Source organism: Streptopelia decaocto, assembly GCF_964273445.1.
Source record: "Streptopelia decaocto genome assembly, chromosome: 2".
Taxonomy (NCBI): domain Eukaryota; kingdom Metazoa; phylum Chordata; class Aves; order Columbiformes; family Columbidae; genus Streptopelia; species Streptopelia decaocto.
The window spans coordinates 75,916,895-76,061,073 of record NC_138655.1 but is presented as its reverse complement, the minus strand read 5'-3'; the positions used below and the strand labels follow the sequence as shown (position 1 = coordinate 76,061,073).

Here is a 144,179-nt window from a genome sequence, read left to right as displayed (position 1 = left end):
ACCCCTGCTTCAAAAGTGTAGCTCAAGACATTTTTAATCGTGATTCCTCACAGGCCTGGCCTTACACTGTGGTCCCTAATTAGGCAGTGACATGCTACTGTTTTTCCTACCTGTGCTGTGAGTGGCACAGATGAGGCATCACCAGAGCTCAGCTACTGTGGGTCAGGCTAAATAAGCTCCTATCCTCCCTGCAAAGCAGCTTCTTGGAGAGGAGGCAATGTACGCGCCGCCCCTGCCAGTCCGTTACACAAGAATTTGTGAGACATCTGTGGATTACTGGCCTGAGGATGCTCAGTTTACATAACGGTACCCAGCTCCCAGGCAGCACTTCTCATCAGTAGGTATTAAAGTACTCTACACAAAAAAAAAAAAAGAAAAGGTCAGTGTTATCATCCTAAATTTACACATTCTGTTTCTGGCTTTGAGTAAAGGGCATTTTCTGGTAGTCAGAGCAATGGTAAAAGACAAGACAGCTTGTGCAAAGATTTAAAAAGCTTGAGCAATGTGCCTGAGTGAATGAGGCTTACCTATTTAGCACTTAAGACCTGTGTCTGAATCTGATACATGTCTGAATTACCTTTGTGTAACCTTCCAGTCATAAAATTAAGTACTATTAATTAGCTCTCTGTCTATGATATCTTATATTTTGGGCTGCAGAAGTAGCAGTCCCTATAACTCAGTTTGCTTAACACTTTTAATACTAAGATCTTGCCTTTAGTTGCATGTGTTTGTGTATGTGTGCACAACTGTGCAGGTTGGGATCTGTAAAGCTGTCTCAAGCTGATCTTTAAAAACCTTTCAGGAAAAGCGCTTCTGCAGTAAAAAGTCAGCACAAGGTGAAATTTGGGGAAAACATTTTAAGTATAAAATGGAAGCGTTTCAGCCTCACCCTGTCACCGGATGCAGGCTTTAAATTTGCCATTGTTATTTCATTGTCTGCACACCAAATATGCTGCATTCCCATAAGCCCTCTGCTTTAGTTCTGCCCCCAGAATATGAAATAACAGCACTTTCTTTCTGCAATTTTTCCTGTATTTTTCCTTTTTGGTCTGTAATTTCTTTAGACCAGAATCTCTGTTTTAAACATAGTCTAGCTTGCCTGGACCCCAGCGTTACTCTAGAAAATTGCTGCAACTTCACTACAGGAAATTTATACTGATATAATATTATTATAGGCTCTTTGATCAGCATTTCACAACATAGTGAAATAAAAACATGTTTAGGAAGAGGAGTGTATCTCGTAGGAATGATCATTTGTTTGACCTTAATCTGTCATCGGCAAAGCTTCCAGGCTGCACTGTATTAGCAGATGGATAATCGGCTCCAGCTGAAATTACTTGCACAAGTTAAGTAGTTTATTTTCTCATTTTCCTACAGTGAGAGTCTCTAAGAACAGGGCTGGCATATAAGCACTCACATACGTTCATGTATAAATGTGTTGAGTTCATTGTTTGCATTGTCTTGAGTGAGAGGCTGAGGTGTTCCATCTGTTCTCCAGTCCTTTGTGCGAGAAGCAAAAGCTGGAGCCAGGTGACTGTTGCTGTTCTTTTTGGGGAGAAGTCTGACCCAAAAGTGCAGCACCTACATCTGCCTCATTTGGCATATATTCCAAAGGACATGGGGAGGGAGGTTTTTCACCAGCTTCACTGGATTTTCGATCATCTTCAGGTTTTTTTTTTCTTAGAATAGCTTGAAAAGCTTCTCTGGATTGAGCTTTTAGTAATGTCTTTGTGCCATGTAGAGAGAAAGTAATTAAAAGAGAAAATTTACTATAGCAGTAAATGAAATTAGAAAATCACAAGGTTTAGAAGAAATGGGACTCAGATGATAAAACCAGAGGAAAAAAAAAATAGAATGAACACTCATTTTGCATGCGTGCAATCTTATTGCCTGTAAGTTTTTTAACAGGTTAAGGAGAGCTCTTAAGATGTTTTTTATAAAAGTGTAAGTAGCATGAAAAAACAATTATCAACGTTGCTAATTACACAGGTTCTGATGACTTTGAGATCTCTGGAAAGGGACTCCTTGCACTACAACTGCAACAGATTTGCTTGGGGGTTTTTTGGTCAAGATGGCTACTCCCCTAAATGATTCAAATATTATTAGACCAGAGTTAAGCAGTGTGTAATTCTTGTCTGTGTCCCAAAACTAGTTTCTCTTTGAATACAAAGATGTAGAGGGCTATTGATTATCCGTTAAAATTACAGAAAAAAAAGTGTGCACAAACTAAGTGGTGAACCTAAGAGTATTATTAGGGAAGAATGCATTTATTTATTCACAAGTGACATAAAGAAAATTACATCTGATGAATAATAATGTAGATGCTTGGTAATGTATTTACAGAAGTGTTTTGTTTTTGCCGTGGTAGAAAATTGTCACTTGAAACTGCCTTCTTCTCTTGACATATAAACCTGATATAATGGTTGCCAAAGACATGGGATAATTTTAATGAAACATAATTGAAAGAAATTGAGCAGCAGATTTGATTTGAAACTCCCATCTCAATGATATTACTTCTGCTTATATTAACCACAGACAAAATAAATTTATTTAACTATGCTCTATTCCTAACAGAAGCATGGGAAAATGACATTCAAAGAAAACTGAAAAAGAAAATAAGAGCAGTTTCTCTGCTTATAATTGTAGGATGTGAATTAAAAAGATTTTGGTGGGTTTTTTTTTGAAAATAAGGAAAAGCTGTAGCAACTAGTAACATAGTCGCAGATTTTGCAAGCATGTTCAGTCATTCCAAATTTTGTGATGTAAAGCAAAATGATTCAGGAACAGATAAGATGAAGCCAACACTGTTGATATAAATGTGGGCTGCTAGTGCTAGTCTTCAAAAGCTGTTTGACCATCCCCATTTCAGGTCTGGTTTATAGGTGAGAATAAAACAATTTACTTTTGTAAAGTTCCAAGCAGGGAACGGTTCTTTCTTCTCCAGCTGGAAGATAATCTTCCAGTATCAGTTAGTATTGTAAGTGGATGCCTGTGTCAGAAGAGGAAGCAGCTCTAGTGCCTGATGGGGGAAAACCTTCCAAGAACTGGAGCAGTGAGTTTCAGTTTGGTGGTGTTTTCAAGCTTTGGGTTTGGGTGCATGATCCCACTGTTCCAGTATAAGGTTAAGAATCCACTGTTTTTTTTCTCCTACTCTGTTCCTTTTTGGTTTGTTTTGTATTTTAGAAAGGAAACTTTGGTGCAAAGGTCGAATGGCCTTCAGAGGTGTTCCACAAAGTTTCTGCTGTGGTTAACTCTGTGAGGAGTGTGATCAGACAACCAGTGGTCAGTTTAAAGGCAAATAAAGAAATCTGGGAAGAGCTGAATCATCTGGACATTGATCAGAAAGGAATAAGCCATGACACGAAGTCACAAAGAAATACAATAAATGTTGAGTAAAAATGACATTGGATCGGGAGCCACAGGTATTTCAAAAAGAGATACAGAAAACCTTGACCAATTTGGCACCACTAAAAGAGTTGCTGCCCCTCCTGTGGCAAAGTCTTGCAAATGTAGGAGCCTGCAGTCTCACTTGGCTTGCCTGTGCCTTTGCCACACAGAACCAGGAGATGCAGAGATGAATTACGCCAGCACTAAAGCAGCGTGGTGCTGTATGTGAGCTAGTTAAACCTGCTAAACTGGGCTGGGACTCAGGGCTACAGCTGGAATTTAAAGACTTGGGAATTTGCTTTGAGGTTCTATTTTCTCTGATGGCAAATTTGCCTGTTTTAGTGAGGGGAAGGCATCTGCAGCATTTCTGCTATTGCTATACAGCACACACAAACCTGCTCCAGCAATAGATGTGAAAAATCTTTCTAGACTGCTTTGTGGCTGTACATGATTGATAAAATCAACAGAGCAGAAGTGGCTGGGATACTTTTTGTTTAACTTTAGGGAAGCAAACTGCATGGGCTGTGTCTGTGTTAAAAAGTTTTACACTGTGATAGGAGCAAGTCAGTGACCTAAATGGCAATGAGTTTCCTACATCTATGTGGCGTGAAGCTTGGGATTTTCACATGAGATAAGATGTAGTCAGATATGACACAGGGCCCACAGTGTCCTTGTACCCTCCTGGTGCAGCAGCTGGAAGGGAGATGAGATGCTCTGCTGTGTCTGCAATGGCATAAGACACCTATATCTACATCTGAGACAGTTACGTGGGCTCCGTCTATGGTCAGTGGAGTCTTGCAAGAACAGTGGAGACTAAGTGTGACTCTGCTCTCCACCAACAGCATTAGGTGGATCCTACACCTGACTCAGCTATAGCTACTGCACTGCGGCCACCCAAAATTAAGCAATAAAAATCTCACCTAGCCTTTTAGAAGGTAGGTTGAGTATTGCAGCTCTGCCAATGCTGCAGCCCTCAATGGCACAAATGAGAAAGAATTGTGTATTTCTTGTATAAATTACTTGGAGAGTGCTGTTGGTCTGAATCGTTCAGGATTCTAAGGGCAGGGAGAAAAACGTGACAAAGAGTATGCACGTGAACTGTGAGTGAATGCAGTAAGATTTGTGTAACTAGATATCCCCTGTAGAGGGACCTGGAATTAAATTAAAAAAAGGTGTCAATTACAAATCTTCTAGCAGTCTTGTAGTGTGAAGTCTGTTGTTCCAGTGTAAATAATCATGTTCTTAGTTCAGTGGTTGAATCAAGTAGGAAACTCTGAATTTTTTATTTGTTTGTTTTAGATTGAAGCATGAGAATGACAAAAATACTAGCAAAATCTGTATGAAACTGTATTTTTTAGTGGTCTTAAAATTTAAAGGCAACATTTGCTCTAGTCCATGGACTTTGCATAAATCAGCAAGCAGTGGCATTTTCTTAATGTCACTAATGACATTTTGGCCAAGAGGCTCTCAGCTGACTTTGTTTATTGCAGAATTGCACACGGCCTGTCCTGAGGGGAATTACTGCATCACTGTGTCTGTTTACATTACTCTTTAAGCTGCCATCCCCAGCAAGTGTAATTAGTTGTCCAGTGAAACAAAATCTCTTACTATGTTCTTTCCTAATGTCTAGTCTAGGAATAATTCTCTGGCATATTTGTTACATGTAGAGTAAACAAAATGCTTCTTTCTCAGTGTGGTGAATAAACTTAGTGTTGTCAAATTCTGAATGAGGGAAGACACAGTTTACCCAAAGGCACTGTTTTGGGGGGTAAACGAGAGGAACGGGACATTGATTTGATGCAATGTTGTCGAGGTCATTACATGGCAAATTTAGTGAGGAACATATTATTCCAGGCTCTTACAGAATTATATCAGCCAAGGGGGCAGCTAAGAAAGCAAAAATCTCTTTCCGGGGGAAAGATGACCACACTGAGTATTTGATAATAACTGCGCTGTTACTCAAGTGATGGTGATGGATTACACCAAGGTTAATGTAACTGAGCTGAACCCACAGCTACTGATGTGTACAGGAAGGAGGTCTGGTAATGCCCCTACTCACCATAGTGCACTCTGGAGAGCAAGAGGAGCGTGCTCACTGTGACAGTCGGACGCCTTCATCTCAGCATCCAGGCAGACTGAGTGCTTTTGGTGTCAGCACTCAGTGCTTTTGGGACAGGAAGCAAGTAGGAAGTGGTCCCACTAAGCAAGTGAAGTTTTAACAAAATATCTAAATCACTTAGGAATCAGACTTGCCTTAGGACTTGTGGGTGAAGGCCACTTCAAGGGTATTGTGAACCTGCACCCAGGATAACTGGCCTCCTACCAGGAAGGCAGTTCAGCCACAGCTCTGAATGTGAGCAGTGTTTTAGGCCAGTGTTGTGCTTTTAAATATCCTATTTAATTATTTTTTTCCAATGAATGTGTATTGCCATCTTTCTTATGAAAAGGTCAGTCTCTGCCTAAATGGAGGGGTATGGTGTTACACAATGTGTGGTGCCTTTTGGCACAGTGTATTTCTAAGGTGTTGACATCTTGGTTCTTCACTGTACAGGCTGTGTTAGGGCAAGGCTGTGCTAGTACTGATATCCCACTGGTCTCAGAATAGCATCATTAAAGTGCTCAACACAATAAAGTGCACCAAGGGGTGTAAAAAAATAAGCATCTTACACCTGAGAAAGGCTGCAGTGTATAGCAGAATTCTCTGCTTCTCATGCCCCATAGAGGTTAATTAATTTGGAGGCAAAAATATTGTCTCTGAATGGCATGTTCCCCAGGAGGTTAAAATGGTCTCCCATTTAATTGAGTTACTGATTCCCTTCCCATGAAGAAAAAATTGCATCAGTTTTAGTTGGAGAATAAGGCAGTAAAAGAGGTGACAGAATAGCTCATTAGTCAGGGAACCGTGGCCCATGACTCTGCTTCCATAGGCAGAGAAGGTAGAAGAGATGGTAAAAACTATGGAGGTGGGTCAGGGGAAGTAGGAAGGCAATCCTGACATTTCTTTCCAAATCAAGGTGGTGAGCCAAGTCTTCAAGTAGGAGTTGTTTGATTTATAAGAGTAGCCTTGCTAATATTTTCGGGAAAATGAGTAGCAGGTGTGGGGTTTTGGTTTTGTGGGGTTTTTTGTTTGTTTTTGTTTGCCTGGGTTTTTTTTAATTTGATCAAAGAGAAAGTTATCAAAGAACAAGTAAGCAAAACATGATTTATAACAGGATGACACCAAAACAAAGAAAAGGAGCAAGTCTGCATTTAGATTCTGATGCAAACAGATTGGACCAGTGGAGAGGTAAGTATGGTGCTCATTGCTCCTCCTTTAAAATTCTCTTCCCTTGTGTAAATCTAATTGCCTGGTTTTCTTTTTAACTACACTGTTGAACAAATCTATGGTAGCCGGAGTAGCTTGGAGGAAAGACAATCTATGCTGCTGTTTGAACAGCTCATCTGTCATGGTAGAATCTATGGAGTAAGGAGGTTAAATCTGACATATAGTGCTTGGCACAAACAGAGGACAATTTGGCTTGAATTGTGCCCCAAAGAAAAGTAATGCAGTCTCTAGAATGTTTGTGTAACGTGGTCCTCTCCCCAAATTGGTAATTAGGTTAAAAAACCTAATAAATTCTAGAGAACACACAGTTCAAACATGCTTCAGGAGTATTAATTAACTGCAGTCCAGGTATGTACAGATGGAGACAAACTTTTCCAGCCAACAAGAGCTGAAATATGTGACTCATGGCCCCACACATCTGTTCTTTCCCTGAATCCTCCAGCATTTGTTCTTCTTTGCTACAGGATGAGTGTCTCAACTCAAGTAGTGGAGGAGGACCTCACCCTCAGCATACTCATGTCCTTTACATCCTCTCAGGATCTCCTTTGTCTCAGCTGGAGAGCCTCTTTTGAAGACAGACTGGGGTTAGTACTAGTGTGACACCATGGAATTTGCAGAAGACCTCAGATGAGCAGTAATCCACCACCCTTCCAAATTACCCATAACCCGCCAAGCATCCAGATCGGAACCTACACGTGGAAGCAAAAAAGGTACACCAGGGGCAGCTGAGTCTCTGCCAGCACTGAACGATGGCTGTGTAAGCAAAGGCCTTCCACTGGAAAGAGGTTCACATAGTCTGCTCAAGTGACTTGACAATTTCTACCAGTGCCCAAAATTTCTGAATTCCATCCAAAAGTGATGTAGATTTCAGTGCCAAGAGGCATAATGCACCTTCTAGAAGCAGCCTGAGGCAGAAGAGCCTTCTGGATAGATACAAAATTGCTGCATCAACATACAGGGCTGGTGGTGGTGGTGATGGGGCTTCATTCCCATGTTGCAGTTGATGGCAGCCCAAATCCACTAAGTGGATGTTACTGAGATTTACTCATGCAGTAAAGTTAGCCTTGCAAAAAAACCTATCTTAAATGGAGGGAGACTTGCTGCCATTGATACAAGATACACAAGAAAACAGGCAGAAACACCACCTGAACTCTGTTGCCAACTCATTGGCCTGGGAATGTGACTTTCTCAGTTGCAGTTTGCCATCCATTCCACACATTACATCTGGGAAAGGTAACTGTGATGTCTTTATGGACGGTCCTCAAGGTCTGGGATTTTTCCTGGTTGTTCTGCTGCACTCCAGCAATGCCACTAGTAACCAACTGCAATTAAGTCTTTAAATCACAGTGAGGAAAATGCTGCTCCCTCTGGAATGGGCCAGTGCCCCACTGTCTGCGCTATACAGAGAAATGGAGATAACACCAATGCCCTGTTAGTTGCTTCTCCTTGTGATGAGATGGCATCATGGCTGAGCAACTTTGGAGAATACCAGATGTCCAGAAAGTTTCCCAAACCCTGTTTCTTGAGGATTAATGTAATAGTAAGTTTTAACTGTTCTGCTGCTCTCTGTCCATTCATGAGCTCTGTTTAGGAAAGATTATGCTGTAAATACATCATCACAAACAATGAGATTAGACATTCAAAACCTGCCTGGACACCTTCCTGTGTAGCCTCATCTACGTGTTCCTGCTCCAGCAGTGGGATTGGACTAGATGATCTTTTGAGGTCCCTTCCAATCCCTAACATTCTGTGATTCTGTGTGATTCTGTGAAGCATTTGGCTTATTTATTGATTATCACTGGAGGAAGTTTTTTGAAAGAGCTGTTTCCCATGAAAAAATGCAGATACTTTAGACCTTTGTAGTAGTGCAGCACATTTAACAACATGTTAGATGGAAGCAAATCTATACAATGGCTTTCACCATCTCTCCAAAATATTTCAATAATGTCCAAAACCACTGGAACCACAAGATACATTTTTCTCTGTCTTTAACATTAAAATTTATTCCATTTTGACTTATATGTGGTATTAAAATATCAATATATACTGGTTTTAATTAATTTATTATTTATTAATTTTTGACATAAAAACTCAAAGTTGCTGTCTGTGAAGAGAGTATCTTGGGTTTTCAGTTGTAAGAGAATGTTTCCAGGGCTGGTGGGTGATGAGCTGGGATGTCCCAAAGGTTAGTTAACACATTGGCTTGAGATTACGATCAAGGTTCATGTTGTGCAGAATTTCTGTGTGACTATAGATGGATCACTTGCTCTTTTTGGGCCTCATTTCTCTAACTACAACCATGTGAGTAATAGCAATCCACAAATGTGTTAAAGGAGAAATGCATTAATGAATGGGACATGCTAAAGTATCACGGACAAATGACCAAATTGCAAGACAAGTGGAACAGCAATAATACATTTTTTTTTTAAATGGATGCTAACAACAATGGGATTTCTCCAAGGTATTCCTTATATGTTTAAGTAAGCATAACAAAAATAAAATAAACTCTGACACATATAAGCAGTTTGAGTCTTCTTTGGTTTTTTACTCTGTTTTCAGGAAAGTGACTGACAATTCAGTATTTGTCTGGTCATCACAGCCTTCCATGAGAGACAAACTTTAATTTCTGCTTTAATGAGAAAAACAAAACAAAACAAAAGGATTTTTTGTCAAATACGTGTCAAATCATTTTAAAACAAGTAATAGGGAAAAAAAGCCATATACACAGCTATAGTCCTTCATTTCTTGGCAGAATACCTGGAATGTCAAGGGAAATGGCTTTTATAATAGAAGAACATGTTACAGGGTTAAGTCTCCCAAGCAATTACCTTCTTTCACAGTAATGCTTTCATGAAAGATAATCTGATGAAATTCTTTTGGTCAGGAGCCTATTTTTAATTAAATACCCTAAGGGTAGTTCTAAAAGAGAAAATATTTCACTCACTTGGTTTTAATGGCTTTCAGTAAACCCTGAATGATTCACGTGGTCAAAGAAGCTGAATGTGTGAATAAATCCGAACTCATCCCAGCCTGAACCTATGGTTTGGCAGAGGGCTTACAGAGTTAAGGAGACTTACTCTGCTGCACAGACATCTGGAGGCTGGGAAGTACCTATACTTGCTTGCCCTGCCCCCTATAGCCATCTGATATAGGACACATTCAGAGAGACCATTGGTCTGATGCAATGCAGCTATTCTTATGCTGCTACATTTAAACTCCCTAGAGTTTCACCTTTCACATACTCAGCAGTCTTTTGGGTCCCAAACACAATGGGAGTTCAAGCATGCTATCCAGAAATGTTTATGCACAGCTCTCATGATGACCAGCTGAACATATGAGGAAGAGCAATCAGTCATTTAGGCTGCCTACACCTCAAATACACAGTGGACCTGAAATTTTTATATATATATATATATATACACACACATTAGACTTACATATATATAAAAAATAAATTTACATGTATACACACATAATACGTTTGAAGGTTATGCACACAGATTAAATGCCTACTTGAATCAAGACACACAGAGCACACAGAGGTCTCTAGGAACAAGTGTCTGGAGATTTCAGTTAGATGTTTTTGGGTGCAGCCAACAGAGGCAGCTGTTTGGGCAGCAGTCTCTGCATTCTGCTTTGGGAACTTCTGGAGCTTCAGGAGACAAGGTCCAGGATCATTGGATACACCTGAGAACCCTCTGAGAAACTGGAGGGTGCCTGCTGCTGCCAGGCAAGGACAAGAGAAGGGGAGACACCAGGGTGTGGGCTCAAGGAAGTTCTCAAAGCTTCTAATGAGCATGATCAGCTGCCCTTGATCCAGGGTGCCTGGAGTCTTTGTTGCAGCTGCCTCTGATTAGGGAGGGTGAAGCACCCTTTAGTCTGCACTCAGGAGAGGACTATATAAGAACCATGGGCCAGAACATAACTTCTAGAGGCAGAAGTTTGTATAGCAGAGCATAAAAAAAGGAGGCTCTGTTGAATTTGTACTGTGGTGATGTGCCACAGGGTGGTCTGGCCAGCAGGTGTTGGAGCAGCTGCCACTGCTAGACCAGAGGCTTTGAGACAGACTGAGCTCTGGATGGCAGATACAACCCTCCAAGTCCTGGGCTGTGGGGAATACCTGGAGCTTGTCTCCAATACCCCAAGGGATGGCCTGTTGTCCTGCAGGATGTGTGCTATCTTGGAGGAGTTGTGCTGTTAAGTGGAGTTACAGGAGGAATTGAGCAGGCTGTGCAATATCAGAGAGGATGAGAAGGGAGAGAGATGGGTGTCTTCTCTGAGATGCAGCAGCTTGAAGAACCCCAGGCCCCAACTGCAGCAGAGAAGCAGGCAGTGCCCACCCCTAATATCAAGATAAATGCAACTGCTGGAGACTAGAAAGGATGGAAGCTACTGACTTCTGGCAGCCAAAGAAAGGCTTAGGCTCCACCTAAGGGCTTACAACTGCAAAGTATATTAATCATCCTCAAAGCTGAAGAGAAGCCAGATATGCTTTCAAGGATCTGGTCCACCTGATGTAAACAATGCAAGATCACCTGGAAGGAACCGTGAGTCCATGTAAACAGGTGACTCCCTGCTGCAGGAGTCAGGGGTGCCAATCTGTTGACCTGACCTAACATCTAGAAAGGTTTGCTGCCTGCTGGGGGCCATGACTGTGGACACTGTGGAGGGACTGCTGAAGCTCATCCAACCCTCTGACTACTATCCTCTGCCGTTATTTTGTATGGAACAAGTCTTATAATAAGAAGCTGAGGAAACTGGGGTTATTTACCCTGGAGAAAAGGAGGTTCAGGAGAGAACTTATCACTCTGTACAACTACCTGAAAGGAGGTTGTAGCGAGGAGAGAATTGGTCTCTTCTCCTGAGTAACAAGTCACAGGATGAGAGAAAATGGCCTCAAGTTGCACCAGGGGAGGTGTTTAAAAGATGTGTAGATAAGGTTCTTAGGGACATGGTGCAGTGGTGGACTTGGCAGTGCTAGGTTAATTGTTGGACTCAATCTTAAAGATCTTTTTCCAACCAAAATGATTACATGATGCTGCCAGGAAAACCTGGATGATATCAAAAGTGACTACAGAGTTCTAGGGGCTGTAGTCAAGGGCATGGGGGCCAAGGTGATTTAATATTCTTCTGGTGAGGGGAAAGAGTATGAGGAGGAGGAAGACACTGATAGCACAGGTCAATAATTTGCTGCGGAGCTGGTGTTCACAGCAGCATTTTTGGGTTCTATAACCATGGGACCAACTCAATAATGAGTTGGTCCTATGATTAAAAGACTGGCCTGGTAGATGAGAATAAGGCAGTGGATATAGTCTACTTAGACTTCAGTAAGGCTTTCAACGCTGTCTGCCAAAAGATTGTTACAGAGAAGTTGATGAAATGTGGGCTGGATGAACAGGCAGTGAGGTGGATTGAAAAACTGTCTGAATGTCTGGGCCTGAAAAGTGGTGATCAATGGCACAACGTCTAGTTGGAGGCCAGTAATTGGCAGTGTATCCCTAGGGTCTATACTGGGCCCAATCCTGTTCAACATCATTAATGATATGGGTGATGGAGCAAAGTGCAGATGACACTGAACTGGGACGAGTGTCTGGTACACCAGAGAGTTATGCAGCCATCCAGAGGGAACTTGGCAGGCTGGAGAAACAGGCTGACAGGAACCTTGAAATTCAACAAGGGGAAGTACAAAGATTTGCACCTTGTTGGGAAGGATTAACCCCATGCACCAGTACAGGCTGAGGGCCACCCAGCTGGGAAGCAGCTTTCCAGAAAAGGTCCAAGGGGACACCAAGGTGGCCATGAGTTGGCAAGGTGCCTGTGCTGCAAAGAAGGTGGATGGTATCCTGGGCTACATTAGGCAAAAGCATTGCCAGCAGGTCAAGGGAGGTGATCCTTCCTCTTCCCTCAGCACTGGTGAGCCCAAACCTGGTACACTGTGAACAGTTCTGGGCTCAGGATAAAAGAGGCATGGACATACTGGAGAGAGTCTAGTGAAGGGCTACAAAATGATAGAGGGACTGGAGCATCTCTTCCAAAAGAGGCAAGGCTGAGTGAGCTGGGACTCTTCAGCCCAGAGAAGGCTCAGAGCTGATCTTATCAATATGTATCTTGAAATATCTTAAGGGAGGGTGTTAAGAAGATGGAGCCAGGCTCTTTTCAGCAGTGCCTGGTGACATGGCCAGAGACAATGGGTACAAACTGAGACATGGGAGGTTCCCTCTGACAATCAGGAAACACTCTTACTGTGGAGGTTACTGAGAACTGGCACAGGTTGCCTGGAGAGGTTGTGGAGTTCCTGGGGATATTAAAAAGCCATTTGGACATGGTCCTGGGCAGCCTGCTCTAAATGACCCTGTCTTGATTGGAGGGGGTGGACCAGGCTATTTCCAGAGCTCTCTTCCAACCTCAGCCCTTCTGTGGTTCTTCCTGTTATTGCCACAGGGCTTTCTGATGGAAAAACTATAAATCTATTAAATATTACTGTGGTGTTTCGCTTTAAATTTTTCACTGCATCAGAAAAGTAAATTTGTGGAGTGCTACCTTGAGACAATACTCTAATGAGAATATGCTCATTACAGATGGAGCTGTCTGAGCCCATTAGTTGTACAGGGAAGAGTGTGTCTGAAATACAGTCCTTAGAGCATTTAAAACAAAACAAAAAACAAACAAACAACAAAAATACAAAACAAAAACAAACAGAAAAAACCCCACAACCAACCAAAAAAACCCAAAAACATCAAAACCAGCCTTTGGCTGGTTACAGCACAAACTGAGAGACTAACACAGAGGCGTAGCCTCACATGTAATACACTATAGATGGTCACACTGCATCAAACAGGCAGCCACTCAGCAACCCTAGTGGTTTGGCCTCTGTCAGAAGAGTCATGGACTCCATCTTATGGTGTTATACATGTAATTTTAATTAATAATTGAGGAGCTGAAAAGGAGTCTTACATTATGTGTAGCTAACTTAGCAGCTGGTTGTGTACACATCCTAAAAATAGAGGTGGCTGTATTGTCAATGGTACAGCAACTTTAATTGGGGGCTGAAACATGGGCTCAACACCAGGAGATGGAGCCAAGTCAAGAAAATATACTTCACCCAGAAGAAAATTATAAAATTTTACCTGTTTTAAATTTAACTTCACATCATTATGCTCCAAAAATTTTAAAAGGAGGGAAGAAGTAGTACTTGGGTCTTATCTTCCATTGGAGATTTTTTTCTTTTGCATGTATTGATGAAATAAACCCCACAGTAAATAAAAGATGTATTTGGTTTCTTTGAGGGAAGTGAAGCAACCAACAGCATAATGAGTTCCCCCAGGTCACACGGTATATTTATGTTCTGTTTAGAAATATAGATAAGACCTTTCCACTAGCTACAAGCCCTACTTTCCTGAAAGCTCCTTGAGAAAATAACATCTGGATTAGGAGCCAATAAATGCTTTAATCTACCAAAGCAAAGTCTGTAGCACAGAGGCAGATAAGGTTTGAATGTTGCTAATAAGCAGTCAGTGACTCTCCATTTCTCCTGATCTTAGATGTATTAAAACAATTGACATTAAGTTTCTGATTAAAGAGAGTATTTCAGCAGGTACTTATTAATCAAGCCCATTTGTTTTTTTTCTAAGCTTGAATAAATGGTCTGATAGTATGCATTTAACATGTTTTTAGTTTAAAAACAACAAAAGCCTTGATTTAGACTTCTATTTAAAAATGTAACTACATAATGTACTGGTCTATCTTTAAAAAACCTTGTGAGCAACAGTTTATTGTTACTGTTCAAGTGTATTTCTTTACTAGTAACAGATATTAAGAGCGATCAGGATTTAACCTACAGTGTTAAGAAATAAAAAAAGTGAGTTATTACAACAAGCCACATCCTGAAAATGGTCACAACCCGCAGGCTGACAATCAAATTGGCCTGCCTGGCTGAACTGCTGCAGTCCTGCCATATTGCTAATGACCAATTTCCACAGCAGAGAGTTTTCTTTCTGGTGCTGTTAATTTTTCCCTTGATTCTTTCATAGGACTCTGGTTGTCTTTTAGGCATGATACTGCCTTGCTGAAGTATGTTAAATGCTCTATAATGGCCATTTAAAGCATTTTTTTCTGTTCCATAATTTTTACAATATGTTTAGGAGTAGAATACAGTGCATTGGATTAGAAAATGTGTATGTCCAGCTTGGATATTAAATGCTCCTGGAAGTCTCAGTATTTACCTGTTTCAAACCACAGGTTTCTCTTTGAAAGGCAGTCCTTGGCCTAATCTGTCCTTTGCCTAGTCTGTACTTTTACAGAGCCAACAGTGCCCTTGCACAGAAAGACAGTTGCTCTAAATATTAGAAAAATTGTCTTTTCCCAGCAAAGTCACAAGATAGGGATCTGCTCAGACTGATCAAGGAAGACTAATGAAAGAGAGCTCTGGGAAAGTAAAAGGTGATGACGATCATTTTTTTAAACCTCTTTAAGATCAAAGCAGGTGCTGGAGGGATCAGATGGGAGAGAGGTCAGCAGGTGGGATGCAGAGCTACAGTTCCACAAAGAGTGTCTCTGTCCTAGAAACATGATTGCAGCCCTGTCTTTATTTTGTTGACTCATCTTTATGATGCGTTGTCTCTGCTTTGCTCCTAGGGCAGCCCAGGGTCAGGCAACTACTGAATGTAGGTTTCTGCTACAAGCAAATACATTTTCTTGAGGTGTTTTTTCTAAATGAGGACAGATATGATCCCAAACTGGCTGTATAAGGGTCCCTACATTTGTTATTCTACTCTCTTTCAATACTGCAAGACTGTATCATCCAGTGCTAAAGGACAAAGTTTTCATCCTCGATGGTAGATTCAGGTGAGACACATGCAGCCATAACTGTTGCCATTCCCCCAGTTCTGCAGAGGATCTTGCTTGACCGGTTGTTCAAGGGGACATAGTGCAGATGTAAACTTTCCTTCTGCTGTGCTTGTTGCGGGGGGGGAAGCCAAACTACATGCTTAAATGTAGACTTGTGTCCCAGATCTGGACATCTGGGAAGATGAGGGCACATGTCAGGGCAGTAGTGTGCTCAGATATGAAGAGGTGGAAGGAGAAAGTGCTGCAGTACACTGAGACCCATAAGCAACATCTATGGCAGTCACTAAAATGGGTCAAGTCCTGTTTTCTGAGCCTGACATGGTACAGTGTGCATCCATATGGTTCTTCCCTCCCACCTCCCAAAACCATGTGGCTGCATCCAGACTGTTGGTGGGAGCAGCCCCCCACTCACACCTGTCCAGTGCCTGGGAGCTCTTTGGCCGGGTGCCGGTGAGTGACGTGCTGGGGACAATGCAGCAGCTTTGCAGCACGGGTGGCTGCAGGGCTGGTACCTGGGGCTGGGTGGGTGATGGCAATTGCTCTGCAGTCAGGGGCACCAAGCTGCATGGACCTGGTACTTTGGGAGATGGCATAGCAGCCAGCTCCAGAAGGCCAAGCAAAGTAAGTTGACAAGGTGAATTAAATTGCTTGTTGAACAACTAAAGTCCCCCCAAAAAAGTGCATTTTAATAAGAGGATGAAGAATGTCTGTGTGTTGCTTTTTTTTCACGGTTTCAGTGGTCTATATTTGTGCCACAGGTTAGGATAGCAAAGGAAAATTTTAAGTGCTTTCAGCAATCCAACTGCTTTCTGGCAAAATTTTGGCATAAAGCAAATTATTAATACTACTATAATATTATCATCAATAATAATGAGCAACTGTAGTAGGCCACCATTATGCTATATGCACAGGGCTTTTATTATGCATTGTATGTAACCCCTGCTAAAAGGGGTCTCTTGTCCTGAATTATTTAAAGTCTAAGGCTCTAGTATTATAATTTACAGTGTGTGAGTGCATTTCTTAATCTATATGCAATGCAAATACAGTTGCATGGGAGCAGTCAGTCACAGGACTAGAGCCACCCAAGAACAGAAATGAAAATTGGCTGGGAGGACCCAGTAGTCATTTTTAAAATGTAGCTAATATGCTTTGTTTCCTTGCAGAGTTGAGGCAGCTTTCACTTTAGGAAGAATAGTGTAGTGCAGGGCAGCTCCAATAACTTGCTGTGATTGCCAAGTGAATGCTGTTGCTATGAGTCTCTGTAAATCCCAGAAGGTCTTCTGGATATACTGTGCCTTTCCCTTAATTTGGAAATGGTTATTTACAGCTGGCAAATTCACTGAGAGTACAGGGAAATGAACAACTTGCCTAAAGTCCCTGTAGTTTCTGCCTTCTGGACAGACAGAAGCCCCTAAAGCACTGATCTTACTAATAGACTAAAAATTGTCATTAGTAAATAATTACCATAATTTAGTAGTACCAACTTTACTGCAGGATAAATGTGTAAAAGAAGTCATTCATTTTGTTCTTTCATGGTGGCTAATGGTGAAGGCACAGCACCTCTACATTTTTCTATGCTAACAGGTCAGTGGTAGCAGAAGGGGAGTTTTGCCATGTATAATCCAACATTTTGTCTGTTTAAAATTCTTAATTGCTGTTCTCTGGATTGTCACCACGATTTGACACCAGTTGACTGAGGGCTCACCTGGAGGGGACTCAGAGAGTCACTTGTTGAGCCAGTAGGGCTGATGCCCTTCAGGGCTCCCAACAGCTGCTGAAACCAAAGTCCTTGTTTGGCACTGCTGTTTATGGCCCAGCCTTGTGATCCTCCAGTCCGCTCCCTTGCTTTGCTGACTGTGTGAAGTCAAGTCCCACGTACACCATGAGCACTTTCCCATGTATTTTGGAATACAGAGCGCACACTCACAAGAAACTCACTTTCCCAGCTGCATAGTCAAACAGTTTCTGAAGTGGAAGGTCAGAAGAAGCCTTATTTCTTGCTGTTGTTGTAGATAGCACCAACTAAAATAGCCCTTGGGAATCCCCATGTTTCATCACTCCGAAGTCTGCTCTGACTACTTCTTAGACCTCTAAAAGAGAGTGCCTGGACTTCCAACTTCCATCTTCCCCCTCCCCTCAAAATCTTGGCTGGAGTAAGTGGTATTGATGCAGCTATCATGACAAAATGAAAACCAGCTGTATGGGTTTTTTTTCCATTAGTTCTGAATGTGCATAGCTTAAACATAAGAAAATGAAGAGTGAGGGGGGGAAAACTGTCTTCATTTGTGACAGAATTTTTTGTTGATCTATCACGTGTCGTAAGGGTTTATTGCTGCTCCAAAGGTGAGTGAGATGTAGCCATGCATCTTAGTGCTTTTGACTCTGTTTCTTTTGACACTGGATATCATAAGACTTCTTCAAAACTGAATTGCTGCCAGCTAACCTAAATTTGGGCTGTGCTTTGAGGAAACCAATTCCCGAACAAGTGTGGGTGTAGCCTGTTGAGGGATGGCAGTCCTTCCTCTCTGTCCATCTGCCAGCTGCCTCAGCCCACAGTCTGCTATATTCCCAGTTGGGAAATAACAAGCCCCAAAATAAGATAGCAAACCAGTTGAACGTATTTTGAAATAGCAAAACCATTAAAATTGCAATTCAGGAAAAGCCATCATATTGGCTATCAGAGCTTAAAAAGAGCAAAAAAAATCTTTGTATTGGCCTTTGTGCTACTTACAGGTGAGCTAATCAATTATTCTAGGGCATGTTTACCTTTTAACATGACCAGTGAAAAGTACATAAAGCAATACATATAGCAGCTTAAAACTATGTGTATTTAAAATAAAAGGAATAAATAGTTAAATTGAGCATGATGAACAGTTAAATAGTCTCTCCCTCCACAGTCTTTTCAATGAAAGTGTAGGTATAAAATGAATCTGTTTTCTCTGAAAAATGTACGTGCCCACTGCAATTTACTTTGTACTACATAGTGATATGCTGTTTCTCATTCTTTCCATGCGTGTATATATGAAAGAACATTTTTTTCTCTCATGCTAGCACTTAGAAGTTATTTGTACGGCTACATATATAGATTTCTCAGTGTATGAGTAGTACTCATACTGTGTCATATTACACTTTCCCCTCTGTCTGCTTTTCTCCTTACCCCCAGTCCAACATGATGTGTGCAATCACAGTGCTGCTCGCCAAATCTCATTTTTGTTACCAAAATATCTCTTTTCCAGTGTGAGATAGCCAGAATGCTGCTCTGCATATGGAATCATGGGAGGACTAGATGTTAACAGCAGTGTAACACCGTATGTAATGCAGAATCTGACTCATTTGCAAAAGTGATAAGAATATTTATTGACTGTGTTGGTAGTTACAGAGTTGAGCAAGAACTGGAGGAAAGTGTGCTAGCTTTATGGGTACTTATGGTGTTTTTACTCACAGCTGCAATGGAAGGTGTAACCCACCTGCACCTGAAGCAATGTCCCCCCACCCAGGGGAGTCCCACTCAGGTCAGACCGAATTCTCACCCTGGCTCTGCTGCCCAGCTGCATCACTACCTACAGCACACCCTGCTCTCTTTCTCTGGCTCTGCTCTCCATTTGTCAAGCAAGATTAATTGCAGTCAGATTTTCCTCCCTGCTACCAAGATTAGATGGGTAAAGCCAAGCATGTCTGTGGTGGACTCAGGTGGCAAGTTGTTAAGAAACTGTTCTGTTGGTTTTGTGGAAGCTTCTTTTAGCAACGTATGGTCAGGCAGGAACACCCCTCATCTCCCATGACCCTTCTCCATTAGGGAAACCAACTGCACATTCTCATTAGCTAATCTGTGCTGCTGCACCTTTGCATTTTTTCTGTGTGGTGTTTTGCAGAGGAGCAATGACACCCCTGGCACAGGAACAAAGGAGAGACCCCTGTCACCAATGCCTGTGCAGAGGAGCAGCACAATGATCTTCCTTATTGCCCCAAAAACACAAAGTATGAAAGGCAGAAAGAAGAACTGACAGGCGCCTGCCATTGCAGGTATTTACTGTCTAACTCAGGGCTGTAACTACTCCTACATCTATACAGTCCTAAAACTACATTTGGCCCTTTAAAGGCAACCACAGGGGTGATTTAAAGTGTTGCTTTCTTTTTCCAAAGATTCTTCCCTGGTGCTGCTCCCACATTTCTACAAGAGATAAGGGATCTTTGGCAACTATGCTTTTTCTCCCCGTCTCGGGACTTTTCCCCCTTGCAGTTAAGGGATTTTCTGACTCTGTTAATGTGACCATAGTGATGATAGGTACCTGGATAATACTGTCTTCTGAAGTTCAAACACATAGCCTTGTTGTCCTGTCAACATGTGTTTTATGGCTTGCCACCACAGAGGTGATGTGAAGCCCAGAACGACATCTGCCCAATCACAGGAGTAAACGTTACTGATGTTGTTTAGTATTTAGCTAATTTGTACTTAAAAGCTTCTGATGCTTGAGTTTCCACAGCTTTGCTGACATCACTTTATTCCAGATCTCTCTCATTTTTGAAGATAGTGCCCAATCCAGACATATGCCTCCAGCAGGGCCTTACAAATGCTCAACAGAACATAAGAAGTACTTGCAGGATTACTTGTAGGTCTTGCTTGCTGTCCTCCTGTTCATACAGTCCTGCATAGTGCTCAACTATTGCACAGCATCTGCCACAGGCTTGTGTTTGGTTTATGGTCCACTGTAATCACCAAAACCTTTTCTACAACACTTCCTAGCTATTTGGTCCTAATTTGTGCTCATGAAATTGATTATTCCTGCCCAAGGGTAGTGCTTTATACTTGTCTTGACAAAATTTTGTCCTCATTTTTTACAGTCTGTTTCTCCATTTTGTCAACTTTAAAATCAAACTCTGTCTCTGGCACACTGGGGAAGAAGGTAAAGCAGTGATGTATAGGACACGGTCATGTTAACCTCGCATCCTTATGAAACTGGTAAAAAATGCAAATTCAAGACTTGGCATGTTGTGCTGATTCTGTTCCACATTTGCAGAAGGGAAAAGTAGTGACTACAAACTTTGTGCAAAATCTGAAAGTTCATCCTCTGGCAGAGTCAGTCATAGCAGGGTCCTGCTTCTGCCTCTGGCTGCCCATGCAGCCTGATCCTCACCCAGGGATGACCTACCTGCATGTCAAAACATGCAGAATTTGTTGTGTTGAGCCCAGGGACATGCTCAAGTACGTGCTGTCAGCATGTGTTGTGTCTCTTCCCATTGATTCAAAGTAATGGAAACTACAAAGCAAGGCCTGCTTGAAGCTAAGCATGCATTTGTGTGCTTTGCTGGATCAGGACCTCAACCAACCTTTAGCTGAGGTGTGAATACAGGAATACAACTAAGATTATTGCAATTAGATTTTTGAGCCCCCTAGCAATAACGATAAACAAAGCATCTCTTGGTTTCACACCTGTATTGGGTTGATAGGACAAATCATGTTGTATGTTGTAAGAGTTCATTATTGTCACTTAAGCAAACTGCAATGCATACTTTTCATAAATATATAGAATAAGGAGGTTGTACTTTTTACAGTCTTGCTTTCAGTAGAAAAAATTGTCTCAGTTACAGACAGATTGTATATTTGATAACTATTACAGGGTTTATCAGCATCTACTTTAGACTCTTTGTTTGGAAGCCTCTAATAGCTTAGTCTGAGCTCATTTCAGAGAGATTCCCCTAACTCTGGGACCATCTGTTACACACCTCACTTTCTTTTCTTTCCTTGATTGGTCTCACACAGGCTCTTTAGTTAATTTTAAATTACAGTTGTTTGGAAAAACATCATAGTGTAATCTGCAGTTGTGTTTCTGCCCCCACCCCTAATTAGATGGAAAACATCCCATGGTTTAATTTACCAGGCTTAGTGGAAAAAGAGTGTGTGGATATTTTCTCCAAAGCTGGGAGGTTTCTGCAGGTAAGCCTATAAAACCTGCAGAAGAGAGTAATGATTACAAGGCTTTACTGCCATCTGAGGTGACCTCCAGAATTTTTTCAATTGGACAGAACAGCTAAAAACATTGAGATTCTCTTTACTCATCTGTTGACCTTTAATGCATATATGCACATATATTTATACATATATGTGTCTATATATATGCATTGTTGACCTTTTAAATATATATAAATAACATATATATATTATATATATGTGTATAATAAAAAAAATCTTATTTCCTTGGGGATTTTCTCTTTAAATTAAAAATCTCTGGCTTCCAACTCATACAGGTCATGAGTGAGGCTGGGCAAGTGTAAGGGAAACAAAGAGATATTAGAAAATTCCTAGGAGCCTCTTGAAAAATATCATCTGGACAGATGAACCTGGAGGCCTGTTTTGTTTCTGGAAAATGTTGTTTGTTTGTTTTTCTAATTTCAGACTGAGCAAGAGCTCGAGAATGCTGGACTGGGGAATTGCTATCTTGCCCCCCTTTCTATTGTCATTTTGTCGTAATGAACAAAGTCTCGTGAAATCCTCTGGGATTTAAACAATTCACATTTTGAAGTGGGGGGAAAGAGGAGGCAGCGTGGGAAACCAAGGAATAGCTGACAGATTCCAATATCCTCTGTGTTGTCTGAAACAGCGTTGCAATAGGCCAAACAATCGATAAACACAGGATTAGTCTTAATTTGAGGCATTAAGTTGCAAAGCAAAAAAATCCCACTCCCTGCCTGCAGGAAACTGGGTTTTTTGCAGAGTTGCTCATGGCACGTTACTGCTGTGGGATTTGCCCAAGCGCAGCCATTCTGCGTGTCCTGTGGCACCTTCAGTCTGAGTTCAGTACAAGCTCCTCCACTTGAAATCACGTATCTCTATTTCATAGCCCCAGAGAAGTGAAACGCAAGCAAAATGCAAATGTCAGCCTGGAAGTGTTTCCATTTTGGCTGGGAGCACGGCACAGCATGGCTGGGGCGGGCTGGGGAGCCCCTTGGCAGAGGGCTCAGGAAAGCAGCTCTGTCTCCTGCTCTGTCTCTCTACCCTCTGCAGCCCCAGTCCCTGCCATCCTCATCTGCTCCCGGAGCCTGTGTGGGGCCCCTGGGATGGTGGTGTAGTGAAATGGAGAGCACTGAGCTGCTGGTGGGGTAGGGAAGGTTTCCAGAGTCCCTCGTACAGTTGGGAAAGAAAAGCCCCAATGAAATGGGACAAGGCAGGGTGAAGGATGTGCTCCAGCTTTACACTGGGAGGAATTTAAGGGCTACCCCTGCTGATGTCAAGACACCACACCACTCTAGAAGCTTAAGAAAAGGGCTTGTGCAACTGTTTCATTACTGAAATGTCACCCCGTCTGTGTTGCTGTGCCTTTTCCAGGCAGTGAGGCGTGAGACCCCCTACTGCTGCCTGCAGCAGGCAGGGATGTGACAAAAAAGAGCCAGGGTGGCAAGACAAAGCTATGGACATTCTGTTTGAGGAAAGGGAGCACCTCGGCGTGCCCTATGCCGGCAGCTGGTGCTGCGGGCCTTTGCTGCTGTTTCCATAGCCCCAGCTGGTGTCGGGCCATGGTAAGTGAAGCCTTTACAGAGCTGTTCCAAAACTTCCCCTGCTCTTCTCCTCCATGGGCTTATCACAAACTGTTTCTCTGTGAATGTTTCTTGAGGTGCTTGGCGAGTACCACAGCCCCATGCCCAGGGCAGCGTTGCCCCTTCCCTGGGGGAGCTCTGGTGTACCAGACACTTCCTAGCTTTGCAGCTGCCGTGGGCAGCTGGGATTTCTAAGAACAGATCGATTGGCATTTGGCTCTTATGCCAAGTATCGCTTACTGGGGTAAACTGGGGGTGGGCTTCTCATTTATCAGCGTGACCAGGCTGTGAGCAGTGACGAACTTCGGGTGCAACCCCAAGTGTGCTTCTGCACCACAGGGTCATGCGGTAAAAAAACGCACTGACCCAGTTAATCAGGCTTGCTTTCTACAAGTGAGAGGAAACACAGCTAAAGCTTTTTTTTAGTAACTGTGTGTTTACAACTTGCTGCACTGCTGCCCCTACAGATCCCAGGGTGAAGAGACAGAAGTAGTAGCCAAGCAGCTCTTCACTGCCTCCGACCCTGCAGCTGCTGCCTGGGTGATTGCACCTGAGCAATCCCATGAGGAGTGAGGGGGAAGCCTGGCTGTCAGGGAACAGGATCCTGAATCTTCAGCACTGAGGTTTATGTCTGCAACCGAAAAGCAGCAGGATCTTGCATTTTTCAGTGGTACACAGTAGCAGCTGCTTTTTCCCAATACAGAGTGAGGAATTTAACAGCAGATACAACATGGCTGTACCTTGTGAAAGTATCTGGTTTAAATCAGTGTTTCTACCCAGCTCCTCTTCTGGTCTCCTGTGTAAGCACCTACAGTCTAGGAAAGGTAAGACTGAGTTTAGGTATCCTGGTGTCCCTGGCTGCATCTCCATTCCTGTAAGACATGCAAATTTCTTTCCTCTTACTTCAGTGACAAGGGAGTCCCTGCCAGGTTTGGGAGAGGAGGTGCAGCTTGAAGAATGGCTCTAAATCCCCCAGAGGCAGCCACAAAGATTTTCAGAGGGAGTCCTTCCAGCCATGGGCTCTTGCTTATCCTGCTCATAATCACAGCCATACCAATTAAGACTCTGCTGCCGGAGCCAGGAATAGACCAGAGTAATCCTGGTGCCCGGCAGCCTTACCGATAGTTTTGTAATTCACAGCTGTGAGTGACATCTTAATTCAGCTCATTCTGTCAGCGAATTGCCACATACAATACGTACGGGCACAATCTGCCGTGCACCCGCCAAAGCACCGCTGTTCTCCATGCCTGCCACAGACATGACAGCCTGTGGACTCTCAGCTAGAAATGTGGCTTTTCCTACACCTGAGTTTGCAGCTTAAATGATGTAGTTTTAAAGCAGCTCTTTTAGGACAGCTTATGACTATGTGTATGTATTAGGTGCACACTGGGTTGATTACTGACATGCTTTTGCTTTGGCTATAGCTTCTGCTGATGTGAATGGAGCTGTTGTCTTAAGATATGTCCTGTTACTATTTCTATATTGCTTCTGCTGTGGTGGCCCAGAGATATATTTGAGGTGAGACACTGTACTGCACAGTGCATTTGACAGTCACGAAGAACAGCACGTTCTGCCTGAGTGTCTGGGTAGCGGAATAAACAACCTCTGAAAGAAAATAACCTTATTTTTCATGCACGCTTGCAGGGAAGCATGTCCTGGGGTGCTGCATGTGTGTGCTGGGATGGAAGATGCAACCAGTGAAGTGGATGAGGGTGCTTTTCCTTTTCACTACAGCCAGGTCACTGCTTGCTGTGCGAGGCTGTGCCTTGTGAGAGACAAAGCACCTGTGAGAGGACATGCAGCAGGACAGTTCAGAGCTGCAGAAATGATGACGGGCTCAGCGAAATGGGGTGTTTTACTCATCTGGGGAAAGTTTCTTGTTTGGAGGTAATACTGTAACAGCACAGTGGAGCGGTTCCTGCTTTCCAGTGAAAGTTTTGTGCATCAGTGAATAGAATCAGAAAGACCTGGCAGCACAGAACTGTTGACATGATGGGCAGGGATACAGAAGGGGTGGAGAGGACAGCAAAACCATGGGCCTGACAGGGGAGAAAATGAGGGAAAAGCCTGCAAAGAAGTAACAGAGGGTGGAAAGAAGCCCACAGTCAGGAACAGGGTGATGTAGAGACCACAGTGTGTGTGTGGTGAGCACAGAACTTCAACTGTAAACTCATAATGGCTCGTGTGTGTAGAGTCAAGGGACACTGGCCAGGACATGGAGTTTGACACTGTAATTCAAATATGCACAAGTGCCTGACAGTCATTTCTGACCACAAACAAGCAGCACTTTTGTTTCATGTCTCAGCCAAGAGGCTGAGTTTCCAAATGTGATGCTGCTGGGGTGCAGTTTTTGCGCTGAGCCTGTTGAAATTCCATCACTGATGAGCTCAGCAAATATAGTGATCTTGAATTATGAGTCCCATTGAGAGCTAAAGCCATATTGTGTTCTGCCCATTGGCAATTATTGAGCAGGATCTCCATCTCTCTTCTGCATTCGCTTTCTTCTTGCCCCCGCCCCCAAGTGCTTGGGAAGCCTGAGATGGTGTGATCATCTGAGCATACGCCAATATCTTCAAAGGGCATCTGTAATCCCGTACTAATCCTTCTGCAAGAGGAAGGATGCTTGTAGGCAGCACTTGCAAATCCATACCCGGGATATTAAGCCTATTATAAAACCTGGCCTGTCACATCTGATGGCTCTTTTTTCCAAAGAAATTGTTGTGGGTGAGTAAGTTTCTCCTTACTGCGGACTTCCTTTGAAATAATGCTTCAGTTTAAAGTAATACTGATTGTTTCACATACCCTTATGAGAAGAAATGGCAACACCTAGGGACAGCTATAATTACTCACTGCACTTAGAGTGCTGAACGTGATAGGCCACATTTTCAAAGCAACCTCTTAAGCTGTACAAGTCTGCAGATGCAGCAAAAGCAAGTGACTCGATCTGCATGCGTCCAGACGTTGCCCGCTGGCACCACACAGGCGAGGCTGCCACGGGGCCTGGGCCATGCACAAGGCCCCCAGGAGAGGAGCTGGAGTTCCCTGTACCAGCACCAAGTGGGGCACACTTAGGACATGCCCACACGGCAAACGCAAGGGGGACTTGAGCATCAGCTGTAATATGTGGTTGACATATGACTTCTGCATTGCTATAAAGCCTTTGAAGCGGTGTAAGTGCTGAGCGCTCTGTAAGGTCTGTGCTCTTTCAACTCTCCATTGCCTTACCCCATGTTGCAGTTCATCTGCTGGAGCATGGAAGGGCTCCAGCTGGCTGCAGTGTGGTGATGTAGGGCTGAGGGTCAGCCGGCTTGCCTGGCAGCATGAGGTGCTCCAGAGGTTGCATGTGGCACAAAGGGAGGGATGATGCCCCTCCCTGAAGGCATCTCCACGTGTCCCATTGACAAAGGGTTGGGGGGGCAGCAAGGCGACCGTCTGCTCCAGCTGATCTTTGGCAGGTGATCAGCTGGGCAGGTTCCCCGTGCTGAGGAAATACAATCCTATTAATGCACAGCAGGCAAGAGTGACAGCGACCAAAGGACAAAGGCCTGGCAGAAAGTCAGAGCAGTGACACGTGGCAGCTGTAGCCTTAGATGCATTGCCAGAGGGAGTGAAATGTAATTTGGGTAACACCTTTCAGCCACATAACAAATTAACAAATACTGAATTCTTGCTCTGGAGTGGGGACCTGTTACTGCAGAAAATAAAGCCAAGTGGCAGTAAAACATAACTTTTTTGGAGATGGCCACGTGTTACAGGTGTCTCTGCTGTCTTTTGCTCACTGGACATTTAAATCCTGACCTCAGACCTTCTCACAAAAACGGCACTGTTAAGTGACCACCTCTGCTGAACATAACCAGCACCTTTATCTAATGTCCTGGTTTATAACTTTGACACAGGAGGCCCTGCTCCAGCCTTCCTCATGCCTCTCCCAAACCTGGTACACCTGTCCTCATGTTGATACCTTCAGGGCTGCAGCCTGAGGCTACCTGCAATCCAGAAGACCTGTTGGTATTTTCAGAAAGGGTGCACACTTGTACAAGATTATGTCAGATGTCAGGTGTGGTGGGTTGACCCTGGCTGGATGTCAGGTGCCCACCAAAGCCACTCTATTACTCCTCCTCCTCAACTGGACAGGGGAGGGGAAATGGAAAGAAAGGCTCGTGGGTCGAGATAGGGACATGGATGTCACTCACCAATTACCATCACAGGCAAAACAGACTCAACTCAGGAAAATTAATTTAATTTATTGCCAATCAGATCAGAGTAGGGTAATGAGCAATAAAAACAAATGTTAAAAGACCTTCCCTCCATCCCTCTCTTCTTCCCAGGCTCAACTTTACTCCTGAATTCTGTACCTCTTCCCCCTGAGCAGCACAGGTGGATGGGGAATGGAGGTTGTGATCAGTTCATCGTATCTTGTCTCTGTTGCTCCTTCTCCTCAGGGGGAGGACTCCTCACACTCTTCCCCTGCTCCAGCCTTGGGTCTCTCCCACAGGAGACAGTTCTCCATTAACTTCTCCAACATCGGTCCCTCCCATAGGCTGCAGTTCTTCACAACTGCTCCAGCAGTCCCTTCCATGGGGTCGCAAGTTCTGTGAGCAAGCCTGCTCCAGCATGGGCTCCTCTCTCTATAGGGCCAGAGGCTCCACTGCCAGGAGCCTGATCCAGCATAGGGTAATCCCTGGGCTGCAGGTGGATCTCTGCTTCACCATGGACCTCCATGGGCTGGAGGGGACAGCTGACCTCACCATGGTCCACACCACAGGCTGCAGGGGAATCTCTGCTCTGGCACCTGGAGCATCTTCTCCCATCCTTCTTCACTGGCCTTGGTGTCTGCAGAGCTGTTTATCACATATTCTCACTCTCTCTCCGTACAGTAACATTTGCACAGTAACATTTTCCCCTTCTTGAATATATTATCACAGAGGTGCTACCATCATCACTGATGGGCTTGGCCTTGGCCATCGGCAGGTCTATCTTGGAGCTGGCTGGCATTGGCTCTGTTGGACATGGGGGAAGCTTCTGGCAGCTTCTCACAGAAGCCACCCTGTAGCCCCCCACTACCAAAACCTTGCCACACAAACCCAACATATCTGGCTGCCACGTCATTGGCATCAGCGGGCTGACCCTGGCAGTGGCTTTGTAGCCCCGGTCAGCAAAGTGCAGTAGCTTGCAGTGCAACACGGGGCTATGCGCAGCTTGGCCTCTCTTGCTCAGCCCACAGTCGCTAGTGAGGAGCAATCCCTAGGCAAGACAATGCTGCTCAGCAGCTAAGGCAGCACCCGAGCTCCTGCCTGGGACATGTTAAAAAGCCTCACATCAAGCACAGAGCTGTAAAGCCTCTCCAAGAAGACTGACACATGGCAACAGCAAGCAGATGAGTCTATTATTATCTCTTAATTGCAAGCAGACAATTGCAATAGTGTGCTTTTAAAAGAAAACTGCAGGCTGCTCTGTCCTTCCTGGCAAAGAACACAAGCATCCCCAAGCTGGAAGGGTCTCCACACCTGCGGCACACAGCTAAGCACAAGCAGGGGCCAAGTCACTGGCTAGAAGTTTCCAGTTTCCAGTTATGGAGTCTCAGCCACATTTTTGTTTAGTTGGTTTCCATCTCAGCAGTATTTGTGACAAAAAGTGTGGAAGGGGCTCTCATTCTTTGCAGGGATAATGCTTAATCACAGTGGATGCTAAATAAATGAATGTGCTGAAAGTAGATGCCAGACTGTGCCTGCCAGGCCATTGAGAGCCCAGAAGGAACAGGCAGGTGAGGAACCTTGACCCCAAGCAGGTAGTGGGTACTGCCCAGTTGGAAAGCTAAGAGCAAAGGGCAGAGGGAGCAGACAAAGGCTCAAGGATCACAGTGCTGCAACTGTGAAGGTGCTAGGGCTTAAACAGAAAACCCCATGCAAGCTCAAAATCACACATATTTAAACTTCAGCGTGCAAGAGGACATTGGATTTACTTCTGGCTGTTCAATGGTGCATTTCCAGCTCTGTCAAGTGAGAAAGTTTTCTGTCAATATTCCTACAGTGATATGTCTTGTCACTATGTTTAGACACAGATGGTTACATAGCTTCCACACGAATCTGGCACACTGGGGCAAGAGCAAGCTTTCAATTGCTTTATCTTTAAAGATAAGGATTATACCAACCTGATAAACTGATCCACATCTGATGAATCCATGAGAGATCACAAGGAGATGCAGAAAGAGGAATCAATAAGGCACTAACAGCTGCTAGAGTTGGCACCTATAAATCAATTTGGAAGTGTCCAGTGTACTGCAGTTTGTCAAATATACCTTAGGCTGTAATTGTGAACTGGACTAAGCTACGAAAGAATAAGCATCAAGATCCAGGAGCCAAGAACCTGTAGCAGGCTTGGAGGGGTACACAGCTGAAGGAATAGATCAGCTTCATTCCCCTAGTAGAGGAACCAGTGAGGTCTGAGCATTCTCTGGCTTCTCTAGTTGTCATCAGCACCTGTACTGCTCCACACTGGCACTTTCGGATGAGCTGGAAGGGCAACAAAACTAGAGGTCAGAGAGCAAATGATGAAAATTAGACTCTGGTCAGGGGTCTGGTGAAGACAATTTTGAAAAATCTGTCTATGCCATGAAGAATATTTCTATAAATTGATTCATGTGTGCTAGAGAAATTCACCTCCCGCCCCTGTAGAAAACAAAGCTGATTCAGCTGAATCTGTGCTACAGATTTTGGGTGTGGCATCTTATCTGAAGTCTAAGATAGCAGGGAGTAACAGCAGCAATGACAAAAAACTGAAATTCAAGTGTCTGCGTGCTTCATCTTTACAAAATCTCCCTCTGGTTTAGTAGTTTTTGTTGAGTGACGCCCATGCTATCATCCTGGATACCACATCTCCTTCTCTGGAGAAAATAAGTCTGACATGTGGGCTCTAGGAGCAAAAGAGAAGAGATGGTATCACTACAACAGCAAACCAGCAGAGCTGCTCTGAGATGAGTATGGTCAATCTCACCACCGGGGTGCTGGGAACCCCCACCTCCTTGTTCGACGTGCATGCTCTGGAGGAGCAATCCCTGCTGCAGGACAGACCATGGTCTGGCAGGAGCTGACTGCTTTACTCCATGCTCTTTGCTAGGCTAGATGCTGAGAACTTGGTTACAACTTTGTCAAATATGTTGGGGTGCAGCCCAGCAAAAATCTGTCACAGTTGCAGGTCAAAAGCTGTCTTTTCTGCCTGCCAGGCCTGCTTGGCCTCTCTGGGGCCATAAACTGGGCTGCTTCCATTTTGGCTTTTGAGTAGTCCCAAGAAGTTTCTTTTCATCCTTAGGCTTACATTCCCCTGCTCCCTGGCCCTTTCCCCATCCAGAAACGTGCATACTGAGGACATCTGTGGCTGGTTCCCACAGAGACTTTCTCTGGAGATCAGTATTGCCCAGAAAAAGCCTCTAGAAAAGGCTTTGCCACACTAGCAGCATACTCCATGTTGCAGCTTTGCAAAAGGACTGGGCCACACTCTCGTACTTCTGTTCTGGGGAGCTGCAACCAGGGGGCAGTCCTGCCCAGGGAAATGCAGCTGTGGAGTTTCCTCTCCTCAGGGGTGCTACAGAGATCAAGATATATTAAACTTGATGATACATTATTAACCACATTATTTGATGACAAAATCCCAACGTGTCTGTCCTGCAGGCAGCACAGTACTGGGGTGCAAGAGAAGAGGTTATGCCACGGAGGGAAGAGAATCAGCTGGGAAAGACGATGTAGCTGAAAGTCTGTGGCGATCCCACCCCACAGCTGATGGGAAACCAACATAAGTGCAACCCAGCCTGGAAGGGAAAGTGGTGCTGTGAGCTTGTGTAAGCTGTCACCCTCTCCCTCAGCAGCCAGTTTGCTCCTGGAAAGGTTGCGGCCAGAACACAGACTGGCAAAGTACCTTGTGTACTAAAAGGCCTTGGTTCATCTATTGCCCTTGATTTCCTTGTAAACCTATTTCAAAAGGCTGAATCCTAGTCCTGCGCTGTTCCAGGCCCTGCTGTGGTCTGTGCTAATGCATCCATCAGGCAGTTTTCAAGACCCTAAAGAGGGTTTCTGCTCCTCTCCAGAGCTAGGGTACTGTGGGTCCATCTCTCTGGGTCCCAGACAGTGATTTGGACACTGCTTGCTGAGCATTCACTCTCCACGTTGCAGCTTTATTTCCATTAGTGAAGGCACGTCTCTGCTCCCCAGAGCGGGTGAGCTGCAACGTTACCTGGATATTGGGACGAGCAGACTTCCTAGCACGAGCTGCCTTCTAACTGATGTGCTGTATGACAGGATGGAGGCTTCTCCCAGAGCTCTGGAAAGGAAAACATTCATCTCGGTGGTTTGTTTGTTTCTCTGGCATTTCCCCAAACCCACGAAGGATAGGAAAAATAAAAGAGACAACATTTTTTGTTTCATGATCCCAAAAAACAGTACTTTTAGGGGAAAAGAAACCTCTGAGATAAGTTTTAATAATTCAAAATGTTGTTGCTTAGTAGAGCAAAACATCTATTCTGATAATGATTCTTAACTATTAATTTAATTTGTAAGTTAAAAAAATCAAAATGTTGTTTAATCGTTACTCTTAAAAAATTAATCTGCTTGGTTATTTTGTCCAACTTCCATAATTTTTAAGAAATGGTATTTTACAGTGGAGATGGTTAGAACAATTTTGCACAGCTGTTCTTATTACTCTTTTGACAAAATGTGCTAATGTTAGTGAGCGTATTTTAGTACAGCACAGATGAAATTGCAAGGGCAGCTGGGAAGTCTTCAACTATAAGTGTTCTGTACCATGCAAAGTCAAAGATCCTCAGGCAAACGTAGTTAGAGACAGCAGATCTCTCAAAGGGCTAAAATCCCAGCTGAGTCTCAAATTCACTGTGCGGGAGAGAACGGGCTGTAATCTGCTAACGAAAGCAGATGCACAAGAGTCATTCTGGCAGCTACATCTGTTGTGCTTCCTCCCCATCCCCCTTGTCAAATGCACTCTTCCTTCTAGTCATATGTGCTTTTCTCAGAGATGACAAAAATAGGTAAGCACAAATGTCAATCACGCAATATTTATTCCTTGGGACAGGCGTTCTTTCCTCATGCTGTGTTAGTCTTATTGAGGCCGGATGCTCATTCAGTCTCTAGGGGAGATTCTAGGCTCTTGTAATTTTAGCCAGGTAGTGGGCAGGGCTCTCTGGAGTACGCTGCAGCCACACAGCTGCCTCCCACACCCATCCTTTTACTGTGGAGAAACACACATCCTGGCCCTGCACTGCACAGAGGGCTCCTTACAGATCCCCTCATGTAGTGTTGTCACCACGGAAAAGAATGAATCCTGTCTGCAATTGCTAACCTAGAGATATGCACATCCTTTCAGCTTTAGGTCGGCCTGTTCATATAACAAAGAGTGACTTGCAAAACAGCTATCACGAACTTCAGACGCTGCTGACCTTGCAGCTTTAGACATTTTAAAGCCCGCACTATTAGTTGAGTCTTGCTTTAACACATTGCTCGAGACTGTTGGATAAAGTGTCCTTTAGCTGAGTGCTGCTCATTATACACTAAAAGGATTACATAATGCAGTACACAAATGCGTAACCAAGTGGCTCTTTAGGGCGTGAACGTAGTGACAAGATTTTGTATATGATGCCTTTTACTTTTCTCACTGGCATGCTGGCTTTATTCCAGCATCCAGACTTGCATGACTCTGTAATAAGTATCTCACTTCCGTGTGCTAAATTTGGCTCGTTTGTTCGCAGCCCGGGAAGGAGCCCTGTTTTTGGGACAGCAGCAGCCCACGGCAGGAGGCTGCTGGAGGTGCTGCCGTCTCGCACCACGTTCCTCCCTCGTGTTGCAAGAGGAAAACTGGTATCAGGGGCTCGATGGCACTGAGGAGACTGATGTTCCTCCTGCCTGGTCACTAACAGGCAGGCGCCTTTTGGGGGCTCAATTTGGGGGCACAATTTCGGGCTCGGTGCTTCCCCCGGGTTCCGCGGCCTCCCCCGTTGCTCCCTCCCGCCGGTAGGCGGCGCCCGCTCGCCGCGCTGCGGGCCCTGGCGTATGTCGTCGCCGCTGCCCGGAGGTGACGGGAGGTGATGGCGGGCAGGCTGGCACTGGACCCCGTGCCCTTCTCCGCCCCGGCTTTTCCCCGGGTGCCGCGCCAGGACCGCTGCGGCCCCTCCCCGCTCTAGGAAGGAGCGGAGCTGCAGCCCTCAACAACCTGCCGCTGGGCAAGACGACGCCACAGCCCCACCATCCTTTGCGGCAGGAGCGCCCTCAGTAAACATGGTGCCGGCACCGCCCCTCGTCACGAGGTCTTGGCGTCAGCCCTGAATCCCGATGGCCGCCGCCAGCGCCGTGTGGCTCGGGGACCCGGTATGGCGCCGGTGGGGGCTCTGCTGGGAGGGGTGATGGGGGTGGCGGTGCGGACAGTGCGCGCTGACCCGTGTCCCGCCGCAGGTGGAGTGGGCTCTGTGCCCCTACGACGTCCATCACCGCGTCCCCCGGGCGTCGCTGGAGAGGCACGCCGCGTCCTGCCGGCTCCGCAAGATGGGCTACTCCGCCGAGGAGGAGGTGGGAGCCCGGGCCGGCTCCGGGGGGGGTGCCTGGCTGGCGGCGGGGTGGCGGACACGGCGCTCCTGGCCTGGGGGTGTCGACTGCCCGGCCGAGCGGGCGGCCGCGGCCTGAGAGCCAAGGCCGGGGTGACCCCGGCGAGAGCCCAGAGCCGGTGTCGCTGGGGGCGGCCCCGTGTCTTGACTGAGCCTCTTGGTCCCGCAGGCTGAGATGTACGACTCCAGCTTTTTCTATGAAAACCTGAAGGTTCCTACCGTCGCCATGGGTGAGCGGCTTTGCCGGGGGGTGGCGGCTGGGGCTGAGGGGAGACCAGGGGGGAGTCAGGGGATGGGACTGAAGGGAGAGCCCCGGGAGGCAGAGGCCGAGGGCAGAGCCCCGGGAGCACAGCAGCACGGCCCTCTGCCTCGCCAGCCATAGATTCTCCAAGGCTTCTTAGGAAAACTGAGCGTTACCATCAGTAGGTTAATTTTCTCACTGTTGTGCTTTGCTTTAGTTTGCCATCATTACACATCTGTCACTGTGTAATTCTGTTCTGTAGGTGTGGCTGTTTTCATCTTAAAATTCAAGGAAGGTCTTTTTTTCCCTCTCTTAGGTTATTTTCCAGGTTCTTCCAGTGTTCACCTTGCATCAAGTGCTGAAAGTGTATTAAAATATTTGCTTAGAAGGTGGAAAAATTTATCTTAGAGTTTGGGGACATAGTAATGGTACAGAAGACAGTTGCAATATACATACATTTATTTTTCCATATCCTTCCTGTGGCCTGGAAATCCTCCTTCATTTTTTTTTTTCCTCCCCTCAGTTAAAATGAAGTAGATTAAAATTATATTTTTACGTCACACTCTCACTTCTTCATAAATAAAACTACAGTGTTCTGTAACACATCGTAAGTCTCATAATAGAGGCCAGGAAATAAAGACTAACCCCACTAAGTACTTGATGTAAAAGTTCTGTTATGTTTTTATCTTCTCTGCCTGCAGATAAAGATTTACAGTTTCACATTGTTAAGCAAGCTAGAGCTCAAAGTGCGAAAGAAGGTACAGGCTACAGTGAAGGTAAGTAGTAAGCAGATACTTAACTTTATCAGCTCTTATGTGAGAGCTGCTCTTGTGTCTCCCCTTTCAGCTTCCTTCATTCTACTTGTGAACTGCTGTGAGGATTTTTTTTATTTTTAATATTCCCTCCCATGTATTAATTTGGAGTATAACTACTTTCTCTGCTTGGGAAAACTAGATAAAAGAATTTGAATCTGTTGTGCTCACAGCTCTAGTTCTTTTTAGGACTGGAAAATCAACACTGCAAAATTTAGGAGTTTCTTAAAGCGCTAGTCCTTCACTTCCCTTCCCACTACCTACCCTCTACTTTCTCCCTGCGTTTTCTGATGTTATCCTTCTGCTCTTTGTGGCCAAAGACTCTTCTAATGCTGCCTCCAGCCTTGTTCTTCATGCAATGTTTTGTTAAAAGATTAATTGCGAGATGTAAGCTGTCTGTGCTTGTCCACCACTCCTGAGATCAAAAAACAAAGAATATGTGTATTATTATGTTGGATTGTTTCAAGACTGTCCTGAGACGTTGTAGAAGAAATATGCTGACAGATCTGCAAATATGATGTTGTCCTTTGCTCTCAGCTCAGTAGTTCATTTATGTTTCATTTTTCAGTGAGTTTTCTGACCAATCTGTGGCTGGGGCTCTCTTTGAGAGTTCACACCAAGATTGAGTGGAAAAGTAGGGCTGCCAATAGAAATGACTGTAGAGCTGCAGTGTGTCGTTTGGAAATCACTGCAATGCCTGAAAGATACAGCATTTACTTTAGTTTGGTAAACATATATGTGCAGAAGGAAAAGTGCATTTGTTCTGCTTTCCTGGAAGACAAATGGAGCAATGCTTGCTCAGGCATATATTTTCATCTTGTCTTTGGTTTCTCTGGCATAGCAAAAGGAACCTTAACAGTCACTTGCTTGGGAAGGAGCTTTCATGTGATAGGCACCATGTTTGGAGCACATCAGGTGCATTTGCTCTGGAGGGAAGTGGTAACTCATTGATTCAACACAAAGCATATCCCAGTAGAGAAGAAACAGATAAACCCTTGATCAAGCGACGCCTCGCAAAGGTGTGTCAGTGAGCCACTAGATGCCAGTGTTTGCCATCCAGTCTTGACTGCAAGCTTGCATTTCTCTGAGAATAGCACTGAAACAGCGTGGGGTGGTTTTCACTGCGGCATTTCGGCCTATTGCAAGGTTTACTTGGAACTGTTTGTTTAATTAAAAGTATTTGGCAACAGAAGCAAATGGAAAGCATTTTTAATGGTAAATTTCATTTTGACTACCTGTATCAAAGGACATAGTTTTCTTTCTTTGTTTTAAAAAAAATCTAACCAGATTTAGAATATTAGAATAGCTATATAAGAAGGCAAGAAAGCTGGTCTTAACCACAAGCTGTGAAATTCTTTTAAAATCACAAGCATGTAACTACTAGGGCACTTTTATGGGTTTCCATGACCCTGCAAGAACAGCGCATTTTAAAAATAAAATTCTAGTATTCATGTTTAAATCTGTTAGTTCGGATTAGAAAAGTTCTGGTTTAGGCTCCAAGTATAGTAATGAGGAAATCTTGTATTTTAGGTTTGTTGTTGTAGAGTTATTGCGGCTCCTTCTCCTCTTCCTTGGTGTCTTCAGTGAAAGCAGGATGTGAAAGATTGCCCAGCTTCTGTTAAGCACTGAGTGATCTAGAGAAGCGGTGGCTTTGTTCTTGTGAGGACTCCTGCATACACCTTGTCTTATGTGTTGGCTCTTCTGTCTGCCTGGAGATGAACTGTGTGTGTGGACTTGTGCCTTGCAGGGAGATGGTTGGCTCACAGGGAGCAGGATTAAGGAGGTCAGGTCAATGGCTACTGGGAATTTGAATGTTCTCAAGTAAAATGCTGTTCTGCAGGCGGTATCCGAGAATACTGCATCCTGTATCCTTAGGGAAGCCACTTCGCTGCTGTTGCAGTGGATTGAGAATGGATTTGTTGTTTGTTGGGAGGATGTGTGTTTTAACTGGGAATGGGAAGTGTGGGTACCGGGCACATCATTCAAGGAAAGAAGAGTGTGCAAGCGGTGTGTCTGTTTCCGTAGCTTCTAAGTTAGCTATCTGATCTGTACCATCTTGAAAGTGCCTTTGTAGCCCTTTTAGCCTGTGGCAGTCTATTATAAAAGCTCTGTAGAGAAACTGACAGCATGAGTCAGACTGATTAACACAGTGCTCAGTTATCTGGTCTCCTAGGAGTGTTCATTCTTGTTGGCAGAACAGCAGGTATTTTGCAGCTAGTACTTTAAAGACAATTTTAGGAGAAAGACAAACCCACAGGTTAGAGCTGCAGCCTCCTCTCTCTTGCTGTAGCTTATAAACCAAGAGTTGAAATTGATGGGACAATACAGGGTGTCCTTTTGATCTAATCTAGTATGTTTCCGTTGAAGTATATGAAAACCTGTAACTAACAGTGTAAGCAGTCAAGAGAGGTTATACAGCCTGCATGAGGCTGGGGAGGGATTGGGGCCTTTTTTTTAAAATTTAACAATTTTTATCCTTTCAAATTAAGAAGGGTGAAGTTTCATACACATATTTAGGAGAAGCATGAAAACTGCATGGGTGTTTACTGTGTTGTTTGTTGAGCTTCCCAGTGTTTTCCTGTATAATTATGCTATTTTACTAATAACCGTCTGTTCATCCTCCAGGATCTTACTCATTATTGCCTGTAGAAGTTCCTCAAAATCACAAGCGTTTCACCTGTGACCTGACTCAAGCTGATCGCCTTGCTCTTTATGATTATGTTGTTGAGGAAACGAAGAAACAGAGGTCTAGATCCCAAATCACAGAAAATGACAGTGATCTCTTTGTGGATTTAGCAGCAAAAATCACACAAGGTTTGAAGAACGATCTGTTGTTGAATTTATGGCTCAGAACTTTCCCTTTGTGTAGTTAGATGAGTTTTGTTGAAAGCCAGACAGAATTGCTTGTACTACTTTTATTGTGGAAAGCATACTGTTCTTAAAAGCCACCATGAAGACCTGGTGTCAGAAAACACTAGGCTGGTGTCCTTTATGTTGTTTTCCTTCTGAGAAAGCCTTAGTGCTCTGCTCTTGGTACACTTGTGTGTATTTTAGTGGATGGATCTTTGCTGCAAATGACTTGGGGTTGCTCACTGTTGCCACCTTACTGTGCAGCTTGGAATGGTATTTGCCATAAGAGATTATGAGATTAAAGATCACTTAAGAGTAAAAGCTGAACAAGAAATGTTGGCAGTCATCTGATAGAGGCTCTTGAGCAATATATTATACAAATGGGTGTATTAGATTGAGGCCTCTCATCCCTGTTGAGTAATGCCAGTTTGTAAGTATACTAAGTGCAACATAAGCATCTGTTATCCTGTGGGCCCTTTTATGCCTAGGAGGTAGGAAACAGTGTTTGTCATCTACACAGGTAAATGCTTTACAGAATCTGGCTTTCTCAGTCTTTGTGTCTTATTGTAATACTGGCTTTGAAAACATGGCCCGTATTTTGTAGGCATCTGACCAAATCACAAGCCCATATATTGATTTGGATCACTGTTAGGAGATTGATGTCACATAACAACATTTGCTTGGTGGCTTATTAGTCTTGTGTAAACAGCTAGCAAGAAGGTTGGAGAGGAAGCTCGTGATAAATTCATTATAGTTACTAAATACTGGAGAAACTTCAGAAAGAACACAATATATTTTATGTTTCAGACTTTTATTACTAAAGCACCAGAGATGCATACCCGCAGGTGCTAACATCCTGCTAATGACCATTTTGTTTACTTCCATTTTTTTTGCTAGATGATAGTCAGAAAGCTCCAAAGTCCCATCTTGAAATTCTGGCGGAAATGCGAGACTACAAAAGGCGGCGACAGTCATATAGAGCTAAGAACGTTCATATAACAAAGAAGTCCTACACTGAGGTGAGTACCTGAAAATAAAGAGGTTTTTTGCACTGAAGTGCTCACTGTATGTAAGCATAAACAATGATAAGCCCTTTTGGATGAAGAAGATGTCTCTTTTTCCTCTTCTTGTCCCTGCCTTATCAGAGCTGCAAACTATAATCTTTTTTGGTTTGTTGCAGCAAGTTACAAATAACAGGAGCATTTCTGACTATTACATTTTGAATATGAAAATGCCACCAAGATGTAGTTGACTGCCTATTGTAAAATGGTGCTATTTAAATTTATGCTGAAATACCTGATTCTCCAAATAAGACTTCCCATTCGAACTTCTGATGTGTAGGGTTTGCAGAAGGAGCTTTTTTTCAGAGATGTTTACTTTCTGCTGTCTAGTTGCTAGTTGGGGCAACTGCCATGACATCTTGCTTTTTGTGTTCCTTGTTTTTAATCTATCTTAATCTCCAGGTGATTCGGGATGTGATTGGTGTGCATATGGAAGAACTCAGCAATCACTGGCAGGAGGAGAATAGGTTGGATAATGCAGAGATAAGTGATGGAGGGAAGTCAAAATCTTCAGGAAGGTATGTCACAGCTGGCAAATTCCTCAGGGGTGTCAGCAGCCTGACAGCCTGTAATGTTACCGTTACCTCTTTCTAATAGGACATTTACCAGCCTTGGCTGAGACACATGTACAATTTATTTTATATTAATTCTGTTAAGCTCTTGCTTGAGAAGCTCTGTCTTTGTGAAGGATGGGGACAAAGTTGCAAGTGATCCACATGAACAGGTAGTTTCTGGTGGAGCTGGGGAATGAATAGTGCTCCCTCTGTGGCCAAATGCATATAGCTGGGGACAGGACGCTTGAAAGTACAAGTACACAATTTCTTCTCTTTCCCTATGACCTAATGGGAAATAGTATGGTAGATACATTATAAAATACCTCAGATAAAAGGTTTTCATAACTTATTAAATATGGGGACCCTTTACAGTTCTTATCACTGTGAATGCTGCTGTGCTAACTGGGAGCATGTTTGCTTTATACATATTTCTTCCTCTGTTGAGCAACACCACACCCTCTTCCAAACATTTGTCACTGAAATAAAAATGGAATCATGACCTAATTATAGTCTATTTGTGCTTCTTCAGGAGATCTTTGAGATGAGAAAGTTGTTGAAACAAAGGTCACACTTGAGGTGGGATTTTTTCAGCATGAGAATGAAGGTGAATGAAGTGGTTGAATCAGGCTTGCTAGGTTCTCCAGCTGTAGGTAGAAGCTTGAGGCAAGTGGTTGACAAGTTAGGGCTTTAAACCTTCCACTGTCTCCTGTTTCATGAGCAGAGGTGATAAGACAGAGGGGAAGCGTTTGTATATAACTGGATTAAATAGTGTGATGAGATGTGCACATATAAGAGCATGGACTTCGGGCCTCTTTTGGGAGGTATCGTATTTCTTAGGGAGATAGAGAAGCTTAATAATGGATATATCCTCTGTCTTACACCATTAGTAGGTCATACTGTTACAAAACTGATAATGAAAACAATAGTGACTGTGAAACTATTTTTATTGAATAAAATCAATAACCTTTTTTTCAGAAGGGAAGACAGGCGGTCTGCTTCAGTGGACTCACGGCAGTCTGGCGGAAGCTCTAAGGATACTGAACGCACCAGACATAGGAGAGAGACCAGCAGGAGTCCAAATAAACGAAAAAGGAGTCGTGAAAGAGGCAAAGACAGAGATTCTCGGAGAAAAAGAGAGAGGTGAGCATAAATAGTGACAGCTGACTCCTGCTTCTGAATCAGGCAGCTGTAGCCATTGTCTATGAGAATTTAATGCAGAGGATTAGAATATCTAGTCCAATAAAAAGCTACGCTAATGTCACAGTTTAACAAGCCAGTGGCATGAGGCTACTAATACTAAAGAGAACTTGCGGTGAGATCATAAACTGTGATCCAGACCAGACTTTGCTCTCACATGTGAAAGGTGACAGTTTCAACAGCATGCTACAAGATGAGCACAGTACTGTCACAGGCTGTTTTACTTCTTGATCAACATATGCATAGGGGAACATATCGTCCATTTAACCAGTTAACTGTGCTTGTCATGTCTAATGCTGGTTTCTGCTCTAGTTTGCACTGAGACTTAATAAATAGGATTATTTGCTTCACTGATATAATAGAATCACAGCATCATTTAGGTTGGAAAAGACCTTTAAGATTATTAAATCCAACTGTTAACCTAACACAGCCAAGTCCACCACTAAACCATGTCCCAGAAAATCTCATCTGTGCACCTCATAAACACCTCCAGGGATGGTGACCCCACCACTTCCCTGGGCAGCATGTTCCAGGGCTTCACAACTCCTTCCATTAAAAAATTTTTCCAAATATCTAATCTAAACCTCCCCTGCTGCAACTTTAGGCCATTTTCTCTTGTCCCATCACTTGAGAGAAGAGACCAACACCCTCTATGCCAGAACCTCCTTTCAGGTAAACAGAGATAAGGTCTGCCCTCAGCCTCCTTTCTGCCAGGCTAAACAGCCCCAGTTCCCTCAGCTGCTCCTCATCAGACTTGTGCTCCAGGCCCCTCACCAGCTTCATCACGGTTCTCTGAACTCTCTCCACCACCTCAATGTCTTTCTTGTGGTGAGGGGCCCAAAACAGAACATAGTATTCCAGGTGCAGCCTCACCTGTGCTGAGCACAGTGGTACAATCACTTCCCTAGTCCTGCTGGCCACACTATTTCTGAAATAAGCCAGGATGCTCTTGGCTGCTTTGGCCACTAGAGCACACTGCTGGCTCGTGTTCAGCTGTATGTACATACAGTCAGTTGACCAGCTTTTCCATGGTAGGTGCTTCAAAACAATGCTGTTGCTCTTCAGCAGTTCTGGGCATATTTTTAGGCAAAAGAAAACAAATCTAGGCCACACCTTTAATACCATAAACAAGGGCACATTTGCATCTGCAAAACCATAGGTGTGTGGGACCTGTGTTTGAGCAAAGACTTAGGCTGTTGTGCAGAAAAAATGCTGCATTATCCATAGTGTGCAGGGAAGAAATGCTGTAGATTAACTGTATGGATGGGAATTCTTGCTTGTCTCAAAATTGGCTTCATCACACAATGATGCCATTCATCCTAAACTAATTGCTACTATGGCAACACATGACAACACTTTGATTAAAACAGCATGGGAAATAAACTGTCTTAGTTTATTTCCTATAGAAGGGGACATGATTACATTACACTAAAGCTTTCTATTTTCTAAGTCTTTTTTTGTTGTTGTTGTTACTTCAGATTCTGTCAGTCTGAGCCTAACCATACCCACGTTTGTTTTTTGTTTCAGAGATGAAGACAAATATCACAGCCATAAACGAAGAAAGTAGAAGCAAGAACTTGATTATTTTGTTTGTCAGCCGTTCAAAAGAATTACTTGCCCCAGGAACTATTGTTACTGCTGTTGTGCCAGGGACAGCCATGCTCTGTACATAATATTGTTGCATTGTACATAATGTGTTACATCACAGCTATGCCTGGAGACAAAAATGAGAGAGGGTTAAGTTTGTCAGGATGGAAGTATTATATGTCAGAAAGTCTGTAAAATGAATGCATCTATTAATAACTTACATTGGTCTCATCTATTTGAGTTTAGTCTGACAAGGCTGAAGAATACAGTCTGTGAGAGGCTGTTACTAATTTACCTTCCTGGCCCATAGTTAGTGAATACAGAACACAGCTAATTCCTGGAGTCTAGGATCAGTTACAAGTGAAAAGGCATGGAGACCGTTCCTGTCCTACCCTCCCACTTGACATTGTCACCTCTGGAAGCAGTGTTCCAGAAAAGATAGCGCTTACTGTCTAGTTACAGCATGTACCTGAGGTGACAGGGCAGAGTTCTCCCAACAGGCTCAAAGGCAGCTAGTGGTAAAAAAAAACAGTAATGGTGAAGTTACTGTTCCCAAGCTCACGCTCAAAGAAATTTAGAAGTGATGTCATCTGGCAAAGACAATGAGAATATAGCTCTCCACAGAAACTAGTGCGGAGGTAGCAAGGACGTTTGTAATATTGCTGATTGCCATTTTCAAACACCAGGTGCATACCCATTTCCTTCCAGAAATAACTGGCAGGAGCTCCTATCCTGTAGACTAACACCTAAGTACTAGTCATAGAGGCTGATAAAACAGTAAAACTGAAGATGTGGAGGTAGATAGTAAGGGTGTGCAGGAAGACTCCACTTCTGTGATATTTTTTTATTGTATCAGTATTTAGTCTTGCTAATTACACAATCTGCTTCAGCACAGTCTGTCATCATCAGCCATGCTTGTTACTTCAATGAAGAAAGCAACTGTGAAAGAACAAGCTTGCAGATCTCTCTTCCCCTACACCACTTTATTCTGCTTGATCGAGTTGCCAGGAGAGGGCACTCCATCTGGTCACTGGAATCTCTCCAGTTCTACTGTAACCACTAGTATCCTGTCTCTTATCTCAATCGTTTCTGCAGTCCAGTGTGATTACCTGTCACCAAATACTTAGTCTAGTTCCAATTGATATAACTTCTGGACCTACTACAGCTCTTCAAATCAAAACCACACAGAACCCTGTGTCAGGCATTCCTCACCTATGTGACAAATGCAGTATCTTCTCCTGTCAGAAAACAAGACCCATTTTAAAACAGATCCTCAACCAGAACAGTCTGTCTAAGAATAGAAAAGGATATCTAAGTCCTAATTAGAGGGAAAATAATCTGGAACATTTCCATCCTTTCTCGAATTGATGTTTCTTCCACCAGCTCAGCCACAGGGTTCTTTGTGTTGAATAAGGCGTGGGAAAACTACCTGTTTAATAGAGCTTGTTCACACAGACAAGGTAGTCAAAAGAAAAGCTGTATTTGCACAAGAGTCAAAGTCAGTGCTATCTAGAAACATAATGGGAAATGCACCAGTTACAGCTGTCCAGTCTTCTCTAAATTGAATTTTACATTTTACTTATTTTCTTACAATCATGAAGTAAAAGTAGGAAGATCCATAACAAAATACATTTTACTCAATATAAACAAATGAGTGAAGTTATCACGCCCTAGGTGGGAGCATCAGTATTTGAGAGGCTGGAGAACAGTACAACCATGGATTCAACTAACATCCACTGAAAGGCCATTTCAAGAGTGGAATAAAGAAAAAAAAGTGTCAGAGAAGAGGATCATCTTGTATTGCAATGTGCAAATAACAGTCCTTTGAACACAAATTATTTCCTTGAATACTTGTACGTATTTATTCCTTTTTATTTTTTCCTCATCTGGTGCTGAAGAGTAGCTTTGTTCAAAACAGTGCTGAGGGCTGGGTCAGAAAGTTTCTGAGCAGCACCATGCCACTTTGTTGGTCACTGGAAAGGAATAAACCAGATGTTTTAGAACAACACTTCAACATCGTAAATCATAGTGTGTTGGGCAAGATATAATTGAGGGTTATATTAATAGCAAGTAAGAGCACTATTATTAAAAAGTATTTCTTATTAAAAACTGTCCATCTGGTAACATATGACAAAACAAGTTCATTTGTGTGCTTGCACATTTTTGAGCTCCCACGTGCATGGAGGTGGTGGCAGTCTAAGACAGAAGGACCAACTGGCAGAAAGATGGTAGGAGGAGTCAGTATCTGTGTGCAAACATGCCACACTGGCACTCAGAGGACAAGGCTCTTAGGGATCTTTTAAAAAAACAGGTAAAAATAAAGTGCATTTTGCGTGACCTATGTGTGACTATGGGTAAAATGAGTGGGAGTTGATCACTGAAAGCTGGATTGAAGACACTGTTATTTCCATACATTCCTAATGCCCATTCTGTGCTAACTCTAGCAGGAATATATGCAGTATCTTGATGGATCCTTTCCTCTATCTGCCAAAAAGTTAAGGGGTTTTGACTCTGAATTTTGTGGGCACAAGACTTGAAGCCTATTAGAGATGAGAATTTTCACCTGTAGCAGTTAGCATGAGTTAGCCTTAGTGAGCAGAGCTTCTAGCACAAGCCTATGAACTTTAAGTTTTTGCTGTTGTAAAAGTTGACAAAAATATGATCAACCATTAGTGTAAAGCAACAGAATAGTGTTGGTGTGCTCAAGAAAAAAAGGTAGCCAAACTCTGCAAATATCCTGTTGATCATCACAAAGTGCAGGTGTCTAGATGTACTCAGAACAAACAAGCTGTGAGTACCAGCAATCGTGAGAGCACATCAGAAAATGGAAGCACAATCTGAATTGACAGGGTATTTTCTAACCAATCCTGTAAGAAGGACACTTAGGAATATTGGGGATAACCAGAATACAAAAAAAAAATTCTAGGTGAGGCAAGGGGGAACTCCTGACCCTACATCAGCATTCAGGACCATCTTGCCAACACCCAGAGCACTGGAGAGCACCTAAAAGACCCCAAAATTCTGCACTGCTATATTGACCTGCCTGGCTTTTCTCATGGACTGTAATTGCTTTGTAAAGGGAAAGTTGTATCACCAGGTAATTACTTCAATATTTCAAAGAAAGATGGATAAATAACAATTTATCATTTAGCAGTTCAAACCCTGAGGCTGACCACTTTCAGTATCATCTTGGCCAACCTTTACTCCTGTCATTATGGCTACACCCAAAGTGAAGATGGACTATTTATCTGCAATTAAAGGTTCATGGAGAACCCAGAGGTGATCCAAATTTAAAATTTCATGTATGGATTACTTACGCTTGTTCTTTAATTCCACAGAGGAACGCTTTGGTTTCCTCCTCTGGTATCTCTCCATCGATAGTGGCCAAATAGGAGTAAAGGAACGAGAATGTTTCAAAGGGAACACGAGCTGCTCCACCATCTGGGTCCTTTGTTAAGATTTCACAGGCATGTTTCATTGAACTCAGTAAGGACTGCAGGGGGTTCAGTAAAGAAATGACAGGAACATTATCAGAGCCATGAACGTCCTTTGTGTACCATGACAAAATCCACACTGCAAACCACTGAGTGCGCCTATAAATGAGGTTAAGGCTTTATCATCTCATTACCTGGCTTTCAACCTCAAATTTACCCTCCAGTACAGGTGCTGGGATGGAAACAATAATGAAGTTTTAGTAGAAACCGGAGTAAAAATATCAGATTCCTGTTTAATGATCTCCAATCTCTATCTCCAATGTGGCCAAATTGCTCTATTCTCCTACCATAAAAGCTCGAATATCACTATACCTTGCTATATGTATGTATGTATATCTGTGTATATACAATCTCAATAGATCTAAATGAATTCTCAGCAGCAAAGACAGAGATATCTTTAAAAAAGAGAAAATGAATACAGTTCAGATGATTTTTTTACTATGAAATATTACATTACATTATTTTTTAGTAATGCTATTATTTAGTATTTGCCTTATTTGTAAGCAAGTTCCGTTTTAGTAGCTAGCAGAAAAAGCACTGAAGCAAAAAGCATTTCTAGAATGTTTCAGTTTAGTCAAAGCCAAGTAGCGTCCAAGTTCCCTTTAGAACAAACATGCCTCAAAGTATTAATTCCAAATATACTTTAAAAAAATCCTTCATTCAATAGAACGTCTGTAATCCAGTGGCCTATCCGTGCTGAGGTACATGGGGAAATGTGGAAAAATTCAGCATGGAGCTTCACAGTTAGATTGGTCAGATGCTATTAAAACAAAAAAATCCACACAGGCCTTTTTAACCCAAATAGTAATCTTTTTGCTATAACTTTTTCAAAATTTATCCTTAGCTCTTCATTAATAAGCAAGCAATGACTTTGTAAAGAATAAGTATTTCCTAACAGTAGAACAACAATATTTAAAATAAATGCAGTATCTGTTCACCATCTAGAACACCGGCCAGAAAAGTGTCATTAACAGTTTTACTTAATGTAGCTCCTCCCCTGGGAGGCCTCTCAGGGGAAGGAAAGGCGGTTGTCTACATGATGGCAGACTGAAGAGATGGATAGATGGAGGTAAATTTAGTCTGTCTAGTTCATTCAGAATGATGCCCCTGTGACCCTTTTTTTGTTTTGATTTTTTTTTTTTTTTTAATAACATTGCTGTTACTCGTTTTAAATGAAGAACGCAAACTATGAAATCATTTTGGGAGGAGGACTGGAATCAAGAAATACATAGTTGAAATGAGTAAAAAAAAAAAAAAAACAAACACAGTTGCATCGCCAGGTCAAGTTGACATTTAGGGTTTCCAGATATTGCAACATTCTCAAAATATTACTTAACACATATTTTGTTTTTGTACCCCTTCTTCCCTACTACAGAAGCCATTAAAAATATTATACTTCATAAGAACATTGCTTAGTGCATTTTATAATCCCTCATTCTGTTGAAATGCTCTGCTGAGATTTTATTACTGACATTAAAAGAATTAAATGTAGATTTAGAAACATTAACTGCTTTGTGAAAATTTAATGGACTAAACAATCAATTAAGCATTGATGTTTTAATTTCTCTTTCTAGTTCTCCTCCATGGACATTTACAGTGATGCTATAAGCATCACTCCTCTATCATCCTCTCTCTCATGGTCCAAGCTCCCTGTGGACACACTTGCTTTTCTACTGCCATCCCAGTAAAGTGCAGATGTAGCCATCTCTTTCTGCTGGAGCTCCCCTGACCCTGGTGGGGAGAAGAAGTAAACATGCAAGACAATTTGCAGCTACTGCAAAAGCAATCCCCATTCCCCAAAGTCCATTTGCATTCATTGTTCTACGGTCTGCCTCATATATGATCATATACCACTATTTGTGTTTGGATATGAGGGCTCCTGCTGGGAACGTACCTCACCGAGAACACTGCACCCAAGCGCCAGAAACTTCATCCACTCCACCTCCTCACCAAAGTTGTCCAGCTGCAAGATAGCTTCCAGCTGCTCCTCTGGCAAGCACAAGTGTTTCCATCTTTCCTTCAGTTCTGCAACATTCACCACGCCTTTGGGAGAAAGCTTTAAACAAAATCATAGTACCACAATAAGAACACTGAAAACTCTCTCCAGAATACATCAAATACTTGACAGTCACTCTCCCCAACCATCCCCAACACATCAGCATACCTCGATAGCATTGTGCATTTGATAAAGGATGTTTGTACCTGTTTGTGCAAGACTTTAAGGAGTCCAAGTGTCAGAGCAGCATCTGTTTTCTCTGTTGCCAAAGGTATTTCAAGCCTCTCCTTCACAGGAAGGGGCTCACCTTTTGACAGCGCTGAAAAATACCTGGGTGAATGGGAAGAGCAATACACTTCAATGCCTGTAGCCACTACATGCTGCACAAAAGTAAATAGTCTTAGAGTTCAGTGAATGAATCCACACGCTCCTGTGCAGGAGTGGCAACACTCAGCAACCTGCTCGCCTGCACAAGTCCCATCTCCCTGTGCCCAGATACCACCTTTCATTTTAGGGGAAACCACAATCTTTAGACTTTAAACACTCCTTTTTAATTCCTAAGGCAATTAACTTATTTTGTGCACTTAGCCCTTTTTTGGCAGAGGCAAAGAGTGATTTATAAACATCAGAGTGGGCTTGCAAACCAAAGCACAGGCTTTTCCCATTTGATTGACGAGCACCTTAGGGTTTAACACTGTCCTCACACACTACCTGAAAAGCATGACTGGCTATTTACACTGCAACTCTCTCATCAACATTTCTGCTATTTCTGTCCACTCCAAAATAAAATTTAAGACTAGAGCAGAAAAGGAAATTAGATGCAGATCCTTTTAATTATAAGGCTGCCACTGCCTTAGGAGGAACACAGAATCACAGAATGTCAGGGATTGGAAGGGACCTCGAAAGATCATCTAGTCCAATCCCCCTGCCAAAGCAGGAACACCTAGATGAGGTTACACAGGAAGGTGTCCAGGTGTGTTTTGAATGTCTCCAGAGGAGACTCCACAACCCCCCTGGGCAACCTGTTCCAGTGCTCTGGCACCCTCACTGAGAAGAAGTTTCTTCTCATATTTAAGTGGAACCTCCTGTGTTCCAGTTTGTACCCATTGGCCCTTGTCCTGTCACTGGTTGTCACTGAGAAGAGCCTGGCTCCATCCTCGTGACACTCACCCTTTACATGTTTATAAACATGAATGAGATCACCCCTCAGTCTCCTCTTCTCCAAGCTAAAGAGCCCCAGCTCCCTCAGCCTTTCCTCATAAGGGAGGTGCTCCACTCCCTTAATCATCTTTGTTGCCCTGTGCTGGACTCTCTCCAGAAGTTCCCTGTCCTTGAGCTGAGAGGCCCAGAACTGGACACAATATTCCAGATGTGGTCTCACCAGGGCAGAGTAGAGGGGCAGGAGAACCTCTCTCGACCTACTAACCGCCCCCCTTCTAATACCACCTCTGCCATAACTGGCCAGCAATCTGAACCAGGCAAGGAAAAGCTGCACGTTCCAGAAGGGGCTGCGCCATCAGCAGCAGCCACCTGCCCATCTGTGGGGGCTCCTCCAACTGAGCTGGTGCCATCTTGAATTTTAATCTTAAACAGAGGTCGGGGTCTGGCCGCGCTGCCCCTGCTTTCACCAGCCCCACATACCAGCATCCTGCAGTGACCTGGCAGCTGCCGCTTCCCACTGCTCGGCTGGGGCAAGCTCCTTGCACGGCCATCACCCAGAGGTGCACCACAACACACCTCCATTGTGTTCCTAAGAACCGCCACAGCGTTTTAAGATGTTCCCCCTGCCTTTGTCCAACACTGCAGCTGTAGTGATTCAGCTTCAGGTTTGTTTTTGGTTTTTCTTCCATGAACAAGCCAGACTCCAGCCTGCCTTTGTTAACAGCCTCCCCTCCCTCACATACACAGCATGGACTATTTCTAATCCCCCACCAGTTGAGAACATCTCACAGATACCTTTGAAGAGCTAGTCCACACAAACTCTAGGACAGGAAAAAGTGATAGTGAGTGATTGAGGTAACAAAAAGAAAAAAAAAAAAAGTTAAAGAAAAAGAAACCTTTAAATATCTTAAACCAAATTTACGATGAGAGATTTATTACGTGGACTATCGTCTAGAAGTTACAACTTTTCAGGATCTTTTCCTATTTCAGTAACATTTAAGGAGAGTCCTTAATTTTCTTCCTGGAAACAAACGAACAAAAAGAAACCTAGGCAAACTTAAGAATTAGAAAGCTATTTCTAGGTTTCCTTTAAATTCCAAAAATTTAATCAAGTCTCACACAAGAGGAAAATAAGACCTTTGATCTTTTAAGGTCTTAAAGGACCTCTTTGATAATAAAGGACAGAGTAACCAATCAACAAGTGCTCTTCTGTATGGAAATCATACTATTCCAGAAATATGCCAGTCCTAATCCTCAATGAAACAGAAACTAAATCAAGTTCTTCACTATTTTTATAGGCTCGCATGCTGCATTAATGCACAGAAGTGCATATGCAAGCAATACACAAGCTGGTTTCATACTCAAGCCAGTTCCACTGTACAATAAACAGGAGCACCGAGGTTTTGCAGGTCCATACACACAGTGCTACGTCATTATGTGAACATCCACATCCTACTTACGCAGCTGCCCACTGCAAAACATCATAAGGTTGAGTCCTAATAGCAGCTTTAGTAAATTGCTTCAGAATATCAGGTAGCTCAGGAGGGATTTTGATCTGCTGAGCACAAAATATGGTTTCCGGAGGAGGCATCGTCTGTTTACGTTCAGTTACAAGGACCTGGAAGAAACAGTAATAAAACAGCAGTTCACAGATGCAGAATGTGAATGAACACCTGTGTGTACACATGGCAGGGGAACAGGGCTTCTACCAAAGCACCTTCCATTCTACTTGATGGTCAGGGCTACTGGAGAACTGAGAAACTCAGAAAGGTCAACAGACAAGCACCACGAGTCTCTAAAAACCTTAAACTTGATGGCCACCAAGTAAAAAAGCTTGGACTCCAATCACAGCTCCAGGTAAGGAGAACTACTACTTGAACAGATATCTTCAGATAACTTTTAACTGATTTTTCTCCTCTAACCTACCAGAATCCATATTTGTAGAACAAATACTCCAGACAAGTCACACCACACATGCCAGCATGAAAGCCAGCTATGGTGGCAACTCACTAGTGCACACCAAGAAGAATCTTGTCATTTTTGTACAGAAGCTAGAGTACAGAAGTTATCAAAAAGACTAAAAGCCAGTGATGGAGGAATGGGACTGCTGTGACTCAAGGCTGCCCTGAACTTCATTTGAGGAGACATGCTGGCAGGGTATAGCATCTTCATTACTTCAACACAGCAAATTTGCATAGGGATAGACTTCAGAGTGTATCCTTAATTACTGCATTGGTCACACACTTCCAGTAATGATTCAAAAATGCAGCTCTAGCCAAGGGACTGCAGCTGAAGGGAAAAAGTTGGGGATTTCAGAATAAGACAAAACAGAAAAACCCTGAGGAGGGAATACATGTGTGTCAAAGAAAATAAGAAAAACTTATCAGAAAAGAAAAAATAGAGAAAAAAAAAAACAAAACAACAAAGGTAAGACCTGCTTTCTCTAGTAAGCCATTAATCACAGAGTTGCAGAAGAGCTGAGGTCAGAAGGAACATCTGGAGCTCATCTGGTCCAACCCCCTGCTCCAGCAGGGTCAGCTAGAGCTGGCTGCCCATAACCATGCACAGATGGCTTTTGAATTTCCCTGAGGATGGAGACTCCACAGCCTCCGTGGGCAACCTGTGCTGATGCTTGGTCACCCTCACAGTGAAAGTGTGTTTCCTGGTGTTCAGAGGGAACCTCCTGTGTTGCTGTTTGTGCTGCGTGTGAACCTCATATACAAATATATACACACTGAATGAACAATGAAAAACGCAACCGCGTCTGTGAACCTTTGCAACTTTTCGCCCTCGGCCATGGCAATACCTACCGCTCGTGTGCTAACATGGGTTACTGTCCTGCTAAACGCCAAAGTCGAATTATTCCCCTCACCTTCTATTTGCTCTTATTTTCTATTTTTCTACTCACGCATCTCAACCCAGCCTCAGGTGCCCTGCGTACAACACTAAACCCAACAAGTGCGCGCACGCAAACCAGACTCGCCACGCTCTTGGTGACAGCGACTCACAAGCCCGGAGCCGAAAAGGAGCACAGCTGGCCGCGACCTCCCCTGTTCCCGGCTTCGGCCCGGGTGCCCGCCCGAGGCCTCCTCCCAGGCCGCCCCGGCAGCACCGAGCGTTACGAGCCGCCGGATGCCACCCCTCAGAGGCCGCCGCCAGGCCCCGGCGCCGGGGGAGCCCAACCACCGTCCCACAGCGCCCCCGGGAGCCCCCGCAACGGCAGCGCTCGGCCGAGCCGTCCCTGAGCGGCCTCCCCGCCCCCGCTACCCTAGGGCTTGCGGGAAGCCCGGCCCGGGCAGCCGGTCTCACCTGCCCCGCTCCGCGGCCCCGCTGCCCTGGCAACGCGGCGGCACAGTGGGGCAGGGGGGAGGGGGCGGGAGGCCGGCGGGCCGGCCCGGTGCTTGACGGGGGAAGGCGGGGGCCAGGCCAGGCCAGGGCAGGGGATTATCGCTTGCGTTGTTTACAAGGCAAGAACAACACGCATTTTCTGCAAACTTAGAATCACAGGACTGTTTCGGTCGGAAGAGGCCTTCAGGATTATCGAGTCCAACCATAACATAATTCTAGCACTAAACCATGTCCCTAAGAACCTCGTCTAAACGCCTTTTAAGCACCTCCAGGGATGGTGACTCCACCGCTTCCCTGGGCAGCCTGTTCCAATAACTTGTGAAACGACATGAAACACCTTAACAGTGAGTCACCTGCAGAGCCCGGAGCGGGAGCTTGGTCTCTGCAGACCCCTGCACATCCCCCTCCACGACACAGGACTCAGTTGGCAGCATGGGTGCAGCACATCCTTCATTACTTTGGCTCTCTCCTACCTCCCTTCCAGGCCTGGAGGAGGTGTGAGCAAACACTGCCTGAGCTGCCAAATGGTCATAGGGCAACACGTTCCTTATTATTTGCAGTAGCTGCTGCTTCCATTGCAGGCAAGAGCACCTCCACTGGAGTCAGCTCCAGGGCCTGGCACGGCAGGACAGCACCAAGCACAGCACAGCCAGTGCCAGCTGCTTCTCAGCATCTGCTGCTCCACCCTGGCACTGTGTGTGCTGACAGGGCAGGGTGGGCTCTTCCACCACTCCAGAACACAGAGGAGCCAAAGCGCCTGCTCCATCCCTGAGTCTTGGAGGACTATAAGACCTCTGCTCTTGCCACTGCAGATAAAACCAGCACCCAAGGTAACCTGCATGGTGTCCTCGGTGAAGATGCTAGTCCATCTCCTGTCTTGATTATAATGCAATGCCCCTCATGTTCCTTCTGTTATAACATGGGATGTAAGTAGCCCAAGCACTCAAGCGAACCCGATAATAGGATTATTCGCTTCAGAAAGCCTTCACAAGCCATTGCTCCAAAGAAACTTAGGTGCTGTATGCAGGAAATGGGTCACAATCTTATTTGAAGCCTGCCCTTCTTAATCCACATTATGTCCCCGCTGCTGAACACGTAAGGCCACGCAGGACAAAGATAAAATAGTGGTCTCTGGAAAACAAAAAGCACACATTTTAACAACGGTTTAATCTTTCATAAAACATGAGAACCCTGCAGAGGCTGCAGGCCAAGCATTTCGCCTCAAAATACTTTGCAGATTCCTGCAACTACGTGATAACAGCAAACTTCTGACGTATCATGACATAACCTTTAAATGGGTAGATGCTTTGGAACAGTGAAGAACACTATAGCAAAAAAGAATACCTGTAGCAAACATCCCACAGGGGTTTACAGAATGGAATTAAATTAATTTCACAATGCAGTCTTTCAAAGTTGTCTAGGGATAATGAATAAACAGCAAAAGTTTCATATTTTCTGTGATCTGCAGTCCTTGGATGTGCTTGGAACTACCCTAAAGATGCTCGAACAGTAAATGTCATATCCACAATTCTTCCACTTACTTGGTCTAGTGCAGCAAAATCATGCGTAAAGCTGCCAGACCACATTAAGGGACACAGCAGCATCTAAGGGGAAAGATTTTTTATGAGTATTTAATGAAGAACTGCATATTCTTCGAACATTTATGAGTTGCAAACTCTTGGAAAGAGCAAAAGGCTGAAACTTTCATACAAGAATGAAAAATAATTGGAAAATAAGAGACCAATTAATCACATGCTGCTCCAGAACATGCTTAATCTGTAAAGGTATGACTAAATTGATTTTAGTATAAATGCTTACATGTAACAAAAATTAACAAGGCATACTGCATCAAGTCATAAAACAACTGCAGGGGGAAACACTTGTTGATCTCAGCAGAGAGAGCAATGTGGGAACTGCTCTCCTCTCTCCTTTGATGTTAAATCCAAGATGATCTCTGGCCAGTCAACTGTGGGGTGGGGATAGGGAGATGGAGAAGATCCAAATACCAGCAGTTACATGAGTTACCATCATCGTTACTACACAGACTCCTGATTTATAAGCAGAAAAAGATGTACTGCACATTTTCTACTAATTAATCCTGTGTTAACAATATACAAAGTATTAATATGTGCATAATTACTCATGGTTAAGTTTGGCATATTTGGATATTGAGTCCTTTTTAACAAGTAATTGATACTTCAGAGAACTAATATTTTTAGCTAAAAGCAGCATGCTTTTCACATGCAATTACACTAAAACAGCTGCTGAAAGATTACTGTAAATCATGGATATAAAAGGAAGAAGAGTAAAAGAGCATACCAAATAATAGAGTAGAATAAATTCCGAGAGTTGGTGAGTAAAATTAAGATCAACAGGTAGGCAAGGGAAGGAGGCTTCAGGTTCAAGTTTTCAGGGTTGGTGGTGTGTCATCAGTTGCTAATTAGAGGCAAGTTAATGCAAGGTTGTTTAAGGAAACTCAGGATTACACAACTAAGTAATGTGGCTGTTAGGTTAACAAATCCCCTTCAACCAGGAAGAGATCACAGAACGGCACAGTGGGAGGGACATTGATGGGTCATATTGAGAAGCTTGGCCCAAAGTTATAAAGGTAGCAAGGTTTAAACATTTTACATTAAGAAAAAGCTGATCAAACTCTATGAAATAAACACAGGTAGTAAATACACAAGTGTAGCTTCAGTGAAAGAAGTAACTCAGATTCTTCCTAGATGCTAAGCACTTCCCCCCATGCATTTTACTGATTCCTCTTTTATATAAAGAACATTTAAAAGCATGTCCATGGATGTAATTGTTGCTTTACAGCAGCACTGCCTGATTTCAGCTTAGAAATTCTGCTGCTGCTTCCAAGACTCCTGGTCACAACCAGCCTAAATATCCCATGTCTACTTCATGATAAAACAGCCGTATTTTTAGATTCAGCACATTTCTTACTGAACTCAACCAGGCCATTTACACAATTTGCACCTGCTGAACAAGTCACACCAATGCAGATCTTCACTGTATAGGTTCTAATACATAAACTTTATTCAATATAAATAAATAAGCTTTGCAGTGTTCTCTGTTTTTGTAAGCAACAAGGAAGTCTGTTCTCTCCTGGTAAAACTAGTGTCATTTTCCAGGAACAGAAACACTCCTTGAAAGCCAAGTAGGAGATAACAGCAAGGAAGCAAATAAGCAGCAAAACTGCTGTGCAGAGTTGTGAAATAATCTCATTGCTTCATTCCTCTGTATTATTTGAATTCAAAACATTCAGTTTATTTCAGAATAGTATTTGACCTCTGGAAGTACCATCTTCCAAATATTTCCATTATTGAGTAACTTTGATTTCAGCTTAATTTCTTAATTTATGGTAATGTCTAAACGAAGAAATTAAAACCAGAAGCATAGCTTTTCTGGAATAATAGATTTAATATAATTGCTTGTAAGTATGCAATTCTTTAGTTCCAGTTAATTAAGAATTAAAATATCAGAGAGCTCTAACTTACCATTATGCTTTGTAAAAGTTGTTTTCTTGTCTGTTTCAGAAGACAGCTTTTTTTTTTTTCCATCCTGAACTTCATTTTACCACCAAGATTTAGTTCCCTGTTTAATGTTTTTATTAACTGTATCATCATTTCTACTAAGAACCCCAATCATTCAATGCCCAGGCTGCAGAGTGTCCACTCATAAGGCAAGCAGAACAAGAACACTGACCCTGTCATAAAGAATTTTCAATCCAGGTATAGACAGACAGTGGAGGACAAAGAAATAAAGTGACACTGATCAGCATGCTGGGCAGTGAATTGCCAAACCACTGTGCTTTGCAATTTAAAGGGCTTTATACAGAGTTGTCTAAAGAACAGTGGGGCTGCTGTGCAGATTTTTATGAACACATTTGCTTGAACTTAGGGGAATGCAAGGAAAGAATTAATGCACTCAGCTGAAAAGTGATGTGAATACTGTAATTGGTGTTGGAGCTAGCATCTTACTGAAGAAATTATTGACAGAAAATAGTTACATGTTCCAGATGGCCCTCAAAAATGAAACCTAGTAACTCAGGCTTTACCCAGTGGAGAAGGGGGAGTCAGAGAAAGGATGCAGAGTTTTAACTATTTTTAATGAATATAAGATAATCTGTGGAAAAATAGTCAAAGCCATGCTGCAATTAACTTATTTCAGTATGCAAAAGACAGCCAGAGCCATCTGACAGTTCTTGGATGAAGGCCTGTAGAACTAACGGCATTAGATTTTCAACACCACAAAGGGGACACAATTAAGCCAGTAGCTTCTTCAACCTCTCAATTCAAGACCCGAAGTCAACACAAACTGTGGTGAAAGCACACCCACACACAGAGTATTTCCCACCTGAAGAATAATACAAGACTCCTGCATGCAGGATTATTTAAGCACAGATGGAGCCACTGGTACAGGGTTCATCAGCTGTCTTAGTAACAGCCAATTAACTTACAGGTTTACTAACAAGCTTCTATCCCAGACCAGTACACACAGCACAATAAGGCAAACTATTAAATCTTAAAACAATAAAAGCAGCATTATTTAACTCTTGTTTTATACAACCTTCACCTTCTTTCTCAAAATATATGTAAAAAATAAGGAGATGAGATTTTTTTTGAAAGTTTACGATGAACTGTTCCAGAAACAAACTTCACCTGGGATCTGTAGAGCAGTGGAAAAGCAAACACAACTGTTTGCTTTGAAACCAGTTCTCCACCAGAAAGAGCAAATACTGATAATGTAAGCTACATTAGAATAGTTACAGTTCACATTATGTGACTGGCCCAATTCAGTTTTCTCTGTCATGACTTGTAAAATAACAGTAATAAGAAACAGCACAAAGGCTTTTTCTTAATAAATTTTAATGTTAAGACCAGTTTGCCTGGATAAAAACGCCAAGTTACAAGAGCCACACTACTGCAAATTCTGCACGATGCACAGTAGTGCTTGCAATATTTGAGCGGCAAGACCATTTTGGAACTGTTTATGAAAGATCTGTGAAAGACAGAATTTCGGCATAAGTAAGAATGTATGTTACCAGCAAATTTAATCTTGTGAAAATATATCTGTCCCACAATGTACATCACTGTAAATAGTCAAATGCAATATTTATGCACATCAAAAATATATGGGGCGAATACTCAATTTAGCATTTAGTCAGCAACAGTGAATGAGAGAGAAGTATTTTGGTTATTTTTCTATTATTTCATTTCACTGGAATTTCCTAATAAATCACTCCAAAGGGTAATATTTGCCGTTCAAAACCATTGGGACAACAGTAATTCTGTAAAATAGTAGTTTCTGACCTTCTGATAGTGACAGCCCAATCCTCCTGCCACTCTATTCAGATGCATTTGGCTTGTGCTCACTGCTTTAGAACCTGAGTCCAGACACCAAAAGATGCACTACCACCATCACGGCTGGACCACAGTAGCTCAAAATATGCCAGATCAGAGATGCAACATCAATAGAAGGAGATGACATTCTTGAAGCACCTGCCAGATTCTCAAATATTAATTATATACACGTATGGCTAAGTACAGAATACTGAAGGACAGCATACCGAGTAGCAAGTTAAAAGCTCCATCAATTTTCTGATTACTGCAGCGGATACTCACATTTCGCCCATTTGATCTAGGAAAATACTGCAATCTAAGCATGTGGTTTGATGCTACTTAAAGCTTTGTGATACTTAGGTATTTTCTTTAAAATATCTACATAAAAAAAAAACCCAACCCAAACATTACTGCAAAAGAACTTTATCTACATATAGAAATAACACAGACTTGATTTGGTGGCTCTTGTTTGACCATGTCCTTGAAAAGAAATCTGCTAACTTTTCCTTGCATGTTTAATAGCATATGTATTTCCCTGCCCCACAGGCAGTAAATGATACATGATGAATCACTTTCTAAATATTATTCCTATAAAAATTCACAGTGACCAATTCTGAAAGAAAAGAGATATTTTGGTGGTGTGTTTTTTTTTTTTAAGTAATTGTGCAATATAAAATCCATACTACAATTTGCAACTTTGGTTACTTACAGAAAAACTATTTCAAGCTTTTTAATTAAGGACCATGTCAGAATGTTGCGTACATTATGCTCTATGTTTCTGTGCAAACACATCAGCTAAGGTTCCTCCCTGCTTTTGAGGTCCTGAAAAATTCTATTATTGTTAAGAAATTGGCTACAATTTAAGTTGTAAACCTACCAAATTTTCCTTGGTACCTTCAAATGCTTTCATCACCTAGCCTTAATAAATTTTTTACTTACCATTTCAATTCAGGAAATTCTGATTCCCAAAGCCAATGCCCCCCCTGCCCCGCAACCAAACAGAAAAACCCAGCTGAGCCTCAACAAGTACATCTGAATTCTTAGAGAGGAAATATATTCTTGATTTAACAGCAACTGTACAATATTACAAACTCAGACACATGAAAAACAATCAGGCAATAGAAAATGTACAACAGCTTTGGTGTTATACAAAATAATAAAAAAGACTTGACAGCAAGATACATAGTTCATTATGTTCTCACCACTGTCACTTCATTGCTGACTGTAAGGACAGTTATTTACTTTCGATATTTGCTGTGTGGCCTTTCCACTCATGAAAAAATCATACTATATTACTACAATAAGAACTGTTATGAACACCATAAAGTAAGCTCCAAATTTTATAAAAACATCTTGCCTCTGCACTATTGCTTTGTGGCACATTGTCAACAGAACAGCAGTCCAAAATAAAGTGACAACTAGATTTAATAAATTAATATACTTTTTTAAAGATGTACAATGCACATTCTTTTTAATCCGAGGTTTTAGAGTGTCAGGATACTTCTATTTACACATATACAGACCTCAGACAGCATTGATAACATCAGAAAATGCAGATAAGGAACAGAGCCTTAACTGCTATCTGGATGCTACTAACAGAAGCCCAAACACTGCTGAGAGTATTATTGAGAGATATCCAAAGACTGAAGAAGAGTCTATGAAAAAAGGACATGTAAAGGCAAAGGGAACGTCAACATGTTTAATATGACCATCTAGTCTGGTGAAGACTGAGGTGGAGTTGTTGATGTGCCTTGTTTACCAGACTTCCGTTCATAATTCACAAGTCGTTGCCCAACAAGGTACCTGGGATTATAGTAAAAACAGTGAGAAATTAATAAAAGTTACTACCATTCTGTAACACAAATCCACTCTATCTCCTTTGCTGCAGAAGTGATCCCTCCCCACTTAATGCACTTCAACCATATACTCATCTTCTTTCTCAACATCCAGGTGTTTCATAATGGAATACAGGTATTACAGCTTTGTGTTTACAGCCCTAACCTCAGTAACCATACAATTCAGACATATATAAGCTGAATAAAGATATGAAATATAAAGACCGTGTTTGCATTATTTATATACTCAGCCCCTTTGCTGGATGATACTTAAAAGAGCATCTTTGCAGTGTTTTTTGGAGCCACTACCACTTGAACATCTGCAACAACAATTCAGGTATAAAACCAAATGAGAGTGCTAATAAGGTTTGATGTTCAAAACCAAATCTGCAACAATGCAGAACATGCATTGGGTAAGAGAAGCTCAGCTCATATATCAAATGAGAAACACCCTGGTTGAAGAAAGTAAATATTGTAAAGGAAGAACTTTTACTGCAACTCAATCTTTCTTAAAGAGAGAGAAAATACCCTAATGTGACTCCATGTCAAGCCTAGGGGCTGCAATACTCCTTTATTCAAATTCTGTTTCAACATCAGTTTTCCTACCTTTCACGTTATTCCTTACCTCTTCTATATCATTGTTTCACACTTCTACTTTTTGCCATCTAAATGCCTTTCCATCCTTCCTATTTGTATGCTGGTTCTACTTGTACAAGAGCCATATACACCTATGAATTCTTCCCCTGAAACCTGTGATTTCCTTTGGAAACTTTTTTACCATCACTCCTTTTCTCACACTTCCATAACCAACCAACCATCACATACGTTTTGTACATTTTAGAATGCCACATAAGCTTGTATATACTCACTTCCTGAAATGATATAATTAACGTAAGTTGTACAAACTTCATGTCTACAATGGCGCTTATAATATTTAATAAGTTCACTTAATATAAAAGTAATTTTCATAGCTTCGTATACTGTTTACATGCCTGATTTACACAAGAAAGCAACTTGTAACATTAACACAAGTTGCAATTCAATACCCATACTGCCTGAAAGATACTAATATTTAGCTCAAAACCCATTTGTAAATATTAATACCAGCTATACATGCTACAGTAGGCCAAATACTACAGAACATGTTATGAAGGCCAGTGGGGAACAGAATTTAATCACATGCTCAAATAAAAGGTGCTAAAATATAAACTGATCTGCTGAGAGTTTAATTGTAGTTACAACTGCCTCAGTGTTTCTAGATACTATTAATTTCACATTTACACCAAACACTTAGTGTATCTGTAACTTCCTAACGTTTAAGATTCAGTGAAGTTTATTTTAGGTTTGATTCTTTGGTAGACAGTGGAAAACTGTTTTAGGGTAACTCAGAACATGAACACAAACTCATTCCTTTGCAATACAAAAGCAGCCTAGGAAGACTAGTTGCTGGTGTCCAAAACTTATTTTTCTAAATAATCAACACATAAGGTAATTAGGGTAACAGAAAAAATAAGATAGTATGGATAACACAAAAAAAGCTCAGAAACTAAGCTGGATAACCTGAAAAAAGCACTAAAAAAATTAATATTTTTTTCAGGCATCGCAATAATACAGAGTCATAATTACTGAAAACATCAGAAAACAGCACAAAATTTGGAAGGACAGACTCTCAAATCAACTGAACATTCTTTAACAGGTTAATTGGACTAACGAGTAGAAAGAATAAGAAAAATAGTTATGCAGAAAAGGTCGAAGAAATGGTTTTATAAACAACAGATTGAGACATGACTTTACTTCCAAATAGGTCATAATTATTACATTCACTTGTCCTTCAAGACTGCAGAGGGGAAGACAAACAAGCAGTCAGCTTCATTTGTGGTAAAACCCATGCAAGTTAGACACAGGGGAGTGTCTTCCATTTAAAACAACAGTCTAGTCCTCTGCTTATCTACCTGAACCACAGATAAAACATTTGTCAAGAACAGTTTAGGCCTGCCTCAAAGGGTCACTTGTCCAGAAAGCTTCTTAAAATCCCTTTTAACTCTAAGTATCTACAACATCTATATTTAACCTGAAGTTGTTATTGCAATTTAAAATGGAAAAATTAAAAAACCCACACTATATACTCACTTGTCATTTTTAATATGTTCATAAAGGCGCTTGAATTGGCGGACTTGGAAGGAGAGAATTCCCATCAAAACCATCACCATAAGCAGAAAAGGATAAATCCGTCGCTGAACTAGGTTTTGCATTTCAGCAGTAACTCCTGCAAAATAAGACACAAGTCTCACATAATTAACACTGCTAAAGGAACATGTGCGTTTCTACTTCTGTACTTGCTTCCATAATTTTTGTTATACTGTAACTTCAGTAGAACGGCTGTGAAATAAAGAATACATCCATAAATAATACATCCATTTATATCAGAGATCCAACATGACAGCTGCTGTTCTTTTTCAACTGAAGCATTAAAGCTTTCATTAACACAGTGAAAATCCACAGTAAAAAAAAAATGGGCTTATCAGCTCTTCTTACTTATTGACTTCTATATACCTCATATCAAAAAAAGGTTGACACTATAAAGGTCTGCATTCAAGTGAGAGGTTGAAGAACAAAATGGGACTTCTTAAAGATATTGTTAACATCAAAGCTATCTATCAACAAATACAACTGTTGATGAAAAAGCCCACCTACCCTGCTTCTAATAAGATTATTTCTTTCAATTATGAGGAGATAGGAAAGTCTGAGAAAAAGAATCTATATTTACAATTTACATTTTACCTCAATACTCAATGAAAACCTCAAAACAAACCCAGTATTTTCACCTGTTCTAAGCTTCTATTAGAATATGACAAGTCAGAAAATATGTCCTAAGCTTAGTATAGCTCTTAAAGACAGACTAAAATTAAAGGTTGACTGTCTGAAGGAATGAAGTAATCATCCCTTTCCCAAAATAGCCAGATCCTTACATTTCTTCTGTTAGATATTATGCAGTCCCATAGTCTTCATGTATTCTGCACTTTATTAAAAAGCCAGTCAGAATAATGTATTGCATTCCTCAAAACACCCCAAACTTTGCTTAAACATTTGCATTTACTGGCAGAATAGTGGTGGGGAGTTTTAACATGTTTTTAATAACTTGGAGCTTGAAGTTTTATTTCCACAGATATATTTATATTGCTCTAAACGATCAGATGCTAAACAGGTATTCTGAATGTATACATACCTAATAAAGGTACAACACCAGAAGCGATGATGTATGGTACACAAAGGGAAAGTAACAGAACAGAGATCACAGGTGCTGCCAGTTTTTGGATTATGAAGTGTAAATCAATGTTACGAATCCCATTTGCATATACCTAAGAAGAACAAGTAGAATGCATCAATCAAGAAAGCCATGCTTTGTGCTTACAGTAATAATTAACAAGGTTTTACATAATTCTCCTTATGAGAAGAAACAAGTGTTCCTGACTTGAAGAAAACTACTATGGCCACAGTCAAAGAAGACAAGACTCTCTGCCCATCCACATCATGAGGGTTCCAGGAAATCATTTAAGTAGTGCCCAGGAGAGCAACTTAATCTGGAATAGTGTTGTGATTTGGTTGCAGGAGTGTAAGAGACCAGCTGAAAGATCATTTAAATAGAGCAGTGGATGGTGGTTTTGGGGTGACCTGGGACCGCTTTGTGCCATTAACTTGCTGAAAGAGGATCCTGTGTATGCTAATAGAGCAAATCTATTAAATTTGGTAACACAGGCACAAAACAGGATCTCATTTTGTACTTAGCTGGGCAGACCAGAGCCTCTGCATGTGGAGTCTGTGCATGATCATAGAGCTTCCACAATTCTTGAGGAGCTAAGGTCTCAACATGACTAATTATGGGAAAAGACAGATTTCAAATGGCTGCCACACCCAGCTAGACAATGGCCTCTATCCCATATCTGGATGTAACCATTTCTAAGGATGGCTCAGGAGAGCATGTGTATAACAAACAGGCCCAGGGAGAGCATGCAAAATGGAAGCAAAAGCTGTGGTACACATCAAAAGGTACTCACAGAACTAAGGCTGCATTGCTCCAGTGTGACACCTAAAGTGATTAGTAAATGGTTTAATAACTGGGACTATGTGCTAGACCTAATCAAGAGAGGCACCTTTTGTACAGAGGCCAGGAGACGCACCATAGCCATTAAATATAGTGCAGGAATGAAGAGTTACTTTCCGACAAACAACTGAGATACTAAGTGTAGAACTTAAAGGTTATAATCAAGAAAAAAATACTGCTGTGTGACTCAGAACTACCCACAGAAACTGTTCTGTCTTGCTTAATAATCAAAGGGGAATGGAAATGCTGTCTTTCATATGCACTCATCTATGAATGAAGGAATCTTTGCAGCTCAGGAGAAGGCAGAAATTCTCTGCTTGAGTAGTGGACATATATAATGTCCAGTATTTGGACACATGTGAACTCATCTGAAGAAATAATGATGTTTTTCACTTTAATACAAACCTGTTAAAATTATACATAAATATATGCAGCATTTTCTTGATTTCAGATTTCTGAGGTTTATTTTTGTTTTATTGCTAAGTGTATCTTATTGGCTATACAGTTCAAAATGATTCTATAAAACTAGTTGAGTTTTACTCAAATTACTCCATTACTAAAACAGTAACACTGTTTTCTGACTCTCACATTCAAAAGACATTCAAAATGTATTACACAGGTAATTCACATGGACAATTTTTTCGTACCTGTTCAATAACAGTTTTCAGCCACCACTGGGGACCCATCAGTGTTATGGCAGCAATTATTTTGGCATGTAGAACTCCAAGAGCCCAGTCCTAATTTTGTAAAAGTAAACTGTTAGCATTAACGTATATTTAAATAGTTTGAAACCAAAAGCGTTTAGAGCAGCTTGTTAATATTACTTATAAGTGAAAAAATGATTACTTTTCCAATTACACAAGACATTGGCTAGAGTAGGTGACATCTGCTGCAAACTCCTAAGAAAAAGAGGATGCTCTCAAGCTTAATTGACACCCATAAAATACTCGGCTCCCTGGAACCAGGAAAATCAGCTACTACTAGTAAACCAAAGGGAAATACAAAATAAAAGCATTACACTTATTTAAAGCAACAGACTAACATTCTGGTACAAACTAATTAACATTGCTAACATTTACCTAGAAAGAAGTTATTTTGATTCCTTTAAAAAAAGAGAAACAAGGTACAAAAGATGCTCAAACACGTCACGAAACAACATTTTTTTCTTCTTTTAAATTTTAATTGTTCAGAAAACCCTACCTGATGTGAGAAAAACTAAACAAAGCAAGGCAATGCTCTTCACTACTTAGAGGAAAATTTATGTTTTAACATATACAGCAATTATTATGGCATGGAATTAAAAGAACACAATACAACTATAGGCTTCTAGTAAACATTGCACATAACGAGTCAATCCTCTTTGGATTACAGATATTTGTAAGAGATTCTTCAATTAAAATCACCAAAAATAGAATGCAAACTATATGTTGACATGGCAGAATAAACAGGTACAGAACTGGTAAGATTTAAGACATAATAGGCTAATCAACTTTCTTAAACTGCTGGGGAAATATGTTTTCTTTAACCAATTATTTAAAGAGACAGCTTTTGTTAACATGTATTAACCCAGACATGTTCAAAAATTTTAAAACTTATTACAAAAAAAGTCAGTGTTAAAGTTGCTTTGTGTTTGCTCAAGTATGTAACATTTGTGTAACTCTATTCTCTTTTGTGAATTGAAATTATTCTCAATTTCAATAACTCCTTGTTAATTTAAAACAAGTTTCAAATCCCTCTGATCTGATATTTTGAGGAAGCTCTGCCACATGAAAATAAAATCTTTCAGTATATTTAATTACAAACTTCTAAAGAACTAACACGGAAAAATTAAGAATTTTTAGAACCTCAAGTGTTACAAATTCTTTCCAAAATAGTTTGGAAATCATGATCCTCTACTACTGCAATCATATGTTGTCTTGACTTAGTCATTTACTCAGAGACCTCTACAGTATACTTGTATTATAAAAATAATGGAATACTTCAATTAGCAGACAAATTCTTCTTTGTATTATGGCTTTCAAACATTTGGATAATGAAAGTAAATGAAAGCTTGTTTGTGGGCAGCTTAGAAAAAATCACTGTCCCTGAACACTTTCTTGTTATTTAGTAATACACATTCTAGATCTTTTTAATTATCATTCCCTCAGGGTTTCTTTAAGTTACAAGTTCTTTCATAATTCAGCCTAGCTGATGCAAGCATTTGTCACTCAATCCACTGTATCTTCACTTCTTCCACCAACTTGCAGGAAAAAATTTTGCACTCCCTTAACCTGCAAGACTTGACTGAGGAAAAACAAAATGCTACTGCTGCAAAATCTTTTACTAATGGTTTGACATCTCAACCTAAAACCAGAATATTCATAGTGTGTATCATCACTGAATTAAAACCTTGTATGGAAAAAAAGATCAGCTGAACCTGTTGCTGCATAACCGTAGGCAGAAAGCTTTCCAGAAAGGTCATACAGAGTATGCATGTCTGTGCATACACATACAGCTATACTAACTTCTGTATATAACTTTACAATTATACTTCTGGAAAAAGAGTGTCTATCCAATCACAGAAATGCAAAGGTGTTCTGATGTCATTCAACAAAGTTCAGCTTTTCATACTTAAAATTCCTAAGCATATCCTTTTGGTTTAAATAATCCTCACACCCAGACTGGCTGTCTTTTCTCTGCCACATAGAAACATACTTACGGGAAATGCCCTGAAGCACCAAATGAACATGAAACAAGAACTCCCATACCCTTTCTAAGAAAAGAAATGTATCAACAGCAGAAGAATGGGAACAACTGACCTGCCAAGGATAAAAGAGAGGTGTTTGATCCAAAGGAACTCTCAAAGGTGCAACGATGACCAGTTCAAACAGGAGACCCAGCAAAAGTGGAACCACACCAGCTAGCAGTATAGCCACTATTAATGTCTTCATTATCTAAAAAAAATCCCAAGACATTTAATAAATACGTTTATCAGAGGATTCTTTTTGTTTAACTTCAAAATGTAATTTAAACTACACAAACAGATAAAGCTGGGGAATAAAAAACTACATAGACCTTTACATATATATATACACCTCTAGAAATAATTTTTATTACATATATAGTTTTGCAATATATGTTTTCAAGATTCAGTTCTATTCTGTGCCCTCTCCAGAAGAAAGCATGACTGTGCCTACTGGTTTCCATACAGTTTTAAATCATAAAATCACCTCTGACTGTTATTGGGAGGGAACACTGCCCAATGGCATTTAATTACATTAAGTATTCTTGTATGTTGGAAAATTAGAGAAGAATCTTTTCAAAACACACAATTTTTCTCCAGTGAAAACCAAACCTTAAAAATTCACTCATTATGGAATATTTCCAACTTATGACTCCATTAGAATACTGGTCTTGAATCTTTCTTTATCCTAGAATTATCTTAATTTACATGCATCATCCAAAAATCACATTAAACAAGTCTGACTAAATTAACATGATCCTGAGAAGGAACAAAGGAGAAGTAGAGTATTATCTTTTAGCTATAATTTTTTTTAAACAAGCTTATAATTTCCTAAATGAAAATGGATATTTAGGAAATGTGGTAATACATGAACTACCTACACTGCTCTTCTGACTGTAATAGTCCAAAAAAAGCACACAAGCATGTCCATCACAAAATAACATTTATGCTATGAATGTTTAAAATTACTACACTCAGGCAAAAAATCTACTCTAGAAATCCTCAAAACAAAGATAAAAAGGTGGGATGTAAATTTGTTGCCATGGTGAGAATTTGAACTCCCGGTAATACAAACGGATATTTTCTTTAAAAATATTAATTTGAACACAAGGATCTGACAAATCATAAAGAACTTTCTGAAAATATGCATCAGGCTACTTTGTACAGACATGCTCATCATCATCTATCATCTTTACTAGTTTTTCTTATTTGGTAATGTCAAGTTGCTAATTGAGTAATAGTTAAACTTCCAAGTATTTGTGAAAACAAATGTATTTGAGGGCATATGACATTTGTTATAATATAATGTAACATATTCACTTTTCAAGGAAAACAGAAAAATATGCATGTATATATAAGCATATATACGCAAAGTGATTTAAACTGATTGCTTAACTCTGTGTTAAATGGCTCCCAAAAATACAGTTGCCCTATGAAGTGAGAACGTAGGCTGCAAAAGCTTCAAAATGGTCTGAAAAGGAAAATTTGATCTACATTACAGGGTAAAACCTGCAAGCAAATTGAAACAAGTTTTGTTAGCTACTTTTTTGATAATTCAGTATTTTTTTTTTGCCTCGAGACTCACCATGAGAGACCATTCTTTCACCTTCTGAAAAATCACTCTACGACCCTGTGGCATCCAGGCGACCAGCACCGTCACTGCTCGGATAGTTAGCCAACACACATAAAGACCACAAGCAGCTGTGTACAGTTCATGGATTTTGGCAGTCCCCGTCCAAAATGACATTAACCATCGTCCAGCAAATACTGCAAACACAAACACTGTTAAATAGAGTAATGCTTTTTGATGCATTAAGCAAGGATGCCTATTAAAAAATGCTTACCAAATTTATTGTTAAATATCAATGCACAAATAGGATTGAGCATAAAACAGTATTTTGCTACTATATCCATAAGGCATGAATGTGTGAAGCATTATGTAAAATTACATAGATGATGACAAATATGTATGTAGAATTTTTTTTTCCCTAAAATTTTGTAACACCAGCAATGTGATCTTAATTAAAGGAAAGCACTGAATACGGTACTATTCAGAGCCTAAACACCAGCCTTCAGAATTGCAAAGGCAATAATGGATTACTGCATAAGCTTGAACTTAAATCTTATGAGCTATGTTTGGGTTATTCCACTGCCTCATGTAATTGTTTAAGGCTTCTGAATCTCTCTGACAAGAATGGGAGACTCATTTGCTACATTTATTTTTTAATAGTGTTTCTATTCACTAGTATTATAGTGGAATTATTTTATGTGCTACTATTAAACCATACAAAATTCAAAACTCTGCCCTCAACACTATTGGCTTTAGTATCATTAATACAGGGAAATAAAAATGGCATGGTAGCTAAATTATAAAATTCAAATGATTTTACATGTCTTAATCTGTCCCAAATTATTTAAAAATAACTACAAAGTGCTTTTGTTTTGGTTAAAGTACTTATTCATATATATTTGAGAAGTGGCATGTGTATCACTTCAAAGTCTCCTAGTGACGTGTTGACACTTCAGAATGTTTAATTAAAGAAGATATGGTAGAAGACTTGGTAACAACCTATACATTTTCCTTCTCTAAATGGTAAACCAGGTGCAAGAGTATCAATTCTCCTTTTCTGTCAATAATTCTACGGAGAATGTCTCAGCACTTGCAGCCCTGCCCTTAAAAGAAAATTATTCTAAAACAGAACAACAAAAGTGGCAATCTCTATCATTTAAATATACATAATTATCATTTAAATGTTAGACTATTACAATTTCATGATGTACTATTAAAAATGATACAGCTTTCCCATGTTTTCTACTTTTAACTTTAAACAATGATTTCAAAACAACTGCCATTGTTGAACACGGCAACATGCTGAGCTGTTTTTAATCACAGTTTCACAATAAGAGACTTACCTGGCAAGGTAAGGCAGATAAGACTAGCAATCAGTAATGTTATGCACATGAAAACAATCAGAAGAAATATCTGAAAGAGGAAAAAAAGAAAAATATTTTACAAGAAAGTTACTTAACCTAAGCAAAAAGAAACAAAACCCCCCACATATAAAAAGCTGCATCATCCTAAAAAGGCAGCTAAACTAGAATGTTCAATTACCAACTGATGTTTTGCTGTATAAATAAATCAGTCATAAGAAAGCTATCCACAGTACACACAGCACACCTACAGTGTTCTGTATTTAAGAATTTGCATCAACTGTCACAACAGTAAAAACGAACATTTTGAATCCAGAAAGACTGAAGTTCTTTGTTATATTACATTAAAAAATAATCTCTCTATTTCTGCACTGACCAGCACAAGTCTCTGTTAACCCTGAGAGGTTTCTAGCTCTGTATGTCAGATAAGCAAGACAGTGGTTTTACAAGAAGGAAAACCTTGCTGAGAAAGTTCTTTGAGATGCCCTCAGGTTTATGTAACCAATAGCTGACAGCAAAGCTGGTGGCTCCATAGTCAGGCTTGTATCTTATCAGAGAATTCTCATGTACTCAACGTCTTTAAATATTTGAATGTCTGAGGTACCACATGCTATGAAGTTCTGCTTCACTAATCACAGCCACACAACAAGCAGGCTTACTATGGGAAAACAAACACATAACCAACTACTGAGAGAAACTTTTACCTGTAACACACATATTCCTTGATTAGACATTTGGGGACAATGTAGATCAGTTTCACCTCTAGATTAGGATCCTGAGTGCTACTTATAGGAAGGAAAATCTTGTGATTTTGTAGATGTTAGCCTGGGTGAAGAGGGATAATTCCACAATACCCAATTACTTGCCAGGTGACAGCCACATACCCTTTTTCACACAGAATACTGTCTTTAGGGTTAGGGATCCCAAATGAGAGAAAGAAGAAAACCAGAGTAGCTGATGACTGTATTGCAAGCAAAAAAACTTCAACAGTGAAGAACACGGGGTATGACTTGCTTGGGACTGATACTGTGTGGGGAAATGTCAGTCCATGTGGGAATAAACAACATATGAAGGACAAAAGCTGATATGAATCTGTTAAATGCCACACACAGCTGCTTCTTGGGTCAGTGAGTAAGAGAATGTCCAAGAGGAAGAGCTACTCTTGACTTGGACCTAAGCACTACACAGGCACCTGGTCACTCTCATCACAGAAGCAGCACTGACAGTGATCACGATGTATTCAGACTCAAAGATCTTGCAAGGACAGCCCTTCTCTCTCCAAAATCCACCACAATATTTCAAAAAGAGTGAGCCAGCTAAAATAAGGACATTTATTAAAAAAGAATATAAAAAAACAGTAGTTGAAAGTAAAAATGCTTACAGGAGATACATTTGAATATACTGAAGTGAAGGTTTGGTGCAAATTCACACTACTAATCATAAGACTTAAAAAAAATTCTCTCCAAAGTTGTCACAGTAAACAGTAAAATAAAAATGGATTCCAGAAGATATTTCCAGAAGAAATAAATCCACAGAGGAAAAAAACTCAGAATATGGATAAAATCTGGTAAGTGAAATTCAAAACTACAGCAGGACAAGTCAAAAGGGATTTCAGAAATAACAAGTCTATGAAAAGTAATTGTAAATTTATTTTTATGGATAGTTGTTTGTTTTGTTTGTGGGTTGTTTTTTTTTTTTTTTAAGTATTAACAATATAGTAATAAAATCTAAAAATCCTCAGAAGAAAGTTTGCCAAAGAGTTTGCAGGCTCTGATGACAACGATGGATTACGGAAGTAAGGCTACAGTAAGACAAGGCAGTAGTGGAAAAATTCAGCAAATTCTACACACCAGCATTTGTTCTGGAGAGGCTTTGGGAGGTCCCCACAAGAGAACCATTGTTTAAAAAAGGAATGAGTTGGAAGAATTATCTAGACTACCTGATAAAACTAATTATAGGCTTTTATGTAGACTAATAAACCCCCCCCATATTTTAATTTTGTTTGATATTAACAGTATGTACTTCATTACATTTTTTTTTAAATAAAAAACATAGTTTTATATGCTTATTTGCAACTGAAATAACATGAAGGATCAATTCTTAGTGCTTGCTCAATCCATGTAGACATGAGCAAGTTCCAATGGAAAATATTCACACATAATAAAAACTGAATATAAACTACTTTCTTTTAGGTTCTTACAACTTGCTTAAAACAAAAAAAAAAGATAATTAAAGCATAGAAAAGATCAGATGTTTACACTGTTTTTTTTCTTCTCAAATACTTAAAATCTCAGTTGAGACAGTAATTAAAATACAGTGTTGTTCCATAGTGGAAGTCCGTGCAGGCAACACATTTTTCATAAGATGAACTTATCTAAGTAGCAGCTACAGTGATCCTGAATGATTCATTACTTAAATATTTCAAACAAGTGGAACCAGGGACGTAGAATTGTATCAGTGAGCTACCACATGTTTGAGAGTGTGCAAGTGCTCATCGTAGCTCTTGGTGAAAACAATGCAAAGTCAGTTAAATCATATTTTCTTTTATTTCTGTAGAAATCTTCAAAGAACAACTGAGAATGTCTAGATTAAGGTAAGCAAACCAGAAAAAAACAGTCCTTAACAGCTGCATATGAAACTGGTTAATTACCACCAGTTCAAAATCAGCACCACAAATTACCAAAAGCTTATACTATTCAATGGTTTGAGAGGAAGAGACTATTTCAGCACATCCTTATCTAAAGACTTCCACAAAAATTAAACAACCCATGCAAAGGTAGTTCTAGAAAGGATTTAATGAGTCCCTAGGTTAACACACCCCTTCCTTGATAGCAGCATGTCCACATCAGTTGTTATATATTACCAGGTCACAGTAAGTGAGAATCCACTTTAATTACCACCTTAGCAGCCAAACAGGGAACTAATTTCAATTAACCTGTCTCTCAACCCAGCAACTTCATATGAACTTGTTGTAAGTAAAAAGGTCACAAGTATCAAATTTTCTTTACGTATAACACTATAAAGTCTTATCTGAACTTTCGAACATGTCTAACTAATGCCTTCTGTGTATTACTTCAGTTTTCAGCTAGATCAGTTTCCTATTCCGGTCCATCATGTGCATGTTCTAGCACAGGCATTCATGCTAAGAAGGGAAGAAAGGAGCAATTGCCATGGGAAGAAGACAGCACCACTCCTTTCATTACTAAGTGTGTATTTATACTACATGAAATTGGTCTCAGAGCATGCTCTGACATCCTGTTATGACCAAACTGAGGTAGCAGCAGCTGCTGTGAGAGGGGCAAGTTCATTCTGCTTCCTTAGCCTTTTCATCCCCGGGCTACTTGCTCCCACTGTTTCCTCTACAAGTGTTGAAGCTCATGCATTCTTCTGGAGAGCCATTTTAGAGGGTAAAACAGCAGTGGTGGGAATTCACTCCACCCCCTTAAAGCCCTAACTTCAAACACCCAGAAGCTCAGCACTTGTGAAATCCTAAAATATTTTCAAATTTGCTTTCAGCTCTACTATGTTGAGATTTAAAAAAAAAAAAAAAAAGCTTTATTTTGTACTTTGTTATGGGAATTCTGGTAGATGCAGCATTTTAAGGGAACTTCAGAAGCAAGAGTACACTGTTCTAACTTTCGCTATTATTTCCATTCTTGAGCTATACCTGAAACCATGGTAAATGAACTGTGCTTAAGTTTACATTTCATTAACTTAGAGTTCTGGTAACAACAAAACAATCTATCTAGTTTGACCTATATATTATTCTAGAAAGTCAAGTATTTGCCAACAACATTTTCTTTCTAACTGTAGGGATTTAGAACTTTGCAGTATTGTAACACTTTCTGTGTTTAATATAGATGCCAACAGAGGTTCTCCGCTTAATTTTTTAATAAAACAAAGAAGTTTAAAATATACTTCAGCTACAAGACCAAAGTATGCCTTCTTGAAACCCATGTCTTGCTAGAGACACTCCTGAACTACCTGTTTGCTGGGGGGTTATTATATTTCTCTCCATTATAATAACTAAGAAAACAAGATTTGGACTAACAAATAATACACAGCATGTATGTGACCTATACGTGGTAACTGGAGGTCTATGCATGGGATCTCTAAATAAAATTGTAATTGAAGTTCTTAAGTAACAGGCTGAAAAAAAGCTATATGTAAGAATAACTGTAAGTCTTCTTTTTAAAAAGATGCAAACTCTACAAAACACAGACCAACATGACCTACCACTTCACTCCTGATAACATGCAGGCCAAAAACCATTTTCAAATGCCTTTCCCTTTTCTTTTAATATGTTACATATACCTACCCTGAGTGGGAATTTTAAAGGCCTACGATAAGGCTGGAAACCCACAGGTCCTCCTTGTTGAAGTATGGCTTGGTGGGCTGCATGAAGACCTTCTCCCACAACTGGAATGGCATTATTATTGCGAGCATGCTGGTTGTTAGGCTGCTGATTTGCGTTGTTTTCATTCTCTTCCTGGTCACCAAGTAGGTAAGAATGGAGATCTCTGTAACAATCAAAATATCAGTTTTGTTCTGTTTGAGATGAATGAGAGTCTTACAAAAAGACAGGTCTACTCAGAATGAGTACAAGTTGCACAAAACTTGCACAGGGATACTGGCAAAATAAAATAAAATAAAACATCTTCTGATAACGTACTCAATGTCATTCTAAACACAGAATTTAGAAGAAAAATGCTAGTTTGGATGCAGATTAGAACAGCGGGAATACAGCCACAAATAAAGATCACTTAACTGTTTGTCTGCTTTAAAACCAACTTGTGATATTATAGCTGTTGTGCACATAAAATGAAAATTGCATCGATATTTCAGTTTGTGTAAGCAGGCAGCTCAACTGACAGCTTTTATTTTACTGCTACTAGGCTTTATTGGAAATTGCCTTCAAACCTAACCTGTACAAGGACAGTACTTTATTGCTATAGACATGTTTTGAATAGTACAGTCAGATAGAGGATTCAAGAAGATTCCAAATTGCTCAAAACCGGTTCACAATTGTCTAAGAAAATCAATTCTAGGAAGAACGTATCTACTTTAAAAAGTATTCTGTTGATATTTCCTGCATACATCATCATTTATTTATTTCAGTCTTATTAAAAAAATAAACCAAAACACAACATGAACATTTAGAAGTTAATTTTCCTCAGCTTTAGCAAAATTTTAATTAGCAGTAAGATGCACACAGATATTCTACTGGCAGACAATGAAAACATATTCACATCACTTTTTAAAAAAAGGAGTGAAAAATTTTTCATCTTTGCTCAACTAAAAATGCTGAAGAGGTATTTCACAATTGCTCTTAACAGCTGCAACAGTGGAGAAAGCAAAGCCATTTATATATTCATGTCCAAAATTCTTTCCTTGTGTCATATTTAAACACTATCAAAACATGGACAAATTAATTAAAAAAATAACTTTCCAAAGTGTAAACCAACAGAACAGGGTGAGGAGAGCTTCCTTATGATAAGCTAAAATAAATATTTTGGATTGCAGTGGAAGAAAAAAGTCTTTCATTCATATTCTCAGAGTCTCGGGCATAACAAAGAAGAAATCTTCATCCTAATAGTGCTGTGTTGGCACGACCCACAGTGAGCAAGACATGGTGGGAGAATGCCAGTAAGCATATGAAGTTAAATGTAAAACGTTATAGAAACAAAATCAATGTTATTTTTACCTGACTAATTGGGCAAGCAACATATGAACTGAAAAACAATTTCAAGTGCTAGAAATCTTCCTGGCAGTCTAAATCAAAGAACCTCACTTTGTGTAATCATTTACTTTAGCTGACAGAGTTTTATCCTTCTTTAGGGACTGAACTTTTAACTTTTAAACCCCAATTTAAAGGTATTCACCTCTTCAGCTTAATGTTCTAGATACTTTTTTCCTTTTTCTTTTTCCTTCTTATAGTAAGAAATGCAGGGTGTGCACATGAATTTTACTTAGATGACTCATGGAAACACCCTCCTGACACCTGTTTAATTTTTCCATGTAATAGGAAGTTAACAAGCTGTTAGTCATACTTTTATAGATTTTTCTTTACCAGATGCTGGTACAACTACTGCTTAGAAAAAAGTACTTCCTTAGGAAGTCACTATACAAGTTTTTCACCACATATTTGTCTGTAAAGTAGCTATTAAAGCTACTTGTTGGGATAACTCTCTTGAAAGCATGTTGCTTTCATGTTAAAAGGCTAAGCTGGACACAATGCTTGTAGTTGATTTTGGCTTTCTGTACTTACAGCAAGTATCCGGCAGTAACAGTCCATGCTCGCACAAGACCCTTCAACCACTGTCTTGTATGACCTTGTTCTAGCAAAGCTGGAAGCACCACCTGAAGCAAAAGGAGCTCTAGGGAAAGTTCACTTACTGGAGCATCACTAGAAACAATGGGAAGAGCAGGAAAGCAAACATAAGGAACATTCTGACAGTAATCTCTTACACTGAATCATATTACCACTGCCACAATAAAAAAAAAAAAATATATTGGATACCAACAGGAAGAATTCTTACGTTTTTGCAGACATTTTTCCTTATATCCTGCTCTGAGCACAGGTTAAGTGTTTGTTCATGCATAGGCACTTAGGTGCACAAGAAATTCAAGAAAAAGTGTTGACAAAGATTATATCAGGTTATATTTGCTTCTATCATTCTTTCAATTATTATTTAGAAACAAAGATACTGCTATCATTAAAAATAAATGCAGTTACAGATATCCTTTTATTCTTGAAGCAGTGATTATCAGGAGTGAATGTGCAAGACAAACATGGCAGCAACTTCACTATCAACAAGTTGAAGGGGAAAGTATTTTGAGGGCATATAAGAAACGAATAGTTATCATTACAGAAGTAATACAAAAATGCCTTTTATTTTTTTTAGTACCTTTTATTTGACAAATTGTATGATGTATCCATGTCATTTATCTTTTTACTTTTCTAGAACAATGAAGTTTAGATTAACTAAAAACTAACAATACATACCAATGTCACATAAATGCTCAAAAGTGCAAATGCACATTTTTCTAGTTATAAGGAGACTGAAAAAATTACATTTTTTAAATTAAATGCTTACCTGTATAGCATAACATTGTATGGAAGAAAGTGAGGCAGAAGGTACTTAATAATGCGTATAGGAAGCCAGAGCATGAGCAGTACAATTGATCCAAAGACAATCTGCAATAAGGAAATTAAACAAGTTAGTCTGGCTAACAGCCAAACATCTACCTAGCTGCTCGCTCATTCCCTTCTCCGCTGAATGGGGAGAAAAGAGAAGGCAAGAAGACTTGTGGATTCAGATAATTACAGTTTAATAAAGAAAGCAAAAGGTGGGTGCACAAACAAAAGAGGACTTCATCCACTACTTCCCATTAGCAGAGAGCTGATTTGCAACTTCCTAGAAAGCAGGGTCTCAGTACGTGTTAACAGTTGCTCAAGAAGACAAACGCCATAACCATGATGATCCCCCCTTCTTCCTCCTTTTCCACAGCTTTTACTGCTTAACACAATGTTGTAGGATATGGGAATACCCCTTTTGCCAGTTTGTGTCAGCTGTCCCAGGTATATCACCCTGCCAACCCTCAGCTTATTTGCTAGAGGGGTGAGGAAGCAGGGCAGAGCAGGGAAGAGGAAAAGCTTTGATGCTGTGCAAGGACTGTTGAGCCACAGCCGTAACATCTGTGCATTAGCAACACTCTTTCAGCCACTGATCCAAAGAGCAGAAGGACATGGGCCATTATGAAGAAAGATCCTAGGCAGACCATGCTTAAAATGCCTTTGCAAAAGAGGATTGCAGCTGAAAAAGCATGGACTGGCCAGCTGCCACTCAGGATAATGTCAGACAGTTCCACTTTCGTCCCACTCCCCCAGCACTGGGATTACTAATTTTGGGTTCCTCCTGTTTCTGACTGGCCGGCTTTTCAAGCAACTTGTAGAAGCCTCAAAAGATTTTGCATAAGGAGAAGATATTAAAGAAAAATTTGTTTTGGAAGAGACCTCTAGAGGTAAACTATCCCAACCCTCTGCACTGAGCAGACCCAGTTCCATGAGGTTGATCAGAACCTTATCCAGTTGAGTTTTGAGTACCTCAAAATATGTAGATTGTGCCAGCAACCTCTTCCAGTGCCTAATCACCTTCATGGTGAAAATGTCTTTCCTTAAATATGCAGTAGCATATATGGGAGCTAACATGTGAAATTTTATTTCCAAATAGAGAAATTTTTCGGAAAAGTCCTTACCACTGATAAGATAAACCTCCTGAGATGTCTATAAATGGGCAAGTGAATCATTTCCTGCACAGGATTAAAGTCTGGATCATTCAAATTCCTGAGAAACCATAAGACACCGGGTCTCAATACCTGAAGTAGGAAATAGAAAACAATATATGAACAGAAAGTTATCTTTGCATTCTTTGTTTTGTATTTTGGACAACACACTGCTGCAGCAAATAAGTTTTAAATATAACAGGGGTATTTGTTCAAAAGGTTCAACAAAATGGTACAGAAATAGAATAAAGGAAGCATTATCATAGTGAAATAGAGAAGCAATAACCAATTATAAGCTTAATTTTCAGGTATTAATCAAACTTCAACAACTGAAATGTATTTAGATCCATTTGAAGGCAACACCCATGCTTAAGAACTCTTTGTAAACTAAAAATCTCTAAGCAAAATATACCCTAAATCATCATTTTCCACTGCAGTAAGTACCAGTGTGTCCCTTTTTAGACAAGGCTGAAATCCAATATACACAGGATCATTGAATGATTTGGGTTGGAAGGGACCTTAAGTTCCAACCCCCCTGCCATGGGCAATGACACCTCTCACTAGACCCCACCCAGCCTGGCCTTGAACACTTCCAGGCATGGGGCATCCACAGCTTCTATGGGCAACCTGCTCCAGTGCCTCAGCACCCTCATGGTGAAAAATGTCTTTCTTATCTCTAACCTTAATCTACCCTCTTTCAGTTTAAAGCCATTACCCCTTGTCCTATCATTACATGTCCCTGTAAAATGTCCATCTCCAGCTTTCTTGTAGGTCCCCTTTATGTACTGGAAAGCTGCTATAAGGTCTCCCTGGACCCTTCTCTTCTCCAGGCTGAAGAAGCCCAACTCTCTCAGTCTATCTTCATAGGAGAGCTTCTCCAGTCCTCTGATCATCTTAGTGGTCTCCTCTGGACTCGGTCCAACAGCTCCATGTCCCTCTCATGTTTGGGGCCCCAGAGCTGGACACAGTACTCCAGGTGGGGTCTCACAAGAACAGAGTAGATGGTGAGAATCATCTCCCTCAAACTGCTGGTCACGCTTCTTTTGATGCAACCCAGGACACAGCTGGCTTTCTGGGCTGCAAGTGCACATTGCTGGGTCACGCTGAGCTTCTAATTAACCAATAGCCCCAAGTCCTCCTTCTCTGGGCTGCTGTAAATCTGTTCTCTGCCCAGCCTGTATTTGTGCTTGGGATTACCCTGACCCATGTGCAAAACTCTGCACTTGGCTTTGTTGAACTCTGTGAGTTTCACATGGGCCCAACTCTCAAACCTGTCAAAGTCCCTCTGGATGGCATCCCTTCCATCCAGCGTGTTGACTGCACCACACAGATTGATGTCATTGGCAAACTTGCTGAAGGTGCGCTCAGTCCTACTGTCCATGGCACTGACAGAGATGTTAAACAGTGCTGGTCCCAATACCGACCCCCAAGGAATGCCACTCATCACTGGTCTCCACTTGGACACCAAGCTGTTGACTGCAACTCTTTGAGTGTGACCATCCAGCCAATTTCTTATCCACCGAGTGGTCCATCCATCAAATCTATCCAACTTAGAGACAAGGATGTAATGTGGGACACTGTAAAATGCTTTGCACAAGTCCAGGTAGATCACGTCAGTTGCTCTTCCCTTATCCACCAACATTGTAACCCCATCGTAGAAAGCCACTACATTTGTCAGGCACGATTTACTCTTAGTGAAGCCATGTTGGCTGTCACCAATCACCTCCTCATTTTCCATATGCCTTAGCATAGTTTCCAGGAGGATCTGCTCTGTGATATTGCTGGGCATGGGGGCAAGACTGACTGGCCCGTAGTTCCCTGGGTCTTCCTTTTTTCCCTTTTCAAAAATGGAGGTTATGTTTCCCCTTTTCCAAGTCAACAGGAACTTCATCAGACTGCCACAACTTCTCAAACATGATGGATAGTGGCTTAGCAACTTCATCTGGCAGTACCCTTGTGATGCATGGACTTATGGACCTTCAGGTTTCTTAGATGGTCTCCAACCTGATCTTCTCCTACAGTGGACATTCTCCATTCTCTCAGTCCCTGCCTTTGCCTTCTGCAACTTGGGTGGTGTGGCTGGAGCACTTGCGGGTGAAAACTGAGGCAAAAAGGTTGTTGAGTACCTCAGCTTTCTCCATATCCTGGGTAACCAGGTCTCCTGTTTCCTTCTGGAGAGGGCCCACATTTTCCCTCGTCACCTTTTTATAACCAACACACCTACAGAAGCTTTTCTTGTTGCCCTTGATGTCCCTGGCCGGATTTAATTCTATCAGGGCTTTAGCTTTTCTAACCTGATCCCTGGCTGCTCCCAATAACAATTTCTCTATATTCCTCCCAGGCTGCTTGTCCTTGCTTCTGCTCTCTGTAGGTTTCCTTTTTGAGTCTGAGTTTGTCCAGGAGCTCCTTGTTCATTCATATAGACCTCCTGGTGTTTTGGCCTGACTTGCTCTTTGTTGGGATGCATCACTGTTGAGCTTGGAGGAGGTGATCCTTGAATGTTAACCAGCCTTTTTTGGACCCCTCTTCCCTGCAGGGCTTTATCCCATGGTACTCTACCAAGCAGATCACTGAAGAGAACAAAATCTGCTCTCCTGAAGTCCAGGGCAGTGAGCTTGCTGCGCTCCTTCCTTGCTGCCTTAAGGATCTTGAGCTTCTCCATTTCACGGTCATTGCAGCCAAAGCTGCCCCTGAACTTCACGTTCCCCACCAGCCCCTCCTTACTGGCAAGTGCAAGGTCCAGGATAGCTTCTCCCCTCATTGGCTTCTCTATCACTTGGAGAAAAAAGTTATCATCAACACATTCCAGGAACCTCCTGGATTACTTATGCCCTGCTGTATTGTCCTTCCAACAGATATCAGGGTGGCTGAAGTCCCTCATAAGGACCAGGGTTTGTGACCATACGGCTGCAATACCCACACATGAAAGATTTAACTAACAGTTCAACACACAAGCTTCTCTCACTATGTTACATACCAAACTTGTTCATAAACTTACCTCTCTCAGTAAAAGAATGAAGGATGCAAAATAAAAGACGTAAACCATTCCAACTAACCAGTGCAGAAACATTGTGGTACCTGGGGCAGACTGAAAGCTCAATTCTCTGTCTTTCAAAGTGGCATCAAACATCTCCTAGAAGTAGTAAACAAATATGAATAAAGTTTGACAAACTTACACAGTTACTAATTTCGTTTACCCTGGTTTATATATACTACCAGGCATTTAAATTAAATTTTGCTAACACCTAAATAATTATAGCATTTAATTAGAAAAGAATGAATAAATTACAATAAGAACAACAAATCAATATCAATTTTTGTTCTATTTATTTTTCTGGCAGAAAGAAGAAGTCAACCCGAACACTAACATACACTACATAAGTTATAAATGAGTTCAAAGTGGCACTGTGATGGAAGCAAATACTATTCCCTTAGGTAAAATTCTATTTCAACTAAGGCTACAAGAAACTAGTTTTCTCCATTTGAAGTTAGTAACTTAGCTTTTTTCTCAGAACAGAAAAACTGTCCTTCTCAATTCCAAGCAAACACAGACTCTATCTTGTTCAAATCAGAAAGAGCTTGGACAACTATTAAAATATCAAGTCATTACTACTTCACATAAGATGGCTACAAAAATAAGTTTATTCAGTACACAAGTCTGCCTTTGAGTAAGTTCATTAGCACAGTGGTCTTGTAAATGCTGTAAAAAGGATTAGGAACTTCTTATTTTCATAACAGCAAGTTAATTTGTATTTACTACCATAAAGGAAAACAAAATTAGCATTAAGCAGTACCTAAAAAATCCTCTCCCTCTGGAAACACAGAAGAGTGCTATCAAACTTGTATCAATAATTCTCTTTTCATCAGAACTCTTTTTCCTTTAAATATGAACACCATTAAAAAAATACTTTATCCCATTTATTTCCATGCTTACCAATGAGCATATATCCAACCACCAACCACAGATGAGAGGAAACACACCAATTTCAACCACCACTAACAAGGAAACCTTTAGGGAAAAAAAGGTAGAAGACATCTTACTAGTTCAACAGAAATTTCTAACAAAATTATAATGTTAGCTTAAATTGAGAGGGTTTTTTTTTGCTACACAAAAAAAAATAGGATTACCTTGACAACAATATAGCAAACTCCTAATAAACGACGCGATCGCTGGAATTTAACAAGTGCTGCCAAACCCTGAACAGTTTTGTCAAGAAAATGATACTGAAGAATACTTTATAACATAGTTTGATTAAGATGAAACACTATATTATGTGGCTTTCAGCAACAGGAAATTTTATAAAAAAACAAAGTGAAATAGGAAGTATGTATTTTATGCAGGCTATATTTTAAATATTGGCTGTGACTCTCAAAATCACAATCTGATGTGCTGGATAAACCCCCCAAACATGCACCTAAAATAAATGAATGAACGACTAAAAAAATAATAATGCTACCAGCCTCCTTAAATTGAGTGTACAAAAGTTTCTCAAGAAATAAACTGTTGCCTTGAAAAAATCTGCCACAAGTAAGCACGTTTTGAAACTGAAGGCCTACCTTTAATGGTACCTTTCCTTTTCATGCATTCTGAAACAAACTCTCACCTTTCATACATACCTATATCTATGTATCTTTTTATTTTATTTTAGGAGGCAAAACAGAGACATGCCAATCAACCATTTAACCACATTTAAATGGCACATTGGTATAGTGTGGTCTAAAGTTGAAGTTAGCTTTGTGTAAAACCTAAACCATGTAACTGATGACAAAAGGATACATGACAAACAATTAGAGTCACTGCTAGTAGAACGTATCCAACTATAGTTGTAATCAGGCCCTCAAAGTGAGATGCTTGAACCTGGAGGGGAAAAAAATAAGGTTTATCAGTCTCTTAAAAGATTATATCTCCTTTGTAAGTAATTAAGATAGATTTAGTTTTTACATATTTTAACAATCCAGTACTTTTTTGATATCTCTGTCAACAGTAGAAAAAGGTACATTTACTGGAAAAGTCTAACAACTACTTTCTTCAAACATGAAACAATCTCCATATATGAAACAAAAAGTGTCACCTTACACAACCACACTACCTCCTAGCTTTCACTACCTATTATTATCAACCATGAGAATTACTGAGAACACAAATTAAAAATTATACGAGGAATATGATGCTGTTAAGAAACCAAAAACTTATGCATTTTTTTTGTAAAAGGAGGAAACTTCACTTGTAATGTAAATAATGGAGGAAGTGGGAAAGACTGAGAGAATGTTTGTAACTATAGATTTAAAAACGTTTGAGGAGAAAAAAAATGAGACATACTGGAGGTTACTTTTGTGATCACAAATAAAAGTTGAAGGGTGCTACAAAAGTACTGTAATTAAACAAATAGTGGCAAGTTTTTCATTTTGAAATTATAAAACAGTACTTACGTATTCCTCAAAGCCCAGGCCAACAATGGAGAAGTGACCAATGTGGTATGGACAAAATGCTGCATAATGTAAGCAGAAAGAAGGGGAAAAAAAAAAAAAAAGCCATGAAAGCTGCTAAATGGAGCCTCATTTGCAGGACATGTATCGTAATATGGTAATTATTTCACTTATCCATTTTATGAAAACAACTAAAAAAAAAATTACTTTCTATGCAAATAGTTGCAAGTGTTATATTTCTATAATTTTACAAACATTGAAAATCAGATCAGAATTCACACTGAAAGACTACAAACAATATAAAACTACACAGAATAAGAGGACAGCTTTCCTTACTAGTTCATCTTGCTGTGTGTAAATTAATTCAATTTCTCAGTCTTACGTACTAAGGCGGTCTCAGTCTCATAGACTGCTGTAGGAACCCATCTGTATATTCACTCCTTCCCATGCACTAGAAAACTTAAGTAGCCGTTTTACGTCTTGGTCAGATGGGACTTGCTTTAGCAAGGTTTCAGTTTTTAGTGCTTTAATTCTTAAGAATATTGTGAAAAATGAAAGCCCTGCAGAAATTTGCAAAGGGAAGAGTATGAGGGGGAAAAAAGATGACACTCCAGTGAAGGGATGGGGAGGAACTGAGAATTAATGAACTAAAAACTGTCTTTCCTGAAAACTGACTCTTGCCAATTCTGAGGTCTCAGGAGGTATGAATTAAAACCCACAGCACTTTCCTCATTTTTGGACACCTCTTTATTTGCAACCGGATCAGGTAGTTGTTTGAGCTCACTCTGTGGTCTTCCAACCAAGATACAAAGGACTACAGAATTTAACATTATTTTCCTACAGGAATAGGAGTCAATAGGGAGTGGGCTGCAAAACCACAAAACCAAAACCCAAACAACTAGGAAAAGATTTAGCAGGATTTGTATTACCCTAATCAATGATCAGAAAGTTTCAGTTTATGTCCCTTTCAGATAAATCAGCAGTTACTGGAATCACAAAAATGTCAAAGGGAAGACTTGAGCTCTTCCTGCCCAGTAAAGACAAGGGAAAAAATAACCCCACACTCAAAACTTCAATAGACATCAGACTCATGAGTTTAATTTGTATCTTTTTGACAGTGTTTTATAATATCAGAGTGCATTCTTTAGCATGTCTTTTAAATAACTTTATTTAAAAGAGAATTTATAATAGATCCCTTTTAATAAAAAGCATGGAGGAGTACAAACTCCTCTGTGAGCACTATGATGAGCTACAGAAAATATGAATTAAGTCAAACTTAATTAACTTGTCCAAGAGAACATCACAAAAGATTTTCTGGACCAGTAATTAAGGCTTCAAATGCTTTCCCTTCTATCTTCTACAAAGTACCTCCTGTGACATTGGAACTCACCAGGACTGTACTTACAAATAACTAGAGATTTGGCAGTTGTAAATTAAATGGTACTACTTAGTGGGAAAGACACTAAAAATAGGCTTGAGAGGCACAAATTAAATTCCTGCTCACTTGCTTGGGAAAGTCATTTCCCTTCTCTACTTGTTAGATTCCCACTTCTTAAAGTACACTTAGAGCTACTGAAAACACATCTATATTACAACCTTATTATTTATTCTTATTACTCAGTTATTGAATTTAAATAAAGGGTTTAGAAATTTCATAACTAATTATCAGAAAGAAATAATTCAAGTATTTCCCAGCTCCTATTATAACAGTTAATAGCTCTTTGTGAGTTAAATATACATGATAATTATTTTATTTTCTTCTGATCTGCTGATTTGTTTCAGTAACTATATGCTCAAACCACTGGTTCAGTACTGTGAGCTCTACTTTGCCAGCAAAAATTTATCTACAGTATGACTTCAATTGTTAAAGCTCAAACTCTTCTGCCAAGAAAGACCGCAAGCAACAAAGCCAATTCCTTTCTAAACTGACAATTCAGAGCAAGTGTTGTTGTTACAATAAAAACTAGTACATCTTTTAGTTTTGGCACATGATTGCAGTTAACATCCATCTATTACAGTCATGTAGAAGTTCCCAGCTCTTCAAAATTTACTTCACCATCCTTTAGCAACTGGAAATAAAAAGTGTATATAAACATTTTTAAAACAGCTCTCTAATCACTGGCTTTCAGACATACAGTAGGCTACTACACAGCTCTGAGTTGCTTTTGGAGGTGGTTGCATTATGGATCCAGATTACCATGTTTCATACAGAATTAAGGTTTGACAGGCCACAAACAAGGCTTTGTTGGCACTAGTAAATACCGGTTTCTTAGTTACTTGGAGTATCTGAAGCTATGGGGCTTCTTATGTGAACTTAAGTTACTATTCTATAAGGAATCTGGTTTCTTTGAATTCCAAAATAGTGGGTTGCTCAGCTGGGGCAAGCACAACTGGCTTCCACTTACTTTGGTAAACAAAATTATTTTCTGTGCGTTGGTTGACATCATTATGTTTTTGGTAGATTTCCTACTTTAAAGCTATGCACTTAAAGGAATTAAAATTATAAAACTAGGAGGAATAAAGATTTATTACTTATATTCCCAGTTCACTTGTGACATCTATTTTTAGATGTCACAACTACTTTTATTCTGAGAGAACAGCCTTAAAATTAACCAGCATTATCACTTCACAAAGATCTTTTTTAAACCTAAAACCAAATGATACTTACCAAACACAAGTATGAACAATGTATTTAAAGATACCACCCAAAAGACATGTTCCTGCGAGGAGTATGGGGGAAAGAGGGAGGGAGACGAAATGGAAACAGTATATAAATATCAGTTATTTAAATAAGTGTCTTTACTTTTGTATCTAAACTTCTTATTTCAACTGCCTATTATTACCAGAACTTGCACGTTTCATGTTAGAGACAAGAAATTTGCTCTAACACAAAGACCAAAACATACAGAGCAGATTAGGAAAGCATTTGTTTACACTCACGGGCATTTACCTAGATAAGAGCACTTGTATTTGCTTTAACACTCTTATTTTGTAAAAATAAGCTTCTATTTTAAGAATCAATATAAATAGTTCCACCCTTTAAAACAATTACATGAAATGTATGTGGATATTTGTTATATAAATGAGAAAATGTTCATCTGAACTTTTAACAATTAGACTTTGTCACAAGAAACCCGTTAACAAAACTCACAGCTCTCACTCTAGAAGTAACATGATGTCTCTATTTTTTAATATTACTTTTAGCTAAGACAGGACAGCCCTTCAAATAAATTATAACAAAGCCTAGTAGAAGATATGCATTATATATGTAAGAGTTTGTCAGGGATATAATCAACATGGGTTCACCCACAGACAATTATTAAAAAGCCAATAGCCTTTTTAGGAGTGCTTTGCTAAATTATAAAAATTTTTGGAACCATTTGAAACAATACATGCTCTACAAGACGGACTGACTATTGTGAAGATTTATTAAAAAAAGTTTGATATGAATATAAATTAAAACACTATTCAGGAGTGGAAAAATTCTAGGGAGGAACAAAGACAAACAGAAACAAACAAAAACCACCAAGACACAAACCAAATCCCAGATTGAGTCAAGAAACATAACCCGAAGATCTTAAGTTTAAAAATCTAGTCTACGCTAAAAATTCACTAGTGGTGTTCTGGTGGTATTAGGGCAAATCAAAGAAGTCAGCATGAAGACACTATTTTAATCATAACATAAAGAGCAAAAATGAAAGCTAGAGCACATGTATTTTCAGTGTATGCTTTTTTAAAGGGTCTATTTTTTATTTACAGTGGAGTATGTGATCCAAAGTTACTTATGTCTTTTAAGAATTCTTTTTGCCACTTTGTCATTTTGACATTTTTATGACACACACACAATCCTACCTGTGAAACTCCTAAAAGAGACAGTTTGCTTGAACATATCATATGAAAGTCTCTTTAAAGATTATATATCATATTAAATTCAAATAGAATGATGTAATTAAAAAAAAAATACAGTTTACTTAAAAAAAAACAGCCTTCTACAGAAATTCTTGAAATGCAGGATTTCACTTACCAAAAAGACAAGAGATCCATCAAGTCCAAGCATCTGTAAAGAATGAGAATTAATTTGATTTACTAATCAGAAAAAGTAAACAACACACATCTAAAATAATCCTCATAGAAGCCTCTTTCTCACCAACTTTTAACGGTTGATACAGTCAAAAGCTTTTTTTTATTGCTCAACTAACAGAACCTGGACATAAATTCTTAAAGATTGAGATAGAAATTCAGTTCTTGCTCAACACAGTAAACTCAGTTGGTCAAAGGCAGTGATATACATGCAGAATATCTTTTAGTGACTGAACTGTTATTTAAAAACATGCTTAAACAACTCAATATTAAGATACAAGAGCATTTTTTTTGCTTCCTAATTGCAAAGTATCAGTTTATGTTGCACTGAGAAAAGTCAAATGCTAATATTTTACCTTCAATATATAAAAGTAACTAGTAACAGGATAATGTTGCTACACTGTATGCTATTAAGTTTAGAACAAATTGATATAAAGCTAGGGAATACAGGAAACAAATCCTCCAGCACTGCACAGCTGTTACAGGAAGCATCTGCAGAACAGCCAAAACCAGAGTATCTATTAAAAAAAAAACCCAAAACAACTCTCCTTTCCCCCTCACTTCAAGGATTTCTTACTGTTTCAATCCAGACACTCCTACTCCATGATTAATGCTGTAAAGCACCAGGTTCAAGGCTATTTTGTACCAGGATTTTGCACTAAGTTCCAAGATATTGCCCATATTTTATGAAGTAAACCCAGATGCAAATATTTGTGAAAATTCAGAAAGTTTGCATGCTGTTTTCACAAGATTAAATAGCAGAGAAGCCTATACACTTTTGATACTAAGTGCCAACTAGATGTCTATTGCCTATGGCAGCACATAGGATGGGAAATGGTTATGAGAGTTTGCTGAAACTGATTTCTATATTCAGGGAGAGGCATTGAAATATTTTCAGTGAAGAGTGTATCAACAATTCACAGCATGTAAATAGGATTCAGAAATATAAGACTTTCATCTTGAGATACACAGTAGAATGGTTCAGAAACCTGTATTTATGCATACCTTTTTACACTAAATATCTTTCAAAACAATCTAAGAAATTTTCACTAAATTCAAAACAAAATCAAGACCTGTCCATCACGATGAAAACTGTATTTCTACTCCACTGCAATCAAGGCAACAACTATATCACAGCCTGCATACAGTAGGCTCATACAGCAACTAGCTTTACAACTGCCTGCCATATGCAGCAGTGACACTGGTAAATCACATGTAGCTGCTTCATCTACCTTAATGTAGATTTTGCTGCATGTCATGAGCTTTGAACTCAGATGCTGGCTACTTCTAAACCAGCTACAAAAAAATGTAGTTCCTGAGTCTCCACACTGCTCTATGATTGCAGTGTACAACATGCACTTCATGCTCTAATTATGAAATTTGTGATCCATAAACAAAACATTAAAATGCTCCATTGTTTTTTGAGAAATATATTTGTCTTTTGCAAATAAGTAAATAAATTGACAAAAATTTCTGGTCATCTTTTTAGTTTAATGTTTTCAAGAACACAAAAATTAAGCATTGAACTATTTATAACACCTATATGCTCCTCATCTGACCTAGCTTCCTCAATGCAAGGTGCAATTCATTTCTAAACTTGACCCAGTTGAAGATTTCAGAAAAGTCTGTGCTAAAATATGTTTTAAGGTGCTTCTGTATTTCAAATCAAGAGAAATGTTTTTTTGACAGTTAACAAGCAGTATAACAACATTTTGGTTTTAATACAATGACTTTTTTAGGTCACTAAAGCTTAGATAATGGTATCCAAATCTATTCCAAAAGAATTTTAACATGTCAGTACTCCAAATCAAATATGAGTCTGAATTATTCAATTCAAGGAAATTATTCTTACTCACTCGCTCCCAAGTAAGCTCTTCTGCTGCTCGATCCCATTCCAAAGCATTCCAGTTCATGTCATCTGAGGAGACAATGGCCATTTTTACAACTGTTAGACTCACCCAAAACGAGATGTATCCACTCCATGCTATGTTTTAAATGAACAAAGAGACTTAAGTGCATAACATTCAACTCATAACTGTTGATAGCTTTTCAGCAAGCAAACGCTTCAGCACTCAAAATAAATATATGAAATTTGCAAATACAAGATAAATGAGCTGAAATGGGAATTTAAACAGCTTCCTTAAATTAAAACAGTTCTATTTTCAACAGTTTCATTTACACTAAAAAAAAAGAACTAGAACATTACTGTTTTGAGTCACCTGTTACCTTGTGCTCCATTGTTTGCATCTGCTGCATCTTCTACTACAGCATCTTCTTCATCTTCATTATCCTCCTCCTCCTCATCTACTTGCTCTTCTTGAATTTCAGGGTTCTCACCTACAACTACATTCTCAGCAGCCTGGTTAGCAGGTTGATCAAGCACAGCATTTTCAACACCTCCATTTACAACAGCCTGAGCCTGCAGAAACAGGATTTAGTAGTCAATTAAGCTGATTACCCTCTCTTTGTATTTTTATCCTGTAAACAGAAGAAACTAATAGTATTTAAAAAAAATGTTATTAATGTAGTTTTTTAGATAAGCATTGAATTTGGGACCACTAAACCTTTTAAAAGAGGAAGAGAAACATTCAGACTTCTTCACAGAGTAGCTGAGGTTGGAAAGGGCCTCTAGAGATCGTTTAATCAACCCACCAACCTACTCAAAGCAGGGTCAGGTACACCAGGTTGCTCTGTTTCCAGTTGACTTTTGAGTAACTCCAGAGATGGGGACTTCACAACCTTACAACCTTGCTCACAACCTTACAATCTCGCTCATCAACATGTTCCAGTAATTGTTCACATTTACAGTAAAAAAAAAAAGTTTTATTTTGGTTTTGTCTAAATGGAATTCTCTATATTTTGAGTCTACTTCCTGTTGTCCTGTCACTTAATACTAGCAATATGACTCTGGCTCACTCTTCTATACATCCTCCCATCAGGCACTTATACACACTTATATACAGGTCCACCCTGAGCTTTCTCATCTCCAGGCTGAACAGTTCCAGCTCTCTCAGCCCTCCTCATATATCAGATGCTTGAGTCCTTTATTTACTTTTGTTGGGTCTTCACTGCACTCATCCAGTATGTCCATGTTTCTTTTGTACTGGGGGAGCCTAGAACTGGATATAGCACACCAGATGTGGTCTCACCAGTGCTCAATAGAGGGGAAGTCTCTTGATTTTATGAAAACTATCATTATATCAGAAAGATGATAATTCAAAGACAACTCAAGTCAGGCATCAAGCTGAGGATCTCTGTCTGTCTTTAAAAAAATTACATTTGTTAACAAAAGATAACAAAACTCTAATTATTTCTCACCTATGCACATATTGCTTTTATCATCTCTTCTCCTGCCCAAGAGGCTCCTGTAAGCACTAAAGGGGTGCATGTGTGTCTGTTGGGAGTTGGGGGCGGGCAGAGAAGTTTCAACTTCAGAGGTTTCAACAAAACCTCCAGCTGCTTTGAGAATAGTGAATTGTTACCTCATGAACTACTGAAATACTTATGAAAAAGACAACACAAAAGCAACCTGCATCTTAATGGACTGTGGCCGACAACTCTTAAAAAAGTGTAAAGATAGAGACGTAAGAATCTAAATAATGTTAAAGTTACTTTCCAAAAATTATCGTATAACAAATCCATTAATATTCCATTTTACAGAACTTCAAAAATATAGTAGTGTTGTCATTGAGTTTATAAAGGAACACACGTTCAACTTCAGCTAATAAAGATACCTTGCAGTAAAATAACATTACTGTTGGGTTCTAATAATGTATTAATTCACAAAAAACCTACATTTTCTAAATTTATCATGAACTACTGAGCAGTTAAGTTTTACCTCATTTTGTTGACCAACACCATTGAGTGGCTGTTGCTGATTTTGTTCCAACCACTGTGGTGCTCCTCCGTGAACAATCTGTTCACGTAACCACACAAGGCTGATAAATGCACACAGAGTGCATGTGACCACAAAACAGCCCTGCAAACAGTCAGCCAGTAAGTTCTCCCTGTTAAAGAAAGAAAAACACATAAATGACAAATATATTTTGCTAATAAGACTAAACTTAGTCATTGTTAACTACCATAAACAGACCCTCCTAGTCCAAACTAACATATAAACTAGTATTTGTGCAAAAAGCTAAATTTATGTGTCTAGGTGAAGAAAGTATCTAGACATAACTTTTATTTGATTTTTAAAAAATCTCTTCAAAGAAGGTTTCTCTTAGGAAGGCTGTATGTACCCGCGTACAAATGGTTTTAAGTGCCAAGATAAACACTGATTTGGAAAATATTTTATTTCCCTCTGGTTTGGTTTGTGAAATTGCTACTTTTTAAACATAAATATTCCTGCAAAACAGGATCTGACTCAATATGAAGAAAAACTTCAGGAGTGGTTCAGAAAACACAATCTTTAAGAATAACAGAAACACAATAGTCACTAAGTAAATTATTTGCTATATTAAAAAGCCTCTTTAAATGGCTAGATGCACAACATCCAGTACACTGAAGTATTTTATCTGCTGAGCTACCCTAACCAAAAAAATGGAACTGTAGGGTTCACCTTCGACTGCCCTACATTTCGGCTAGTCTTTTACCCCAGGTATTATCTCCATACTTTCAAAATCCTAATCTATCAAGTCATACATAACTGTAAAGCAGCAGCAAAACGAAGTTCAGCTAGCCACCTGAAATGAGGTTTTCATGCAATACAAGAGGTACTTAAATTGACTTAACCAACCCTCATCCCTAATTCCAGGTACCTCCTCCCACTTGTTTCCACCCTTGTAATACTCTTGACCACAGTGAATTTGCCCAGGAAACTAACCAACTACACTGTGTTCTTTAAAATAAGTAAAAATTATGCCACCATAGTCCTCTGCCATCCCCAAAGTAGTACCAGTCTGGCTTCATGCAGCCCCACAAACACTTGTGTCTGCAGAGCACAGTGTGTACCATGGGGACAGGACATCCAAAATGAAAAGATGACACAAGATGCTATTGAAATTTACTCTGTCAAAGAAATAAATGTCAAAGCACAGCTTCACATGTCATTAAAATCTGACACATACTTGAGTCCTTTATTCTCTCCCTAGACTGTAAAAGACATGAGAAGAGGTGCCCTAGGTTCAGTTGTTTCAGATTCTTCTCAGAAAAATAAAATTACACTTACTGGGAGATAACAGGAAAAATACTGTTATTAATCTCAAGAAAGCATGTCTCTCTGTTAACAAAAAATAATTAAATACCACAACCTGATGTCTCAAATCAAATAGCCCAACTGAGATGACTTAGCCGAAATGCACAGGAAATAAATTCAAAATTTGCTTCATGTGCAACTGATTCTGCTCAAACTGACTTTCAGTTCCTCAGGTTCAAGATAGTGAAAAAAGTAAGAACCGGCCCGAAACTCTGTTGTGTTCGTATTTACTGATTCTTAAAGTAAAATTGATTTAGAAAAGACAAAAACAGACAGCATTCAATAGATTTTAATGCTTCAATCAACATATACTAAGTGTCAGTTAGAAGGCAAGCCAATAAAAAAAAAATCCCTATCACATAAGAGACTCAAGATGGATAAAATTAAATTACAAAATAAAACAAATGTAATGAATCAAACAGAACATGACATTAACATTATTGGCAATATATATTAATATTCTACTATGTGGCATCTGATTTAAACTGTAGGATTTTTTTGGTATTATTATTAAGTGTAATTTTGCAGTGTAAGTTCTCTTGAGATCAAATACAAATCTTCATTAATCACGTCCCATTTTGTAAAGTGAGTTTTCCAACTCCAAAAATCCTGAATAACAGAACTTCATCTAATACTGGTGGCCATACCTCTCGTTATGCAAAGAGTAACAGGCAGCTGCTCATGTAAGATGACGGAAGATAACAAGCATAACCAGAAGAAAAGGACACTATGTTCCAAAGCAACCATTTTCACAGTAATCTGACTAGAAAAGTTATTTGTATCAAATTGTACTTACGTTGACAGAATATCTAATGGCAGTGTCAGTAGTGAGCTCACAGAGCCAGTAAACAAGCACTTGTAGATACGACCTGCATGAAGAAACAGAAGTGTGATATAAATTCAAATTTTGTTGTAGTCTCACTTGAAAAGGAGCATAGGGTATCTCTTTTCACTTGGTGTTCTAACTAAATTTATGACAAAGAAAAAAATCTCAACTTTCAGTGAACTAACAGAACTCAAGACCATACACAACCATATAGAACAAAGCTGTATTTATCTCAACTTTCCTAATAAAGTATACATTTGTGTAAGAATTGCCATACTAGGTTAGACACAAGACTCATCTAGACCTGTCTCCAGCACTGGCACACCAACAGATGCCTAAGAAACAATATGGAAACATGTTAAAGATACTTGCAGCAATGCTTCCTCAGTACATTCTCATTTCCTTCATGCAAAACAGCTCAGATCCTGTGCCACAATATCTCAGTGTTTATTAATCCTTGATGGAATTTTTCCCCCCATTAATTTGTTCAATTACTTTGAACCTGTATAAACTTTTGGTATTATGAGTCTCACCATTTCATTAACTGTTTTAAATAATTGTTTTATGGATGACTACCTGAGGCTAGTTAACGGTAGCTTTTTACCACAGTTCTTCAGTCAAATAATCTTAAAAGTAGGTCATCAGGGTATATAGTCTACTTCAAAAAATTAGGTTCAGATCCATAGGAGGATGACACAGATGCTCAGAACAGGGTGAGGGACGAATGAAAGCACTCATACCCAGAAACGCAATTCTTAAGATTCTCATTGCACCCTTTAGACAGGCATAGGTACCCAAGCATATACTGGCACACTATGGTTTCTGTGACCTAGAATAAAGAGCTCAGTTTTTACCTCTTGGTTAAACCTGTTTGGAACATACAGAAAGTTTGTGTTTCTACATCTCTCATGAACCAATACACCAGAAATGCTCCGAAGGTCTACTGTTTATGCTCACCTTTTATATAAGACATAATATAGCACTTGGAGGAAGTTAACATACATCCTCAGTGCAATCCACCCCTCCTACTGAAGTTCTGACTTTGGACAGAAAATAATACAAAATAACAATGCAAAATTAAAAGCTCTAGAGTAAGATAGAACACAAGAGAGACAATGGCTGTATCTGATCTAATGAAAATGTTCAGTCTCATTGTAGTCAGTACTACTGATACATTTTTTACTGAACAATCACTGAATCAAATTTAGCAAGATGATACTGATCCTCTGCTTCCAGGGAGTTTCAACAGTCTGCCTACCATCTAGCTGCACGGCAGGGGAACTTCAAAGAGGCTAGATATCACTGTGATCTTTGCCAAGCAGAAAAGGTCAAAGAACACAAGCCTTATACTTCCAATTACCCTACACTGGAAGGAAACCCTTGCAACAAAAATCATTGCGAGATTTTATGGAATAGGAAGGGGATTTTATTACACAAAACACCTACACAAACTGATGTCTAAGCAATATATTTTCCCTCACAGATTTCACTTGCTCACTCGCATACAAGCACTAACACATGTATTTTGAAGTGGTCTGGACAGGATCACTTGTGGATAAGACTGAAGACAAAGGATACTAGCTAGTAAATCCTTGTTATATGTCTTGGATTATTCTTGATTTGCATTTATGAACTGATTTTAGACTTGCCTTTCATACTCTTCATGAGTGGATGCCATTTGGAATCCTTGCCTCATTGTTTTGTTTCACCCCTCTTGAGTCTGAAGCAAAATTCAGAGCTCTCCTGTTTTCCTTATCTGTATACCTTAAAACTCCAGTCTTTTTTTTTTTCATTCTCTTGACACCTTTAGTCTGTATGTTTTACCTCTTGATTTGAATGAAATCACATATACAGAGCTCTTTGGCAACCAGCAAACACTCCTTATAGCTCTTCTGCTGATTCTTCTGGTGCTCACATAAGCAATTCCATTCATACTTACTCATGCCAATTTAAGTAGATCTATTACACAACCCCACAATTTTAACTGCTACATAATTACATGAAACATATATAAACCATTCTCTTCAGCTGTGTTGTGGTGGGGTTTTGTTTGTTTGTGTTTGTTTGGTTTTAATGGCAACTGAATCATTCCAGAGAAGTACATTCATATGCCATATCAGTGTGTGAACAGTAGATTTTTAAAATTTGAGATAAAGGAGGTACTTCAGACAACTCTCACCCTAGGATTTCCTACTGCCTTAGTATACACACTCACTTTACTCAGTGTGTATGTCTCTCTCTTACTCTGTGTACTGTGTAAGTACCTTGGGTATTTCACTCTACAAACCATTCAGCTAAGTACAATTATCACAGAGAATAAAATCACTTTGGATTAAATCGGCCCAATTAATCCTACTTCTCTGAACAGATTGTAGAAAATTGCATAACTGGCTTTTTTAATCCACTAATGTAAATATGCTTTGTGCTAACAGGATACTAACAGCATAACAGAGCCTGCTGGGATTATGCTGAGGGTGTGCACAGAGATAAATTCCTTTTACTCAACCATATAAGATGGGTATGCAATAATGAAGTCAAATTACCAAAAAAGACTGTAGAATTTATCCTACAATGGGATAACTGCATGACTAGCACATTATTCTAGAGGACAGATTTGTTCAAACATACATCAAAGAGATGGTACATTCGACAAGTTTTTTTCATGCTGCACCTTTTTCTTTCAGAAATAAAATAATGAGAATGCTACTTTTTTGTGAAGTCAGCCACACACAATATGACAGTAATGGGGAAGGCAAAAGACAACAATAAAAAGTATGTAAACGTTACAGAAAAGTAAAGATTACATTAAAGGCATCTAATGTAAGAAAACAAGACCTATACAAAATCACATCCAAGAGACAGATTCTGACAAATTTCAAATGTAAATGGATTCTTCAAGGTTTCCTAGACTGAATGGCTCAATCATGTTGGATATCTTCCTGTGCAAATACACTACCCTTCACAACACATTAATTCTTAAAGGAATACATAAACAGGGGTACATGTGCAATGTTAGAGACAGAAATTAAGACAATGTAAAAAACAAACAAACAAACAAACAAAAACGGGTCACTCATAAATCAAGATCATAGGTCAATAATTACATTGGCTTAGTAAACAAGTATTAAAAACCAAAAATAACATTTGTTAAAAAAAAAAAAAAAGTTTTAGATAACCAAGTTATAGGTGGCGACTTCTTGCAATACTTCAGTATTACTGAAGAGCCAGCATCAGGTTTTCAGACAGTTATGAAACATAACTCCCTTAATTAATCTGTTGAATATGATTTTGCTGTCCTTCAGAAGTTTAGTAAGAAAACTGTATGTGATTCACATTTTGAAAGGCAACGCTGGAAAGCCAAGTTTTAATCTAAAAACCAAATGAAGAAATTCGCAGTATGTTTTAAGGCAGAGCAGTTTGTAAACCTTGTTTAATCCATGCCCAGAAAAGCTCTTGCACAGGAAGAACAGACTGTAGAAACAGAATCACTTTTTTACAGCTGATGCCAGTACTGCGCTATCCTCAAACTAAGTCAGTGGCAGCTACAAATAAAAGCACAAAAAACACTGAGAAACTGTCTAGGGAGACACATCTACTGTCTCCCTGCTCTTTTGTTCAATGGGTATATTACTTTGTAAAGATGCATTTCCAATTACTGCCTCAACTGAATGCTGTAACCCTTTTGTCTTTCTTCATCTGCTCTGTATTTTAGCTTGTTGAAACATCAATGGTTCTCTTTTTGTTTGTATTTGAAACATGAATTTCAAACTGCATACTACAGTAACTCAAATGTGAGCTCTCTTTTTCTGTTAAATTCCTTTACTACTTATAGGCCTTTGTTTAAGATTTTTTAAAGAAGAGTTTTACTAATCAATTTATGTATGACTGTAAAATAATTTCATTTTTCATACTAAAAAAATATTGCACTTCCATTTATAGATGGTCAGAAAAACCAGGACAATTCTTCTATCCAAATATTAATGAACATATCAAGAAAACCCTTCTATGTAGATGTTAAAGAAGATAATTGAAAAGAGGCATTTTGTTGGAATAAGAAGTTTAAAAGCTCTTTTATGTATTTTCTCCTATCTCTTACCACCTTCCTGCATCGCACCACTGGCTTAGGAGTTGAATAGTGAGAAATTCTGAGTGCAAATAAGGGAATGACTTTGAATTTATGATTACTCTGTCTAAATAAATGAACAACGGTCTCACAAAACTTTGTTGCAGGAAGTGGCATATAAGTGCATATAAGAGTATTACAGTACAAAAAATTAATACTTACATGCAGTAAGAGGTACTACTCCCAACCATGCAAAGGCCACAAGTGTATAATGAAACCAGTATCGTATTGCTGTGCCAATACTCGTAACCAGTCCAGCAAAGATGTCTTGGATTGGAAGCCGTGAAGGCATATCTGGGGAATAAACTGTGTAGAAAAGGCACTTATGAAACAGTTCTTCCTTTAAATAAGCCTTTATGTAACAGTCCTGCCAACTACAAAATGTTTGTATTTGGCAAAAGCTTACTAGAAGAACAAGCATATTTTACAGACTCCCAAGAGATGACCCCAAACAAATAACAAAAAAACCTTCACATGACACATTTGTTACATTGTGTACTGAGTGGAAAGGAAAACTTAACAAACTCCAAGCTAGTTGTTGACTTAGAGAACTTTTCTTTATAGCTTTATTTATCAGCTCTAAACTCTGATTATCTCAAAATAAGCTCAAGCCTGCAAGAAAAAGCAGATTCTAAATTCAGCAGCCCTCCCACTCAGCACTACCTCAAAGATATCCCTGAGTGTTATTTATAAACCCAGTTCAAGGAAAGAGCACAAGGAACAAGAGCAATCAGCAGTTTTGCATACTGTCAATTTGTTTGTGCTGGATAATTTAGATTCCACTTGCTCTCCAACAGCACACACACACACACATACACACACACAAAACAAACAAACAAAACACCACAAGCAAGCAAACAAACAAAAAACCCTCAAAACAAATTGGCAAAATGAAGGCACCATGGACTGGAAAACTGAAGGAAACTGATTAAGTATCTACAGACATTGAAATTTACAGAATGACTTTTACTTTCAATAGGTATCTATTTCATACCACGCAATATTTATTTTAAGGTTACTCCTATTACAGAACATAATGCAAATCTCTCAGCCTGTAGACATTTTCATAATAGTTCTTCACTTTTTAAATTCAACATCTATATATTACATAAACCTCTCTCTACTCAAAAGCCAAGAAAAAAACGTGAAAGGGCTGCTTCTTTTGCAAACAACTACAAAACATCTATCTCTAACAATTTCATTACATTTAGTTAGCTTCTACACACTTATATGGATGCCAAGAAGTCATAATGCACAGTATCCATAACAGACTTGAATAAAGAAGACAGATAAACTACAGTTAGGAGTTGCAAAAACATCGCTGCTTGCATGTTTAACGTTTATGTTGGAAACAGCTGACCTTGCAGATTTTATCACATTTAATTAATGGACTATTTTTAAAAACATCACATACTTTTAAGTACATAAGGAAATCCGGTTTTTGTAATAAGTACTAGAGAAAAGTTTTCCTTCCCTCTCATGGACAATCCTTTGACTTAAAAATCTGAGAAATACTGCTTCATGCAATCTACCTGCATTCCCCCTTTTGTCTAATTAACATATCTTCTACCTTTACCTGTATTCCTAATCATCCTTTTACTAATCTCAGAGACAAAGCCTCTATTGGAGAAAAAACCCTCTTTTTTTGTAAAGAGAAAAGAACATAGAAAAGCAGTATCAACATGCAGAAGTAGTCAGAGAATGTGGAGAGTTCAGTGCATTTAAACAAGGTGTGGATTATATTTGACACAAAGTAACAACAAAACAGTAACCATAAGACAAATAGTAACTGGTTTTAAATTTCAAAAGGTTCTTAGTTGTCAGGTATCTGGCAAGGAACTCGAATTTGTAAAACAAAGGACTGAAAATATGACACTAGGGAAATGCAGCTGTGAGAACACAGAGCAGTAAATTGAAAGCAGGACATAAACATATTTTGACGCTGTCTACCAATTTACAATTTTCTTATTACAGAAACAGATTTTGTACACAATTTGGTAGTACCATAGAAAATGCCACCTGACGCCTTACTAAAGATATCTCAGCTCACACTGAACAAACATTGTGGAAAATTATCAGAGGAAACAAGTAAACCTTTGTTAAGGGTGCTAGAAGAATACTTAAGAGTGTATTTGTTACACATGGTATCACTCTGACAAAACTGAACTCAGTAGATACTTTGAAGCTTGTATTTTTCCATTTTCAAAAAACGTATTTTGATCAACACTTTGGAACCGCAACAGAGGTTATAAAGAAAACATTAATGACTGATTTGTTAGGGGAAGCTGGGACAGTTTAAAGGTGTTTTTTGTTTTTGTTTTTTTTTTTTTAAATCATCTTTCTGGAATTACTGAACACTCACACAGGGAATTGCAAAAAAGGATGCCCATTGTAACTCAGTAAAGCTGAAATGGTTATAAATATTAGCACCTCTACATACTCATTTTTCTAAAATCTTTAACATTACAACTGAACATTCGAAAAAATGCACAATGTAGCTATTACTCAGAGAAGACAAGATACATCCATCAGATTTTATCAATTTTGTGACTTTTGATGAGTTCAGAAGCTGGGGTGGGGCAAGACTGCTGTTTTTCCTCTGCTTTGCCCCACCTGTAAATATGTAAAACTTTTACCACTCGAAGCTTTATACCTTGATGACAAGATAAAGCCCTTCTATGTCCTACAACATTTGGGTGGGTGAAAGGCAAAAATTCCCAGCATGACAGGAACACCTGGTGCACAAGCACACTGCAGCGCCGAAACCTGCTTCTAGTGATTTTCATAGCTAATCCCCCCACTTGCGTCCGTCACCATTGCGTCTGACTGCCATTCTGTCTCCACATTCCACCTCTTTCATCCACACCCCACTACCCCACACACCTCCTCATCATTCCCTTTCACACATGTGCCTTCCTTACCCTTCCTCCATCCCTTAATTCCCATCCCAGTCATCTTTCCTAACTCAGTTTGAGAAACTGATTTCCTGCATTATTTACTACAGTTTTTCCAGATAAAAATCTCTCTACTAGAGGCCAATTAAATTTTCCCTGGAAAAAATAAGGAAGAAAGCAGACAGCAATGATGACTTGTTTTCAGGGAAACAGTTTGCTGACAAAAAAAATCCAGAACAGGAAAGTGTGGGGGAAAAAAAAAGTTCCCAGTGGTCTGGCTTACCAAAGTGATACCTTTAGGCTTATTACAGGAAGCTTTCTCATCATTCCCATTTCCTCAGAGGCTTTTTAATAGAAACATCACACAACTGTACTTTGACAAACACAATAGGGACAATCTGCTGAACCTGAATGCTATAATTCCCACCAAACTTAAGAAGAAATAAAACAAACTAACACTTTTAATTTAACCTCTCTTTCCCAGCCTTTTCAAAGTACCAAAGCTTAATCTAAATGAAAACTATACTGCCTACACAATTTCCCTTGGAAGGAGATAGGAGAGATATTTAGTCATGACACGGGCAGTACAGAAAGGAGCTCTGATCAGAGCAGTATCTGAGCAATAACAGGGGCTTTTTAAATACCTGTATGTTCTGATAATGTAATATATAATGACAATTATAAAAATTAGCAAACCTGTATAGTTTCAGACTTCGCTTTTGTTGCTTGTATTAAAAAAAAAAAAAAAAAGTAGGAGAAAAAAACAGCAGCAACATCAGGAGTACTGGCACTCTCTGTAGCTGCCAAATGCCAGCTGCACAACAGAAAAAACCCAAACAATACAGAGAGACCACCAAGCTCTTCCCAAACCCAAAACTCTCTTGCTCCTCTTTCCTGTCACATACTGGCAGTAGAATCCCTGTACAAATCCACCTCCAACCAGCAATGTTTAACTGGTCCCAAAGCAATGGTCCAAGGCTTTCTCTGTCTTCTAAGGGCTTATTCCCAATAAATGAAAACAGGTTGTACAGGTTTAAATATGTTTATCTTCCCCATTTATGGCTACTTCTGGCACAAGGTAAAAAGTAGATAAAAAGAGAAGCCAGATATACAATCATTATGAAGTAGTATATAATACAATGGAAAGCTATCTGTAGCTTTCATGTTACTGGCCATTTTCATTTTAAAAATGCTATTCTTCCCCAAAAAAGAAAAAAAATCCCAAATGTATTTTTCCCTACAGATTATACTATACAGATTACACCGACGGATTTCAGATTTCACTCCCACAAGTCCCTTCATATAGTGCACCATCTTTTCACTGAGAGAAGCAGAGCTGCAGAAAGACACTAGAAACAGCCTTCTGATGTGCTATATCAAAAAAACCCTGCCACTAATTATTATGAAGGCTCATATTTTTTTAATAGTCCTATTTTGCTCCACAGCTATCACAACACAACTGTATCCTATTTCATTTCTCACTCTCTCCCCATTCAAGTCAGCCTAGTGTGGAAGAAAGCAGAACACCTACCTTTGGTTAGGTAAAACTGTCATTTAGCCTACTTCACAGAACTTTTACACTTACAGTCCTCTTACCCATAGATTTTCAATTGACTATTACGCTTCCAAGCCATTATATGCCACCTCAATCATCTTTGTGCACTGATCATGAAATAAGACTATGTAACTATGTAACTCATAAGTAAAAACCCTGTGTTTTGTATCTCATGGGTTAAAGCACGGGTTTGGTAAAATAGGAGTTGTGGGTTATTCTTTAGGTTGGACTAATGATCTTCCAAAGACCCTTCCAACCCAAACCATTCCATATTTCTACATTTTATACCCTTGAGACTTACATAGACTTTGCTCCAGACTGCTAAGATAAAAGGAGAAAAGAACCATCCATTCTCATGTAAGCCACAGGTCTAACAAAACATGGAATTACACTCATACATAACTGAATTGCATGTTAATTCTGCACCCTGGAGCTGGCAGCATGCATGTTGAATTCTGTGCCAGCATGTCGTATTTTGTTCAGAAGTTTGTCTTTCCAAAATAGACTTTCTAGAAATGCTGAAGCTATGGACCACCATGTTAAAGTTTGTCAAAATAAACAGGTAAGAAAACTAGCCCATTCAATGAAATCTTATTTACTTGGAATGATGAGCCCAACAAAATGGGTCACTCATTTTAATATAATTACATGTTTCTTACAGATAATTGTGTACAAAATTAAAGATCCAAAAGTTTGGAACTTAATAAACTAAGCATTACTACAAACAACATGCAATTATTAAGTGATGTGTTTTGCACAAGTTACTTAAAACATGAATATATAGTATTTTACAACTATGTCAGTGATACTCGTTTTTCTTCACCTTAAAATCTATTAACCATGAACTCTTTCACATTAAGCTAGATATACTAGTCACATCCAGAAGGTTTTAAGATGATTTAAAAAAAATAGTATCAAGGCCTATGGATTAATTAAAAAAAAACCCCAAGCTTAAATACTCAACATGGAGAATCTCCGCATGCTATAGGATAGCTTAGAAGCTCAATGAATCCAAATGATCCAAAAATCTTTCATATTAACAGTTACATGTGAACAAAGGTGGCAAACAACAAGAACAGTAACAAATCAGGATTACAACAATACAAACAGTGAGGTCCAAGTGCACGCAAGCCTTGAATTAGTAACTTCGCATGCATAAATCAAAAGCTCATTTCAGAATATAATAATTTATGAACTGAAGAACATCCTACTCACACGGCTTCCTTCGATCTGATTGTAAAATGAAAGGAAGTCATGTTGGTAGGAAGTTAAAAATGAACAACCACCTTGACATAATTCAAAAAAGTCTAAAAAATCTAAAGCCATGGTTTATTTTTTTTAATAGTTGCATTAATTCACAATTTGAAGAACTACGATTTTTAAACACATAAAATTTAGCTTCAAAGTCTACAATTGAAAATCAAGTCGTTTACTTACATGACTAAACATTTTTAAAGAATTATGCTATTATTCAAAAGAAAAAAATCAGTTCCTTTGTACTCCTGCCAAGATGCGAGTTGAACCTTCTACTGTTTCCTTCCTTCCTTACAAACAGTAACTAACCTACTAGTTCAGGTGCTAGAGAAGTCACTAGATGTTACAGAATTTATATGCACTAGGAATGTTTTATAAATACTCCATACACAAAATGTTATACCAGCAAAGGAGCATTTTTAACAGAATGACAGCAACAACTTTAACAAGAAAACAAAGCTAAATTAAAAGTCAAGTTGCTGGTATTACTGCACTATTATTATCAACTTAGTGCCTGCCCCTTGAAGCACAGATACTGATTACATACATGCATTTATTCAACCACATCCCATGGTGAATTAACTTATCTCAAAGTGCTTTAAACATGGCATGGTTACAGGCCACATCCAACTTTGTTTTGGATGACTGGCACATACATCAGTCCCATCTCTGCCTTATCATTCTCTCTCTAGCACCTGTGACTCTGTCCCAGCTCCCACAAGCAGATCCAGCTTCCAGACTGGACATCCACATTATCTTCCAAACAAAGAGAGATAAGAGAAATTAAGGAATCTATAACTGTATGAGAGAAATAACAAAAACAAGACATGCTGGGCACAAAGGGCTGGAGGAATCTGTGCGAGGCACCTGACACATACTAGCACTGTGTGCAGACTGGTAAGAAAAAAACACATCTCTCAATGTGGAAAGCCAAGAAGAAAACATTATAATCTGAGGGTGCTTAGTGTGGGGAGTGGCCAGTCTGTGACAGGAGGATAAGACAACCTTTGCTAGAGGCTAAATGCAGAAGAAGTATTCTATTACACTGTGAAGAAAAAGCTTCAGTTATTACTAATTCCAAGGCTCCTATGACAAATGATAACATGTTAAGACACTGTAATTCAATTATGTTTTCTCACGTGTCTGTAATCTGCAACTATTTTACAAGCTGTGCTGGTAACAGCTATGTCAGTCAAGGATTAAATTTCTACCAGAACACCTCTGTTGATAAGGACAGTGAATAAGCTTTCTAGTTACCAATAGTAACACACATATAAAGTGCATCTCATTTAGAACTTCTCATCCTCTTTTTTCTGTATGCTATACACTTCTTTTTTTTCATACAAGACTACTTATTTCTTTTTAAGAACTACTAAATCACTGAAATGCAGTTTTCTGGTCTTGCACGCTAAATTCTGTAGAGGACCAAGCAGCAGAAGGCATTTTTTAAAGTGGCTAACTAACTTGTAGAGAGCTCTAGAACTGGTGATCACTCTTAATTTGCAAAGCTTCCAAATATAATGCCTTTATAACAATGTTTAACAAAACCTGCAAACAAAAGACATCTCTCTTACACTTCTTACACAAGTCTCTGTACTACTTAAAAACAATAACCTGAAAGCATTGCTGTGATCAACATAAAATACGCTTTTCTCCTCACAGTGGTAAGACAGAGTTAATGTCATACGTTTCACTGCTGATAATTTTAAAAAAGGATGGTCTAATGTGTGTAATTAATGGTTGGCAGAAAGAGAAAATTCTGAGGTTCAGTACATAGGAAGAACGTGGATTATAGGATTTTTGGAACAGAAAATACATGAGCTAAACCATCTGGCTTCTTAGCCTCAGTTTTTTTCACCAATGTTTAAAAAAAAAAAACAAAAAAGGTGGTAAGAAGGGAGCAGGTAATGGGATAAGCGCTCTGTCGTTCTAACTGGGACTGGCTACACTGAAAAGGAGCTCTGATTTTTATGGTATCACACAGATATAAAACAGCCAAACCTCATCATGTTTCCCAATTCAAGACAGCTTCTACAGTGCAGATACTCGTCAGTTTAAAAAAAAAAACCAAAACAAAACATACCTGCATCATGAAGAACTGAGCTCAGCAGTTATAGAGAATAAATCGGCATGAATAAATTTAAAAAGAAAAAATACAAAGCACAAGAACCACTTTCCCTGTTCAACAAGAAATAAGTTGGCAATACTAGATAATGAGCCTAGCCTGCCACCAAGCCAAAGCCTCACTGATTTCTACTACTATCAGTTAAAATGTAATTAAGAATCCTCTTGGAACTTTATAAAGATACAGTCATTCTTCATCATAAGTTGCCTAACCTATTTAGTTGAATCTAACATAAAAGGCAATGTAATACTGAGTAGTCACTGTATCTTGACTGAAAAAATTACCATTTGCATTATCTGTCAAGATATTTTGCATTAAAACTGACAGAAATCATGTGGTAGCACTGCAGGTGGATAGCTCAAAGGTAACTGAAAATTGGTTTTCAAATTCAAATTTTGCTGTGGTTTCACCTTAACATTCAGATTTCCAAACACTTAAATTTATCAGTGAAACTGAAAATGCGCCATTACACTGTAATGTTGGCAACAAAAGAATGGGACTGAGTCAGTTGGAAAAAGTACAGAATAACACTTTTGTGGCTCAGGTACGATTATGAAAGAATCAGATTATCCATCATTCAAACACAGTCTGCAATAATATACATAAGAACTGCAAGACAAACAAGAATGTAGAGGTTAAAATACAAGTTTGGATCCATCATGCTGAATGAAAAAGTAATCACTTCATACACACCAAGACAAAAAAAGAAAATAAATTCTGAAAAAATAGGAACAGTAAAATACACTTACTTGGTGTAAAAGCAAATCTGTGCTTACATAGTTCACAGTATTCTTTTCTGCTGTGTTTAAGCCACTGAACTAAGCTGCAACAAAAAGTGATCATATTAATACACGCTATTACATCTCTCTGCTTTATTCCTCCATTAAGTAAAACACACCAATTCTCTGTTTCAGAACATAAATCAGGACACTGGTACTATCAAGCAGAACTTAAATTAACATGTTTATTAAGTCCATTTAGACCATCAAGTAAGTTTCAAAAGTAAAGAAGGTAAACTGACTAGGAGTCATAGCAGCTCTTCAGTTACATCACTTACAGTCCTGAAAGTACATTCTTTGAGTATGTTATTCAAAAGGCTAGTAACTCAAAGTATATATCCTGACATGGACACCCACTAGTGACACCAAGCCTTATAAATATTTCAAGATATGCCACATATATGCACACAGCTAAGATTCAGAACTGCTGTATTTGTGAAAGAATGGCTACTAAAACACCATCAAAAGGAATACCTGCTATAGACCAGAATTATAGGTTTCATTTTAGCATTTGCCTGATCGAACATACACCTCAAAATGACCAAAAAGTATTAGGGTATTTTTACTTCTTTTCATTTATAACTACAACTGGGGAAAAAAAAAAAAAAAAAAAAAGCTTAAACATATTGATCTTTCTGCTTAGCTTTCATAAAACTGATAGATGAGCAGAATTGTAGTCCTAATAAAAAACAATTATTAGTACTTAATTTTAATATGAAGTTACTGATTTTTTTTTTGTGAACTGGAATAAACTATCCACTGCAAACTGTTTTTTCTTACTAGTTAACCTGAAGATCTAGAGAGTATTCTTTTTACAAACATGGTATATGTGTTTTATTAAAAAAAATAAAAAAACACACAAAAAACAAACCCCCACACAACAAAAAACTCCCATACAAACACAGAACTTACCATTCCTGATGAATAAATTTAATACTGCCAGTACAAACACATGGATGATAGAGAGGTTTCTCAGGAGTTCCTTCAGATCGACAGACTCTGCATATATCTGCTGACAAGGACATAAAGCTTATTACACTACTGCTTAAAGAACTCAAATTTACAAGACAAATTATACAATTAAACTCTAGCAAATATATCATGTAGCAAAAAGAAGCCAGAATCAATCGAAAGAGGATGAAAGACAGATTCCATCTGATGTAAGATATGAAGACAGAGAGATCACCAGAAAAAGCAACAAGAATATTATCTGCCGGATCATGTTATAAAAATCATGTCCTATTGTACTTTTAAGATTTCTAGGAAATAGACACAATAAAACTACATGCTGAGGAGCTCTTTGTCTAAAGTTATCATTAAAACAACATACAGATTGTAAAGGATAATCTTCCTAAAAGTGGAGACTTTGAAATGGAAAAATTCCATCTGAATTTTGAACAAGATAAATGGAGGCTGAGTAAATAGATTTACTAATGTCTAACAATGATATAAACACACCATTTGCTACTCTTCAACCTAACATGGACATTTCCTGGTACGCCTGATGAAGGGAAAAAAACCCCATCATAATAAACAGAAATAGGTATTTTGTGAATTTGCTACCTGAGTTGAATACAGCCATTTAGCAGTCCACAGTCCAGCCACATTGTCTGCTTCTTAGTTAACAATTTCAATAATACTTCAATAGGTCCCACACTTTCTTTATTCTCTATTTTTGACATTTTCTTACAACTGAAGAGTGCAAGATGCTTTGTGGACAAGGAATTTAGTGTAAACTTCTCCCTCTAAAGAACAGATGTCTATCTTAATATCATTCATTTATCCAGAGTACTTAAAGACAGAAGCAAATATAAATAAAAATATTTCAGTTGCTTGACATATGCATGGTATCTTCCATTTACTCATTCTTTTACTTCTGTTAAGGAGATGAACATAAAATGGTTATTTATTACAGAAGATTCAAGTTCAGCATTTTCTCTTTTGTTAATTATTTCTCTATCAACCTCTATTCAGCAAACCTGCAAGACTGTAACAGAAACACATCAGAGGTCTTTGTTAGAAAAATACCAACTTAAAGTACTGATGCAAGAATACCAAAAATGCACTTTTTCAAGTCTGAATCACATATTTTTGTTCTTGGTTGAAATCCTCAAAAGTTAATGTTTTTCTACAAAAAGTTCCAGAAGGTACCAAATTTTAAAATATTTATGTTTTTCTATAAAGAAATCACAATGTTATTATATCCGTGTAGCACAGTATTAGAACAGTTTCTACACATAAAGCATAAGAATTCAAGTGATTCAAAACAAATAATAATTTCCTATCTCTAGAAGAGAGATTTGAATTCATTCATGTAGGCCAAAACCCTAGAATTAACAGAAACGTATTCAATACCCACATCAGTGATGCTATGTCCTGGTTTTGGCTAGGATAGAATTAATTTTCTTCACAGTAGCTGGTATAGTGCTGTCTTTTGGGTTTAGTATGAGAACAATGTTGATAACACACTGATTTTTTTAGTTGTTCTTAAGCAGTCACTGGCCTAGGAGTGCACAAAAGGTTGGGAGGGGACACAGCGGGGACAGCCAACCCCAACTGACCAAAGGGCTATTCCATATGATGCAACATCACTCTCAGTACATAAAGCTGGGGAAAGAAGGAGGAAGGGCAAAAACGTTCAGAGTGATGGTGTTTGTCTTCCTAAGTAACCATTAGATATGATAGAGCCTGGCTTTCCTGGAGATGCCTGCAGATTGGAAGTATTGAATGAATTCCATGTTTTGCTTTGCTTGTGTGCACAGCTTTTGCTTTACCTATTAAACTACTTTTTCCTCAACCCATGACTTTCCTCACTTTTACTCTTCTGATTCTCTCCCACATTCCACCAAGGGGGAGTGAGCAAGCAGCTAAGTGGGGCTTAGCTGCCAGCGGGTATTAAACCACAACACAGTACAAACAGACATAAAGAGTACTTCCATCAGAGCCATATCAAGCAGCAACGTATCACTGCAAACATCAAGAGCCCCTGGTTTCTCTGCTGACAAGAACGACTAAAACTGCTACTTCACCTAACAAATTATTTTTATCATAGAGTATTTCCAGATGGCTGCACAGGACAGGTCTCTTCAATGGACAGGCAGGATCCACCACTAGCTATGTCATGCCTACCTTCCTCCAGCACCCCTTCAAACAGAGCTATTTTGCTACAGTGAGCTGACAACTTTGTATGCTGATCAGTCTGATAAAAGGTCAAACAAGCACTAGAGCCATGATGTGAAACCACTGCTTTATAAGAACACTCTCTGGCACCAAAGAAAGAGACTTAAAAACACACTGTTCTTCGAAAGACCTGCACAGCTCTCTGAACCCACTCATTAATGGTCCATTGGCTTTAACAGCACACCATTCACTTATTCTCAAGACTGTTGGGAAAAAAACAGAATTTGCTTTACTGAAAGCAAATTAATTTTTTATTTCAGAAAGGATTTCCTCAGTTAGCTTATCACAATCAGTTAAACGTAAATCTTATTTTTCTAAAGGCTATGAGAATTTCCAGATATTCCCACTTGTTTTATAAATCCAAATAAACATGCAATGCATGTAACAATATGGACTGTTATGCAGATGATAGCTTCAAATCAATAAACACCACTGAGGGTCAACATGTGAAGCTATGCACCTTATGACCTACTATCGTGTTTCAGAGGGAATTCCACTGTGTAACAGACACTGTTTTTCTACTTGCACACACACTTTGCATCCTGTTCTTCATGCATGTGTTTTGGGAAGAATGACCTTGGGTAATACAGTTCTTTTATGTTCCTCCAGAGAACGTCTCTCTGCCTATCACCTCTCTAACCGAATGTTCTTCACTGCAATATGCAGAAGTTAAGATTATATTATTTAGCAACAAACTGATTTAGCTAAAAAGAAGTCCCTCTCATCAGCAAAAGCTGGTATCTGGTGCTTTCAGGTGCTACAGAGAAGCAATGCTCACATTACATAATATCATTAATCAGCTACCAATAATTAGGAAAGTCCATTAGACACTTTGTAGCAAAGATTCAGGCACACAATAATACTGGAGCAGGATTTCCTCCTTAATTGACGAATGCAGTCTTTTCTGCTACTAGTGTTTAAAGCTTTCTAACCTTGGGAAGCCTCTTCAGTGTTCTGGCAAGTGTTGTGGAATTCTAATAGTGGGAATTGGAGTTTGAAACTGTAGAAGAAGTTGTAACACTCTTGTGGTATTTATGGAAAGTGAGTATATAGACTAGTTACTTTCATCCTGCCACTCAGAGCTTTTCAGGGTAACATTGATAAGACTACAATATAATATCCAAGGTTACCTGTATATCTATTTCTAAAGATATATTAAAAAAACAACAAACAAACAAACAAAACCCCCCACCAATCCAAAACAAACCAACAAAAACCACAAAAAAAACACAAAAAAAACCCAAACCAAACAAACAAATAAAACAAAACACAAAATCAGAAAAGTCCACATTTCAAGTGTAGAGTTTAACATGAAAGGTTCGTTAAAGAACACAATATCTTAAGATGTAACTAACGGCCCCCTCTACTTTCACTTCCTGTTCTCTCTGTTCCCCATACTAAACCCTGTAAAAGCAGGTATGATCAAAGACTACCACTCTTAACAGCCTGTAACAAATTATGAACTATGCTGTTTGAATCAAAGCCACCTAGATGCATTTACCAACTACCGGAGTGGCTGGAACTCAGCTGGTCATTTCTTAGTATCCACTTTGCAGTTTACAACAATCCAGGTTTTCTGGGATACCAGAGGCCAAGCAATCAAAGTTTCACTTGGTTAATTTCACCAGGATATGTAACTGTTGGTCTACAGAGGCATGACAAAGTTGCAGCAAGCAGTTTTAAAAGCTGAGATTTTAAAAACCCTGTATTTTGATAAACCATCTGTTTTCACAGGTACTAAATATGGCTACAGCACAACCCAATGGACATTTCTACAAAGGTGCTGTGTTACTTCACCTGGTGCTTCACATTTTTGCAGGGTGTTTATTTTTAATTCTCTCAAGCTGGAAAAATGAAGTGTGACCAGATAAAAAGCTACATTCTAAATTACGCCAAAGTAACAAAATACAAGACGGAAACGCTTTCCTTGGAACTGTATTAGTACTGCAATATATACTTGCAGTTATTGCTTAAGATGACAAACAAAGCTCGAATGCTGCAAGAAACATAGCACAACACACATCCTTTATTTATTTTGGTTTACACTACAATATGAAGTCCTGGTTTATGAAAGATCTGCATTATCAGCTTGAACTACACAGCTCCTCAACTTTATCTGAGCAGAGCAAAAGTGCTGACGAAGCATTCCCACATTTGATCTCAAGTAAAGCAATACCCTTTAAAAATGGAAACTACACATTAAAAAAACATGACTATGATCTCTTTGTCAACTTAGTTTCTAAAATGAGATGTTACTACGTATTGTTAGTAGCTTGCAGAAGAGACAGAGAAACCTGTCAGCTCTGGCATCGTTTTATTATTTCAATTTTTCAAATAGATTTTCCAGCATACATAACAAAGTTAACCTTGCAAAAGAAGCTGCAGCAGCTAAAGCTCCTATTATTATTCAACTGAAAGTGGAAATTTAAAACTCGCTGAGTTACAGGACAGGGTATGACAGCGTCTGTGGGACAAGGGAAAACTAGTCCGGGCAAAGGTGTTGCACGACTCGGCGGAGCCCCTTCCTCACGGCCCCTCACACTGCCCCAGTGTAAGCTCTCCGGCTTCTGCTTTCCGCGCCGGGATCTCCTCACACAAGGCCTCTAAGCGGCCCCCAAGACCCTCACCTCCCCCCTAGCAAAGCCCCATGCAGAAGACCCGTAGCCGGTAGAAGCCGCTGGCGGGTCCCCGCCGCCCGAGGCGGCCCGGGCGAGCCCCGGTTCCCCGCGCCGGGTGTTACCACAGCACCACCCGCCCCTCCCCCACCCCCACGCAGCGCCCGGCTCCCAACGGCCGCAGTTATGTAAGGGGGACCCAAGTGCGCACCAGCCCGCGGGCCTGCACCCCGCAACCACCACCGGCAGGCCCGGCGGAGTAAGGGTGCGGGTGGGAAGCGCGGCCCGGACACCTGCAGCCCCGATACGCGAAGACCCTCTAAGCGTAAACAGCCCCTGCCCGCCCAGCGACTCCCGGGCTCATGGACGCCCCTTTCCCCCGCCCCTTCACCCATCGAGGCAGCACGGGCAGAGACCCCACCCGGCTCTAAGGGAGCGGAGGTTAGCGTGGGGCGCAAAGCGATCGCGATACCTTCCTCGGCGGTCTCCATCTTGTGTGGCTGACGCAGCGCGGGCCGGGCGAGTGGTGTGACCACGGGGGGCGGTGCCGCGCGGGTGAGCGGTGCGGGCACCGTAGAGACCGAACCACCGAACCGGCTGGGCTAGAGCGCCGCTCTTGCCGCGGGCTCCGCCTGGCGGGGATGCGGGGAACCGGGAGGCCCGCCAGCGGAGCCCGTGCCGGGCCGGGTTACACCGGCGCGGGGCGGGCGGCCCGACGTTCAGGGTGGCAGCGCCATGGTCCCTGGTGGGTGACTGCCCCCTCCGGCAGCGCCTGGCTCGCTTCTGCGGGCGGGAGCGAGCAGGAGGGGGAGGGAGGGCAGCGCAGGGCGTCCGGGACCGGGCGGTTGGCGGCCGTTGGGTGCGCCGGCCGCGGCGGAGGGCAACGGCTGTAGCGGGAAGGGTACGGGCACCAGACAAAATACAGCTAGAACTCTTCTAAATTTTACCCCAAACCAAAGAGAAACGCCACGTTCGTACTCCAAGCTGTTGGGAGGGTCAGTGTTCCAGGCCGCGGGTTCTCTCGTGGCCCTGGGAACAGCCCTGTGGCTCCTCAGGGGGAAGTTGGTACCTGTCCCCTTCCTCAAAGCCCAGCTCTCCTTCCTGGGCCTGAAATTTCCAACAGAACTAGTAAATTCCTCAGTAAAACGCAAAAATCTCTTTTAGTTTAATCATTTTTGTGCTAAGGTCTGGCTGGCATAAGCAGCCGAGGCAGCGTACGTTAGGACTTTGTACTCTGCCGGGTGCACAGAAAGTTACCAGATGGTCTCTGCTGAGTTGGCAAGAATCTTACTAAGGAAGAAAACAGAAGTTCATTATATTAAGGGTAAATCTAAGTTCTATATTGATGAAATGCATGTGTGTATTATGTTAGCTTTCCATTGTAACATCTACCTTAAGGCCTCTAGTTGATCAATGAGTCATACAACTTTAAACTTTATTTACTGTATGACTTTGTGTCCAACCAGTCATTAAATCCTTCACATTAAGCCTTTGGCCATCACGTCAGCAGCAGAGTGGTTGCTGGTTCAAGTCTGGATTTAAAGTGCAAAGGTGACACATGCCCAAGTTACAATTTTATAACTCTTTTTTTTTCCCCTCAACATTAACCACAATAGTACGTTCACGATTAACTTCTTCAAGCAGCAGAGCTGCTGGTGGGATACAAGATACTGGCCTATATAAGGAAAAAAAGAAAAAAAAAAAAAAAGGGAAAATGTGAAGGTTTGGTGTGGCACTCCAGTATATGTATATTTCAATTAAGGTGCTGCAATAAAACACATGCGATGCTATCATATGCAGCCCTTTTGTGTCCTCCCTTGCAGAAAGGCAAGGTGAAAAAACTCCCACCTATAACTTAAACAAACAAAAAAAGTCCTGTTTATTTTAAAATTAAGCTCATTTTCATCCTGACATATTATCTTGGCATATCAAAAAAGTGCCAGCATGGCACTGAGGAGTTGAAATGTTCCAGTACTTTCAATTTGTCTGAACAAGGAAAAATTAAAAAAAAATAAAATAAATAAAAAGAAAAAAAAAAAAGAAATTGGGTATTTCAGTTTCCAAGTACATTGATATTTCCCCCTCATTATTTACCAAACATGTAAATGTTTTTACTCTGGTGTGATAAATATAAATTAAATGTCATAGAAAATACTCTAAATGATGTTCACATTCAAAAGGGCATGGCAGGATTAATGTATATAATCCTCCAATTTCAGTCTTTCACAGTGGGCTTTTTTAAATTAAAAAGAAGATTTAGAAACAGGTTGCTATATGTTGCCAGCGACTAATTTAATTCCTGTCAGTATCTATCCAGCCATTTAAATTACCTAACAAACATTACATTTATACCATCTTCTCAGCATTTAGAGATAATTAATCCTAAAATTTTGTTCTTACTCAGTCTTTCAGTAGGGCCTACATAATAATATGAGTGGAAGGCAGGCCATTATGATTTAAATGGAAAAGAAAAATAAACAAATATTTTATTGTAAGTAAAATCAAATCTGTTTATTTCAGCCTACTTGGTGTTTTTGGTGAACATATTGATCCTTGTCTATTTGCTAATATGTTAGGTGTTCTGCATCTAAGAAATACCCATGGCTTAAGTAGTTTTAAATTTTTTTTATAGAGGAGAATGTTAGGAGATTGTTATTAGATTTTGACTGTCATCAAGGCCAAGAATTAGTGCCAACAGGCACTAAACAAACATACGGGAAAAATCTCTCCTCCGAATGAGTTATTACCTGGGTGACAGAGGAAATACGGAAAATTTGCAGGTGGAAACCTAAGACAGTAACAGATGTAACTCCAAATCACAGAAGTTTATGGCAAAAGGAAGGGCATATATAGAGTGGGTGAGAAGAGTAGAAAAAATATAAGATTCTTTTGAATATGGTTTTATTTTGATAGAATATTTTGATTTTGTAAGATTTAAATGCTAGGAAATATATTGTCATTTCTTCAAGTTCTCTCAAGAGAATACAGAATAAATATTGCAAAATTGAAACTATCCAGCATTTGTACTGACATGTCCATATTTTCTCCCATTTTAAAAAGACTTAATAAAAATTATTCCCTAAAGTTTTTAGAGCTATTTTGAAAGCATTTTGCATTGAAAAAGCCAAACATCAAAAGCTAATGCTTTTCAGTTTTTCTTTAGCTGAACATTTCAAAACACATTTATTTTCTTAACCAGTTGTTTGTGGTTTTTTTCAGTGCTGTCCTAGTTTTTTTCCTCAGCTGTCTGCCTAGCTCTCACCACAAAAAACGGTTCAGTTGGTTGTGAACAGCAAGTTACAGAAATGTGGAGAGCATAATGTACTATCCTAAGGAAAGCCAAATGGATGGCAGTTTATTTTGAAAGATCAGGCAGTATTTGGGGTGACATGTCTCTGGTTCCTAAACAACTGATGTTCCACTCCTAGGGAGGTCTAGAGTTTCCATGGCAGGAGAGAAACTCTTAGAGCAGGCATCCTGGTTTATAATATGAAGTGTGGCCTACAGAAAATTACCCCAGCACAGTCAGAAAGCACAAGGTTAACAGACTACAAAAATCACACTGTGAAGGCCACTACCAGCCTGGATCTTCCCCATGTGCTGCAGGGCCTTGAGGGGACATGCTTCCCGGTGAATGTCTGTTTTGCCAGGACACCTCATAGAGCTGCCCCTGCCCAGCAGACAGCTGCTGTGCCTGTGGATTCCTGCCACAGAGACAGAGAGAAGTGATCTCAAAGGTACTGCATATGCAATAATCTTTACTGCTACACCAGGATGATGGCCCAGGCTGTAGCACTGATGCTAGATACTGACTCTGAAGCCTTGGTTTTGACTAATATGCTTCCTTTCAGCTGGTGTTTTCTTCTTACCAAACCTAGGCTACAATTAGTAGTACCTAAGGAATCAAACACCTGCTGTGTGCTATGGAACATGTAACAGTACTGCACCAAATGTACATTTACTGATGGACAAAATGGCTCAGCGCAATCAGTCACAGCCATGATATAGGCTCCAGATCTTCTTATTTTAGAAAATATTTCTGAGGACATGCTTGACAATGCACCAGGGTTTGATCTACTAAATATTAATGTTCCAGCCAAGACAGAAACTATGTCAGCTACCATTTTCAGTGAGGGGTGACATTTTGCTAGAGTGTGAAAAAACCTAGTCTAAAATGATATTACAGGAGGAATCATTGCAGAATAGGTTTGACTGAGAAGAAAAGTAAAGCTGTTTATTGATGTCTAGATTTCAAGAAGCTAGGTAATACTTGGATGATTGACACATATCTGTTTCCTGGCATTAAAGAAATATTTGCAGAACTTCATGACTCTTCTCAAGATCTGCAGAATGTGCATCACAAAGTTGCATTGCTAAAACACAGCACATTGGTAGTTACTGTGGATTTTCTGTTTAAAGCATAGACCCTATCAACTTGGTTGGCATCCCACTGTCATGCTGAGAGTAGAACAGGTAGCTGCTATTAACCTACCTGGGATTCAGAGCTCTGCAGCTGCTGTTGCTCAGTGAGGGACTCTTGGATTCAAAACAAAAAAAACCCACTGTATTTGTCTTTTGGAATATATAATTCTTAATAACTGTAGTATCATTTGGGGCATACAGTTCTTTACGTAAAACACTTCAAGTCAACCTTTTAGAAAGTCATTTTTTGTGCCATTACATTAGGATGATTTTTTTTGCTCTCCTTGGTAATAGAGGCTGTGATGTGAAACACATTACTGTTGTCAAGTGACTGCTTAGAAGTCCTCCAAGGACATGTTGATTCTCTCGTCTTCAAAAATCTGTGAAAACATCCTTACAGATGACAGCAGTTAGGGATTATCCTTAGTATTTAGCAGGAACAATCTTATTTTGCCAGAGACCTTTTCCTTGACCTTCCAGATGTTATTTCAGGTTATGCCTGCCAACCAAATTAAATTGAACTCCTCAGGGCAGGGTTCAATTCTACTTCATTTAAAACTGTGAGCATGAGAACATATCTATTGTGGAGAATGATCCACTTAGTCACTACAGATACTTTCTATAACGACACCTATGTTACTGCCTCTGCTTCTCCTGCTCTGACTAGGAGGGAAATACATTTACATTTCTAATTGACTTGTAATTACTTTTTTTCTTAAACATTTGCAGCAACAGGAAAAAGGATGGAAATTTTGTCTTGGCCAGGGAGAAGTGAGCTATGGTCTAAAGGTCAGAGTTGTTAACAGGCTGCTCAGAGTCAATGACCTCTGTTTTATAAGTTTGTCTGTTTTCTGTAGAAACTTTCACTTCACTGTAGCTTGCGGTCTGAGAATTTGGGCATAAACCTCAGCTCTTGTTTGTTTCCTTGTGGCAATAACGCATTTGCTGTGTGTTCTGCCTTTACTATAGGGTCATGGAATACAGTGAAGAAACTGCTTAATGCTTTTCATATCTAAAGGGAAGAGCAAAGTGCTTGGCTCAGTGAAGTAGATTTTCAGTTGGGTGACTGATATAGAACATTAAACACATTTACTACTCAAAGCCTGTACTTTCTTGGCTCTTCTTTGTGGATTAGTTAAACATTTTGTTTTACTCATTATTTAATGCAGTCATGAAGTCAGATGGGCTTCTGCCAGGGCCTCAGCATGGTTGAAGGTGCTAAAGAAAGAGTAATCTCAGGAGGATGATGAAACATGCAGAAATGGCAGTGCATGGTACTTCTTTCTCATGGCCTTATACACAGAGGGTCCAAAGAGTATCTGAGCAGCTCAGCTCAGCATTACCATTCAGCTACTGAGAATAACCCTGTCTGGAATCTGTTATTTTCAAAGGAGAACATCTGGGAAAGTCCCTCCTACTTTGGAAGTGTCTAGTTTATCCCTCCTTTAGAAGGATGAGTCTTCTGAGAGCATGTATTTTCTGATTCATTATCAGCTGAGCCCTGAGGACACAAATTGCTGTCAGAAACCTGTACCAAATTTTATAGTCAGGACCTTTATATTCAGTGTGGAAAACAGGGTTCTCCTCTTTTGTTTTGCCCTGGATCCTCAAGTTATCTTCCTTTTCTCTCTTCTCTCACTGATCTTCTTGCAGGAAGGAAAGCAGTGTTCATCAAATGATTGGTAGCCTCCTGAGGGGATGCACTATCTTTAGTTTTCTTACACACTCCTGGTCCACCTGAGCAAGTTCCTGATCCCACTTGTATGTAAGGGCAGGGGAGAACTTATATAGTAAAAAGGCAGGGAGTTCTCCAGAAGGCCTGAACTGCACAGTCACTTCAAGGAAAGCAAAGGCTCATGGCCACTCTCTCTTCCTCCCTCAATCTTACTCCTGACAGGGGTAAGCTGAAGCTCTGCAAATACAGTTTCTCCTCTGTACTGAGGTCCTACTGTGTAGAACTGCAGGAAGAACATCCAGAGCTGTACACATACAAAGCATGGTAGAAAGGGTAATGGTGAATAGAATGGCCAAGATCAGTGTGGTGAGTTGGGAGGGGTGTGTGTACAGGTGACTGAAGAGGGGCTAGGAGAGAGACTAGAAGAAGTCAAGAACTGGTAATTGGTAGAGATCCTTGAAAGCAGGAAGAAGGCAAGTGTCATAGCCATCTTCAAGGCGATTAAGGAGAATCCAGGAAACTACAGGTCAGACAGCCTAACCTCAGTCCACAGGAAGATTATGGAATGTGCAGTGAAAGAACCTCTCGGCAGCTGAGACCTGTAGACCAACAGCAGGGGCATGGGCAAATCCAGAGAGGTGACAGAGCTCCATGGGTGCCACAAGAGGGCACCTCTGCTCCAGATCCAGGAGGTGGCTTAAGAGGAGAAGGTGACAGAGGAGAGCATCTCTGGGGCCTGCAGTGAGCCAGCCAGGCAGGGACCGAAGTAGTATGCACTTGGCTGGGGCCATCCAGCAATTTGATGGGCCATGAAATGAGCAGCTGCAGATGTTGGAAAACCTATTGCCTTGAATGTTGACACCTGAGTAAGCCTATTACTGGAGATACCCCATGGCATTTCCAGGTGTCCAAAGCCTTCACTGCATGAAACAGCATCCTGCACAGATGACCTGCATCTTGCCAGCACTCGTCAGTGAGTCACCAGGGTCTGTCAATCTGCTGTTCTGCTTCAGGCTGCCATATCTTCACTAGAATAATCCCCAGATCACAGCCCAAGACTACCAAAACCCATTTGACTGCGTCAGTCATTGCCTGTGCTCAGCTGGGGCTGCAGGTAGTTGGGGGAAAAGGTGTGAGGACATGGTGCTTCCCTGAGGAGCACCTGGGTGATATACTCGTGGCTGATGGTCGCTGCCTCCAGTCAGCTGCAGAAAGTGCTACTACAGTCCTTGTGCCTCAGCAGGCACCAGTCCCACCTCCTGCCCTAGGGACTAGCTCTTGTTCCTCTGCTTGGGGTGATGTGGGAAGAACATGCGGGGAGTTTCTAACTTTGCCTTATCGTTGAGGACCCAAGTAGGGGTCACTGTCACCCTAATGCCATTCAGTGAATTTTTTGCTGAAATCCAGGAAGTTCCATGGAAAATGCTACCTGGTCAAATGGTCCTGTCAGCAGTATCAAGCAGTCCAAAGTCAGAAGGAAAGAGAAGAGCTTTAGCTCCCCACTGGGAAGAAGGCAAGGGGCAGGGACGGAGGTGTGGGAGCACTTCAACAGTTTTGCACCAAATGGTCTCACACAAGGAGCCTGTGGTTTGAGCCTGGCCATAAAGGATTTGATCTAGTCCAGCAAAATGTCATCACAGGCCTACTGAACAGCATCTGTGTGTGAATTGGTGTGTTCTGACCAGCAGCCTTTTGTGCGATGACAGGAGGAATTCCAAGTAGATCAAGAGAGAGGGGACCCAGAACTATCTAGCTGTTCTAAGCAATGGGAATCTGTGATTGTAGGTGAACTGAAAATCTGTATGGCAAAGAGAACTTGAGCTTAGTTTTCTGCTTTAGATTTTGCTACTGCAGTCCGAAATTGGGTTTTGAAAATGTATGCTTATGTTAAACATGTTGATGTATTTATGTTAAGATATCTTTCATGATTATATCTGAAATGTTCTTGGACCTGCAGTATACTTTAGACTGGCTTTTAGATTTTGGGTGTAGGATCAATTCCAGATCAGATGTCATGACCAAAAAAGGGTTGAATTTAGATTGTCACCAAAATACACATGCGAAGAGAGACATTAAAGACCTTCTTCTATCTTTGAAAACCCACATTTATAGTATGCAAAGCAACGAGCCATTTACTAAAATGTAATTACAGTTCAATGACTTTTCCATCCTATTTTCCCTACCTGCTATATTCCAGTTGCTATATTTATCTCTGTCAGCTTCTCAAAGGCATTTACTAATGTCCTGCACCTTAGTATCACATATAATCACAGACACTTGATAAGATTCTTTGCCTACTCATTTTCAGTTATTGAACATGACCATATTTTAATGAAAGTCAGAAGCTGAAAGATACCAATTTTCACTCATCCAGATGTCCATCCTAAATCCTTTGTACTTACAAAATTGCCATCTGTATTAAGTGCTGAGCTCCACGGGCAAATCTAAGTCCCCCTGGAGCCCAGGGAATAAAGTGAGTGGGGCCTTGGGAAAGTGGTGTGCACTGTAGGGCTGGGACCTGTACTGGCTTGGCTCTTCTGAACTTGGCTTGAGCTTGGCTTCTTCTTCAGCATGTCAGTCATGTTCTTTTTTTAAAAAAAACATTTGGGGACAACAAGCTGGAAAAAAAACATAGTTCTTGTTTTCAGAAAAAAAACAAGTTCAGAAAAATATATTTTCTTCTTTGTAAAATTTGCATTCAAGGTAAGTGGAGAGCCATTTAGTACAAGAGAAAAGAAAGTTACGGGTGTTACAAGAAGGTTATAATTGTTGGCTTTCAGCTGCTGTTGGGAGATCACAGAAAGCAGAGTTCCTCAAAAAGATATCATATCTAAAGAACTTGAAGATTTCCTAACAGGCTTTGAAGTCTGCAGATTCTCTGGGAGGTTTCCAGGACTAAGCAACGTGACTGCCAGTAGTTCAGCTGCCTGGAAGATGAACATAAACACATCAAAACTTACTCTGAACTGTACCCAGGTGAAATCTGCAGAATCTAGTTTACATTTAGGGAAACTAGTTGTTTCCCAAACTTCACAAAGACTTTATATCCTGTCAAAGCACAAAACATAAAACAGGCCTTTTAACAAACCTACGTTATAAAAGCATCTTGTGAGGTGATGAAGACACTTAATTCCAAATGTCAGGGCATGATTCTGTTGTTTAATTTCTGACTTCCTATTTGCATAGTTCACAAGTTCACTGAGGAGTGTGCAGTTTCATTGCTGTTCTGTGTCATGCCATGCTTACTGTTTGGTCTCAACTCAGAATCACAGAATCACAGAACTCACATGATATAGGTTTGTCCCTGGGAATTTCATCTATCTCTCAGAGCTTTAAGTTTAAAAATATTGGCATTTATGTCTTTTCTCACTGGGAAGAACTCATTACAATTTTTTCATGATACACAGAAATGGTTGTGCTCAGCTAAGCGATGACATTTAATTCTGAGGAGCTGAAATGAGCTGGATGTGATTTTTTTAGGACAAATACATATCATCATAAAAAATCCACATGATCAAAATTCAGTTTTAGTGCCTCTTTTGAAGAAATTTCAGGGGAAGTAATCAGCTACAGGCACCAATTTCTGCTAAAAACTGGAGAGGGTGTTTGAATAGCTAATAGTATGCTGGTATCTGACTGGAATGAGAGGAGTCAGGCTTCTGGTTCCTACTTACTTTAAAAATTAAGTGGCAGTACAAAGGCAGGATCTCCAGGAGAAGACAGAGGGTAAGAAGTAGCCATGTGGGTATGGAAGTCTCTACATGAATGAGCATGGTGGAGCAGTAGCTTGAACAAGGATCTCTGGCCTAGCATGCTTATGTTAAATATTCAAGGGCATACTGAGGGTGCATGTCTTGGATAGAAAGTCCTGGGTCCTTCTTTCAGGAGCAGCCTATCCAAGACTTCCTCCCACTGCATTATTCTTATATCCAAGTTTTAATTTTTGTATGGACATTCAGACAAATGCCATCCCATTAATGTATATTACTGTCTCATGAGAAAGAGTATGATGGTGGAGACACACTATGAATGCCTTCTGTGGAGAAGATGGCTAACTTGCCTTTTTTCTCGCCCTCTCTTTATCCAGATAACAAGCCAGAAGATCATCCACACCCTGGAGAACTTGTTTATTTTTGTATCTGGGCTTACAAGAAGTTTTGCACAAGGAAAGGAAAGCCACTGGGGTCTGGCTTGGTAGAAGCAAGTGGTGATTTCACTCAAAAAGAGGGCTCTTGGCTCCCCAACAAACCTACAAGAAAACTGGGAGATCTGGGGAGGTTAATAAATTGTGGTGCAGACTGTTGGTCTCTCTAAAGAAAGGCAGGTGACTGGGGATTTGATTCCAGCTTGCTGGAGAAGGGTTTCAGGTTTGGGTTGTTTTTTCCTCCTGAACTGGGAGAACAGGCTGTGATGAACAGGTGAGCGTGGCCTGAGGTCTGAGCTGCAGCTCAAGACAGGGCCCTGGAGGGGGCCTGCCTTATGGTAGCTGCTCTGTCAAGTACATACAGGCCATCATCTCTATAGCTTCCTGGGAAAAAGTGAAAATCAAAGCACCTTAGAGAGGAACCTTGTGAAGGATTCTATAAGGTGGCCCTAAGCTTTTTGCCTCACGGCCATGACTTGTCAGTTCTCTGTGATCTCATTAGGGGTCTATCAGGCAACTGAGGTCCATTTGTTTCAGATCAGAAGAAAGCAGTATGCTGAAAACTGTCAGGACTGGAGGTGGTACTTTCAGCCCTTAAGAGCAAATCTGATAATAGCCTGAAGTTTCCTCCTTGAGTTCATGCTTTCTCCTTGCTGAAACCTCCAGTTTGAAACTCTCCACTTCCCAAATGAGCTGTGGAAGAGCGAGCTAGGGAGTTCACTCTTTGTTGGCACAGCTGCTTCAGCACAAATAGCCCTCACAAAAGTTTTCACTGTGCAGGTGGACAGGGGCAGATGTCTGAGCGGGCAGAGCTATACAACCTCTTCCACACCATGATGTTTGACGGCACACACAGCAGATATTCTCTCTGAACCAACCGAGTAGGCAGTGTCTGCAGTCTGGATGGCCTCCCTGGCCCAGGTGTTCCCTTCCACAGGTAATACACATTGCCCTTTTGCCTGCCCATGTCTGCCCTGGGCAGCACTGGGCAGGAGACATGCAGTGGGCTGACTCCTTCCCTGCCTGGAGCCTTTCTCTCTGCTGAGACCCTCCGTTACGTGTTTATTCCAGCATATGCTCAGGGACTCTTAGAAACTAATTTTGTTAAACTGGCATGGACTGTAGTGTAGGTGCACACACTCCCAACACAGACTCAACCATTTGCAGAATTATATTGAAATTTAATTTATTTCTTCTTGGCCAAAGTCCATTTTTTTTTTTCTTTAGAAAAAGGTTAAGAACAGGTACTCTCTGCAAATGTATTTAATAAAGTACCTTTATTGCTCTGCCCCACCTTGAATACTGTGTTCAGTTTTGGGCCCCTCATTGTAGAAAAGACATTGAGGTCCTGGAGAGATTTCAGAGAAGGGCAATGAAGCTGGTGAGGGGCATGAAGCACAGGTCCTGTGAGGAGCGGTTGAGGGAACTGGGGCTGTTTAGCCTGGAGAAAAGGAGGCTGATGGGAGACCTTATTGCTGCCTACAACTATCTGAAAGGAGGTTGTAGCATGGAGGGTGTTGGTCTCTTCTCCCAAGCAACAAGTGACAGGACAAGAGGAAATGGCCTCAAATTGTGCCAGGGGAGGTTTAGATTGGATATTAGGAAAAACTCATTCACAGAAAGGGTTCTGAAGCAGTGGGACAGGCTGCCCAGGGAAAAAGTGGAGTCACCATCCCTGGAGGTGTTTAAAAGGCCTATAGATGAGATTCTTAGGGACATAGTTTAGTGCTAGAGTTAGTTGATGGTTGGACTCGATGATTTTAAGGGCCTCTATGAACCAAAATGATTTTACGATTCTATAATTCTATGGTTCTATGTATGGTAATTACCTTGTAATATAATTAGAAGCTCTTGTATTTACTTTCCTGAAACTTGCTGCTTTAATGTTGCACTTGGGTGTCTGTATTGCTTTGTGGGATACAGTCCAAAGCTGCCTGAATCCAGTCCAAGATTAGTAATGTGTAGACATGTTTGCAAAACTGGAGTTTTAAAGTTGAGCAAACATGGGAAGAATGTTTCTTTTCCTGGTGCTCTGTTTAAAATTTTGGAGTTTAAACCACTGATTTAGTGTAGTAATTTTTGCCAGAATTGATGATTGATCGGTGACAGTAGAAAACATATCACCTTTTTCCAGTTAGGTGAAAAAATGCCTAAATGGTCATCTAGAAGATGTATAGCCTATAGGGGATCATATATAAGTGGATATTTTGAGGTTCTCTTTGCTTTGAAAAGGATCTCTTGGAAAATCTCAGCCAAATCAAACTGTTGAGGTGCACACTGGGAGTTTGCAGAGAAGAAACCAGACTTCTATTCATGAAAGATGCCTTTTCTGAAGACTGGGGTAAATTCTACTGGCACAAGTTGCAGCTTTTTGTCCAAGGCAACTTATTGTATTTATGTCTTAGTGCAAATACAGACCCAATTCCAAGCAAACAAAATGACCCCCTTCCAGCTGATTAATCCCAGAAAGTTCCTGGAATAAAAACTGAGCATTAGATGAGTTTTGTTTAAGGAGAGAACTCATACCAAGAGGAAAAAAAAAAAAAAAAAAAAGAGAGAAACAATTTGTGCCCTGGTGCAAAACAGACCAAATATATGTATTTTTAAGTCAACACTTTGTGAGGAAAAATCTGCATACAAAATTTAGCTTTCAATGACTAACTATGTGGAATTAATTCATCCTGGAAGTTAATTGCCTGATTTCCATATTTTTGTAGTTTCAGAGAAGACAATAAAATATTTGGTAGGAAAAAATGATAGACATATTCTTAAATAATGCAAACAATAGATGTTCAGGTTTTTAGATAAGGAAGTCACACCTTAATACATGCAGTTATCCATGTAATCTTAATTCTATTGTCTTGCTCATGTTTCTTTTTATAGTGTTCTGTGAAACAGTGATGTGGCCTCTGATCTGGGGTACCTATTTTGGAGCCACTGCTCCAAAATGTACTATTTTTCCTATATATTGCTATTAATATTCATTATTCTTTAGAATCCTGTGCCTTGTACTGACATTCCATTAAAGCGTTTCTTACTAAAGTGGTGAGCTACTGAATAACCTAGAAACACCTGGACCGTGTTAGGTAATTTTCATACGCCTCTTTGTGTGTCAGCTGCAATATTAAAATAGTTTTACTGTTATTGCTTTGGTGTAATTAAAGTTACACTCCACCCTTTTTCTATAAAGTTCACAAAATACACCCTTGGAAATCCCACAAGCTCTTTCAGCAAAAATAGGAAATTTGAGGTGAAACATATGCAATTTGTTTTAGGTAAAGATTAATCCAAACCAGGCATGAGAAACCAAGAAGCTGTTGGGTCAAGCAGTTCTACATGCCAACAAGCAAATTAGCAACATACCTATTGAAAACATTTTATTTGCAGGTCATCCTTCTGTCCTTGTGGTCAGAGCCATACTATTGATTTTAGGGAGAAAAGGAGTTGTATTCTCCGAGAGCTGACCCTAACCTACCCATAAGAAAAACTGGACACTCAGAGGGACATTAAAAGGGACAAGAAGAAATCAGTTGACACCAGTGGCTTCAAATAACTTACAGAAGTGGAGTAGAGTGAAAAGCCAGGAAAGGGAGCAGATCCAAGGGGGAGATGGCCAAAGGGGAGAGGTGATGACAGATTGAGTCTATTACTTTTTAGGAGTAAATAAAAGCACAGGGGAGTGGGAGCATGGCAAGAGATGCAAAGATTAACAGCAAAGAAGCAGCAATCACGCTGGCCTGGGTCCTGGTGCCCGGCAAGAAACAGTGGGTACTCTGCTGGATGCAAGGAACACGACGGTACCCACAAGTGCTGCAGCAGATGAGGCAGATAAGGTCACTCCCATGCAGGAGAGACTTTAGTGCCTTTCTTCTTAGACACTTGGAAAAACATGGGAAAGAGCAGGGGTATGGCTCACTACTAACCAAATCAGAGAATTCCTGGAGACTTCTTTAATGCCTTAGGCAAAGGCAGCCACGAACTCCAGAGTACAATTCTAGGTAAATAGTAAAGAACAAAATCTTAAGTGTGAGACTAGTTTTCCACTGATGACAACAAAAGCATCTGTTACATATAAACCTCCTGCCAGGACTTGATAAGCAATAACAAGAGCTGGCAAGATTTCCAAGGGTCTTATTCAAACACTGACTAGAGGCTGAAGCCAGAAACCTGGAAAATGAAACCAGATTTGTTAAACTATATTTCTTCACTCCCAAGTGATGACTCAGTAGATACGTTTAGGTACACAGCCTTTTAATGTACAGAAACAGAAGCCACAAACCCAGCTCCAAATTACAGGCCCGCTAATTAGGTCCTCTCCTTTCAGTGAAGTCATGTGAGAGGGACTCGCTATGCTCCCCTCCTGTAGCCGTCTGAATCCCAAGGGATGCTGCTTGCTCTCAGGGCAGGTGCTGGGTACAGAGCCCTCACTGGCATTGCAGCTGGCCCTGCAGAGCTGCGCTGTTCTGACCCAACCCACCATGCTTCTCCACTAACTCTTCCTGAGACCCTTTCCACCTTTCCTCACCAGGTGTCCTCAGCAGTGGTAACCCCTTAACAAGGCTGCTAGAGCTGCCAGGAGCTATGCAACAGGAGAGGAGAGGCTTGACATCCCTCTTGCCTCACCTGCAGCTTCTAGGCTGTGTGCAGAGCATCACTCATCATAGGATCTTTGAACAGGTTTTTCACAACATAAATATAACGTTTGTAATGATTTCAACTTTCTGACAAGTCTGTTGCTACCAGCAGCACTCCAAATACTGTACCAGGTGGTGGTAAACAGAGCATGTTTAAGCCTATCCATTGGTCTCTCCATTGGACTCTTTCACTTCTGCACAAGAAGCCAGCAGAGCACTTGCTTTTCTGCGTTTTTATCTATCAGCAGTTGCCTTGGAGAGAATATCTTTCTCTTTTGCCTTAGGACACAGGCTTGCATATCCTAGGATGTTATTTCTTATGTTAACATACAGCCATGAGGATTTACTTTGGGGTTTTATTCCACACCCATTTCTGTAAAACCAGGAGCAATTGGAGGAGTACTGGTGCAAACCTTCAGGAAAAAAAAAAAAGTTAAAACCAAACAAAAAACAACTGTGTGTTTCAGGTGAAGGAGAAATTTTACCACTGTGTGTTTGAAGAAGTGAATCTGTTGTGCTCATTCCAACCCTTGTCTGTCGTCTTCTATTTCCTTACATTTTTTAAATGTATAAGTTGCTTGAGACTGTAGGAAATGCATATGCGTAATGAACTCCATAATCCTGAGTTCATTACAGAGGTGATTATATGTTACAGGGAAAGAGACAGTCTCTTCAGGTATGGGAGTTCTAAATGATTTGAGGTTTGCAGGCCAAACATAATCACAGTGTGCAGGCAAAGGCTTGTGTTACAGCAGAGCGAGTCCTTTGCTCTCCTTTCACCCTAACCACCCCCGATTGGAGATGCTGGGCATGAAGACGGAATTTACAGTCATGAGATGCACATGAGATCAGATGTCTGGTTCTGCTGGCCTGATCTGTTGCGCAGGGGACTGTAGCTCGGTTGGACCCAAGTCCTGGCGGTGCAAGGCAGGAAGAGAATACTTCAGTCTTGTGGATCTGAGTACAGCATGCCTACCCAGGTGGGGTTAGGCAAGCTCAAGCAAGATGCCGTAAATGTCAAAGTATAAACCGCATCTTTTCAGCGAAGTCTCCCCAGTCCCTCCCTTGCAACACAAGCAATCTTTTTAATGGTTTCTTGTACAATCGTGATGTGCAAAGATACTGACAGGTATAACAGGGCAAACTCCCTCTATCTAGTTATGACAAACCTTAATTTTGAGTTGCGTGCAGCTCCCACAACACACAGAGGTGGGACTCATCTTGCTTGACTGATGGTGCACTCTGCACAGGAATCTACACCTGCACTAGGTGGGTAGGCTGCCATTAAACTCTGTGACCAGCCTAGCTGGTGGCATTGAGGGGACTATCCATTTCATTCTAAAGAAGACACCCATAGAGTGTGAATCATATTGTAAATCTTGATGACAACTGTGGGAGTGTAGACACCTTGCTGACATAGACATCCTCGTTGTAAATGTCCAAAGCTTGGTGAACTGAATCAAATCGTCACCTGTTTTACACAGTCCTCAGATTACACAGTGGTCACTACCACACAGAATACTGCTGAGGATCTACAGAGTGACTGTGGGACTTGTTTGCCTTATATACTTAAGATCTAAATTTCTTTATTCACCTTTGACTTGAAACAGCATTGTCATTTTCTTTAAGCTCTTTTGTCTCTTTCACTCCTCCCCCCAACATGCACAAACACACATACAAACCACGTGCACACACAGAGAAAATTAAAGCTATAGTGGATATCAGCCTGAGGGCTAAGCTAATGTTCCTTGCATACAAGCCCATTATGGAAATAGGATCAGAAAATTTCAAAGAGTCACCATCAATAACAAGCAGCTCAGACTCAGATATTTCTAACTTGTTGAAAGCAAGTCTAATCAAAAATAAGATGGAACACTTTCGGACTTGTTGGGAATACTTGTGGGCGTGGCTGTAATATGTTTAATCTGTGCTAGGGAGACTTCCATAATGTTTTTGTGCTGCAAGTTTACCAAGACAGATTCATCTTAATTCGGCACAAATTCCATTAAAGACATTTATTATGGACAGTAGAAGTGCATGAATATGCTATATGAAAATGCATTTCTGAATTTAACAATGCCTCAGCAAATGTACCACTGATGCTAAATGTCTCAGCTATAAATGCTGAGGTCAAAAGATTCTGCAGTCTATTAAATGGCTACATCACAAACATCATTTGTTTTCTAGTGTACTGATCTGGAAGGGAAATTTTCCCAAAAAACTGAAGTGTGCCAATAAGAACATTCAGAAGCCTTGTTTCAACTTCTCTACTGTTTGTTAGCAACGACACATATTTAGAGAGATGAAAAAAATAAGTGCAGCGTAGTGTTTCTGTGTATCTTGCTTTCCAAACTCCTTAAATAATAAATAAATAAAAGGTGGAGTAAAAGGTGATTGATGTGCAGCCTACTGCACCCTGCCTCTCTGCATGATTTGTCCCCACCCCTTCCAGTCTGGATGACTCCTGTGCTAAGCCTCTCCTCCTCACCTCCCAATCCCAAAGTCTGCAGAAGAGTTGAAGAGCACGTGGAAGTCGGATGAGAAGCAGCAACAGCACAACTGTCAGCAGAACTGGTTTTCTTCTTCTTGCGTTTAGAGAAATCTAGCTGGTATCTCTCTGAGCAGAAGCAGCAAGCTGGTTTAAAACAGGATCCTGCACTCCAGGTATGTGATGGCAAGCTGGTCCACAAAGATTGAGTTGTCAGCAGAGACAGGCTAGCTACTTTAGCTGTTTTGAAAGGGAGAAATCTGAAATTGCTAAGCAGTTAGCTATAGCTTTTTGAAAAGGCACAAAACATTCAGCAAAAACCCACTCATTTAAAGAGAGACTCTAGTTTTTGTTTCAGTAAAAATATGCACAAAAACAAGTGTTAGGGAGTGGATAAAGTGAAGATAAAAGGTGTCAACTCCAGAAAAGACTGGATTGTATTTTGAGTGTTTGCTGCAATCTGTGTCACAGCAACACTTCTGAAGACAGTGGTAACCATTTTATGTCCATCAGTAGCAAAATGACTTTAAAGGACCATAATAATTTATTTTGTCCTTACGGTAATTAATTCCCATTCTTTTTCTTATTTGGTCCATTGGAGCACTTACTGTTGAATTAAATACTGCTAGAGTTTAAAATGTTATTGCTGGGCCCAGGAGAAGAGCAGAGATGTCATATCTTGGCATCATCAGTCCAACATGCTGGCAAAAAGCATGGAACTTTGAGATTATGTGCTTATACTTACTTTCTGAGAAGGGGGGATTATCCTTAGGGCTATCTTTGCCCCTGTTTTGCCTGATTGTTTTTTAAAGATTTTCAGCCCCACTTCCCAAGTAATGATTTGTATTTTCCTGTAGAAAACTAAAACTCTGCAGGATTTAACCATGTGGTTTGTTGCTCCCTAAAAATGTAGTAGTTCGGGTCTGTTCTGCCACCCAGGGAACCCACCTTTGCCTTGTGATAATAGTAAATAACTCTTATCAGTCTTTATGTTATTGCACAAAAAGTAAATGGTACTGAGAAAACCCAAGGAAGAGCAGAACCACCGGTAAGCAGTAGAAGCTATAAGGCGGCCTTCCCTTAATGAGCAGAAAGATGTCAGCAGACTCAGGATAATACTCTTTCTTTCCCTACTAGCAGCAGTCAGTTTTTCCTCTGTTCTCAGTTATGTGCCAGGCCCCGTGTCTCTCCTGTACTGGAGCTCAGCGATGAGGAAAGGGGCGTAAAGGTGAGATTCTGCTTGTTTGGAACCGTGCCATGGGGAAAGCAGGAAAAGGAAAAGTGTAAGGATGTAATTAGTGGGAAGAGAGAATGAGGTGAGACAGGAAAGGTAGGAAATATCCTGGCTTGTTGCTTTGACACACAGTGTTGTGTGGGACAAAGCGGGCGGGAACAAATAAATCTTCTGACTAAACAGGATCCTATCAAAGACTTCTAAGCAGTTCAGGTGTGGCTGACTATTTACTAACGTTCTCCACAGCCTGGTGCCTGGAGGAGAGCCAGCTGGCTAGGCATCAGTCAAGACAGGCCAAAGAAATGATTTATGTGAAGTAACTAACAGGCAGTAAGTAATAGGCAGTAAGCTGTTCCACAACTATTGCAAAATTTAATGCCTCCTAAACACAACTTCCTTGTGGGAACACCATAGGTTGTGGCCTTCTGAAGGAAAGACCTTTGTGGGGTAAGATTGTGGCTGCCATCTCAGAAGCCAGTGGTGTTAGCTGTCTTTGGGAGTGTCAGTGAATTCTCCAGGTAGCCTCTTGCACATTGACAAGCTCATTCATCTTAGGTTAAAAAAAAGAAGAGGTAGGAAGTACTTTTGCATAAATGGACATCTCTCAAGCATGTTCAGGCCTATTACTGGGAGCTTAAACTAGGACATACTCTCCCATGCATGTTACAACTTCCACTTTCATACAATGCCAATCTTAGTACTGAAGATCAAGCTACATTACACTTTATAGCACCAACCCTGACATTCAGATGTTGAGAAAGGTGGGAGAATAATCAACAACGTTGAGCAGCTCTCAGTTATCAGCACAAGGGATTTATTCATGAAGTGAGATCATCCACCTCATGGGTATTACTGAAGCAGCTTGATTCTAGCAGTGAAGCCACATTCATGCTGTTCCTGTATCTCTACACCGTGCTCTATCAGCCAGGAATTACAGCTGTAATCAAGCATATCTGCTCAAACTCAGTGCTGGCCCTGCTGGTGACAGCAGCCCCAGAGTTGTGAGAGGATGAGGAAGAACATTGTCTCCCACATTGGGAAGGCTGATTATCTTATGTATAAGGCAATCTAAATGCATATAAAATTTGAGTGCTGTTATTGAGCCTGCGTTAATCACGCAAGCTGGGAAATGTGTAAAGCACAAGCAAGCAGTGAGTCTCTGTGGCATTGACTTCTTCAGTCTGTGTGCACCGTGGTTCCAAATAAGCCCGTGTTGCCTAGGCAAAATTTCCCATTACTCAATGAAACCTAGCTCTCTGCTGCTGTGGCTAATGGAGAGCTGAGGAAGGTTTACATTTCTAACAGAATTTACCACACTTCCATGAAGACTAGGTATCTGAAGTATGTGTTACAGAGCAAACAGAAATAATAGGCTGATGTAGAAATAATGAAGCTGCGACAGTCATAATATATATGCAGGTGTGTGTACTGTATCCTTGAGGATAAAAGTCAGTACATGGCTAGGAAATGCTACTATTAACACTGCCTCTGCAGACTTAATTTGATTCCTTGTATAAATGCATTATAACACTACTTTTAATTACAGGATCACATTCAACTTTTTGCACAGAGTCCATTCCAAGCTCCTGACACAGAAGAGTCAGAACAACTTTTGACTTTAATCTCTCTAACACAGCTACGAGCTCACTGTCTGTAATTACTATTTTTGGAAAAGGGACAAAAGCAAATACCCTCACATATTTTGAATGAGATTTGCATATCTGCTTATTTTCTTGCAATCCCTTTCAAGAGCATATGGGCTGAAGGCATTGGAACCTAATTTAGAAACCCATACTGCAGTCCTTCAACTGCGCCAAATACCTCTGCTCCTAGAACAACTGTTGTGCTGCCACCAAAACTGCAGATTAGTTTGCAGGCACCAGCACAGAGAGAAGCATGGAACACTCTGCCTTTCTGCAGCAGTTTATTTCTGTCATCCCTACCCATCACATAATTCAGAGAAACCAGCATGGGATTCCCCATGAAGATGGGTGTGATGGCCCCATACCAGGAGAAAGAGTGACATCTGAAGCCGAGTGGCACGGGAGAAAAACAAACATGACATGGGAGTCAGGACCTAACTGTCCAGGTTGCTTGTAATTTAATATCTTTGTTTTTTGGTATTTCTCTTAATTCTCAGCTTAATAACACATAGTGGGTTAAGAGCCATTATGCACTGGAACATTGCTTTTGCTTTTTTTCTACTTTCTCCTTTAGGCAAGGATGCCAATGTTATTTACAGAAGTTATTGAACTACTTTCTGCAGATCATATTTACCTTTATTTTCCCTTAATAATTTGTGTTATCAAATTATTTTTGCTTTCTTGCTCTCGTTTTTTGCCTTTTTTGTTTGTTTGTTTGTTTTAGGTTTCCAAATGTCAAATCCTTTTATATATGATACTGGGAAAAGATCTCCATATGGGTGTCTTGGACATGAAGTACAAGTTGAGCACATCAAGGCATATGTTTGCAGACCATCTTTTTTCACAGATAAAGCTGTGATTGTGATTCATGATGTATTTGGATGGCAGTTCCCAGACATTAGATACATAGTCGATTTGATTGCAGGTCATGGATACATGTAAGCAACCATCTTTCCTATCTTCCTCTTAAATGCACTGATGAATCACCAGGCCCAAAGCTTATGATGTTTCCCACACGCATAGGGCAACTATACTATCTCAGTCTGAGCGAATAAAAACACAAAGGGACAAAATGTTCCCATGAGGTCACCCAGGCTACCAAAATTGACCCATCAAACATGGCTACCTGGGCACAAAGCCACAAGGAGAGTCATGAAGTGCCAGTGTTCGTGCTTATGTGGTAGCATGGGTGATTAAAAGATAAATGTTGGTATCTATCTTTAAGTTGTATAAGCTTTTCAGAACCAAACCTTTCAAACAGTTGCTGTTGCTTTTACTAGCAAAGAGGCATATATCTGTTTAATTAAATCAGGACCGTTGCTTAATCCCTTTACTTTTGTATTAAGTATATCTAGGGAAATAATGAGTTTATCAGTAGCTTGTTGGTGGTGGTGGTGTCGATGCTGTTATTGTTGTTTTTTCCATATAAAGACATATATTTTTAGCTCTGCTGATTGCCAGAACAGGATGGGTAGAATATGATTCAGATAGTAACCATGTAGATACGTACTCTGGAGTAGAAAAGACATTAGGAGACATTTAGACATCCACAGATTCTCCCCCCCTGGATATGAAACTTGACTTGATTTCATGTCTCACACAGAACCATTTGCCCAGACTTCTTCAAGGGAACAGAACCCTGGAAATCTACTGACCACTGGGCTGACTTTGCTGACTGGATGAAAGAGCATGATCCTATGAAAGTAGACAAGTAAGACGCATGTTTGAACTTCAAAGAACATCTAGCAAATGAGGGGTATTTGTATGAAATGTTAAAAGTGGCACCTGACTGCAGGGCAAGCTGGCTGCACACACACAACTCCTTATTCTGGGTGGTTCTTCCGTGGTTCTGAGCACTGTCTTGGCTGGGATTCGGAAAGGATCATCTGCTCTGTCCATCACTGCTTAACTGTCCTCATCTTGTTTTTCTTGGCCCTTTTCTAACTATGCCACACTGGCCGCACAGGCTCATAGCCCATGTTTCACAGGCTGAGCAATACTCAGCATTCTCACCCACAAGTGCTGACTCTGCCTCCAGTTCCTCAAGATAAGGAGGAAAACTCTTCCACAACTACTCATGTTATCAGCCAGCTGTCACTTGCCCATCTTGCTTTCTGCCTTGTAAGTCATGATAGGTACAGATAATATTCTCCTGAGCAACTAAATCAAAATTTGCAAGACTGCCCCAAATCTAAGATATATCTGATAAACTATACTCTTTTTAAAAATGTCAAATAGAGTGCCCACTATTTGTAGAGCCTAGCAGTGCCTGGAACAAGGTCTCCCCGTTTCTTCAGCATCTATCACCACAGCCCAAAACTCCAGAAGATTAGAGTGAGGCAGTGACACCCTATTACTAAGCTATGATCTTTTAAGCCACAAGTAGTCTGCCGACCCTTTCAAGAGGTTCCAGCAGTCACAGCCTAACCTCAACATATTTCAGCAAAACTTTTGACCATAAAATAGCAATTTTTTTGGAAAAAAACCCAAATGACTGACACCTATAAAAAGTAAAAATCCTACTCCAAAGAGTGAGTAGATATGTGGGCACCCTCTTAGGCAATTAAGACCTCGAGGACCTACCTGTGCTGTCTTTTAAGGGTTCACCTATAGCTTCCCTCAAGGTCAGATCTGTTGTACTTTCAGAGCACAAAGACTGCAACACACCCATGACTTAGTACCCTTCAAAACAAATAAAATCTGAGAGAGATCATCCTTTCACAGCACACACATCATAGGCCTAGAACACTATCTTCTGATTGTGTCACTCTCATACTGCTTTTTTTGTCAGACTAACCAAACCTGTGATGACCACACTACTAGGCATAATATTTGAAAATACAGTTATTAGTATGTGCAGTCTGCATTTAAAATTCACTTTGAACTCTGTAGATAACAAAAAAGATAATTCTACTGAGACCTAAGAAGACAGCAATTAAAAAAAATTTCCTGCTCTGACCGACTTTAAAAATAATTTGCATATTTTTTTATTGCACATCATGTGATACCTGATTTTTTTAAACATTATAGTTACCGACAGTTTAATTTTGAGTAATTGATACTTTAGTATAGTAGTGTTATAGCGTTATTGCATGTGGGCTTGGTAGAATATTTTAGTGTTAACTCATGCAACAGGAATGACATACTCAAGATAGATCTTTATCTAAACAGCTGTAGAGATAGCACAGTGAAACTTATCTGTTCCTACAATCCATAATGCAAGATGTTGTTCTACTTGCAGATATGTCTTGTCTTTAGCTTTCCTGTCCTAGACAAAGTAATTCAATTAAAAATTTGCTTCCTTTGAAAACAATAGAAGCAGGTCACAATTCAGATAAGCATTTAAGTACATATTCCTGTACTTCCCTACACTATAACCAGAGATGTTAACTCCTGTTCAAGAACAGAAGCTGCTGCTCTGGGCTGAAATGTGTTTTAAAATATTCTTTGTTTTAAATGATTGGGAGTGCAGATGCAGAAAAATTCCTGTATCTCTTTTAATTTTTTTCTTAAATTGTCAAGTATTGATTCTGCGATAGATTCCTTAGTTTGCTTTTGTTTATATGTCTTAGGGAAACTGATGTTACCTTGAAGTATCTAAAGGAACAATGTGGTGCAAAGAAGATTGGTATTGCTGGGTTTTCCTGGGGTGGAATGGCAGCACATCACTTGATGCTGAAAAATCCTCAATTAGCCGCTGGGGTATCCCTCTATGGTAATGTAGAACACATAAAAACTTATATGGGCTCACATGACTATGTGTAGTTTGTAAGTCTAGTTACTGCTTTATAATAATTTCTGTAAACAGTCACCTCAAAGGTGAGTTGCAGATTTTAATTATGATTATTTCAGCAATGTGCTATATTAGTATCAAAATTTAAGAATGGTGGAAACCAGAAAAAAAGTTGTTTCCTTTTGCACAGAAATTTTCTAATCTATTTGTTTAGTGCTTGGATGGTGGGGAAATATATTTTCCAAATGCTTTTTTTCCCCATCAGAATAGAAACTCTCCTGATCTTAAAAAAGTATTTAATGAGTAAACCAAAGTAGAAATTTTGTCTTTTAATTTGACATTTATCTTGCCAGAATGTTAACCTCACTAACAGACTGTTTCTCAATTACATTCCAGGAATAATTAGGGACTCTGAAGAAAGATATGATTTATTAAATCCCACATTTTTCATTTTTGGTGAGAAAGACCACACTATTTCTTATGATCAGGTACGCTGTTGTACTAGAAATGTTTTTTCTTTTCCCATAGTTCTTTTATCCCAAACAGAAATCCTAGCTTATTAGAAACCATTTTCAGATAGAAAAAATCAAACAGTCTGGATTGTTTTGCTTATATGTCACCTTCCCACATGTCTTGCTTTGGTTATTCAAAGCTGCTTTTTTGAGATGACAAATGCAGTAAAGGCAAGTCGTCGGTCTCTGAGTGGCTGGATAAGCAGAGTGTGAAACTGGGCAGGGAGACCCAGCTGGTATGACCCTAACACCACAAACATTTGGATAATGCTGCTTTGGCTGAGAGAACAGGTAGTTAAACCACTGAATTTGGACTTTGAATGGATAAAAAAGTAATTTCAGCCTAGTAACCGAACTTTCTGATGATGTGGACCAATGACTAATTGTTTTTGGTACAAGAAGGCAAAATGAACTGTGTCAGAAGAGTGGATGTGAATTTTAACCAAGACGATGACAACTTATTGACTCTGTTTTGACTCCTGGCTGCCATCCATATTCTCATATAACCTCTACCGTAAGCGTATCTGAGAGGCTGGATAAATATATGGGTAGGAAACTGGTGCCCTCTTCAGTGACAGGGATAGCATTCCACCTCTAGCATAGTTTGTTATGTAGGAGTAGGGCCTAACTGAGGAACTGGCAGTGTGCTCTGGGAATGCAGAAGCCAGTCAATATTTACTTCTAATTGTGTTATTCAGTATGTTGATCTGTACCTCAAATATGTGTCTCCTCTGCACAAGAAAACAAATCATTCACTCCCTGTCCCCTTTTTATGGGTAAAACATCTTTTTCCCAGGGGCACAATTTTCATGAATACATTTCTTCCACCATGCGTTACACATTGAAACCATACTTTTTTCTCCTGAAGCTCTGTCTCTGAGCTATCTGTGCAAATTGTGTAAGAAAAAATCCTGCATTAAAAAAAAGATCCTCAAACCAAATACATTGTTTTCTGCACTGAGGAATAACGGGCTCTGTGGTTGAAAAAAAAAAAAGCAAACATGAAATAAATTACAGTACTGCCTCTAATCTGAACAATGGGTAGCATTAAGCTTGAAGGGGTAAAATAAGTGAACATTCTCCTTTTTCCCCCCTGACTTTTTAACGGAAATGAGTGCAAAATGTCTACAGATGTGTACAGGTACATAATCATATGATTGGTACTCTGTGTAAGCATATGTGTACTTATCTTCAAAAGATTCTGGAAGAGAAGTGTCTTTTATTATACAGTAAAATTTAAAAACCCTGTGCTTTCTCATACTCTATTATTAAACCTATCAAATATTTTGGGCAAAGAATCACTGAGGTTTAGGGAGTGTGTTCTCAAGATCAGAGCTGAAAATTAGGTTACAAGCCATATAAAGTCTCAGAATAAAAATGCACCTGTTCCTTTATGGCAATAAGATTTACTAAACCACCTCTGCAGTACATGTTGGGGTTCTCAGACTTAACCACACTTTTTAAAAACTTTTCTTTCTCACATTCCAAAGAGAGGTTTTCTCATCTGTTGAGCAACAGAACCTGCTTCAAGCATGGCAGTTGAGAAAAGGCGTAGATGTAGCAGTATGAGAAACAACAAGTTTGGCAAACTTAAAAAAAAAGCCACAATATAATGGAAAAAATATTTTATTTTACAGATCACCTTACTGGAGGACAAGCTGAAACAGTACTGCAAAGTTGCATATAAAATTAAAGTGTATCCTGGACAAGTTCATGGGTTTGCACAGCTGAAGCCAGAAGATATGAAACCTGAAGACAAACCTTACATTGAAGAAGCCAGAAAGGATATGATTGATTGGATTAAACAATTTATTTGACAAAGGCATAAAGTAAAACTAAGCTTCAAGATCAGTATTTGATTTAATTAATTTTTAGAGAAATTCTAGAGAAATTTTTAGAGAAATTTCTAGAGAAAACTATCTGGTTTTTAAAATTGTCAAAAAGAAAAATAGGAACATTTTAATTTATAGTTCTTAATTATTTTTTTACAAAATTTACACAAGATTATGAAACCAACGTTGGACTAAAGGACAATTCAGAATTAAACATCGATTGAATTTATCTTGCTTTGTATTTGCTTCATTATTCTGCATTATGACATCAATAGTAATGGTATATCCATTTGTCTGTGCTAGTGTGCATGACTTCATTCTGACTTTACCTGAATAGTTTCAGGATTTATTTTGGTATGATGATTGGTGGTCACATGTGTTAACACAGAAATGCCCCAGTTTTGCATATAGACTTTAATGAACTAACTACAAAGCATTTGTCTCAGGTATACTGCTGTACTGAGCAGAATTCCCCATGCATGAAACAAACATTTGGCTATGTTAAGGAGTGAGGAAGGAATGATATTGTTAGGTGGCAACCCCCAGGTATTCTCCTGGCAGTGTTGAGAAGGGCACCTCTAGTATTGCTTCATCAATGTCAAAGGAAAACATAACCAGTCCCTCCTGGCTGCAGAAGTAACACACTGTGGAAACAGTGGGTTTATTGTGCTGGTTCATGCTGTGGTGGTCAGGCACAGGGCTGACAAACACATACTTCCACTCAGTCCTGGTTACATTGTTTGCTTTACATTATAACACTATATCCCTTGTTCCTCTCTCAAGTTCTTCCCCTTTATCACTTACCTCCTCACAAGTACACAGCATATAAACAACAATAAATAGCCATGTTTACTCTTACCACACTGGCTTCAGTTTTGCTCCCCATCCCTTTTTCTTTTTTTTTAAATTCACTGCTTTGGCAATGACTTGGCAACTTGTGTTTACTCAGAGATCCTCTAAGGGACCTGCATCCCTTTTTATTTTCTTCAACATTTGTTAATCTCTTACCCTGTTTCCTTGTCAAAGTAGCCATAAATCAAGGCTACTGCATGGATCCTGCTTTCCCTTCAATATCAAGAGCATGTGGCAGTTTTGCACATCGCTATCCTGTCAGCGCAACTAATTGGTCACAGTCTGCTGGTTGCCTGCTCACCTCAACAGACTGAGGATTTTGAACTATTGCTGTGAGAAGTCACAAGCTTAAAGGCACTGTACAAACCACATGCTGCTCAGCAACATTTTCTCTGACATCAAGATAGAGGGATAAAATAAAAATATATCACAGAATCATAAAATGTTCTGAGTTGGAAGGAACCCACAAGGATCATTGAGTCCAACTCGGTGAACTCATTAATGTTTACAAATATATAAAGGGTGAGTGTCACGAGGATGGAGCCAGGCTCTTCTCGGTGACAACCAACAATAGGACAAGGGGTAGTGGGTACAAACTGGAACACAAAAGGTTCCACTTAGATTTGAGAAGAAACTTCTTCTCAGTGAAGGTGCCAGAGCACTGGAACAGGCTGCCCAGGGAGGCTGTGGAGTCTCCTACTCTGGAGGCATTCAAGACCTGCCTGGATGCCTTCCTGTGTAACCTCATCTAGGTGTTCCTGCTCCGGCAGGGGGATTGGACTAGATGATCTTTCGAGGTCCCTTCCAATCCCTAAGATTCTGTGATCCTGTGTGATTCTTGTCCTGGCACAGGACAACCCCACAGTTCACACCATGTGTCTGAGGGCATTGTCCAGGCTCTTCTTGAATACCAGTGACCCTCCTGGCCGGATTGCTCCAGTGGCTCCCCCCAGGCGGTCCCACCATGCCCAGGGAGCACCAGGCCACTCTGCACCCCACTGGGGTGAGGCACCTGTGACCCGACACCGGCTGCTGCCCAGAGCCCTCCCCACCCCAGATCCCACCCAGCTGCTGACACCACCCTTTGCACTCCTGAGCAAGAGATCGACTGTTTCACACCCAAGCTCTAGAGCAAGCTGCCCAGAGGAGTGATGGAAACTCCCCCTTCAGAGTTTCAAAACCCCTTGGGGTAAAACCTTGAGTGATTCCATCTGGCTTAGAAGCCATCCTGGCCCATGGCAGGAGGTTGGACATGGTGATTTCCAGGGACGCCTTCAACGCCAAACCTCCTCTGACCCCCCCCCCAGCATCCCCATGCTAACCTGGTGCTTTCTGCATGATGACCCGAGCCTGTGTTAGGCTGGGTCCCCAAAGGGACATATGAGGTCACTAGCTGTATCTCATGTAGCCAAACATCCAGATCTTAAGCCTGCAGCATTCCTGCATACCACAAAGAGAGCTCCAGGCCCTTGGCACCACTCCTGTCCCTCTATGCCTTCGTGACCTCAGAAAAATCCTCCAAGTATTGTTTGTGAAGGCAGCACCATACATAATATCTTTTTTTTTTTTTTTTGTAGGAGGTGAGTGCAATGAAGCTTTTGCTAATCAGAAAAATACAAATTTGAGGGAGTTGGTAAAGAAATATCTGCTTTAGCTTGGCCCAAATTGAAAAATGTCAGTTGCATTTTTGACATTAAAAACCTGTTCAAAGTAGGCTAGAAACACACAACACGGGTGCAGCAGCTTTCTCCTGTTTGTTTTCCCAAATACTACACAGCTTCTTAAAAATAAGTATTCAGTGGGGAGCCTCCTTAGATTAAGCTAATGAGGTGGGTGTTGTATCTGTGGGATAGCACGTGTGGGATGCAGCTGCAGGTTGTGTAAACAGCTCTATGGAAGAAGTATGAGAGCCTGCCTGTACTCTTCTTTCGAATGCATTGAGCCTGGGTTGTCGTGAGTGGCACAGGGTGTCTTTAGCTGTGCTGGGTATCCAGACTCTCCTGCCATTCACAGCACATGACCACAAGTGCCACGGCTTCTGGGGCTCCTGCTAAATTGTTCCCAGGTTTGCTTGGTTGACCTTGGCAGTGGTGGTTGCCCTGACCTCATACCAGTTCATTCCCCTCTGCTGTCAACCCACCTCCTCAGTGCACAGGTAAGGAGTTTGCAAGGCAGAGCATAAGCTTTCCTCCAGGTCTTTAAAAGACATATTGAGACCAGATTCCTTGCACCTGCAGAAAGGGGAGGATGGTTTCCCTCGGGAGAAAGAAAGCAGATGTTTTCTGCACATAATGCCACTCAGCCCGGCCTTAACTCTAATTTAGGCAGGACCTGTTGCAGCTCGCTATCAGAGCTGGCTTTTCCGCACCACATTTAAAAGCACTGTGTTCAACAGCTTCCCAGCCGTACTCGCTCAAGGAAATGTCCACAAGATGGGGCCCCTCTCCTTGATTGTCACCATGAAGACTTTCAGGGGGTTTGTCCCTAAGTGGAATAATCAACACTCTGAACAGTTCCTGTAAAATCCTGCAGCAAATGCACACCACTAGTGGGGGTTTCTTAGTAAGTGGGAAGCTGCAGCAAGCAAAGCTGCTGAATGTTGTCTCCGTGCAGCAAGGCAGCGTAGCCTGCTGCATTATGACAAAATGTAGAATGTCACCTCCTCCTTAGGACTCTCTAGCTTTTCAGTGATACAATGGTTGTGATACAATGTTGTCACACCCTACATTTTGTTTGCACTGCTGAATGTTTATCGATTTATCTCCTGTACATGGCAAAATCAGATTGCCTTGGGACATCATTAAAACTTGATAAGCCAATGAGTTGGAAGAAGCACGATTTGAATTGCACCCTGAGGGTATTCTGTTTATGCTTGCTCATCATGAGTGAGATTTTGTTTTTTAAAAAACAAATATTAGTAGTGGTATACTGAGCTGTATAAGAGCATTTTACCCATGACAAACAGTATTAGTTCCAGAATGCTGCATTAATCTCTGTGTAATTCTCTGTTATTTAAACTTCATTGGCTAAATAGTGCAAAGTCACATTAAAATTACTCAGCAAACTAAAGCACAATTGGAAGGGGATGGACCTTAGACAACTCAAATATATATCACAGAAGAATTAGCATTCAAAGCCTTCAAAGATTAACAACTAGTAAATCTGAACTTCTGCTATCCAAGCATCACCAGCAATCAGTAAAGGTAGGAGAAGCCTCTGCTATAGTGTGGACTGTTATGGAGGCCATTTTTTCCAGTTTCATATCTGTTGCTCCTGTCACCTGAAGATCAGAGCTCGCTGGATGAGAAGACAGGAGTTATGACCTTGATGACATGCCATAAGGAAGCAGGAAAAAGGCTGCTGAGGTGTTTCTGAGCAATGGAAAGAATAAATATAGAGGGGTGAAGGAGAAGGCACAGAAGTGTTTCAAACTGAAGCTGTTGTGAGTCTTGTTACCTGTTTCTGTGTTGATGCTGTAGCCACAGGCTCACCGCTGTGGGTGGGACAAGGGCACAGATGCTGTTGTGCTATGGCCACAATATTAGAAGTTCACAGATCAGACTCTTTGCTTAAACTGGGTCTTACCAAAATTGTTTTACTATTTGGTTTTATTTTATAGAAGAGGCTTATGTGGTAGCCTAAATCTTGAAACTGGGAAAGGTAAATCAAGGCAATGGAAATGCCAGATCTGATCTGTAAATATGCAGTGTGGGAGCTTGATTAAATGTGACAAAGCGTCTAAAACTGTGAGACTGTAACATTTAGTGAGTAATTTTTTGAAAAAAGGCAAGCCATGCAGCTCTTTAAAGTCATGATGAAAATCACTTTTCAGAAAGCTATGAAAGAAAAGTCAAAAAAGATGGCAATGCAGCTGATTTCTGAAGTGGAGAACAAACCTGAGTAGTTGATATGTAAAAATTCTTCATGTGTCCCAGCCTCAGATGAAGTTTCACGAATGCAAGTGCGAAGAACTGATCTAAACTGCAAATACAGTCAGATTCCTAAACTAGCAATCTTCTGCTCATTAAATTTGTGGTTATTGAATTACATATAGGTGAAAATTAGAATTCAATTAATAAACAACTTTTAAAATCCTGAGTTCCTTCAATTTTTATTTAATCTATTTCAGCCGTACTAGATAAATTCTGCAGTGTGTGGGGGGAAAATAAGTGTTTTGTTCATGATCTGCTCAACATCTCTATTAATCTCTTTGGTGAACTGTTCTTACATAGTAGTGAAAATCTGCATCCTTGACAGGTTAATTAGTATTTTTCACCACCATCACTCTGTTAAAAGGTTATGCTGTGAATTTTGACCTGTTTTTAAGGATAGCGTCAGCAGTGCAAGACAATTTACCCCTTTCTGTGAATAATTCATAAAGATTCTTCAAGTCATTGTGTTTTTAAAAGAACTTACTGATGCAGCGTGTTGTTTATGTTTAATAAACCTTGGCAATGCTGCTGCTTTGTTTATATATGGCTTGTGTTTTAACATGTATTTTTAAACAGATTTATTTTAAAGAAACAAGTCTTTTACTTAAATAGAAATCAATTATTGTCAGCTTACTGCTCTGATGAACTGCTCATAAAGAATAACAGTTGGCAAGCACAATCGTATGAGAGTTATTCTAAGTCAAGCCAGTTATACAGAGTGCATTTGAAGTCTCATGCCTTTACTTTGCATGGCATTCAGAAACGGTACTTTGGCTTCATTGTAATGCTGGCAAAGCTGCAGTCAAGTCTGGGAGGTTGAACTCCAGCGGCGTCTTTTGGAGGTTGGGTGGTGATTGATTTCAAAAGGCCAACTTTGTTCACAGAAGGTACTGTTGAGAGGCATCCTTAGAGAGAGCCAGTTCTCAGTGCTGGGAACACCCCTGTGTATCACCCCAAAATGTGCTGTCCTGTGAAAAGAGCATAACTGCTATAAAGAGGCAGGATTTTGAGTAATTTGTTGTTCACTGTAATTTCCTGTTTTGTTTTTAATACCATTTACTGTGATACACACATTTGTAGCAGAGATATTGAAGAAGGGAGGGAGTACTGGAAGTGCATTAAAGGTCTGTTTGAATTAGTTAGAAAATCTAGAAGGGGTTAAATGGTTAAGATATACTCCTAACAAAAAACAGTGAAGCATTGAAGAGTGCATTCATTTTTTATTGCCAGCATGCTGCGTTTCACTTTAGCAAGGCGACCAGCCAGACCAAGGAATGTCATTCCAGTACATGTATTTACTTGGGAAGAAAAACTTGTTCTTTTTAGTGAGCTAACAGTGCCATTTTGATTGGTTAAGAGTGGCTGCAGAGCTATTAGTAGGTTAAACATCTTCTCAAACTGGGGTGGAAAAAAGGCTATATTATGACCACCTAGTGTTTGGTGGGGAGGAGGAGTAGGAGGTACCAAAAGTTAGTCGAGTTTAAAAAAGATCCTAAAGTGGCCTATCCCCAGGTCAAAGGAATAGGAAATTAAACTGAGGTTGAGGGATCCTTCTGAGGAGACCTCTTTGGTCATAAATGCTTCAGAAACCTCTCGAGTTGAGAAATAAAGTAGCTTCTAATTTGTCCCTTAAACTGCTTACCTCTAGAGAAGTTACATATCTGTGATCCGGTGTATGTCTGTATTCCTCTGACCATTCTCAGTTCAGATTACATAGAGAGTAACTCAGAGAAAACCCTCTGCTGATTTGCCATCTTCTAGCTGATTCATTAGAACTTTTAGAGATGTCAATTAATGATGGGCCCC

General features: G+C 40.2%; 4 protein-coding genes across 12 annotated transcripts; 2 read left to right on the top strand and 2 right to left on the bottom strand.

Annotated features, from left to right (window-relative positions):
* Window positions 1-33,174: 33,174 nt before the first annotated feature.
* On the top strand, window positions 33,175-43,473 carry SNRNP48 (small nuclear ribonucleoprotein U11/U12 subunit 48). 2 transcript variants are annotated; one of them, XM_082044030.1, is made up of 9 exons: window positions 33,175-33,459; window positions 33,544-33,657; window positions 33,862-33,922; window positions 34,635-34,709; window positions 37,371-37,559; window positions 38,493-38,614; window positions 39,059-39,174; window positions 40,189-40,350; window positions 41,935-43,473. In XM_082044030.1, exons 1-9 carry the CDS (start codon window positions 33,424-33,426, stop codon window positions 41,972-41,974), a joined length of 915 nt encoding a protein of 304 aa, XP_081900156.1. In that variant the 5' UTR covers window positions 33,175-33,423; the 3' UTR covers window positions 41,975-43,473. The 2 variants fall into 2 exon arrangements, with proteins under 2 accessions (XP_081900156.1, XP_081900155.1); XM_082044029.1 differs by having other exon boundaries at window positions 40,186-40,350.
* A 152-nt stretch (window positions 43,474-43,625) lies between these two features.
* ROPN1L (rhophilin associated tail protein 1 like) lies at window positions 43,626-52,946 on the bottom strand. Of its 6 annotated transcripts, none has more exons than XM_082044035.1 (6): window positions 52,467-52,946; window positions 50,106-50,263; window positions 47,691-47,814; window positions 47,383-47,544; window positions 45,312-45,487; window positions 43,626-43,967 (listed from the first exon to the last, which is right to left on the bottom strand). In XM_082044035.1, the coding sequence occupies exons 2-6, from the start codon at window positions 50,234-50,236 to the stop codon at window positions 43,904-43,906; spliced, it is 657 nt and encodes a 218-aa protein (XP_081900161.1). In that variant the 5' UTR covers window positions 50,237-50,263; window positions 52,467-52,946; the 3' UTR covers window positions 43,626-43,903. The 6 variants fall into 6 exon arrangements, with proteins under 6 accessions (XP_081900161.1, XP_081900160.1, XP_081900158.1 ...); XM_082044034.1 differs by lacking the exon at window positions 52,467-52,946 and adding an exon at window positions 51,955-51,992; XM_082044032.1 differs by lacking the exon at window positions 52,467-52,946 and adding an exon at window positions 51,518-51,932.
* A 5,428-nt stretch (window positions 52,947-58,374) lies between these two features.
* On the bottom strand, window positions 58,375-111,801 carry MARCHF6 (membrane associated ring-CH-type finger 6). 3 transcript variants are annotated; one of them, XM_082044027.1, is made up of 26 exons: window positions 111,745-111,801; window positions 106,390-106,486; window positions 105,448-105,521; window positions 97,033-97,176; window positions 92,718-92,790; window positions 90,563-90,731; window positions 88,951-89,143; window positions 88,581-88,642; window positions 86,669-86,701; window positions 85,313-85,364; window positions 82,648-82,706; window positions 81,995-82,075; window positions 81,346-81,414; window positions 81,152-81,226; window positions 80,216-80,350; window positions 77,191-77,310; window positions 76,029-76,129; window positions 75,200-75,337; window positions 73,250-73,451; window positions 68,914-68,983; window positions 67,586-67,767; window positions 66,077-66,211; window positions 63,926-64,015; window positions 62,403-62,535; window positions 61,307-61,442; window positions 58,375-59,144 (listed from the first exon to the last, which is right to left on the bottom strand). In XM_082044027.1, the coding sequence occupies exons 1-26, from the start codon at window positions 111,761-111,763 to the stop codon at window positions 59,054-59,056; spliced, it is 2,733 nt and encodes a 910-aa protein (XP_081900153.1). In that variant the 5' UTR covers window positions 111,764-111,801; the 3' UTR covers window positions 58,375-59,053. The 3 variants fall into 3 exon arrangements, with proteins under 3 accessions (XP_081900153.1, XP_081900152.1, XP_081900154.1); XM_082044026.1 differs by having other exon boundaries at window positions 106,390-106,489; window positions 111,745-111,767; XM_082044028.1 differs by lacking the exon at window positions 97,033-97,176 and having other exon boundaries at window positions 106,390-106,489; window positions 111,745-111,767.
* A 20,443-nt stretch (window positions 111,802-132,244) lies between these two features.
* LOC309436430 (carboxymethylenebutenolidase homolog) lies at window positions 132,245-137,574 on the top strand (the record flags this gene model as incomplete). The annotated part of the gene is made up of 5 exons (XM_082045595.1): window positions 132,245-132,450; window positions 133,116-133,223; window positions 135,085-135,227; window positions 135,642-135,733; window positions 137,395-137,574. 5 exons carry the CDS (start codon window positions 132,245-132,247, stop codon window positions 137,572-137,574), a joined length of 729 nt encoding a protein of 242 aa, XP_081901721.1.
* Between the last annotated feature and the right edge of the window lie 6,605 nt (window positions 137,575-144,179).

What these genes read in the sequence shown, in the direction of transcription:
- SNRNP48 (XM_082044029.1), top strand. Translation starts at nt 33,424, where the DNA reads ATGGCCGCCGCCAGCGCCGTGTGGCTCGGGGACCCG. An exon ending in CCGTGTGGCTCGGGGACCCG is followed by an intron (nt 33,460 to 33,543) that starts GTATGGCGCCGG and finishes GTCCCGCCGCAG; the next exon opens with GTGGAGTGGGCTCTGTGCCC. An exon ending in GCTACTCCGCCGAGGAGGAG is followed by an intron (nt 33,658 to 33,861) that starts GTGGGAGCCCGG and finishes TTGGTCCCGCAG; the next exon opens with GCTGAGATGTACGACTCCAG.
- ROPN1L (XM_082044031.1), bottom strand. Translation starts at nt 52,199, where the DNA reads ATGGTTGGACTCGATAATCCTGAAGGCCTCTTCCGACCGAAACAGTCC. An exon ending in TTAAAGTCTTGCACAAACAG is followed by an intron (nt 47,545 to 47,690) that starts GTACAAACATCC and finishes TTTTGTTTAAAG; the next exon opens with CTTTCTCCCAAAGGCGTGGT. An exon ending in TGTGGAATTAAAGAACAAGC is followed by an intron (nt 43,968 to 45,311) that starts GTAAGTAATCCA and finishes ATTCCTTTCCAG; the next exon opens with TGACCAACAAAGTGGCATGG.
- MARCHF6 (XM_082044026.1), bottom strand. An exon ending in TGCAAACAATGGAGCACAAG is followed by an intron (nt 88,643 to 88,950) that starts GTAACAGGTGAC and finishes TTGTCTCCTCAG; the next exon opens with ATGACATGAACTGGAATGCT. An exon ending in TCATTCTTTTACTGAGAGAG is followed by an intron (nt 77,311 to 80,215) that starts GTAAGTTTATGA and finishes TTCCTACTTCAG; the next exon opens with GTATTGAGACCCGGTGTCTT.